Source organism: Gordionus sp. m RMFG-2023, chromosome 2, assembly GCF_954871325.1.
Source record: "Gordionus sp. m RMFG-2023 chromosome 2, tfGorSpeb1-WG-v2, whole genome shotgun sequence".
NCBI classification, from domain to species: Eukaryota; Metazoa; Nematomorpha; class Gordioida; order Chordodea; family Parachordodidae; genus Gordionus; species Gordionus sp. m RMFG-2023.
The window spans coordinates 47594496-47738674 of NC_088776.1; the positions used below are offsets into that span (position 1 = coordinate 47594496).

At 27.0% G+C, this 144179-nt stretch overlaps 4 protein-coding genes across 6 annotated transcripts; 2 read left to right on the forward strand and 2 right to left on the reverse strand.

Moving 5' to 3' along the window:
• Positions 1 to 10305: 10305 nt before the first annotated feature.
• LOC135925278 (Ig-like and fibronectin type-III domain-containing protein 1) lies at positions 10306 to 52183 on the forward strand. Its single transcript, XM_065460513.1, has 31 exons — positions 10306 to 10451; positions 10497 to 10582; positions 10625 to 10706; positions 18081 to 18215; positions 22873 to 22977; positions 23469 to 23582; positions 27950 to 28099; positions 28241 to 28627; positions 29189 to 29268; positions 29452 to 29665; positions 30339 to 30473; positions 30958 to 31113; positions 31448 to 31632; positions 31887 to 32143; positions 32700 to 32863; positions 36705 to 36857; positions 37069 to 37238; positions 37551 to 37713; positions 38201 to 38445; positions 41518 to 41653; positions 42389 to 42509; positions 44760 to 44905; positions 45268 to 45411; positions 45755 to 46021; positions 46146 to 46352; positions 46545 to 46700; positions 47958 to 48109; positions 49465 to 49600; positions 49814 to 49940; positions 50294 to 50375; positions 50543 to 52183. Exons 1-31 carry the CDS (start codon positions 10397 to 10399, stop codon positions 51041 to 51043), a joined length of 5211 nt encoding a protein of 1736 aa, XP_065316585.1. The 5' UTR covers positions 10306 to 10396; the 3' UTR covers positions 51044 to 52183.
• Positions 52184 to 61463: 9280 nt separating this feature from the next.
• Positions 61464 to 114873, reverse strand: LOC135925140 (uncharacterized). Its single transcript, XM_065460342.1, has 32 exons — positions 114789 to 114873; positions 114603 to 114748; positions 92589 to 92719; positions 91175 to 91258; positions 90486 to 90561; positions 89952 to 90154; positions 88513 to 88594; positions 87944 to 88126; positions 87157 to 87586; positions 86222 to 86579; positions 85686 to 85950; positions 84934 to 85137; positions 83693 to 83800; positions 83354 to 83557; positions 83102 to 83210; positions 82552 to 82960; positions 81380 to 81526; positions 79687 to 79993; positions 79361 to 79425; positions 79108 to 79215; positions 78469 to 78713; positions 73689 to 74038; positions 73265 to 73482; positions 71862 to 72085; positions 71151 to 71585; positions 70271 to 70646; positions 69514 to 69699; positions 68886 to 69193; positions 68221 to 68649; positions 67966 to 68094; positions 64074 to 64439; positions 61464 to 62400 (listed from the first exon to the last, which is right to left on the reverse strand). The coding sequence occupies exons 2-32, from the start codon at positions 114675 to 114677 to the stop codon at positions 62273 to 62275; spliced, it is 6942 nt and encodes a 2313-aa protein (XP_065316414.1). The 5' UTR covers positions 114678 to 114748; positions 114789 to 114873; the 3' UTR covers positions 61464 to 62272.
• An 11239-nt stretch (positions 114874 to 126112) lies between these two features.
• On the forward strand, positions 126113 to 130804 carry LOC135923449 (alpha-galactosidase A-like). Of its 2 annotated transcripts, XM_065458195.1 has the most exons (6): positions 126113 to 126213; positions 126308 to 126482; positions 126541 to 126714; positions 128878 to 129039; positions 129641 to 129838; positions 130250 to 130804. In XM_065458195.1, the coding sequence occupies exons 1-6, from the start codon at positions 126209 to 126211 to the stop codon at positions 130583 to 130585; spliced, it is 1050 nt and encodes a 349-aa protein (XP_065314267.1). In that variant the 5' UTR covers positions 126113 to 126208; the 3' UTR covers positions 130586 to 130804. The 2 variants fall into 2 exon arrangements, with proteins under 2 accessions (XP_065314267.1, XP_065314268.1); XM_065458196.1 differs by lacking the exon at positions 126113 to 126213 and having other exon boundaries at positions 126378 to 126486.
• Positions 130805 to 132555: 1751 nt separating this feature from the next.
• Positions 132556 to 143616, reverse strand: LOC135925565 (glutaminyl-peptide cyclotransferase-like). Of its 2 annotated transcripts, none has more exons than XM_065460955.1 (9): positions 143430 to 143616; positions 142391 to 142534; positions 141379 to 141551; positions 139278 to 139432; positions 138882 to 139018; positions 138007 to 138180; positions 137217 to 137316; positions 136683 to 136805; positions 132556 to 133188 (listed from the first exon to the last, which is right to left on the reverse strand). In XM_065460955.1, the coding sequence occupies exons 1-9, from the start codon at positions 143523 to 143525 to the stop codon at positions 133016 to 133018; spliced, it is 1275 nt and encodes a 424-aa protein (XP_065317027.1). In that variant the 5' UTR covers positions 143526 to 143616; the 3' UTR covers positions 132556 to 133015. The 2 variants fall into 2 exon arrangements, with proteins under 2 accessions (XP_065317027.1, XP_065317028.1); XM_065460956.1 differs by having other exon boundaries at positions 139281 to 139432; positions 143430 to 143614.
• Positions 143617 to 144179: the final 563 nt, after the last annotated feature.

Consider the following 144179-nt stretch of genomic DNA (forward strand, 5'->3'; position numbering starts at 1 on the left):
TTCTTTCTAAAAAGAATTTTATTTCGCCTTCCATCAATAAATTTATTCTTTATATATAAAAAAAAATCTATAAAATAATTTAAAATGAAACTATTAAGTGAAGTTAATATAAATTATGTTAATTAAATGAATGCGACATGTAAAAATTTACGCTATATAACAACCAGTATAATAAAATAATTATCCATGTTTAACATATTCCTAATCTTCACGGATTCTATAATTGATGATATATTCTTAACCTTCAATCTTCCGTAGTTATTCAATACAATCGCCCACATTTATACTATATTATTTATTCCTGTTCATTATGGTGGAGGATAGGAATGATGTAAAGATCAAGGTATTGTTGAAGACATTGGATCTAAAATTTCTTGCGGAGAATATTGTAGATGAAGCTACAAAAAAAATATAAATTCGAAACATTGGACAAAGAGATGGCTGTGAGTATCATGGATAACATTGATAATTTATCATATCAACGAAAGATTTAATACAAAAGAAAGTTGAAAAGAACAAAATTACGCATATTTTTGAATTGTTCAATGATAAGCCTGACAGACTTGCATCTTCGAGAGAATATCTTAACAAACTTAAGGGTTGTGGTGCTGGGCTCAATGCGGAATTAATAGCTATTCAGTTTATTATTAATTGTCGAAATGAAAAACTAAAAACAAGATTGATTGAAGAGAACACAACAGAACTTAATTTCATTGAGGACATTGTTGTCAAATGTCAATCTATGGTAATAATAAATAATAAAATCTTTGTAGAAAAAGAATCATGGAGAAGAAATGATGGTGCAGATTGGCAAGGTTGTTCGTCGTGGAAAGATAACAAGCAGGTTTTTAAGGCAAATAACAACAACTGCAAAAAACAAGAGATAATACAAACACCTTACAATCTTAGACCAAGAAATAAGATTAACTTTATTAATGATTTTATGATTGATATACAACTTAACAATCTGAATTTTTCTTTTATGATAGATACTGGTTCTCCAGCGACATCCTTGACCATCAACGATTTTGAAAAGCTGACCAATTATGAAGATGTTGAGTTGAAAAGTTGTTCGAGAAAATTATTCTCATATGAAGGATCACCGATCACAGTCATCGATCAAGTAAGTAATTGTAAGGTTAAATATTTTAATACGATCAAATATTTAGATTTTTATGTTTTGGAAGGGGAAGGACGACCTTTATGTGGTCAAGACTGGATCAAAGAATTTGACTTAATTAAATTCAACTCTGATAGTACCACGATTAATAAACTAGATATAGGTTATATGATAAATTTTTTAACTTTTGACAATCCTTGTAATAATAATAATTTTATATAAATAAAATCGTTATTCAGTCGATATTTACTAAAGAAGGGTGTGTTAAAGCGAGTTTTGATATTAATAGATTATAAAAGTTTTAATTGTATTTTTAATAGCAAAATTAGCAAAGTTAAAAATTTACAAATAGATATGATTTTAAACCAAGATTTTTGAAGTCTAGGAGAGTGCCTTTTGAATTAGAAGAAGAATTAGAGGTCGCATTAGAACAATGGCGTCAACAGGGTATAATAACCCTTGTGAGATTTTCTCAATGGGCCACTCCTTTAGTTTGGTTAAAAAGAAAGATAATGCGTTGAGAGTTTGTGCTGATTTTAGAGTAACCGTAAATCCACAATTAGAAGGTTTGACTCTTCCAAGGATAAGTGACATAATTGCTAAAGTAGGAATTAGAAAAATATTCTCGGAAATAGATTTTTCCTCGGCATATTTGCAAATTCCTGTTTCTAAAGAAACTTCCAAATTTTTAACCTTTTCAACCCACAAGGGTCTTTTTCAATTTAACAGGTTACCTTTTGGTCTAACAGTATTAACTGCTTATTTTCAAAAAACCATGGATGAAATTTTTTCTGACATTAACGGCGTTATTTATTATTTAGATGATTTGCTAATTTTTGGTAAGGATAAAGAAGATCATTTTAACAAATTAAGAAAAGTGTTTATAAGAATGTTGGAATATGGTTTGATTGGAAATATTAAAAAAAGTGAATTTAGCAAAGATAGTATTAGATAGTTACTTAATAAGTGACAAAGGGATACAGCCAATCACAGAAAAGATTTATACGATAAGTACCATGACTGAACCTAATAATAAGGATGAATTACATTCTTGGCTGGGTCTTATGAATTATTATTCGAGATTTATAAGAGGTTTTTCGAAATTAGCAACTAATTTATATGAGTTGCTTATAAAGGGTATTCTATTATTGAGAAAGAAGGATTATCTATTGTTTTAGCTGTTAAGAAATGGAGCGAATATGTAGTGGGGAGAAAAGTTAAGATTTTTACGGATCATAAACCTCTTGTTAATTTGTTTGGATCAGATGCAGTTAAACTATACAATATGTCTCCAAGGTTACAAAAATGGGCCTTTTGTTTAGCTGGATTTGATTTTGACATTTATTATAGGAGGGGTAAAGATCAGATTATTCCTGATGGGTTATCAAGGCTAATTGATAAAGATGTAGTATGTTTTTTTAGTGTTGATGATTTTGTGAAAGATGTAATAATAATTAATAATTAGATCTGATAAAAAAATAAACCTTGGTAGATACTGAATTAATAAGAGTTAAGAAATTCGTTTTGAATGGAGATGGAGATCATTCGCAGATTAAAGGTTATAAGGCGTTGGTAAAATTGTTGAACATTAAGAATGATTGTATTTTTAAGGGAGAACAAATTGTTGTTCCTCATAGTCTAAGAAAAGATTTTTTTAAGGTGCTACATGAGGGTCATATTGGGTTGCTTAGGATTTTAGATACGATGGAAAGATATTTTTGGTGGCCTGGATTGACTAAAGATATTAGAAATGGTTTTTAGGTGCAATATGTGTATGGTTAATGCGCCTAAATTACCGAAAATTAAACAAAATTGTTGGGTAAAGCCAAACGTGCCATGTTACCGAGTTTATATTAATTTTTTTGGTCCTATCAAGAATTTTTATGGATTTGTAATGATTGTAGGGTACTCTCGCTGGCTGGAGATTATTAATGTTAAGAACATTAACTCTTTTACCTCTATTTTGGTTTTAAATAATATATTTTCCAGATTTGGTCATCCAGTAGAGTTGGTTTCCGACAAAGGACCAGTTTTTAGGTCTTTTGATTTTAAAAATTTTATAATAAAAAAAGGTATAACACATTATGTACTCCTGCATACCAACTTTCTTCAAATGGTATGGCTGAAAGAGCGGTACGATCTGCAAAAAATATGATTTATAAATTAGGTGGCTGGAATGATAAATTATTAGAAGATGTTTTATTAAATTATCGTAATATCACGCATTAGGTAATTAAATCATCCCCTGCTTTTTTATTATTTGGAAGTAGTGTTGTAAACGAACGCGTTCAAAATGAACGCGTTCGTGAACGAAGTTCGTTTTTTTGAAAAAGGTGATGAACGGCGTTCCTTTTTTTTTGACGAACTTTGAACGTGAACGCGTTCTCGTTCAATTTTAAAAACACTTTTTATTTTATTTATTTGAAAAATTAATATTAATCCGCATTTTTTAACAAAAAAATCTTATATTTTTATTTATTTGAAAAATTAATATTTAATCCAATTTTTTAACAAAAAAGTCTTATATTTTTTAATCAGCTGTTTTTACTTTTTCCTTTTTCATATTGCAATTAACGTACCATAGTGCTACTGCTAGAGAAGATAAGATTAAAGTTTATTAATTTGAATATTTTATATTTTAATTTAATAGATTAGCATTTGCATGGATATAAATATTTCATCATCAGATTCTGAAAATCAAAATTCAATAATAGATGAATTAGAATTACCATGGCCCAAATATCAAAAATATTTCACTGTTTTAAAATCAATTCCGAGATATCCTTTTTTTTGACGAGGAAGAAGAGGGCAGATTGGACGATAATAACATAGCTCAATTTTTTGAAACAATGGATAAAACATTAAATGTTTTTAATAAATTCCCCCTTTTAAAAGAATTGTTTATCAAGTAAACACCGCAATCCCTTCATCTGCCCCTGTTGAGCGAGTTTTTAGTATAGCTAACGCTGTATTAACTGACAAGCGTTCATGCCTATCAGATGAAAATTTTGAAAAGCAATTATTATTAAAAATTAATAAGAAATTTTTTTTATAAATTTATTTTTTTATCGCTCTATTATATTGTATTTATAATTAAATTATCAAAATAAAACTATTATTTTTTATCATGGCTAATATATTGTGTTGAAAAATATAAGGCATTTATTTATATTAAATTAAATTTAAAAAAAAATTTATCATAAAATTTTTAACGTATGAACGCGTTCCTTTTTTTGAATTTGAACGTGAACGTGAACGCGTTCGATTTTTGTCAATGAACGTTGAACGCGAACGCGTTCGATTTTATTTAAAATGTTTACAGCACTATTTGGAAGGGATTTGAGATGGAAGTGAGTTTTTAAGAGACAATGACTGTGACTATAGATCTAAATTTAAAAGAATAAATTTTAGAGAGTTAACTTTAGGCTACTCTGTTTTTGTAAAGGTGGGCAGCAATCAAGAGTGGCGTGTAGGGATTGTCAGTGGGATGATTATTAATGTTATATGGGAGATTCAAATAGTTGTTGTACACATAGATCAAATTAGAAAATTTTAATTGTGTTTTCAATGATTCACTAATTAATCAGTATTTTATTTTATTTCTTATCTATATGTAAAATTGTTTAATTTTTTTTGTTAAATAATGAAGAAAATTTAAACAATTACATGTTTCCCTTTCCCCATTCACAAAATTAATCCTCTGACCCAATATTATTTAAACAATTACATTTTTCCCTTTCCCCTTCACAAAATGAATCCTCTGACCTACTATTATTTAAACAATTACTTGTTTCCCTTTCCCCCTTCACAAAATTAATCCTCTGACCCAATATTATTTAAACAATTACATGTTTCCCTTTCCCCATTCACAAAATTAATCCTCTGACCCAATATTATTTAAACAATTACATGTTTCCCTTTCCTCCTTCACAAAATGAATCCTCTGACCCAACATTACAGAAACAAAATTTATACCAATATACGTCTTTCCCTCCTCTCACCTCTTCCACAAATTGATTGTTGTTATTACATATTAATCCTCTGACCCAGATAATATTATAAAAGTACATTTAAATAGCGAGTGTATTTGTCACTTAAAAATTATTTCGTATTACCAATTGTATTGTTATTGCTTAATTTTTTTTAAATATTTTTTTTGGGAGGGGGGGGGGTGATGCATGTTAAATACAAGTTTATTAATGGATTTTGTATTGTAGAAGACTTAAGGCTTAAAACGATATGTTATATTATATTTAATATTAAATTGATGTTTTGAAAAGTTATAAATGATTTTTATTTTAATATTAAATTGATGTATATATACTAAATAATCATGATTACTTTCGCTTTTTTTTTTATTTGACCTTAGTTAAAAATTAAGAACTTTATTAATATTCTTAATCTTCACGGATTCTACAATTGATGATATATTCTTAACCTTCAATCTTCCGTAGTTATTCAATACAATCGCCCACATTTATATTTATTTTTGTTAATTAAAATTAGAATTTATATTTTATAAAATAGCTATCATATCATATCAAGGTTATCTATATATTTTTTCTTTATATTTAATGATCTATGTCGGATAAAATGTTGATATTATGTTTCAATGATAAGATTATTAATAGTCAATATATTTTAAGTAAAGATTCCACTAGTCTAGAAAAATCCTTTAACATTTACATTGGATTATATTTGTGAAACAACTATGGCTCATTTTAGTTGGGAGGGAGGAGGGTGGGCATAAATTTTCTTTATACTTATAATAAGTTCTGGGTTAGCATGTTAATTTTATTTTAACTTTATGAATATGAGAAAATTATAAATTATTTTTATGGGGTTTGGTTTTACTTGTGCTGTTTATTATTTTCATTTTTTTTTCAGTAATGATAATGTATTTTCTATATATAAACATAAACTTTAAATAAAATGAATGAATTTTTTTTATAGTGCTTATAACTCCATCAGATAATTAAATTAATATTTGATAATTATTTAAATTTCTAATGTTTAAAAAAAATTTTGTATTAAAACATATTTAGATTTTATGCCAATTTAATTTTAAAATAATTCTTTTTTCTTTACTAAGGAGGCCCTCAAATTTGTAATTTACTATAGAGAGGCCCCAAAATTTGTAAAATCTTGAGGCCCCATAAGAAATTTTTCCACTAGGCTTACTGACCAGTCCGCCCCTGTTGCTCAGGATAATATCACATATAAAAAATAGTTTGTATACTTCAATACGATTCACTAATATATTTCTTGATCAGTTAATTTCATAACGTTGCCAATCTGTAGCATATATATAATTTGGACTTCATATAATTCTTTATTGCAATCAAATAAACCATTTTTATACAAATAATATTAAACAATCATAAACATCCTTATCTCTTTCCATAATCCCTAGTTATCATTCTCGAACTTTCCTCCAACTCTAAAACCATATGATGTGGATACATTATTCTTGTCTCCCGTGTTTGGTAGCTATCACTACACATAGGTTTAATGGTTTGATATAGATACAATATACATTGTACTAATTTTTTTAACATATTTAATCACATCCATAATTTTATCCTCACATTAGCAGTGAATTATAAAATATATAAATATAATAGAACCATTCAGTTAATTTATAAAGCAACATGCGTAGAAATGTAATCTCCAATTACTACAATATGTAATGTTTATAAATTCAATGTATATTCATTTTTGCATGTTGTGCTTAAATTTAATATTTACCTTTAATAAGCGAAATCATAGGACAAACTTATTAAAAACATTTTCAAATTTTTATGAGAATCGGTGTTATTTTTGAATATTTTATTGAAGCATTTGAATTGGTTAATAGATATGGTTTGATTTATGGTAAAAGAATGCAGCGAGCCGAAGGCCCGCGATAGGGATATATGGGTAATGTTCCCAGAAAATTGTATATAAATAAAGTAAATAAATCTGTAGATAATTTAAAAATAAAAAAATTGGCGCCTTTAGTACTCCCTTTTGTAATTAGCATTACCCAGGCCGCTAGGGGGGGGAAGCAGGGGTTCGAGCCCCCGGAAAAATTTGAATAGCCCCCTGAAGCAAATTTTTTTTAATGACTCCTTAATATACCATAGAACTAAAAATAAATTTTTTAATTGCTCCCTGAAAAATTTATTCTATAATTCTATTGAGTAATATATAGATTTAATTTTATTATTTAAAAATTAATAAGACTATCTAAATTTTTATTAAATAGATAAGATTAATTCATGTAAATTTTATTTTATTATTTAAAAATTAATAAGACTATCTAAATTTTTATTAAATAGATAAGATTAATTCATATAAATTTTATTTTCTGTCAGTTTGCAATCAAATTCTGTGTTAAAAATATATCAATATCACTCACTAAATATTAATTTAGCATTAACAGTTGAATCTTAATTGACTTTTATTATTTAAATTAATATAAAATTAATATAATCATTTATTAATTGAAAATTAACGAATTTAATTGCAATTAGCCGAGTTTAACATCACTAATCAACTTTATTATTGATTTTTAAATTTAATTATCATGTCTCTTTCTAAAATTATTTTCAAGGTCCAAATCAAATAAGTATAAGAGATTTATTTATAAAAAGTAAGTAGACATATAGTTTATAATCTTCTCTTATATATAATTATTTATAAAATATTAGATAAAATGCCACTTTTGCAGACGTATTTGACAGTTATATAATATATTTCAGTTAATATTTTTAATATTTTATTAATCAATGCTTTTGATAATAAATATAAGTAAAAATTTGCATTCAACCATTTAACACCATCTATGTCAGTGGCGTAGCTACGGGGGTGGTTTTCGGGTTTGGACCCCTCCCAGAGCAAAAATTATTTTTAGAATATACGTTCAAAAGACTTAAAAGTGATTTTATATGAATTATATTTTTCTGGTTTTGATGTTTGTGGAAGGATATTATATTACTATTGAAATTATTCGGGATAGTATTATTATAAAGTCATTGAGAATAATCTACTTATTATTGATGCATTTAAAAAATATATTTATTATATATTATCAAAGATATGGTTATGATTTGTAAGATAAACCAGGCCGAAGGCCGGGCAAAAGGGCCGAAGGCCCGTTAAAGGGGGTCTGCGAAGCCCCCCATCTTTTATATGCATGGACCCCCTCTAAGTAAAATTCCTAGCTACGCTACTGATCTATGTATTTAAAATATTATTATAATTAAATATCTTATTATTCATCCCACAATGGATATAATAAATTAGATATCTTTTCTTCTCTTTTTTTTGCGTATTTTTAGGAAATCTATTTTTTCTTCTTTGAAAAACAGTTCTGAGTTAAATTTTTAATACGAATATATTTTAGATATTATTACAAATTACTATTTTTTTAAGATATAATAAATCAACTAGAAATAGTGCGACAATAATATATAAAATTTTAATTGCTTTCATAATATCACTCTGGTTCTTATTTATAGTTACAAAATGTTTCATTTCTAATATGTCATCCTTGCCGTGTAAATAACTCAAGGCTTCAATATATTTGCATAATTTTTTCTAAAGATTTTTAGTGTTTTTGTTTTATCAATTCTAACATAGTAAATTCTGATATAAGTTACCATTGTGAGTGTCAGGGCTATGACTGTAAATTAACCAGCATTTATTATTTGTGTGGGTATGTAATGTAACATTATTACTACAGCTGCTGAGAGCATATGATTGCATATTTTAGATATGCAATAATGGCCAACTGTGTAGTCGTTTATATATCATTAAAAATGGATGATAATCTTTTAGAAATTTAATATCTTACAATAATTCTCTCGACTACTTATCTAGCTTCCATCATGTCATCTAAGAGGATGCTCTAACTACCGTATAGCTTTATGATTTGGATATGTCGTTTATATTTTTTTCTTCAAGAATTGTTAATTTGGTAAGGCCTATAAATTTTTTCTTAATAGTCCATTCTATAAAACATTGTCTAAAATGGTAACAGAGAGTTTTATTAGTTACATGACCTTTTGTCAATGTAAGTTGCTAAGAATTTATAGCCTTATCTGGCTTTTAAAAACCATTATTAATTGAGGCATATGTATGAATTAATTAACCTTTTTTATCACTTGTAATTCTTTAGACGCAAATTTTTTTTATATCAACCATCGAAAATATTTTATATTGTAATAAATAGATTTTGTATTAAAAAATTATATTTTTAGATATGTCTTGTATTGTTTTAATTATTTATATGTTTGTTATTTGTATGCAAAATTTATTAAATGACAAAATATGAAATTCAGAATAATTGTTTAGAGTTAGCAAATTTTAAAAAAGTATAATATATTAATATAAAACCCGGCCGAAGACCGAGTAAAAGCGGGCAAATTGGGGGTATGGGAGGGCTTCTCTCCCCATAAGATTTTTTTAGTTGAACCCCCTGAGATTGTAAAGGCTAGCGACGCCCCTGATTCCCTCTGCTTCTATCTATGCTCAATCTTTAAAGAGGTATCGTCAGCCTTGTATAATTAAATGGGCTCTGATAATAGGGGCGTCATCAGCCTTTGCAAACTCGGGGGGAAGGTTTAAAAAATTTTTAAAATTATTTTCAAAATAATCTTTTCATTTTTAAGGCAACATTTTCAAAAATTACCTTTTATATTTTTATTTTAGCTAACATTATCCAAAATTACCTATTTATGGCTAGCTTGCCTTTTTTTAGTGGCATGGAAAAATTTTAAATTTTGTGCTCTTTAATTTCCAAGATCTAAAGCCCCTATGCCCCCCCCCACCCAGTGACGCTACTGTTAATAATAGCAAAATCATGCATACTAATTTACTGCATTATATATGCTTTCTAGGGTAGAAGAATTGCCCCCTTAATTGTGGGTTTTCCAAGTGACAGTACGATCAATGATATATTATTGGGTACGATACTATCACAATTTTTATCAATTTAAATTATATTAATAATAAATATTCATATGTATAAATAAATTTTATGCATATTATTAATATATGAATTTAAATACATTACTATATTAGTATTATTCATAATAATATTTTATAAAAAAAAATTTATTTACATTTCTCATTTTCATCGTGTGACATTATAAATATTTTTTGCAAAATTAAGGTATGCATTAACTTACCTGATAAATATGAAATCAATAATCATTCCTATTATTAAATGGCATAATATTCTGAGTATTGAAATAAAATGCACGGAATTCTTGAAAATTACATTTTAACAAAATGTTAATAATTTATGGTCTTATATTCATTATATATCACACAAATGCTCAATATTGTACTAATATTATTTAATTTATTAATGTTAACTGATAATATTTAGCTGAATCAGAATTGTATGTGTATACTGGTCAGTCACATATATTGGTATGTAATATAGCTAAGGATAACAATGTTGCTGTTCAAGATGTATTTTTATTCAATATTAATTTGATATTTACTTATTAAAAGGCTTATTGGAGTATTGGAGATAAATTATTAAATCTTGACAATACTGTTAATAGTTCAATATATTCTGTCAAACTTGAAGCACGTAAGTATAATTTTTAATTTAAAAATAAATAATAATTATTTATGTATAAACTTTGTAGCTTTATATTTTGATATACTAAAAATTTACTTAATATAGCTTGCTAAAAAATATTATTACTATAGTTTTTACTAAATTATTCTTCTAACCCTTTTTGAAAATTATGGCTAATATTTTATAAATTAATTCTGAATTGTATATTTAGATATACAAATATAATACTTGTATCTTTATATAATCTTTAATAAATAACAGATTTTTTTAAGAAAATATTAGTAAAACATCTCAATTAATTGAATATAATTTTACAAAATCTAACCAATGAATTACATAATTAAAGCTCATATGTCCAATAATGTTGTGGATAAAACATATCTATGCTAGGTATTCCTCATTTCCATATAATTGGGTGATAATATCTGGGGAAAAATATAAGGAGCCTTTTATACATTTGCGGGCAAGTAGCATATATGTAAATATATTCTGAAGACTATTATTTAAATGTCTGTGGACTAATTAAAAAGGGACTGGGCCAAAACTACAGTCCACTTATAAATTGCATATATATATTAAAATATTTTATGGGGCAGGTGAAGGGCTAATTTTAGTTTTAAATGTCTATATATATCTATATTAACTAAATTTTGTTGGTTGGAATTACTGAATAAATAACTTTTTTACATATTGAAATTACTAGTAGGAATAAGATATTCAAATTTTTTTTATAATTAATAACATCTTGCCCATCACATCTTTCAAAATTATCATTTTATTTTCACTAGAAAAACCAACCTTCATTTTTTCTACTGACGAATTTAAAACTCAAATAATTTTATAGTTTTATAATTAATCTTCTTACACTCAATATTTGGCTTATTAAATGTTATATAAAATATGAAGGCTACAACTGGTTTCAAACAATTAAATAAAATATACTTTTAGAATTATTTAATTTGCAATTTTGCATGTCCAAAAGAGTTTTAAATTATATAGATTATTTTTTATCAATTCTCCTATATTAAATTTGAAAACAGTTTTTAAAAATTATATATACTTAGTATTATTATAAAATGTAGGAAATTTTACAGCTATTTTATTCATTTATAATACACCCAAATCTTACCTGCAAATTTTATTTATCTCAATAAAACACTAGAAGAAAATTTCAGAGGTATGTGACAGACACCCAGTCCCCCCTCACAATTCCTGCAATACAGGAGGATCCAACTTTTTTTACAGATATAAGGTTCTTGAAAGGCTTTAATTTTGTTGGGAATCCAAGATCTTAGTGGTAGACTAGAGAATTTATATAAGCAATTTTAGCTTGGAATATAAATATCTTAATAAAATTATTTGGAATTCATAATTTTAGAAAAATATCTAATAAGGCAACCAATCCCCTCACCCTTATTTTTCAATGATACCAGGCATCAATGTAATTCATTAAAAATTGAAGGCAAAAAGGATCCTCAGACTCGGGTCCTCACCATAAAGGATTCTATCTTTGACAAGAGATTTCTCAAAATTGATGTCAATCTAGTTTAAGCAACTAGGATGATATTTTCTTTCTTTTTTTTGTTTTTATTTATGCTTATTTTCATTTTTTTAGTTTAAAATTCTTATGAAAGAATGGAAAGACATTTCTTTTTGTTATTCACTATTATTCTATTTAGATGATTTGCTTAATATATAGTATTTTTTTTATTTTACCTTGTTTACACTCATTAATAATTTATTAGATAGATTTAATTTATTTTATCAAATTTAATCTTAACCTTAAAAAATTGATTTTAGTCTAAATTAGTGTCATTTTGAAATGGCACTTATTTGTTTGACTTGGCGGAGGAAGGGGGTTGCATAGTCATTGTGACCATTTAAATCATAATTCATTGTTGAATTTTTAATTCGTTTTTTTCTGAGTTCCTCTAAAGAAATTTTATTTCACTAACAGACTTGTTAAAATACTTTTAAAATGTATCGATACCGATACAAATTCTAAGCGGGTCTACAATACTGATTCTAAATACATTTTCTCCAAATCGATATTATTAAATATAAAATCATAGATATTTTTTGATGTATTTTGGGAAATAATTTACTAATAACTAAAAAATAATAATACATATTATATGTACAAATTAACATTAAATACTAAACATTATTATTTATATATACTAATAAAACATTTTCAAAATTTTTATCAAGGACACATCCCCTCCTATCAGTAAAAACATTTAGTAACACTGTATAAGTGTCCAAATGATGCGCTAGAAGTAATAGTTTTATATAATTGTATTTAATAAATTTTTGTGGAAAATTATTAAAAATTGGCTTTAAAGAAATTTATCAAAATTTTATTTTACAAATTACCTTCATCGAATAATTTTTAATTTAATATTTATTTAAGATAAAATATAAGATAACTTCGGAATAATTAATTAAATTAAATATTAAACAATTTAAATACTTTTTATTTTAGAAAATTAAATTATTTATATATTTCTAAATTTTTAGTATTAAAATCAGAGACCTGCAGGCCCAGCCTGACCCGTGTTCCCAGGCCGGGCCGTATTCTAATTTTTTTAAATTTACCCGGGCCGGGCCTGAAAATTTTTTTTAAAGAAATATCTTACCCGGGCCGTATTTTTAAAACAAAATATATGTAATCCCATTGTTAGCTATAAAAATAAAAATATAATATATTTAAAAAAATCCGGGCCGGGCCTGAAATTTTTTTAGAAAAAAAAGCCGAGCCGGGCCTGAAAATATAAAACCCGAGCCAGACCTAAAAAAATGGAATTTTTTAAAAAAAATCCCGACCGGGCCATGCAAATGGTACCTCTGCACGTCTCTGATTAAAATAGAGAATAAACTATTGTAAGATATATGATTAAATGTAAAATAATTCTGATAAATTAATTTAAACATAAATTAAAATATTTTTTTTCATTTCTAAGTTTTTTTTATTCATTTAAAAAAAACGACGATACATTGAAATATCGAAAGTATCATCGATTCATTTTGATACACAAAAAAAATGTAAGGAATATAGTGTTGCGATACTTTAGCAATTCTAATAAATAACATTCATTGAATTTTAAATTAATATTATTATAATTATAACAGTTTATAATATAAAAGTCGTAATGACGGGTGGCCACCCTCATGTTTTTTTGGAATCTAGATTTGAACTCGTGAGCCTACAGTAAACCGCACACATATGGTTACTGAGCTATTATGAATTATAACTTAAGAATTAAATCCTCTAAAAATTAATTAAATAAATAACGCTATAGCCAAGCTCAATGGATATCTATTTGCTGGTCCTGAGTAAACATGGTCATTTTTTTCTGGCCCAGTTTATAAAATTCATATAATTTTAAGATTCAACCCAGCCACGGTTTTTAAATTTGGTCATTGCAAATATTTTTTATTAGTTATTTTGTAAGATCACGTAATGCTTCAGATAATTGATCAAATATAAAGTAATATATTGTATAATCAGTTTTATAAAAAATCAGTCCAGCAACTATTTGTTTTTAATTAATTTTAAAGCTCGGACCGGTTCATACTCTGGCCCGAGACATATATTTGATATAAATCAATTTTATAGATAACGAAATTAATTTTTTTATAAAGAATATTTACGATAAAATTTTGATAAAGACTTTAATTGCCAAAATGGTTGATTTGCCTTAATTGTAAAAATAAAATGACTAATTTTATATAATGAATAATTTATTTAATATCAATATAAGGCCAATTTTTTGAAATTTTATTTATCCTTTGCTTTTTTTAACCATAAAATATAATCACGGCAATACCGATAGAATTTAACTTAAATAAATTATTCTATAATAAAAAATAAAAATTATATTGGTTTTCTTTTATTATAATTTTTTTTTTACATTAAAAAAACATTTTAAAATTATATGATTAATCTATATTAAAGCTCCTCTAAAGCAAATAATGATAAAATGTGAATTTTATTTCATTCAGTTAATTTTTAGGCTGTGTCCAAAATATCAAAAAATTCGATTCGCCTTTTGAAACTTTATCGAAAAAGAAGAAATAAGCTTATTTATTTTAAATATAAAAATAAAAACACTATCCAAAATATAATTTCAAAAATTTAACCAACGATTTCATTAAAATTTTAAAACTTCTCGATTTTTAAAAAAGATTTTGGACATCTTATAAAAATAAAATTTAATCTTAAATTTTTAAAATCCGTTTATATTTCTTGAACGATTCTGAAAAGTTATGATCATCGGAACATTTTAAATTTTACAAGGAATCGGAATGGAACAAAAAATATTAAATTCCTTTAGGGCTCGTGAAAGAATTTATTTTGGGTATTTATATCCGAGCCTTGGTAACCGACTTGTTCTATCTGACCGAATTTGGATGAATGACAGACATTGTCTCGGACTCATTCGGGATAGACTTTAAGATGTTAAAAAGCTCTATTCGGATCTGGTATTAAAAACGACTCTAATCGGGTTTTTACCGAGTGGACTTAAATTTTTTGTTTTATTAAAATAAATTAAATCATAAAATTTTTTCATAACTAATTATTTTTTGGATCGGTATTAAACTTATTTCTTTGAATAACGTATCGGACTTAAACAGTTGAGCCAGATTGGTCGAATAATTTTTAAAAAAAAATTTCATCAGACTTCTGAATAAGTAGTTGAAAAATTTATAAATTAAATTTTTGACAGATATTTTTGCCTTAAAATATAAGTCGTATTGGGATCAATGTCATAATAATACCTAGACTGACAATTCATTCATAATAATACATTTTAAAGCGTTATTAAATGCAAATCAGCTGGAGACCACATGACACACAATTTTGATAATAACTTATATCAAGAATACTTTAAATTATTTGAATTTGGTCTGCTAAATACAGTATTTACTTGTGAGAATAGACTTGGAATGATTGTGAGGAAGGATACTATTTTGTTTCGCTTACATTCAAAATTTTAAATTTGTTATATAGTTTATGCATAACCAAAAATGGCGTCCCTCAGCTATTTTACATTGATGTACACTTTTAATGAATGTATCGTTAGTCTTGGTATTATTGAAATTGATTGGGATATGGAATCTGGGGATTTGGCTCATTTTTTAAAACAATTACTGAGGGTGATTCTTGAAATTTGACCGGAAAGGTATTCCAGTGCATATAGAATGCAAACGCTAAATTTCATACAATTTTGGTTAACTTTTGAACTACGCTTTTTTCTTCATTTAATTATATAAATTTTTTCATACAAATTTGGAAAAAATACAAAAAAAATTTAATCACAAAAATTGTCTAAAATTTACAGGGTAGTTTACTCTACATATGTTGGTATACATTACCAGTCAAATCAGACTTTAAAAATTTCTCTTTAATAAATTGTATAAAATTGAGATATTTCCAAATTTATATCCCCATACGACAATTTTCTTAAATGGTGACTGTCCCTATGTGATTCTTAGTAACGAAGTGGCTAAATTATCATTGCACATACAATTGTAAATGAAAAATACTCTTAAATATTTTCAATTAAATAATTTATGTGCATCATTCAATTGCCATTTGACAAATTATCCTTCTTTATGCCTATTATATAATATTATTATTATTATTAATAAAAAAATATGTTTTTTCTCCCGGTATATATTTTTTTCAGGTATAAATAATTAATTTTTTGAGTTTGACACTAATGTCATGTTTCATATCATAACTTTTAAAATATCTTTTTTTCTCTCTTCGTAATTTTTTTTTGTATATTTGCAAAGACTCTATTTATTTAATATTATAATGATTATTTCATAAATAAATAAAAAGGACAGTAGAGGTGTAATTACTGTAACATTTCGCATTTAATTTATATTGTTAACTTTTTTATTATATTTTTTTTTCTTCTTAAAATACTTTATTTTTGCGTGAAAGCCGGTTTATTATAATTATTAAGCACAATGCATTTACCAATTATATGTTACTTATACTTATTCATTAGATTGTTAGTTTTATCTACCCAACCCCTACCTTTATGCCTTAGAAATAAAGTGCATTTTTACTATTATTATAAAAATTTAATGATTAAATATATAATTCAATTTCCTCCATGACTAACAAGCTCGCACTCTAAAAAAACTATTATATAAATTTTTGTATAATGAAAAATATAGTCGAGCTTGCTTATACATAGTTTTAACTACACTAGCTTTTATATTTGGCCTTATAATGTTTATTATAATTTGCCCTAAAGTTCTAGCCATTAACCCACCCTAAATCGAATTTATACTGTCATGTTAGCGAGATTTCTTGTTGCCAACTTAAAAATACTAAATGCCGGCACATAGTAATCTTGGTTTAGCCCTAGATAGATAGCAGATATCTGCAGACTAAATTTTAAGCTTGGCTCTGATTTGATAAAAAAAAAATCATTCTCAGCACGACTCGGGATTTTTGAAAATTCTTAAACCTGACATGGATATTTATTTGTGATTATTTTGCGGCCCGGCCCAAAATTTTTAAAATTTCACTGTATTGAAAAATTCCTTATATTTTGCAAATTGTTTCAAAGGGAAGTTGAAAATATGAGCAGTAAATGAATATTAAACTCTCTATATGATTCTCTAACATTTCCCAGTTGATTAATTGATATAATCTTTAAAAAAAGATTAAATAGGCCTCACCCGGATTTTGAAATTTTAAGACCGGCCCAGATTTATTTTAAAACTCACGGACCGCTCCGAACCGGGTCTACAGGTCTCTGATATATATTTTGCCCGACCTGATAATATAGATAACTGTAGAGCTTGAAATAGTCATACCCGATTTTTAAAAAAAAAATTTTTTTTTCCTTAATTGTGTTATAATGACAATTAGTTCAAATATATTTCTGAATTTAAATAAAATATTAAAAATCAGAAATTTCATAGTTTTTCAAAAAATAAAATATCCCAATTATTTATCTATAAGAATTATCAGATAAAACAAAATTTTTCTTTCGTCAAATCTTTCCTCTATAAATATATATGTGGTATAATTTATCGGGTAAAATTTATTAAAAATATAAAAGAAAATTTTTGCCCAAGCTTACGAATTTTATATTAAATCTTATTTAATATTAAGCCTCCGATTATAGTAATAACGAACCGCTTAATTCATCGTTGCGTAATTTACAAAAGCTAGGGTAGAATTTATAATGACTGAGCGATGCGATGAAGCATAACATTGCTCTTATGAAATTTGAAAATCATATATTGCGACACGATTTACTTGAGCGAATTGCTTTTATTTTAAACGAGTAGGCCAAATTACGAGATAAAAAAAATTATTTTTTATTATTATTTTTCTACATTCTTCATTAGGGCGTTCATTTACTCAAGACTTACAAATATATGCGCTTCAATTGCTTATCAAAAATCTCACAAAATCTGACAGTGGCATCTACATCTGTTCTTACAACGGCAAAAATATAACCACGGTCACCTTAGTAGTCAACGGTAAATAAAATATTTTGAAATTATTATTTTTTGTTATTGTTTTCAATTATTGAAGCCATTTAAAGCAATTTTATATTCGCTCCCGCTTCGCCTTTTTTAAAAATATTCCCTGAAGGCGGCGAGACTTTGACTTTATCTGATACATTAATGCATGGAGTAGAATATACATGATGTGATCATTCAAAAATTGTTTTTTCTTTATTTCCCTATTTAGGGAGGTGATATGCTCTGCTCTTTATTAAAATATAGGTTAGATAAATAAGTAATTTTTTTTAAAAAAATGGGCGTGTTTATGCATAATAATAATGTTTATCTTAGAAAAAGTCATAAATGGATGATTCACATACATAAACATATGGGCGTGATAACGTTTTAAATTAAACAGTTTGCCATTAAAATCATATAAAAAGAACGACAAATAATTATCAGCTGATCCAAAAATATTAAAGTGCATCCAATAGAAAATAGAGAAGGTAATAATCCCAATAGAAATAAGGAATGCAGATTGACGCAATAGAAATATGTAATAGCCTGATATATTAAAGGTGACCGAGCTGAAGACCGATATTAAAATAATAGAATCGGATCCATTTTTTAAAAGTCACATGATATCATTCTTTAAGTAGCCCGCCTATATGGAGGTTACGTGTTGACCAATATAATACATTTTATAAGTATTTTAAATAGCAGAGCAAATTTTCTGTAGTGAAAAATCTGGATAATAATGAGAAATGGTCATTATTATTAAGAAAATATTTTAAGACATTTTGATTTTATTTTGACATTATTATTTATTATATCCTATTAAAATTTAATTTTATAAATTTAAAATACAAATAATAAATTTTATAAAATATTCAAATAACTACTAATTACAAATACAAAAAAGTATTAGTATTTAAAATGCAAGTATTCGCGTTACTGCTCAACCCTAATAGATACCAGACATGCCTCTAGAATTTAAAAACCTATCTAATAAAAAGCTCGCTCTATAATGAGCCTACTATAATAGACAAAAATACAGAAGCAAAAAACAAATTTGTAATAAACATTAAAGTTTAATTCAGCCCATAGTGTATGTAAATGTGAAATAAAAAATAATATATATAGCCTATTATTTTATATGCAGTGTTGTGCATATTTGATGGGAAACATTTACATATTTTTTAAATTTATTTGCAATAAAATTATTTATGTAAAATGTTGTTTTGACCATTTTTGCAAGTTAGATAATTTAATTTAAAATAAATTAAAATATTTGGAAATGCATTCCGTCAAATTTGCACAATGCTGTAAAGGGCCCATTTAGTGTTGTTTAACGGCTCGATTTTTGAACGACTAACCCGATATTTAGCCAAAAATATTACGCAAACCTGGAGATTTTACTCATAAATGGCAGGGTTTGGACATCTATTAACGAAATCTTGAAGCTTCCTTAATTTTTTTTGGCTAAAATATTGGATTAACCGTTTTTAAAAATCTAGCTGTTTAACAACACTATGTCCACTGGAGATTGGACCCATTTGGTGATAGGGGTCATTCCATGACAGATCAATTTCGGTCGTTCCCTTTTAATTCCGATAAAAATTTGTTATTAACATCGGAAACGGAATTTTATCTCATTAGCAATTATGTTACCTGATATATTGAGAGCTTAAGGTATAAGGGTTTTTTAAACTTTTTACTAATGTTATAATTAGTTTTAAATTCTAAGTCAATAATTGATATTAAAGGAAATTATATTTTTTTTAAATATCAGTCAACTTATTTTCGGTAAAAAATTTAAAATGAGTTTCAATTTTTCAATTTTTTTTCCTCTTTTCTAATAAATTCTTCAACAATTAGCGTAAAAATATCCCGAAAAATGTATAAAAAATAAATAGATGGTGTTATATATGAACATTTTAAGGCAATAAAAGGCTTTTTTATATCGTTTCAATCATTTCAAATCAATAAAATTACTAATATACTATCATCTATGATGCATATTGAATAAATAAATTTTATAAAAAAAATTCAAGCATGATATTACTCATAAATCAATTATAATGACTTAATGATATGATAGAAAAAGCCTTCTATTGCATTGTAATGTTCATATATAGCGTTCTATACATTTATAAATTATTTGCGATATTTTTATTTTTAAAAAATTATCCAGCCGCACTAATTATTGAAAAAATTGTTAGAAAAATAGTAAAAGAATAATAAAAATTTGAAAAAATGAAGTTCATATATTCGAAATATTTTTTTTACTTTTCATATGGACATATATGACCACTTTTTTAAAAAAATTTAATTTTGATCTTTTCCTTATTATTACCAATTATTGACTTAGTTATTAATATCAGATTCAATATTCGAATTAATTTAACTTTTAATTTAAAACTAATTATTTAGCATCAGTAAAAGGTTTAAACCGATTTTTACCTTTAACTCAAGTAATATAATTTCTAATGAGCTAAAATTTCGTTTCCGATATTACTAGAACATACATAACGTGCCTAAAAAATCTTATCGAAATTTTAAGAAATCGGCTAAAAATCTCGATTTTCTTGTTCATTTTGACATGTAATGGATCCTATATTTTTTGTCTGGTAAGCATATGGCTTAACAGTTATCATATCAAATTTAATTTTATAAATATGAATTGCAAATATTTATTATCATTAGTTCAAAATTATAAATCTCATAAATTTAATTTATAAAACATTTTAGCGGTCCGCATCGAAAGGTCGGACCAAAGATCGGACTGGAAAGAAGTCCGATTTTTGAAATCGGGGTTTTCGGGACCGTTGACCTTTAGTTTGAAAGTAAAATAGTAAATATAAGGGGAGAATGAATGGTAAATGATTCAATCCCTCTTATTTTTCAATTTAAATTTAATTAAATTTATTTTAAAAAAATTTGACTCGGGCCACTAAAATTTTTTTATTTAATTTTAGGCCTCATTTAAAAAAAAATATATTACAGCCCTCTCTTTGACGAGCCTGCAGGTCTCATATTTTTTTTATTCGCCAAGGTAAGGTTTTGTTTTTTTATGTAATAGACAAGAAAATTAGTTTTAAGGGATAGGCATTTTCAATTCAAAAATTGGCTTTCAAATGTATAATTTTATTCTTATAGAGAAAAAAAATAATTTAAAAAGCAATTTATATCTTTTTATTTTTTTAGTAACGAGTAACGCGTTACTTTTTTTGCAAGGTAAGGTAACGAATAAAGCGTTACTTTTTGAAGTAACGTTTACAGCACTAGTATATTTACAATTATAATAAAATACGAACTATCGATTTTTTGTTTCTGCTATAAAAATTAAGTGATGAAGGTTATCTAAGAATGAGACTATTTTTAAAAAAATATATATATTTATACATAAGAATTTTATTTTAAAAAAAATACCTTCCATTTTTTTATAAAAATATTTATAATTTTTTAAATGTATTTTTTCAAATATTACCTTTAAGCTAATTTTAATTTATTCATCATTAATAATTATAGAGTGGGACTTCCAAAAGGTGAACGTCATCATGAATGGACACCTTATTTTTTAAAAAAAATATATTTGAACTACTTTTTAAGCCAGTCCTCCATGATGTTCTATATAACGACCACTTTTCTATGTTGACCAAAAACATAACTCCCACATTTGAATGGTCCACCTTATGGAAATTTAGATTTTAAAACAATTATTTTACATCATTACCACATTCATATCATCGGAATGTACGATTTGTTATTTACCCTATACTGTTTGTTTTTCCACTATTTTAAATTTAAAAAAAAAATAGAAAAAATTATATGGGAAGTAAAGATTTAGTTTTACATTTTTATCTATGTTTGTTTGTTATTACGAAATGAAAGTTAAATAAATGGTAGGCATAGAATATTTTTAATAATATTGTGTTTGAACGACATAGTTTTTTAAATTTTCGTTGTATTGTAAAAAAAAATTTACGTTATAATAATCATTGTACTTGTTTTTAGATCTATGTATATTTTATTTTATTTATTAATAAGTAATTAGTATAGGGTTTAGTAGTTTTTCTCTTTTATTTCCTTAAGAAAATATTTTATAATAATTATAAATATTAGATAGTATATAAATAAGTATTAAAGTGCTTACAAACTGCAACGCTTTGCGTTTTATTTCAAATAATGTATTTTAAAATGCTAATTTTGGTAACATACAAATTGTAAAAATATCTTTTATGTTTTTAAAAGAAACGCAAAAATGTGTGTATTTTTTTTTCACATTTAAAAAAATATATACCTCTTCAGTTTAAACGTAAGCTTTTTATTTAAAAAAACACAACGCTAAAACTTAACTACATAATTCCTAAGAAGCTGTAATATATACTAGAGATCTGTAAATCACTCCCGTAGCCTTTCTGGCCGGGTCGGGCTTAAATTTTTAAATATGTATCATTAATTTTTGTCAAATAAATTGATTCTTGCAAGAAACAAGGCACTTAAAGAAATTAGGGATAGGCCGGGCGGATAAATAATCTTTATTTCATTTATTCGGGATCGGGCCAAGCAGGACATTTTTTTTTTTTAAATCAACCGTTTTTAAATATTAAAGTAGCACTCTAATCATATAGCTATTTAGAATTCTTTATAAAGAAATAAATCTTAAATGACTTACATTAATATTTAGACACATTTTCGTCCAAAATCACTGCCGAAGATTACGAACTATCACCTACTCAACAATCCCTTAACAGTTCCATATTCAATTTTACCATCAATATTAATGTCACCGGTAATTTATAATGATTTAATTTAAAGTATTTTGATTATATTTGTTTGTCGTTTGGGGGTTTTAACAAATTTTAGACAATTTTTCTATCAACTTTTGAAATTGATAGCGAAATTGTCTTAATTCATAGGGTAGATTACACTATATATGCTGAAATTGGATTCCGGTGCGCTGTAAATGTTTTAAGTTTTATGAATTTTCCTAAAAAAAACCTGAGCCACTGTAGCATCGCTCTTAATTTGTTTAACTATCACAGCGTATTAAAAATATTTACTATCTGTTTTATGAATTTTTTTACATTTATTGAATAAATAGCCGAAAGCTTCATAATTTATTTTCGATATATTTGATTAGAATTTGACGTCTGAAATTATCGTTTTTTGATAATATGTATCGTTAATTACTTTGACAATTTATAGATCAATGTTCTTTTCTTTTTTTAAAAATGTTTACAAAAGATAAATGTTTATTTTATAATATACCTGCATCCAAAGATTGTTGTATTGAGCAAGGAGTGCCTGAGGAATGTAGAAATCCATGTATCGGAAAATTAGGACTAAACTATACTTGTCGTGTTTATAGGGAAAGAATCGATATATGCATTATAAGTATATTAAACATTTAATTCTATTTTTTAGAAAAAAAAGCTAATTATTTTATTCTTACTCTAATGTAACGTTGAAAAAAGTAACGCCATTAGTAATGGCACTTTTTGTGGCAGATATTCAAAATTTTATTATGAAAACTTTGTTTCTCATGATTCTTACTGTTTTAAAAGTTTAATAATGATTTTAAAATAACATTGTTAAAATAAAATACTCCCAAAGAATAGATTTTTTTTTCTTCATTTCTAATTAATGTGTAAGAGAATCTGCACTGGCGTAGACAGTGGGGGAGGGGCGTTTGGGGTTGACCCTCCCCCCCCCACATAATCTCCGAAAAAAAATTTTTTTTAGAATAATTTTATTTATAAAACGAAAATACGATATCAAAATGAAATATATTTAAAAATAAAAATTTTAAATGATCACATGTTTAAATTAAAAATTATATGAACTAAGATATTAAATGGGGGGGGGGGGGGGTTATAAAAATTATTGTAAATATTTTATGGCATAGCAGAGCTGAGGATGGAGAAAAAATATGACCTGCATATCTCTAAAGATATTTTTTGAACAATTATAAATTTAATAATATAATTTATATTGTTAAACAAATTAGATAGTTTTAGACCATAGGTTCATATTTGATAAAATTCCAAAGTTTCTTGATAGAGTATTTGGTAAAGCTAAACAGTAAGCTTTTATTTTCTTTTGCCGGTTGAGTCTGAATTGTTGATTACACTTGAAACGCGAGAGGATATCAAGAAAATTTCAGGTTTTCCTCTGATGATTTATCAGGATCGTATGATAAGTTACTTTGTTATGTCGAATTTTGGTATAAAAATCTTGAGAATAGAGTACTCTGAGACCAAAAAATGCTTTGCCGGCCTTTTCCATATGTAATTGAACTTTAGATTCCCTGTTTAATATCAAAATATTGTTTTTTATTTTAGCTACCTTGCCGATTAGTACCTGCACTATTGGAAGGTCTTTTTCAACTTTGAATTGGTTAAAAACCTATTTAAGAAACAGCACCGGTCAAAACCGTTTAAATGAATTAGTCCTATCAAATATTTATAAGGAGATTATTTTAAATAAAGATTTGATTCTATATAATTAGCCAAATCTCAGAGAAAAGTAGATCTCTCTTTATAAATTCAAATCATAAAATTGCAATAGTCATAAGATTTTTATATGCATAACCTAATTATAATAAATTCTTAGTCATAAAATTTAAATATTTTTTATATTATAATATTTTTAATAAAAGTATTGCATTTGCATATTTTGATAATATAATCATAATCATTTGTATTAATTAAACTGTTAAATTATATTTTTTAAATACCGTTATATGCAAAGAATTACATATATTTTACTGTACTATATATTTTTTTTAAAATAAAGTTATTTACAAAAAATTTTTAATGTAATAAACTATATAAAATTTATATATTTTGAAATTTATTTTATTGTATATTATCTAATAAAGGGATGTTATTTATACTAAAGTATTTTAATAATAAATAAAATCTATAATGAAATTCTCTGTAAAATAATAAGATATATTAAGTGATCATAAAAAATGGGAGATTTGGAGGAGGGGGGGGGGTGATTTTTTTCTTTCTACACCGAATGGAGAATTAATTTACAATTGAACACTAAACATTGAAAAAATTTTCAGAGTAAGGCTTTCAGTCTCCTATAAATCATAAATTTGGCCAAAATTTTGTTATCCCAAAAAAAAAAATTATGACCCCCCCCCCCCCTGGATAAATCCTGGCTACGCCACCGAATAAAAAAAGAAAAAATTTGTGCTTGACAATAAAATCAAATAAATCCTTCATTCTTTCTAAAAAAAATACCCACGAATAACCAATTAAAAATGATTCTTTTCATCTCATTTATTTTAGAGAACATATACGCTGTTTTCCTTTTTTTTAATATAAAAATCTGTTTTCTTTTGATTATTTTCTAAGGTTATTTTTTTAAAAAAAGTGATTGGGATTTTAATATTTAGAAGATTTGTTGTTTAGCTTAAAAAATTTGAAAATTTATGTAATAACATTGATTTGATTCCTCCGCAAAAGAAAGAATATTAAAGAACAAAAAATAATGACGAAAATGGCAATAAATGGGCCTTGTTCTATTTTCAAAAGAAATATATAAAAGTAGAAGAAGAAAATGAATAACTATAGAAATAATCATAATAAGGAAATTCGATAAATAACCATTTTTATTATTTCTTGGAAGATGTTTTTATGATGATAAAAATTTTTTATATACATATGCTTTTATTCAGGGATTCGAACCTAAACCCAGAAAAGAAAACCCGGTTTTTTGGAAAAAAAATCTAAACCCGAACCGAATCTGAACCCCGTTTAAAAAAATTTCAAAACCCCGAACCAAACCCAGTAATTTTATTTGAACCCGGGTTCAACCGGGTTCAGTGTAATGTTTAAAATCATATAAGATACTTGTATAATTGTAAATAAAAATATTAATGATTTAATTGAGATTTTATAATATTTTCAGATTTCCAATTAAGTGAAGTGTTAATGAATTTTAAACCATTTAATTCATTTAAGCCATTTTTAAATTTATTCCCAAAGATTCCTATCGGAGTGTTAATAATTTAAACATAAATTCAGTTACGCCATTTATTTTTAACTTATTCTCTCAAAGATTATTAATTAGAGGAAAATGAAAGTGAACAAGTCAAAGTAAAAATTATTATATTGTAGATATTGTTAATTTAAAGAAATACGTCTAAATAAAATTTTTTAAATCTATACATGACTATCTTTGTATTTTTAACTATATTTTGCATATAAATAAAATAAAAAATTTATTTTTTATACCAAATCTATGTCTAGTTTTTCAATTATGATTTAAATATAGAATTTTTTTTATAAATTCAAAAATTCTTAAACCCGAGCTGAATTCGGAACCAAATTCGGGTTCAAAAATATTCCCCTGAACCGAACCAACCTATTGTTTTATAACCTTAAACCAAATCCGAACCGAACCCTGTCAAAAATTTTGCCGGGTTCGCATCCCTGCTTTTACCTACTGTTGTTAAATGTCTCGATTTAGCCAATTTAAAATTAAGATTACAGCCAAAATAATATTAAGCAAGCCTCAAGATTTCTTTAATATATGTTCAAACCTTCCCGCCATCTATGAGCAAATCTCCAAGCTTGCAAAATATTTTTTAGTTAAAATATTGGGTTAGCTGTTGAAAATCCAGCTGACGCATAAAACAAATTGCATCATTAGTATAGTAAAACTTTTTATAAAATTTGCTTAGACCTCGTTTTTAGTAAAAAAACGATTAGCATACCTGTATAATTGAATTTTGTGTATTTTGTAAATTATGCATTTTTTGAGAAACATCACAGTATTTCCCTTAATATAAACGAGGCCTAAGGATATATTTTATTTTTGTCAAATAATAATATTGAAAATTTATCATGTTAGAATTCATGCATTTTAGGCCTTTTTTTAAAATATAAACTTTCGAAATTTATGATAAATAGACATATATAAAGTAAGGTATGTATTTTCAATAGAAATTCATTGAAATAAAGAACTTCAATAATTTTCCAGGAGGAACGTTAAGATTCAATGCTGAAAGAAAATACTATTTCATAAACTTTGTGAAGTCTAAAGTGACAGAAAGAAAGAAAGCAAGATGTTAGACATCTTTCTGTGTTTGAAGTATAAAATCAATCAATATGTAGAGTTGACCTAATGACTCACTTATTTCACTTTTAAGATCATAAAATCTAGGAAATTGTGTCATAGATTGATTTTCCATATTTTTGATATGGTATTAATGGACGACCGGCTTTTGCACCGTAGAGATTCCAGGTCACCATTTACCATTAAAAGAACAGCTTAATCTTTCGAATTTAAGATTTTAATCGCTGAAGTTCTATATTCATATAGCAAAAGCGCAAATAAAGCGACTAAGAACGAGAAAATCTGTGGAAGCTTGTTATTTTACCAATTTTATCATAAATTAATTATTTATGATGAAATTTTATTTTAGCCCTAATGCATGGTATTAATTAAAATTATCATAGCAGAAATGGTCGAGAATAAAAAATATCTTATTAGTTTTACATAACTATATAGAGAAAGATAATTATTCTTTTTCTAAATTTATAGTATAAGTATACTTCATACAATAGAGAGTTTAAGGCAATAAAACGAAAAAATATTTTTTTAAAATTTATATTGGAATTTTAATAATTCATAAATATTAACCTAATATACCTATGTATAATAACCCTTTTGGATACGTTTGCACCAATTGTTTACAAACGATATATGTATAATATTTTATTTTTCCCCTTTGGAAATGTAAGACGGAAAAGATCATAGGGATTGTTGCAAGAGAAGACTGATAGACGATAATTGCATCGATTTATGCACTCACACCTCTTCTGATTTAGAATTAGCGAAGGTGTGCGCGGCACAGTTGCCCGATATATTTCAATGCATCGAGGAAGGAAATTGTAAAAATTTTATTATTTTTTTTTGTGGCTGGATTTGTTATTAAAGTTTTACCTAGGGAAAAAAAATCATTTAAACACATTATCTAGCATTACTTTTTAGAGTATTGAACAAAATTCAAACAAAATTACTTTTTATTTTAGATCTTCTACCTGGTCCTCCGTTGTACCCCATTGCCCTTCCACTCAATTCAACGGCTCTAGAAATCCGGTGGCTGCCACCCACTTCTAATCCCATATTAGTCAATTCTTACAGAATTACGTATTCCCGGATCAATCTACCTTCTCCCGATTCGCCACAAACCTCGGTTTACAGGCAAAGTTTAAGCCACTCCAATAACTATAACATAAATAGTTTTAACAGCGGTGCCAATAATACCAAAAAGAGCGAATACGAAAATTACGACGAGGATAATCCCATGTACGAAGATAAGGAGATCAAGGAAGGAAATATCAACGAGACTTTATCGTTAGGAGAAAATGAGACTTTGGCGAATCATCCTCGCATTGTGGATGTAGCCCATGATTCCGGTTCGAATTTATAACTATCATTGATTTTGGATAAAATTTAAAAAAAAACTAGACTTTATATATGGGAGGGAGGGGGGGGGATATCATGATTTGTCGTGACCAAGTTTGTGTATTTTATTTTGGAATTCCATAGCTTTGACCACAAACAATATAAATATATATCATATGACATTGGTTATTCAAAGAATTTACTCATTGCTCATGGGCATTAGCTAATCACGTTATTTCTTTCGTGAATCAACGCCCTTATTTATTTAATTCCCTATTACATTGTATTTTTGGAAACAATTTATGTACATACAGAAATAATTTGTCAATATCTTAGTATAATTTTTGATTTTTAAAAATGGCCTGATTAAGATATTAGCCAAAATAATATTACGTAAGCCTCGAGATTTAGCTAATAGAAGTTCAAACCTCTGCCATCTATGAGCAAAATTTCCAAGCTTACATAATATTATTTTTGCTAAAATCTCAATCGGGCCGTTTTTAATAATCGACCCAAATCGGGTTTTTTAACAACACTCCAACTCTAATATATTATATATTTACTTATCACAGATACCATATTATTAGATCCATCGCTGGAATCATCCGAGCCTTTACCCCGTATGATATTGCTCATTAGGAACGAATCATCCGTAATAAATCGAAATAATTCAAAATTTTAAAAGATTGTGAATGAAAAAATTTTCGCGAAAATTAGATTATTATAATTTTAAAATATCAATAAGCACTATTTTTTTTTTTTAATAATTCAACGTGGCGCAAATATATAATTTAATTTTTAATTCATACACTGAAAAAAAATGAATCCTTTTTAGGTTATAGTTCCTAGCTACCATTTAAAGCATGTCTTGCATAACCTGGCTCCTTCATCATCTTACGAAATATACATCCAATCAATTGGTTCTCATGGGTCAAGTTTACCTTCCGAATTGGTTGAGATATTTACTAAAAGCGCTGACATCGCCAATGAAACTAGTAATGACAAATATTCAGAATCAAATGTTACCACGTCTCTGGATTCTATAATAAGTAATATATTTTGATTTTTCGTTGTTTGAACATTGGGAGCAAATTGGTTCATATTAAAATTAAAAAAACGCTTTACAAAACTGATATCCTTCACAACAAGTAAAATATTAAAATTATAGTCGCTGTAATCGGAAATTTAATTTTGAAATTCAAAATATGGCAGAAATAATTAGACAGGTCAGTTTAAATATTTCAAAAGACATTTTGAAGAAAAAAAGTTCCCTTGTAAAATCTTAATTAATTTTATCTTTTATAACTGATGCGTTATTAATTTATTAAATACTGATCGTCGACATTTGTAATTTTATTAAGATTAAAATAGTTGAATAAGATTTTTTATTATTTGATATCCTCATTATAAAATATTGTTGGTTATAATTTGAATATTTATATTTATTAAAGGTGATTTTTTTTAAAAATATATTTTCATAAAGGTAAAACCATTCATTTTTTTTAATATTATGTTATTTAAATTCCTCAGAGGGATAATCAAAATGTGCAGTTTTAGATAATTAGTTTTACAGTCGAATTAATTAATTGCGCAATTTTTAATTTGAATATACACCTAGATTAAACTGCACATTCTATTTTTAAAAACTGTACATGTAATTTCTCTTTTTTAAAATAAATTATGTCTTCCTTTTTTTAAATTATATTTAAATTTTTTTGTTAGGATGTTGCAAGACCAGTCAAATCCCAGATGAATGTATTCCTGCTTTATGTCAAATTCACAATTTAGCCGCTAATTTTACGACTGCCTTATATAATTGTGCTACTCATTTCGATGCATCCATGAGATGTATCATAGGTAAATTTAGTCAATTTTCCAAATAAAAAAAATGCTTAAAAACTATTCTATATTCCTTTTTTTGATACGCCAATCAATTCGTTAAAATCTTCCATTTCGACTACCGTTCTTTCTTTCTTACTGGCTATATCAATCAACTATTTTGATTGAGGTTCTACATATTTTCTTATTGCAGAACCGTTCTCTATATTGACCACTCTCATTAATTAATTTTTTAAGTTTCATGATTTCCTCATCCTCATCCCCTTTCTCTTTATTTTGATCCTTATACCATAATTTTTATATAATGATAGTTGGCTATGTTTTGAACAGGAAATGTTCTTGGTTTTAAATGTTTGGAGAGTTTTAGTCTAACACAAATGTCTTTTTTAAACCTATGATCATTTTATTTATTGCACCAGGACATTTTGACCGAAAATATGTCTATTGGTTATTTTTAATTAAAATTATACTTATTTATTATTTTCAAAATAAATCTTAAAAGACGGAAGAAATCACACTGATTGTTGTATCCGTAATAGAGTTTCAAAGTCTTGTTTCAGTTTTTGCGACGGAACTAACGATTTAATTACCAACGTTGGTCAAGCTAGATGTATAGTCGAAATCAACCCTATACTCACTTGTATAAGGCAGGGATATGGTAACACATTCTAATGAAATTTTTAATAAATATAGTTTTATATAGTCTGTATTTGCAATTTCGCTATTCATATTTCTTTTATAATTTAGGGAGTTTTATTCTTTTCCAAATTTCCTTTGACTTAAAATTTAATTTGATTGACAGATTTTTATGTGCCTTACTTTATTTGTGTCTAAATTAATTCCATGTTCTGAAACTCATAGAATTATGATTCAACTTTTTATTTTATGTAATAACATTAGTGCTTTCATCAAGGAAAATATATTCCATTACATACTAAAAGTAATAATCAATCTTAATAATTTTATATATTTCAACAAAACATTGATTCCAGAAATCCTACCTAGTCCCCCAATGGATATAAAAGTTCTTTACAAAGGCACATACATTATAACTCTCGATTGGGTTCCCTCGATTAAAAATCCTGATTTAATTCAATCTTACGCAATTTACTATAGAGCTATATCGGAAGAGAATAAGAGAGATGGGGATATCAAAGATTATACTTATTTTAAAATGGTTATATATAATTATTATAGATTATTATTAAATTAACTTGTTTGTTGATATTAGATATTTTGAAAATCACGAATAAAGCGTCACTCTTTTATAGGGTAATGGTAATGTATTACTTTTTTTTAGTTCACACTTAAAGAACTTAGTTAAAAATATTATTTTTAAAATGATAGATTTATAATTTGACAATGAATAAAAATAATATTTTTTATTGCAACGGAATTAATTGGACATAATGTTATAAACAAATAAGCTAGATCGCGAACATAAGCAAAACCACTTCTCCCCCTTTCACCATAAACGATTTAATTGCCGATACTTGGTACGAGGTTTTCGTAGTGGCTCAAGCACTTAACGGGTCCTCATTGCCTTCGAATTCCTTAAAAGTGCTTACTTTACAAGAAGTTATAGGTACTATTTCTTTCGGTAGCAATGACCAGAATGGTCTGAGTTACAACGATAGTTATAGCTCTATTGTTAACATGGATCAAGGTGACGGAAACGAGAATAGTAGGTAACAATGGTATATTCTCAATATTGACTTCGTATTACTATAATAACATGTGTTGTAAAAATCCACTTCGATTTAACTCGATTAATATTTCCATTATTCTAGTCAATTCGAGGTTGATTCATATGATCAAACTCTCTAAATGAGTCGGGCAGTTTGACTTGACACTGCTTTTTAATTGGCAACAATAAAACGCCTGGAAATTTATTTCTTTAATTATGCTTGATTCGATTATCTTATCAAATAAAATTGACAATGAAAATTAAGTAAGTATTACAATAAATCTTATACACATGGGATTTCAGAGTTAATGATTTAATAATTACGTCAATTTCTTTTAGACTCATTTTATTGGTTAAATTGTGCATTGTAACCTAAAAACAATTTTTTCCTTTATCTTAATTTAATTACTATCAAAGTTCAAATTTTGTAATATGTTATTTTTTGTTTATCTAAATATCCTTAGGTCCAGAAATCAAAGTGCTATTAATTATTCTCTATGTTAATTATAAAACTATGCCATTTATTTTATTTTCTTATCATTTTTTTTAAAAAAAAGCCTGGATTTAAATCTAAAATCCCAAAATTGCTGTTCCATAAGCGGTATCGATTTTAAATGTCTGCCTCTTTGCCGATACGACACTGATCTTAATTCGATCGAACTAATTAACCTTACCTCTTCTTGCTTTACTCATTTTCAAACGATACTCACATGTTTAGCAGGTATTATAGTCTGCTAAATCGTAATATATATATTTAATTATTAAAGAACTCCATGTTTGATGTAAAATCAAATTGACGTTAAAATATTTTAGGAGGGATGGAGGTACTCATCACCTCTTTATATGAATTCAAATTGATTCTTTTAATGCTAACCAGGCATATAATAAAATAGTGTATTCATTTACATTCATTCATATATCATATTTCTAAATTACACAAAAATTAATACACATATTAAATTTTTTTTATAGACTTACTCGTTTTAAACCACCCTAATTTGTTTATTACCAGCAGTATAACTTTTTAATGTATAAACTTATATATAAATGATTTATTAAATTAATTCAAAAATTTTTTTCATTTCAGCTATAATTATTTTGATTTTTTTAAAATATCTTTTTAATTGTAAAATAAATTTAAAATCGAATAGGGCAAAATTATTTTGATTTGATGCTTAGATTTAATGCCATTTGATTCTATAAACAATAAAGTAATAACTGATTTTCTAAAAGTTTGAAATTTAAATAAAATTATTAAAAAATAAATTGTCTTATAAAATATAAATATGATATTTAATTTCTCGTCAGAATTGCCTGATAGGGAAACCATTTGTCAGGGTGCACTAGATGATGTGTATTCATCTATAAAGGCGCATGTTTTAAATCTGATTATTCTGGATCAAAATTCTGTTCTATCACTTTTGATTTATAGACAGATCATTTTAAGCATCTAAATTATATCACGTTTTGTCTTTATAATTTAAATAAAAATTTTGATTTAAAATATTTTACCGTGGCAACTTGAAACGTGACGCAAAAGTATACTAGTGAAACCATATTATCTAAGATCGATAGTATAGAAGAACAATTGTATTTAAAAAACCAAATAATACAGATGATAACTGATGCTGGTGCTAACATCAAAAGAAGCGTCAGATTGGGGTATTATGAGCCTCATTTATACTTAGGGCATGGACTACATAATTAATGGAAATTTGCCAGAATTAATATTCTGATTAAAAAAATTAGAGAAATCATTTCAGCCCTCATATCGTAGCTGATTTGGAATGTGAAATTGAAGATGAGCATCGTAACTGCCTCAATCAATTATGAGATAGGCCATATTTTGTAAATTGATGATTCTGATCCATACCTTGATGAACATTTTGATATCTCTGGTGAGGCTGATAATATAAATTGCATTACACCAGCGGATCTAATTAATACGAAAAGCTTAAATATTAAATTGCCCTACCCGTTGGTACAGCATATTAATTATGCCAAAAAGTATCCATTTTCTTAATAAAGTAGGAAAACATTCCTTAATTTTTTTTAATAACGAATGTATATATTGATGAAATTTACACATTATAAAATCCATTCAGATAGTCGGTGGAATTTCTTTCCTCTCAAAAGGGATCAACAATAAATTTAAGATAATTATTTCGCAGTAAAATAGAAACACATATGCAAATCAATAAATCTGATTGCTCATTAAAGATAATATGCAAAAAAAGCTTGAAACATAGATTTCCTGAACTTCAAATAATTTATTTTATTTTTATTAATAAAATATATTTTAAATATTAGATATTAGCGATACTACTTGATCCGAGATTTCAAAATATTAAAATTGTTTCGGAATAATATAAATTCGAATTCTACGACATTTTGCAATTTTTAATTTGTCATTTAAAACTTTTAGAGTATGATAGAAATGCACAAGATTGTTGAAGATAATGGGCAAACATTCAGTTCATGAATAAAATAACTCGTAAACATTTTCTTTCAAGCACGATCATAACAACATTCGTAATATAGAGCAGAAATGCCATTTTTGCTCAACCAACATAGTATACCAGAAGAGGATGCACTAAATTTTTGGAAAAAAACGCCTACAACTTCCTAGGCATGCTAATTTAGTTTGGAAAGTTCTTGGTATACCTGCAACCAGTACACCCAGGTGAAGAATTTTTTCTATCGCTGGATTAATACTCAATTCAAGAAGGATTTTTTTATGTCCCACGAATCTTGATAAAATACAATTTATTCATGACAATTATAATTTTACTAAATCTGATTTCTAATTTATTATGTTTCTTATTTTATATTTTGCTTGCATTCCAAATTTATATTATAATTTGTTTAATAAAAATCAATAGAATATTACTAAAATGTGTTGTTTATATGACTCTGACCTGAGTAAAAATGCAATTCCTTTATATTTCTAAGAATGAGAAAATACATAAATTTAAATAAAAATGAGATAGAATGATTTAAAAAATGAATTTAAATTAAAATAACAATGTTAGAACTAAGAGTGCCAAAATAAATTATGGAAAAAAATGTATTACATTGATTTTATAAAATAAATTCATTTAAAATTTTTTAAATAAATCCGTGGTCGCCGCTAATTTATTGCCGCGCTGCCAAACGCCGATAAAAAAATTTAAAAAATCGCTGTTGATTCGGCGGACAGGTCTACTCACTTGATGTAACTTGAGAATCAAGCGACTAATCTACAACTTTTTGCTGTGTGTATGTTATTTTTTGATATTATAATTTAAAGCGATTTCTTCAAGTGATAATATTTATTGTATAAACTGGTATTTTGTTTGTTTTTCCATTTATAAATTTGAGAATCCTAAAGAACCAATAAATATTTTAAAAATAAAAATAATATTGGAAATCGTTTATGATAAAGGTTGGAATAAAGGAAACGTTAATAAACATCATAATTAAATCAAAATTTATTTTAAATAATAGCGAATTCTATATTAATTTACACAATAAAACGTATGATTGCTCTGTGGTTTAAATTTCTTGAATTTTTTTAATTCCCCTTTTTAATATTTAACACAAGTTCGAGACAAATAATATTTATTATTGGTTTATTAACACAAAATAATATTATTCAAACAAAAATAAAATAATCAAGTATTTTTTTTTTAATGCCGTTAAGTAGATTTTAATTGGTTCGTTTTTACCTTTTTTGTCTCCTTTTTACTTGTCATTTTAGAATTAATAAACGGCTATTAATAATATTAACAATCCCGAAAATAAATATAATAATTAAATGATTCAAATTTATAGTGCAGATAAACATGAAATAAGCAAAATATAATAAATATTAATTTTGCTAAATTATAATGACTTAACATAAAAACTTTTAAATAAACTAATGGATAATAAAAAAAATAATTGTCTCCAAAATGAACAAATATATATCAATTTTAATGACTATTCCAATAAAAATCTGCCCCGGTTCGCTGGCCGGACCGGGAAGAATTAAAATTGTAATGGCTGGAAAAATTATTTAAAAAATGTAACATTCCGGGGCGAACTTTTCGTAATATTTTAACGAGCCGGACTGGACATAACTTTTTGTAAAATTCTAACCAGCAACTTATGCGATTTTTTTTAAATGGTCGACTTAGGCCAGGTTGCAGAAGAGATCTGCAAAAATAGGCCAAGCCCGAACTCGGCCCAAAGCCTAATATCTTTTAAGAAAACCCAGGCCGTTTCGGGCCTTAAATTTTTTTAAAATATATCTATTTTTTATGTAAAATAAAAATATTATGATTTTATTTGTAGAAAGTAGACGCTATATAACATATATCGTTTATTTTGAGTAATTATAAGAATTAATTTCTATATTTAAAAAATTTCGGCTTGGGCCGGGCTTGAAAAATTAGGCCCGATGCAGATCACTAGTTGCAGATCTCTACATTCCGCTATGTTTATCAATTTCGAATTTTTCTAATCCATTGTGTCAAGAGAAGTCCCATTCTCTCGACCAGAACACAAATATACAACTTATGGTTAAATATACTTTTTCGCAGATTTCAGAGATCATACGCCATGTTGTAAATCACGAGGAATAGGCAACTCTTGCAGCTTATTTTGTAGTTCGCGCGTTCCGGATAAAGCTATCAATTATTTACCCTGTTTAAAGGACGCTAGTAGCATATTGGAATGCTTTGAGGAAGGAATAAGTTAATAAATGAATTGAATATATTTATTTTTGGAAATTTTATCGTTGCAAATGTTATATATTATTATAAATATCTTTATAATAAAATAATTATTATTTTTAAATTAAATGATAATTTAATTTTATACCCTAATATTAATTTTTTAGATAATTTTTTTTAAAAAATTATTTATTATACTTCATATTTTAAAAAAAAAAATTATTGTAAAAAGGAAAACTTCCCACACCCCCAACTCAATTAATTTTAGCTGACAGAACGAAAAATAGTCTTAAATTTTCTTGGAACCCACCAGACATGAATTACATCTTCGATAATGCAAGCGCTTTATCTTACAAAGTCGTTTATCTACCTAACGTCAAGCCTTTTAGAGCACCTATCATAGTATTTTTTTGATTAAATCATACATTTTGCAACTTTTTAAAAAAATAAGATAAATATCAAGTTGTTCATAAAATTGAAATTCAATTTCATAACCTTAAATATTAAATATTTTTTTTTTTAAATAAAGTTTAAATATTACATAATTTTACCTAAACTTAATATAAGATTGGCTAGGATTAGGATTATACTATATTATATGGCTAGTCAAATAAATTTATTATTAAATTTTGCAGAGTCTAAACCACCTACCAAATTATTTTTCAGTATTTATTTGACATTTAATCATTGCAACAAAAAAAATGAAACCCAAAGGTGATAGTTAACGAAACAAATATAGAATTGAAAGATTTACTTCCAAACACAACTTATCGCCTATTCGTGGTAGCCATCAACATACATGGCAGTAGCTTGCCATCCTATGTTATCATTGGCAAGACGTTACCTGAACACCCGGAACCTCCATCTTTTAATCCTAGTCAGTATTTCTTTTCAAAGAACAAAAAATTTTGATCAAGTTTAATTAAAATGCTAAATATTTTGTAAAAAATCTTTCAAGGATTAAATTCGAAATTTTTATAATTACCTCATAATTTTCCTACTTATTTAATTTGAGTACCGCCATTTGTAAAAATGTATTTATTTTTTAAGTAGTACGGAAGTTATCAAGAACTTCAACTTGACTTTATTTTGTTCGTTTTTTTATGTTTCATTGAGCTATAAATTTTTTTTTGATTTTCTTAAACCGTTATTATGATCATATTAGCTATTTTTAATTAAATAATAGCATAACACATTGAATTAGAGTTACAAATATGTTTGCATTTAATTGAAATCCTTTGGTCGAAGGTTTTTAAACGTTTATACAAGGATGATAGAAAAAAAGGTGTCTTTATGTTTAAATTTAATTATAAGGGATGTCATTAAAAACTTTATTAGTTATATCCTTATAATTATCACATTAGGTAACCCCAACAAATACTTTTCACCCATCTCCACACCTCCGAGACCTTATGAGATAGAAGTGCTTAGGGTCGGTCTGAACTACATATCATTAGCTTGGAAAGTTAAAACCAAGTTTGACATAAATCCGCTCAGTGTAAAACCCGATTGGATTTACAGAATTTATTATTCCGAGATACATGATAGCAATAATTATGGAAACGAACAAGAAATAAACGAGGAAAATAATCCGCCGTCATTTCATTCGGTTTATATTATATTATTTTTTTTTTGTTTGACGCATTTTTTTATGCTTAAGCGATAGGTTATTCAGTTAGCATAAGAAAACTATAATTGATTAATTTTTTCGGCATTTTTCCAGGTTGGGGAAAAAATTGTTATTATCGATAACTAGATATATTATTTTTTGGGAGTATATAGGTATCCAACTCTACAAAATATATTTCATTTTTTTATAAAAATTAAGACACTTTTATTAAATTCAATTTTGATCGCTGGAAATTCCCATTCTTTCTCCAGTTTTTTTAAAATTATTTCCTTTTAAGAACAATTAAATCACCATGACAAAAAACATTCTTTTTTGTGCACATTATAATACAACCTGTATATCTATCTCTTTTTCTATCAAGTTAGCATTAAAAGATGCTTATGTTTTCTAAAAAAATTGATGTGTCTCTGAAAAAACACTAACTCACAAAGAGCTATATTTACATATTGTATATTACAATATATCTTTAAAATTATATTAAAATCTGAGACCTGCATAAAAATTTAATACATGACGGGATTTAATAAAATTCTATTTTCAAACCAGGTCCAAATATTTTTTTTTAAAAAAAAGGAATTATTTTGGCCAATATTTGATCTTGACTGCATTTTGTAAATAATTAAGGAAATTCAAAATAAAAGCTATAAATGAATCTTGAACTATCTTTTTAATGTTCGGCCCAGACATTTAAAATTTTACCATTTTGCTGCATGCTCCTAACTGCGTCAAATGATGAACTGACCCGCAGATCTCTGATTAAAATTAATGGCTCGGAAAATTCTATAGGTTGAATCTTATCTCTGAATTCCTCACAGTTTATTTTCAAATATTTTGTGTTTTATTATATCTCTTCTTTTCATGGTAATTTATCAGCATACATATGAACTATTATCCCTAGTTTCACTCCGATTTAGCATTATCTTGTGAATGAGCCCCCTCCCCGGTTGGATGATCCCACACTATTGGAAAGCTGATTGTCACAAACATCGGCTATTTGTTTTCGTCTTGATAACATATTCTTAAATACATTTCATTCGGTGGATATTTTAACGGAAACAACGTGCAATGAATTGAGATATATCTATAAACCTCTTTTTAATAAACCGATTACATTTTTTTTGTTAAGATAAAATATTATCGTTCTCTATTTTGACTGGACTCACAAATTTATGATTAGAAACATAGATTTTCGATTAATCTTTTATATTTTTAATTTGTTCATTATACACAATTATGTTATTACATGGTAGAAATAAGTTATTTGGATGTTAAGAAAAATTTAATTGAAGTATCCTTTGTTTATTAAATTTAATTGTGTAAAATTAAAGGATAGAAAAGCCTAGGTATTAAAGTTAATTGTGTTAAAATAAAGGATAGAAAATCTTAATAAAGTTAATTATGTAAAAATAAAGGATTAAATAGTCTCAGTATTGAATTTATTATTGGAATAAGGTATATAAATATACTTAATTAATCTAAATTTGAACACTAAATAATATTATATAAAAATTTTACTAATTATAAAAATATATCGTGTAAAATAATACAAAAATGTCAATTTAAAAATATCACTTGTAAATATAAAAACAAAATAATGCTATTAAATATATCTAACGCAGATTCATTGATAGGTGTTGTAAACTACCATTTGTCTTTATTTGATGTAGAAATTTTAAAACCTCAATTTTAAATAATAGTTGATTGTCTAAACTTAAGGTTTCTTCATCCTCTACAAGGCTCTCCATAAAATGTCTAAATAAAATATAAATAAATTATAGATATAAATAAGTTTTACTGCATCCCAGACGACTTTCCTATACATTTATTAACCAGTTAATATCATTTGGCATTTTAGGTTTTATTATCGTATTTGAGGGTGACAACATCTAAATTGCCAGATGTTGGTTTATCAGCAACAGTCCGTTTCATAAAATTTATATATTTCCTATATTTATTCATGCTTACCACCTTTTGAACCCGATGACCTCCCTAGTTTCTCCTTATTTAACTGATTTTTAATCTTTTGCCTATATATATATCGCTGTTATCTCGGCTGGTTCAATTTTTCAGCAATCTTTTTATTATCATCATTCCATGGGCTAAAAAATTATTGTATCATTTAATATAATTATTCTTACTTTTTAGAAGATGTTGTATCCATTCTATCACTTTAAAATTTAAAAACGTTTCAAAAAGTTCAAGATATTTTGTTTTTTAATATATAATTTAAAATGCAAAACGGAAATGTGCCATATTTAAACTTGCGTTTTGAAACGCTGCGTTTAAACTTTCAATTTGTGCGCACTATTAATGACCTTCGCTTTGTACGAATCTTGAAAGTTTTTTAAAAAATAATTTACCCTATTACTAAGATATAGTTTCGGATATAAATTTTAAGGATTAGACTGTTCCAAAAAATATATAATTCTGTCTTCGATAAGAAGACTATTCATTATCTGAGATGAAAAATGTATAGAATTTTCTTGTCCACAATTTCTCCAATCACCTTAAATATGATGAATATAATAAGTTAAATGTAATTTTAATTATCCGCAAACTGCAAATGATCAGAAATTAATGGATACTGCATAGATTTAAAAGTTCTCATGCCATGTCAATGCTCTGATTATTTTTGAAACTTATTTCTGTTTAGCTTAGGGTATTCAGCCTTTGACCAATGATGCCAATAAGATTGTTTTACATAATTTGCTTTGTTCCCAGGATCTCCACTTATTAATATCAATATTTTATAAAGAATTTGAATATTCCTCAAAAACATTTGGGGGTGGAGGGGGGTTCCAGGAGCCAAATTTCCTATTCCAATTTTTTATGATTTTGTTGTAATACACAATTAGCTATGAATTTAGGAACTTATGTTATAAACTTTGCCTGTTCAAAGATGTTTCATTAAAATCAGTTAAATTTGCCTAAATAACATTAATTCAGAAATTCGGCTAAAAATTCGTAGCTAATTAGTGAGCTTAGGACGAGGTATATAATAACATAACAATTCTAATTATTATATTATATTCTCCTTATAACAAATGTTAGGTCAACGTATCGGAACCTTTCTACAATTTAACCAACTTGAATACGAACACCAAATACAAAATATTCGTAACTTCGGACAACAAATTCACAGAAAGCTTGCGCTCCGAGATCGTAATCGTTAGAACATCACAAGAATGTATAAACTTTAAATCTTCACCTGATTCCATTTCTTAAGTCGTTCCATTTTATACAATTTTCAATGGTGAAAGTTTGAAAAGACCAAATTTAAAAACCTGGGTCGGACCGATTTTTTAAAAGTTTTACAAAACTTTCATCTAGATCTGGGACCAAATAATCAACAATTATTCAATATTATCCATGACTTTAATTTTTATTGTTTTCTATTTTTGGGTTCTTCTTAATTGAATTATATTTTTAAAGAATTAATTCTAATTTTAATAAAAATTGGTAGAAAAAAATGTCATTTTTTATTTTTTGAGTATCTTTCCCAGCTCTACCATTCGGGTTAATTTTGAAAAAAGGATGTAATTGGTTTATTAAAGTGGTGATACTAGATCTTAATTTATGTATATGTCGTATTTAGTCAACCTGATCCAGTCCGATACGAGTGGCCGGGCTTTTTAAAATAAAAAACCCAGACAGGTTTGACCCCCAACCCAAGAATAATTCTTTTTAATAAGGGCCCGGCTTGAAAAATATAATCCTGGCCAAGCTTAAAATATTGACCTCTCTCTAGGTCTCTCGTTTAATATTATAAAAAAATATATTATATTATACAATAAATAAGCTTCTTTTTTTAGTCACGTAGTTTTCTTTTTTAGAGGCATATTTTAAACAACATGGTTCATTTTTTTATATAACGGAATTCAGAAAAATGTTATTTTTTTTTTACAATTATGATTTTTTTTAGCTTCTCCTACGGCCGGTATAGTAATCTACCCAAGAACTTCCGTTATTCAAGATGGTAACACGGTCACGCTCAGTTGTTTGGCTGCTGGTCATCCAAAACCGCAAGTTACTTGGTATCATTGGTAAGTCGAAATATATATTGAAGTTTTCATTTTAAGATATTCATGATTTTTTTTATAATAAGTGGGTATATCGAAAAATTTTCACGTGTAAAGATTAGAGGTCTGCATTGGGCGGAGTTTTGACCTGCCCGCCCACTCCCTCCCATCTTAGTGGGCGGGTAAAAAATATTTGAGAATGGGCAGGCGGGCGGGTTAAAAATTTTGAAACTATGGGCGGTTGGGTGGGCGGGTTAAGGAAATTTAAAATTTTTGTTCAAAAACAAACTAAAGAAAAATCATAAATAATTAAATGATCAATAACAATATTTCTTTGTACCAATCGTTTTTTTAAGTGAAGAACACTTTACTAGTTTTTTGACATCTTTATCTAATTTTTCCCACCATATATAATGTCTCGTAATGGATTTCATTGTTGTAATACCCGGATGTCCCGTATGCAATATATGCAAAACTCTTTTTTGAAGTGAGTACGGAATGATTAATCTGCCATTCCAAAATAAAATACCGTCATCATTTTTATTTCATTTATTCTTGTTCTAAAAGCTTGTAATTGTGGTGCTTGGTTTTGTATATTTGTACCATTTCTTTTCTTAATAGAGTTAATGTGTCATAAGTAAGATTTCTTATATATTTCACTGTTTTATTTTCACTTGTTATTCTACATTTTTCTTTATTGGGTTTCGCGATAAAGCATCTCCAATTATATTATTAGCGCCATTCTTGTACATTATATTATAATCATATGCAGATAATTTATAAGCCCAACGTAATAATCTTTGGTTTGTTAATGAGCTCAAATCTCTGTTATTACCGTATATCTTTATTAAAGGTTTGTGGTCTGTTCAAATTTTAAATTTTAGTCCATACAAATAGTTATGAGATTTTTCTACGCCGTTTCTTATTGCTTTTGCTTCTTTGTCTATTGTAGAATAATTCTTTTCAGCGTCTTGTAAGGTTCTTGAGGTGTAAGTTATTGGAAATTCGTTATTATCATATTTTTATGAATACAGCTCCAAATCCTTGGTTAGATGCATCTGTTTCTAATATTAACTTGAGGTTTGGTTTATAAAACTGTATAGTATTTTGTTCTGTTACTATTCCGAATAGCATGAAACGATTACGAAAATAGCACGATATTTTATTTTGGAATGGCAGATTAATCTTCGTACTCGCTTCAAAAAAGTGTTTTACATATATTGCATACGGGACATCCGGGTCTCACTTGAGGAAGAGGTTATACTTCAGACGGATATCCTACTTTGGTGGAAACGACAAGAGATTGCCAAAGCTATCAAGATTAGCAAGAAAAATATTGGCAATTCCTGCAATTAGTGCTTCTTCTGAACGAGGATTTAGCATTGCTGGAAGGTTTTTAGAACAAAGAAGAACGTGTTTGAATCCAGAAAATGTCGATTCATTATCATTTTTGCATTATGATTACATATAATATCAATTTTATATTTATATTTCATAAATATTCTATTTGATCAAATAAATTGTTCATAATTTAAATTGAATATTTTTTAATTAGTTTCCTAAATTATAAACATTTTGTAGAGGTGTAATGCTTAAATATTTATTAGATGCTTAAAAAATTGAAAGAATGGCCATTGTTAAATTTTATAAGTGGACTTGGGTTAAAATTGTTTATAAATAATGGGCGGGCGGGTAAAAAATTTTAGACTAACGAGCGGGCGGGCGGGTAAAGAATTTTAGACAAATAGGCGGGGCGGGCGGGTATATATTTTTTAAAACTATGGGCGTGTTGGGCCGGTGGGTTAAATTTTTTTAAAACATTGGGTGGGCGAGCTTTTGGTCCAAAAACCCGCCTAGTAAAGATTGATAAAATATACGATTTGTAACCGGGTGATGATAAACGCTTAATTATAAAAATGATTTATTTTTTTTAAATTGAGACATATTCAGACATTATCATATCAACGGTCGGGTAAACGTTTATTTCGTTAGAGACGTGCAGAAGACCAATTTTTTTAACCGACCGTAAAAATTAAAGTATTTACCTAGATTCGACCCAACTCAAAAATAACAAATTCCTTTCACGAATAAACCCTACCCGAAAATTGATTATAATTTTTTTTATTTCACTCGAAGATATATTATTTTAAAATATATGAAATAAATGATTTTTTTATTGCGAGGCGTAATCCCTCTAATAATGATTTTTGAGTTAAATGATGTTTATCTTTTCTTAATACAATAAATTAAATTATTAATATCTTATTTAATTAGGAAAGATAATTTTCAAAGTCCGATATGGCATGGTGAGAACCTAACCATGGATCACATTCATCGATCCGCTATGGGCCAATATAAATGCGTGGCTAGGAACGGGATATTACCCAATGGAAAAGATTTCGTATACTTAAAAATCGCATGTAAATTATATATGTATATTTTTTTAGGATAAGTTTTTTTTTAAAATATTTCTACTGTTATAAAAATCAGAAGTTTTGTTGACTATAAAAATAATCATTACAAAACCTCTACTATTATTTTTAATGTTTGATATAAGAGTAAAAGAAATTTTATTTTTTAAAATAAGATCTCCCCCTTTATAAGTAAGATTTAATATATATTCGGGAAACAAAATTTAATATATATTAGGGATAAATTAATTGACAATAAAAAAAATGGCAAAAATTCAATGCATATTGATATTCCCTGGCAAAGGTGATGCTCTTGATGCTTTATGATTATACATTATATAAACTGACAAAATTACTAAATTTATTTTTAGTCAATCCTGTGGTCATCGCCAAAAATAGTCCCGTATACGTGAACATGTATTCAACCCTCAAGTTGAATTGCACAATCGAGGCTTATCCTCCTATCATCAAGAAGAGCGCTGTTTGGTACAAGGATGGAGAAATCATACCTCAAGGTTTAGATTTATATGCAAATTTATTAAAAATTGTGATATTTAAATCCTCTAATTATTTATTTATCAATTTTGTTTTTTCCTGAAACCATAACTTACCATGAGGATTAATATTTTCCCCTCATGTTTTTAGTTCAGTAGCATATGGATGGACAAAAGTGTGCTCAGCTTTGGAATTTCTAAATTTAATTTGTTCATGCTTAAATAAAATGTTTTTTTAGCAGGTCTTTAGAAGCTAGCGATGTAACTGATTTATTCTTTATTTATCTATATGTACTTTAACTAGTAACTACGAATTAATCGAATCAAATTATAAAAATTTTAAAAAAAAAACAATATTTTTAAGGAGATGCCCATTCAGATCACAAATATTGGGTTTACCAAGATACAACTTCTAACAATAAATACACTTACACTATGACACTGATTATCAAGAACGTTAAAGGCAAAGATTTGGGCTCTTATAGGTGTCAAGCTCACAACACGCAAGGCATGGATAAAGATGTCATAAGAGTGCTCAGGAAATCTGGTTCTTTTTCGGAATTCAACGAAAATGCTAATGATATAAACGGGAATTCGTCGACCCAACCTCGTTATTCGCCTAATGTTACGCGTAATTTCGAAAATAAATTTGTTTCTCAAAAATTAATTTATAAATGCATTTCTTTTTTTAAAATTTTCATTTACTGATATAAACTTTTATTTTAAAATTATGTTTTAATCTTTTTAAAATATAGAGTGCTGTGAAAATCTTAATGTTAAACCCATATGTCTGCCAGCTTGCTATTACGACGTCGATTTAAACGATTTTTTGTTTAATAGCCATGACAAGGACCCAAATAATCAAAACTTTACAGAATCTAACTATCCAAACAATGTCAATGGAAACACATACAGACTCTCTTGCTTGCCAGAACTCCCTAAATTGGTGCATTGCGCTGCTGGTAGAAAATGACTATTAATTATATTTTTTTAATCACAATTCTTTGTAACTTGTTTATGATCTGGAACGCAAATTAGATTTTTTAAATTTGAACTAATTTTTTGGGACTGAATTTTGGTCATTTAATCTTTAAACCATACCTTCTTAAAAATGGAAATATTATTTCATTTTTAAAAAAAATCTAAAAAAAAAGATGGCAGAAATCACATTCAATGTTGTATAAAAAGAAATATTCCTTGGAATTGTAGAAGATTTTGCGAAGGAACTGTGCCACCTCTCGTGACCCCTCATTTGCAAGATTGTTTGGCTTATTCTCAAGCTATTATCGACTGCTATTACAATGGATCTGGTTTAAAAAATATATACAACTTTTTAGGGGCGCCCGCAGGATTTTTGCAAAGGAGGGTCAATTTTTTTATATTTAAATATTATAGTGGATTTTTGGCGAATAAAAAATCTATTGATAAAATTATTATTCTTTTATTAAAAAATATAGTTTTAAATTTACAAGGCAAGGGTAAATCAAAAATATTAAAATGACATTTATTAATTAATATTGCAATTCATCAACCAAATTAAAAAGCAAAATAATGTTCGTAGTTAAATTCAATTGCATGCTACTCATCCCAAAAATTACATCTTTCAAATTATGAATGACCACTCTCGAAATACTATACGATTAATATATATCTGCGTTTGAAAAGTTTGGCACCAACCTTTTCAGGTTCTCTATTATAGAGGATATTTATGTGAATTAGAGTCGATGTCAAAAATTACATAACTCATAAAAAATAACTTAAGATCAAGAAAATAAATTGCTCGTAACTTTAAAAGAAATTTTACTAGTGGAAAACACGGCTATGATAGGTGTGATGATGTATCACCTATGTATATAATACTAGCAGAAAAAAAATAAAAAATTTATTACTTTGATTAGCCATTATTTTCAATGAATATTATGAGTGAAATAACCTAAAATATTAAGTTGTACCTCATCATAAAATATATGTTTCTAATATATAAACAATAAGACATTTTATTAATACTTGTTAGAAAGTAGTTTGAGTTAATAAAAAAAAGAAAGGCAGATTGGAATAAATTTATACTCTCTGAGATCTAATTTTGAGTTGTGGCCAAATAAATAATTTTTGGAGACGGGAAACATAATATGAACGTTATAATCAGAGTTTTGGAACATGGACGAAATACGGTTCCTGTTCAGATTCCAAAAATTTTTAAAAATGGTTTTCGATTCCTAATTTTGATGAAATTCTGAGAGTTCTATAAACTGGGTATTTGGGATTTACAATAGGGAATAAGGGCTAAACTTACAAAAATATTATACAATTTGCCTATAATAAGTTGTGGGAAGGCTTAAAGCGACACCTCTTGCATTCAAAAAAATTTCAGGATATACAATTTAATGTTATTATAAAATTTTTAGTGAATGTGATAACATTTTTTATAAAATAAAAATCTTTAAATTAGTTTCTAATGGTTTAATATAATTTTCTGAAAGATTAATTCAAATTTATACGTTAATAAAAAATTTAAAAAAAATTTAAAATATGATTATTTTTAAACTATAAAATAAATTGAAATAAAGTAAATATACCTACAATGCCAACCAATGTAAGAGGAGATGTAATACACAATAATATGATAATACTAAAATGGGACGCTCCACAACAAAATCACGGTAAAGTACAATACTACATGGTTTATCACAGATCTTCAAATCAAATCAAATGGCAACAAGTTTATAATTCCTTCCTTTTTGTTTGTTTCACATTTCTACTTCATTTATTTAAAAATTTGAATGTGTGATCATTAATTTCGCTTCTGGAAACCAATAGTTTAACACAAATTGAGCATGACTTTAGTATAACATATAAATAAGTATATTCATTGAATTTATTTGTTTGGTAAATAAAAAAATTAATTTTTAAATATAAAAATTATTTTAATCTATCTATTACAAAATATAAGAAAAGAAAATTAGTATTATATATTTCCCTCCACCATAGGGAAGGAAATATCAATAATTTTATTTGGGCAACTTGCCTGGATTTTATTGATGATGTTCTAGGATCGATTACTATAATTAATACTAGGAAGAAGAAGAAAAATCTTCTCTTTTTATGTTGGTTTTAAATAGGGCTGTGCCGATCCACATATTTTTCACCGATCCAGTCCGATATTGCTTCAAACCCGATTCGATATTTATATTGATTTTTCACCCCCCCCCCTCCCATTTGAACTAAATGTAATTAAGAAATTAATATTTTTTATGCAAAAAATCGAATTATGCCTTTAATTTAACATTTTTTATTTCTAATTAAAAATAAATTATATTATAATAGATAAAAAAATATATTATTAGGATCAGAATTTTTCTAAATATTAGTTTTATTTTTTCAGGTATCTTATTTTAAAAATTTGATTTGTTTTTTCTACTATTTCTCGTTCTTTTTGTATTAGCTCTTCGAATGCTGTTTGATGGAATCGCTTTAAATGTTTACGGATATTGGTAGTATTAAATGAATTTTTATTATTCCTCCCCATGAAATTAGAATTCCGCAGATAACGCATTTTGCGAAATTATCCTTGTCTTTTGTAAAATATTTCCATAATTCAGATGCCATATTTGAAAAAATTCTTTTATTTAAAGTATAAATAATAAAATTGGCTTTATTATTTAAAAAAATTTAAAATAAATAAAACTTTGGGTGTTCCTTTCTATAGAGAGGAGAAGAGAAGAGAAGAGAAGAGAAGAGAAGAGAAGAGAAGAGAAGAGAAGAGAAGAGAAGAGAAGAGAAGAGAAAAAATAAATAAAATTTAGTAAAAAAAAATTATTTAGAAAATATAATGTAAAATAAATATATATAACATAAAATAACAAAAAGAAAGAAAAGTAAAATGATGGAATCGGATTTTTACAGGTATTGACCCGATCCGATATTTTTGGGAAAACACTAAATATCGGTGCCGATTTGATCCGATATTTAATATCGGCACAGCCCTATTATATCATTTTTATTTGAATTCATTCATAATAATTAACTTTAGAAGAAGAAAACAAAAATTAAACTTACTATCCTTTAATATTCTAGAATAGAACAAGATCATCAGTTATGAGATTTAGCGATTTAAATCACAACACGGAATATTACTTTCAAGTAGAGGCTAGTAATTCTCATGGCTCTTCTAATAAAAGTCCTATCTTGAGGCTACAAACTCATTCCGCAGGTTATGTCTTTTTTTTAGTTAAGTGGTAAAAAAGGGCGTGTAACCATCATTATTTTTATTATATGTATATTGACAAAAATAATGATAGTCATATTTCCTTTCATTATATCCATTTTACCAGCAACTATTATATTATTCTTATCAAACGCGTTTTATTATAAACTTTTAAAATATTAATTTTTTTGAATTATGATATCACAAACTTACTTTTAGAAGCTGAAATATACAGTGATGTTATTAGGCATCACCGCAACGGAAAACCGGCGACCATTGCCCTTGCATTCATAGGCTTTATTCTATTCATATCCGTTGTTGGTTTTGCGCTCTTCGTTTTTTACAAGTTTTTTTAAAATGAATCAATTATATTATTTTTTTAAAAAATTTATAATAGTCCCTTTTTATCTTATTAATAAAGATTAGGGATAAAAAAAATTACATTGGGCTAATTTTTTACATTTCTTGATTATTATTATTGTGGCTTCTAACTGCATTTCTGTCAATTTTATAGGGGAGCGACTTTATTTTATCACGTAGAATTATTTTTTAAATGTAAAAAGATTAAAAGATCCCAAAAGTAAAATGTTAAGTTAATTACCAGGAATTAGTTTCATATAATAATAATCAAAAGTTAATGATTTTATATTTTGAAAAAAATTGACTCATATTTTTATTCATTTTGTCTGAATGATTCAGAAAAAAGTTTAGCCCATTTAATCAACCAGTCTCCTTCGATAATCCAGGTTACGACAAGGAACATGTAATGGAAGTTATTAACGTACGTTAAAAGAATATCTTTTTACACTAGTCAGGGTTAATTTTCAATCACTCGTCATAGCTATTTCTTACCTATAAATTTTTAGTCCACATGTTAGGGTTGCCATAAATCGATTCGACATTAGAAATATATATATTCTATAAAAAAAATTATAACTAATTACACAGCCTTCCATATATTCCAACGGATTCGGAAGGATAGGTAGCTTGAGGAGCGACGATACCAATTCTTACTATATGCCCAATAATGTGAACACATCTTTGAACGTCCCGACCCAACCTAATTTATCGCCGAACCTTAATAATAAAAATAATGGGGTAAATAGTAGCGGTAATAATTCACACTCCAAAAGGAACGCCAAATATATGGAAGATTCGTTTAACGGTATAAGCGGGTGGCATCTCCCTTCGCTTCACGCTCTTTCTGGAAGTGATGACACCATGATAAGTAACGACAATCACGGTTCTGATAATAACATCGATTTTAATTGCCCTAAAACTGCTACGGACGCCTCAAATTTGGATAAAAACAAAATGAATAATAATTCTAGAATCGAAGATGAAAACAAGGTCATCCTTATTCAACCGCCACCATTGAGCGGCAAAGGTAACAACAGGCAGCTTATCGATCATCGCGATGATCATTCAAACGAAAGAATTATACTTTAAAGAAAAACAAATAAGTTTTTAATTGTATGTTTGTGTTAAAAGTTAGATAACACGAAAATCGTTAAATATTATATCCTAAATGTGATATTCATACTTTATATAACTGGCAAAACATTTTTCTTCATAATAACATCTGTCATTTCGGTTCATAATAAATACTACAGGGAATTTCTATACTTTTTGGAAGTTTTGTGCGTTCTGAAATCTAAATAAATCATTAGATATATTTATTAAACCGGAGGGGGTAGGTGTTTTATATAAACAACAAATCGAATGATATGATTTTACGAGTAAACATCAGCTGCGACCATCACTGAAAATTCGGTCTTATCTTGGTATTTTTTCATTATTCCCTTCCCATGTTTACTTTTTTAGAAAGTTATAAATTAAATTAGTTAGAATTAAATACTTTTTCCAAATTTATACCATAATCCCTATTATAAACGTCATCATTCCTATTTATTTAAAAAATTTGTTGTATTTAACAACCATCCCCCCCCACCCTTCCACCAAATTTTTTGAAAGTACAATTTGTAAATAATTTTAATTATATCTTTCTCTATTTGTATATCATATTAAAACTATCTTTGTATAAAAATTTAAAAATATTTATTTATTTTTTAAACTCTTTTATTGTTCACCTAGATTCCATCGAATAGATAGGCCAATATATACAACAGTTTCATATTTTTTTTATTGAAAATAAGGTCATCTTATAGTTTAGGAAAAATGATAATTTGTAAATCTCATTATAACGCCATAATATAAAACGTTATTGTATTTAAATACGAAGTATTTTATTTTTAAAAAAATCTAGAAATCACAGTTTTTTATTTTAAAAGAAACTTATATGTGTTTCATTACATAAAGTCTTCAACTCTAATCTTTTATAAATTATAATAATGCGCCCATTGATATTAAGTATACAATTTTTTATGGTATTTCCTTTTTAATGAAAAAAAATTCACCTATTTTACAAATTTTTAATTAAATCAATTAACTCGTAGAATATTTATCGGTGCACTCACTTATGTAGTTTTTTTTAATGAACACAATACAAATATTTTTTAACGCAGAATATTTTGAATGTATTGGAGTTATTAAAATTACATTCATTATATACAATACAACTATTACTAATAATTTAGATATGCATACTATAATATTAGAAAAGAAATATATAAATTATATCTATAAAACTTTAATTCTCTGTGTTAAACCTGATAAATTTATTAGATTATAATGGAAGAATTATTTATATCAATAAAAGTTGTAAAAATTTGGAAGAATTTTTTTTCCTGTCAATAAGCAGCGTTTTGGGGATTCAAAGTATATTTTGGGGCCGTTGCATCCAAACCCCGTTTGCCCGGCCTTCCCTCGTATCCTTTCTATAAAAAATATTATATATTGATTTATCCAAAGTTATCTTTGGATCATCTCCGTTAAAGTTGGCTGAACAATTGGAAGTACTAATTCTAAATATGTTAAATGTTTTCTGCTTTATCATGTCTGACTTTAACCAATATTGTAGCCATTATAAATGAAAAATTTATCAGTAACAAAATTTTGGCCAACTTAACGATTAAAATGCGATTGAAAGCATTATTCCAACAATTTTATCAATGTTTAGTAGTACTGTAAAAATTTCTAAAAAAAATCGACGCGTTCTACGTTCATTGACATAAATCGAACACGTTCAAGTTCACCTTTAAAAAAATAAACGCATTCATGAACTTGAACGCGTTCACATTCGTTCAAAATTTTATGAATAAATTTTTTTAAAATTTATATAAACTTTTATATATCATATAAAATTTAATTATTTATAAAATATATAAATTTATTATACTCTAAATTGTGCTCAACTACAGTGTTGTGCGGACTTAATTTAAAAAATTTGTATATAATTTATTTGAAAATAAAATTTGACTTGCAAAAAATTGTCAAAATATAACATATTTAAATATTCTTTTCAATTTTTACTTAATTTTTACTTAATTTTCAAACGAATTATTAAATATGGAAATGTTTGGAATTAAATCTGCACAACACTGTATCAAAATATAAAACCCTTGATAAAAATTAAAGATAATAGCAAAATTTCTAATAATCACATTAAAAATAAATAATAAAAGATATTAACTATTTTATACTATGTATGAAATATATAATATCAAAAGATTTTCACTTTATATCTATTTTAATAATCATAATAGTTTAATAAGTCTATGAAATAAAACTATCTAAAATAAATTATTAACAGGATAGTTATATTATACAAAAGAATAAATATTACAATCAAGAATCTCTTTAAATAAGAACTAGAAAATTTTGCTGATATACTTTTAAACATCTTATATTTGGTAACTGAAGATATGATGTTACTGTAAAGTATTTAATATATTTTGGTCATGATAATGTTAATTCATCTGATTCTGATAATTTGCTGTTAATAAGATGCTATGCCTTTGATAGAAATTCCCCTTTGGCCAATCTTATTGGAACGAGTAGCGAGAAAAGAAAGTCAATTAAGATGGGTTTAAAGTTGCAACACCTAAATAGGTTTTGAGGAGTCTTAATGGTTGCCAACAATCGTGTTATAAGTGTCAAACTATTATTGATTTTAAATCACAGAAGACAATTATAATACTGTCTGGTAGAATTGGTTTTGACCTTTTTAATTGCTATTGTATGGTTTCGCATTTTAAATTCCTGGGTAAGAGCTGAGAGAACCGTTCCCATTGTGATTTAGAAGGAAGTTCGATAATAAAATGAATTAACTACAACTAAAGCCAAACTTAAAAATTTAATCTGTTTTAGAGATACTTACTTTCAGCTAATATTGAAAAATAAGTGAATGAAAAGTTCTGAAATATATATTAAGAACAAGATATAATAATGTAAAAAGAATATATTTATAAATCAAATATTTATTTATATAAAAAATAATAGAACTTGACACTTGCTAATATAGTGTGGTGTGAATAAGCAAAAAGATATCGAAACAAAATTTCTTTATTATAAAATATAACTAGCTGACTATTAACCTAATAAATTCTTATATATACTTTTCAAAAGTAAATAACAATCAATGTAACTATTAGATTAATATAATGTTAAGTGAAAGAAATAATATAATAAGTCCCTATGGTAAAATTTAAGTTAATATAATTTAAAATAAAATTCAAATATATTAGCATTCCCCCCTCTGTTCTTTCCTCGATCTTTCTGTGTTCCTTGCAGTAGTCGTGGAACTTGCTTCCGATCGTTTGTTGTTTTTGTACGTTCTCCTGTCTCTTTTATCTTCGATCCCGTTCTGTTCAAATCGTTATTATTAATTCGTCGTTTAGTATGGAATAATTTGTTGAATGCCAAATAAGAATAATAGAATGTATTAGTAGAATATTGAATTCATTCATGCTACGTTTAAAACTTAGCCCAATGCATTGGCGTAGAAAGGATTTATCCATGAAAAGGAGGAGGGGGACAAAGTCCGTTTGGCCCGGCCATATAAAAATTATTATATGATTTTTCCGTGGTTATCATTTTTACAGTTGGCTTAACAATTGGAAGTACTAATTCTAAAATATGCCAATGTTTTGTACTTTATTAGTGTCTGACTTTAACCAGGAAATTAGCCAGCATAAATGAAAAAATTTTGGACAACCTTACGATTAAAAAGTAAATGAAAGCATATTCTGAAAATTTTATCAATGTGTGTTCAATTGTAAATTAATTTAATTAGTAGTTAAAAAAATTGGCATGCTAGAATGGAAAATAATTTTTAAAAAAACTATATTTGGCGTGCCCTATTTAGTGCCTGACAGGACTTTTAAGTCCTCAAAATATAGTACCACAAAAAGAAACTGGTTATAAAAATGAAAACTACGACGTCATGCTTTAAATGTGAAGTTAGCCAAGATTTTGGGAAAATCTGAAATTTATAACAAACCATTAAATTGAGCTTTAGTAGAACATTTTATTGTTTGATTCTATTTTTAAAAAATATATAATTGCCAAAATTAGCACTATTCCAGAATGGAGAATATAGGAGTTATAACTATCTGGTTTTCGTTAATATTTAGTGCCTTATTAAATCTTTAATCAATTACGACACCACAAAAAAAGTAACCGAATTTCGAACCAATACAAACTATGATATCACGCCTTATGCGTAAAGTCATCCAAAGATATGGAAGCATAATCTCAAATATTTATGTCAGTAATTAGTATACATTTCACACTTTTTAAGGTTTCAACATGTTGGTATTTAGTTTAAAGATAAACATTATCGGCAAAATAAAAATAAATTTCCAAAATTGATATCATGTTAGAAAAAAAATAATAGAAGCAATGAACAATATGTAACCATGATTAGCACCTACTAATTTCATCAATCAGTATCAGTTTTTCTAATCAACTAATGAAAACCAGTCATAAGCAAAGTAAAAATTACTCATGCTAGTCTTGAACATCAAATTTTAAATTACAATTCAAAAATTAATCACGTTTAAACATTAAAGTTTTTCCCCGATGAAAATATTTTTAAATCTTATGAAGTTAATCTTTAATCTTTATAGATGTTGCTTATTCTCTTGTTTATTATATAATATAAATTATATTATTGAATTTATTAATATATAATATTATTAAATTTATAATAAAAAACTTTCAGGGGTTATGGGGGGGGGGGAGGGGAAATACAAATTCCCTCCCTGTCTACGTTACTGCGCTGGGGCTAAAGAATATTTTTTATTGGACTGGGTGGATTATGATAAACTATCGGCCCACGTAGACCACTGACTTATAAAGCATCATGCATTTAAATTTTCAAAAGGAGATGGTAATCTTAATTGCGACATAAACTCAACAAAATAAATAAACGACAAGAAATCACTGATCTGAAAGATAAACTTTGATATTAGAGTGCTTAATATAATATTATTATTTTCTTGATATTTTATTTGTGCAGATTCACAAAGAATGTATCTGAATTTCCCTTTTAATTTAAAGTTAGTACAATCGTTTGAGAAAATGATAATAATATGAATCGTTATTAAATCATATAAAAAAATTTATTACAACAATTAAAAATTATCAAAATAAACATTTTATTATGAATACAAAGTATATTATAATGTTTTTGACATGATTATATGAATTAAGGTTAAAATGTTTGGTAAATACTCATAAACCTTAATTGATATGCAGAGGCGGGGTATTGGATGTGTATGCTGAGTAATTCTATTAAATACAAGGGCAACGTCGATAATAAAAATTCTGTTAAAATTCAACTGGAGTTACGAGACGATAACGTCAAAGAGGGTGCGGAAGAGGAATGGGAATACGAATCACAAGATATTTATAAGAAATCTTTAGATGGAGCCAAAAAAGATGCTTCTATTAAAGATAATGCAGATGCACCATATGATACAATTAGATATGCAGCGAAAAGTGAGGTTGTTATTACTGATATCCCGCATCACAAGGGTAACGATCGAAAAGGTAAAATAAAACAGAACGAACCAATTAGCAAGACTAGGAATGACAAGAAGAAAAACATAGTTGTCAAGATTGAATCCGACAAAAGGATAAGCCCTGCATACCAAACGAGTATGACATCAAACATTTCCGATCCTTTGAAAGATCCTATATTTAAGCTGGGCAGGGTAATAGGGTCTGGAGCCTTTGGTCAATTAAGACTTTGTACCGATGTTTCTACCGAAAAAGTATATGCTGTTAAGCTTGAAAATGTAGATGCAAAACAACCTCAACTACATAAAGAATATCACGTGTACTGGATATTGCACAGGGATTCGGAACTTCCTGATTTATTCTCAATTTCGACAAATGAAAAAGAGTCAGATAAGAGTGAGAACATCGGAAAGAATATGCCAAGTAACAGAAATTTAGCAAATCATAAGAAAAAGCATAGCAAATTTTATAATCCTGGTACTAATTTGCCCATGGGATTCGTACAGATATATTATTATGGAGAATGTACTAATAGGTTTAACGCTCTTGTGATGGATTTATTAGGTGAGATATATAACGAGTATTTAATGAATAGTTATTTTATATAGAGTTTTACTCGATAATAATTTGAATGTTTTTAGGCCCAAGCTTGCAAGAATTGTTTGTGATGGTGCAAAAAACCTTTTCGTTAAAAACAATTCTCATGATTGCTATGCAAACATTAGATAGGATAGAATTCTTGCATAGGAAGGGAATTGTGTACCGGGATGTTAAGCCTCAAAATTTTTTGATTGGTAGGAAAAGTCTAGGTTTGGATGGAATAATATATTTGATAGATTTCGGGCTTTCCAAGGAATATCTGACAAGCGATGGTATACTTAATTTTTGTTGACATGATGTTTAAATCATACCAATTTATATATTACATATTTCGAGCCCAATTTTTGAAGCCGGCCCAAAATTTTTCCGGTCCGATCCTAAACAATTTTTTTTGATCCCGAAAAGCCTAGTCTGAAATTAAAGTAAAAATTACTTGTCGGCCCAGCCCAAATTAAATATAGAAAATTTTAATGTTTCTTAAATTATAAAAACAATAGTATGCATGTAAAAAATATTGGCACCTTGTTTCATGGAAAAATTTTAAAATTAGGCCAGATCCAAAGTCCGTTCGAGCCGGGCTTTGCAGATCTCTAATATATATATCACCCTAAAAATGCTAATTCAGGTGAGCACATACCCCACAAAATGAAAAAATCTCTAACCGGCACTGCTCGTTACATGTCAATCAATACACACGAAGGTTACGAACAAAGTAGGAGAGATGATATTGAATCTTTGGCGTATCTGTACATCTATTTTTTAAAGGGCTCCTTACCATGGCAAAATCTCGACCCGAAAAAGGCTTTTTCTAACAAAGAGCGTTATAAAATGATTGGACTGAAAAAGAGGAATAGTTTGGGCACGGAAGATTTATGCGACGGTGTTCCAGCCCAATTTCAAGATTTTCTAAATTATTCTCGCGGTATAAGTTTCGAAGAAGAGCCAGATTATACGTATTTGAGGGGACTTTTGATAGAACTTTTTATGGAACAAAATCTGACAAACGATGGTTTATTCGATTGGAACGGGAGAAAATATTCCAACGAAAACAGTAGCAAAATATTGATTGACCTAGCAGAGGTAGGTGGCGAAGGCATTAAAGTGGACCACCAGGTAGGTTTTTTGGCGGATAATACAAATCTTACTAAAAAAGAGTCCAGACCGGTTAAAATGAGCGACGCTGATATGGACCGTTTGAATGCTAAATGGAAAATAGTCTCTCAGAACGCGGAAATTAAAAAAGAAGGTAAAAAACCTGATGTCGCCCACTCATCTAACAAGTTGAGAACCTCAAAGGAAATGCGGGGGGAAGCGGATTTAGAAGAACAACGTCAAAAAATAGAGAAAAAAATTATTTTGAAAAAATATAAAGATGAAGAATATCCGGTAGATTTTGTAGCTCGGAATTTCGACCTCGAAAAGAATGAAGGGGTAGCATAATAAATTCATTTTTTAAAAATATATTAAGCTTGTATACATTCTAATTTTACAGATAATGTTAATCAATTAATGTTCTGTTATCGTTGTATTTATTTCATAAAATATAAATTTTTTTTAAAAAAAAACAGAATTTTCAAGCGTTAAATAAGAATGAATCTAGTCTAGAAGATACCATGTATTTATATCCTTTACGACAAGGAGCTTTGTTAAACCCAAAAGCTCGAGATTTTTTTAAAAAGGAATTGTGAGTAAATTATAATATTTTTCATAATAAATATTTTTTTTGACTATATTATATTCCGGGCAATAACCATGGAATAAAATTTCATCTATGAGCAAAATCTCCAGGCTTACATAATATTATTTTTCCTAAATTCTTAATCGGGCTGTTTTATAAAAATGACCCAAATCGGGTCGTTTAACATTAGCAACGAGTATGCGTTTTTGAAGTAATATTTACAGTAATAGTAAATTGTAATATTAAAAATATTAAAGATCAGCCAGTTCAGACCAATCAAAAAAAAAAATTTTTAATGGTCGACGGCATTTGAGTTTAATTACCAAATTGAATCTAGTTTTTATTCTATCTGTCGAGACTGAACCGATCTGGCCGACAAAATAACCTAGGTTGTTTCTAAACTCAATATGTATGCAGCTCACTACTTTAAATTTAAAAAAATTAGACTGGGGAGCGGTTTAAATCTGGGTAGATTTAACAAACTTAATTGCATTTATTAATCATTTAATTAAAACATAATTCATATTCTAAAAAAAAATATTTTAACTTAGAATACTAAATTTGTATACAATTAATTACTGACATGATAAAAAAAAATTTACTCCTTCCAACCCTTCTCCCAACTTTTTTAAGACATTATTATAGCATTTTACCTAGTAAAGTATCATTTTAAACATACACCTTACAAGTTTGAAATCAAACATTTTACATTTAAAATACAGATTGATATATATCTCAGAGGATAACTCCGTGGGAGGGGTTTCGTAGACAACATATATAGTCAGTATAAACTTTATAATTGATTTATTTCATACAGCGGTAATCAGGGTTTAGGAGGATCTTGTCAGGCTTAAGGGGGAGAGGGTCTAGTAGGTTCTCTTGTGAATTCCTTAAAAATAATTATATCTATAGATCCAAGAAGAGTCTGTTTTTTACATAGCCAAGGAGTCACTTAGAAATCAGTTGTTATAAATTATTACGCATCCGGTCTCTGCAGAATGACCCAATCCCCTGTTTTTTTAATTTTCTTTATTTCGCCCTTCTCCCCCTCTTTTTTCTAGTCATTTTTTTTCTGAACTCATTTTGGTTATGAAATTATTTTTCTTAAAGGTTCTGGAATTACCTATTTTTAGAAATAATATTGGATAATTTTTTTTATATAATCCCATATTCTCTTTTATTTTTATTAATAGGAAAAAACCGGATGAAAAAACAAGTAATAATTTATGGGGTAAATTGTGCCCCTGCTGGAAAACAACTAGGAAAAAAGAAATTAGATACGATTATTATTAAAGTTTTTTTTAAATTTATGATTAAGAAAAAAATATGAATGATTTTTGAGATAAAATTTATTAATAAAATGCTGTTTTTCATAGAAATATAACAATTAGATATTTATATGTCTGTGAACAGATGAGTCGGTGGAGGATTTCTTTAAATTAGTATCTGCCATAATTTTTCAACCGTCATATTTATTAATGGCTAAAATAGGCGTACAGATATTGATTTATTTTTAAAATTTACAATATAAATAGTCCAGTAAATTCGTCGCGAATTCGCGCTAATTGTGAATGCAGGGTAACTCATTTATCGTAGGCGCATTTTGTTCAGGTAGGGTATTTAACGCGATCGAAATCACAGCTGTTTCTTCACAGCGATAATATAAAATATACGTCGCAACATGTTTTTCAAATCTTATCATAGCGTTTTCAAGGTTTCGCTCCATACTCATAGATTACCTATTTATTGGCTTGATTTTGTAAATAACGCAAAGTTAAATATTTAACCGTTTGAATAAAACGCGTTTACTATAAATGAGCCTTAGGATTATATGGTAAGTATTTTGCTGTTTTGTGATAAATTATTATTTTTGTTTTTATAAAGCTAAACCAATTTTTTCATTAGATAGATATCCTCATCATTTAAAATATAAAATTAAAAAAAACCGGGACTAACTAAAGATTTAACATACGATTTCGTTAAAATCTGTAAAAGTTATGAAACTTTTGAGGGAAAAAATATAGAAGTTCATAGTCTTATGCCATCTAAGTTATTTAGTTAATCACTTTATGAAAAATTCTGATGGTCAGCTTTTTTTATCACCTTGCTTCAATTTCTTTATATCCCAAACTAGATATTTTCCCCCACTAAAATTTTGTTCACTAATTGCTCGGCCCTTTAAAGGCGTTTGCCCCATCCCATTCAAATATAATATTTAAGAAACAATCTAGAATTTAAAAATCTAAAAGGTTAATTATTATACAAGTTATGCTTTTATAACCGTTAAACAATTTTCTCCACCAAACAAAATCCCACTCCCCCTTAATTTCATACTTTTTTATGCATTACATTTCACCATTTACTCTTAAGTTTTGTATTGATTGGAACCACCTTCTCACCTATGGTGCTTCCTACTCACACCTAGTATACATCTTGATCTTAATATCATTATATCCCCCACTGTAGGGGTCACTTTCCACTTTCTTTTTAAATTTGAAAATCGAGCCTTTGAAAATCTTAAAAACACAATTTTCATTTATTTTATTTCATTACATTACTGCTTTATTCGAGATTACAAAAAAAATAAATAATATACTATAGAATATAACTTGGTTTTTTTTTAAATATAGCTACACGATGATTTTGAAAAAAAATACGAGTGAGAAATGTAACGATATAATAAGAAAACGATTTTAAATAAATTTATGACCCGTCCAATATATTTTTTTCCTTTTTTTTAAAAAAAAAAGGTATGATTTGTAAGGGAATATTATGTACACAAAAATTAGAATAATTTTACATTATGAAGATGAGTTTTATATAATTTATCAATATAAAATTTTAAGGTTTAAACAAGATAAAATAAATAAGATGTTTACATTATTATTCAAATAAAATAATACGTTTTGAATTGAATGAATATTTCTAAAGAAATGCATTTATGATAGGGAAACCGAAGTCTTTTTTGGTTTAATAATGTGCTCCACAAAGTAACGTTTTGCCCAAATAGAAATATTTCAGGCAAACTTCTGATTAAATATCGGTGCGTTTAGCACGCGTTCTCCTTCTAGAAAAACGTCATTGATTGACAACTTTTAAAAAATATATATAAATGTGAGTACCTAAAATTAAAGCGATCTTAAGCCAAAATAGTAGATTTATAAAAATATAACAAAAATTGGTTCTGGTCTAAAAATTACTTTTTAAAAAAAAATCACATTAGACGCGTTTATATAGGCATATTATAATCAATAATTTCATATTTTGTTTTTAAAATAATACTTTGTAGGGAGTGATAATATCTAGACTATTTTTCTCAACAAACAAATAATTTAAATAAAATTCAAATACCGCGAGTCAAAGAATTGGGGAGGGGGGAGCTATATAAAATTTTAAGAATCGAAGGAAGTGTAGCTTCTTATCTCTCTGCGATTCGTAATAGGTAAACTAGCAAAAAATATTTTTAATGTAGTAAATTATTTTCGCTTGAGGGTATTGGGTAACAAATCGGATTCGTCGTTGTAAGAATCGAAAAGCTGTGATTTATTGTTCGGAGATGAGAGAGGTCGATTCTGTGGCGAATGATTTGAAAAAGAGGCTGTATCTGTGTTATTATAAAAAAATAAATTACGTGGTAAATAAATTATATTAATTAAAATATGGTGCTTTTTATTATTATAACATAAGGTTCTAATTATAATAATTCCATTCATTTTTTAAGAGGGTAATAGTAGGTTATAATAAATTAGAGATTTAACAGGGTTCTGGACCCGAATTATGGTTCAGAAATTTTAAACTATATTTAGCGGTAATGTTGATAGGAACTCAATCGTAAACCGATTTTCTAAAAGAGGTCCAAACCTGCCAAGGTCCATATTACTCCGGATTCGATGGATTTCCCATTAATCGGTCTCTGTTTGGTTTGTGGTCTCAAAATGCCCAACCAAACAATATGAATTAAAATGTTATTATTTTGTTCGAACGGCTTTTCCCATCAGTAGATCTTTATTTCGTGCTAAACTCTCACGCGTAAGGTTACTTAAATTAGTATTTAAAAAAATATAATTAACTGTTTAAAAAGGGCTGTGAATTCGAACCCTCGATATTTGGTTGAACTTAAACCCTATTTTAAAATTTAGGGTTCAGATACAGGGATTTTTTTTATTTATCTTTTTTAAATATTAAACGTTTATTTATTTATTTTAAAAAAATATATTTAAAATAACATATTTAAAATATGTAACCTATTTAAAACATCTTTTATTTTCAAATACAAAAACATTTTTTGTGAAAATTATTTTTTAGTGTGGAATCATTTTTATTATATTTTAGAGTACTCTATTTTATGATAATCTTGACATTTTACAAACACATTTTGTAAGTTTTTTTTATAATAGATAATGTAATAATATCTATTTTAGGAATATTTATTGTTGTTTGTTGGATTATTAAATCAAAAAGTAAGACCTAAGAAAAGAACAAAATCACAAGGTAAAATAGTTTTACTAAATGCAAGTAGCAAGCAATGCACTGCCAAAAGTAGGCATAAAAAAATCGATATTTTAATTTTATAATTTAGAAGATATCATGATAATTCGTTTATAAAACTTTAAAAACAAATAGAATATTATTTTTTAAATTGTATTGTATTATTCTAATTAAAATTATGATGATAAATTATTTTTACGGTGAATGTTAAATATAGTAAAATAAAATTTTTCAGAAAAACTAATCTTACTGTTATTTCTACTAGTCTTTATTTTTCTAGACTACGAGGCCTAAACCCTCCAGAGCTAGAAACATTTTTTTAGAAGGAGGGTTCACACAAATAACATGGGTTTGGTAGGCCCCATGTTAACTCACATTTTTTTCTTCTACTTTACCCTTCTAGATCTATTTAAATCGTCATAACTATAAAAAATATGGATAGATTGCAGATGTCAAATTTAATTCTTAGACCCAGCCCCGGATTTAAAAGAGATATATTTTTGGCACATCCCAGGTTTTTTTCTTTTTAAGGTCCGATTTGGTTTTTTAATTTTATTGTTTAGTGGCCCAGTTGGCCCTTTTTTAATTTGGTCATTTAAAAAATTTGGGGGGTATTAAAGGTCATCGTGAAAATATGAGAAATGAATAAATGTTAAATAATTCATTAATCCTTGTCGCGGGTTCGTATTTTTTTTATATCAATAAGATACGAATTTCTAACATTATAACTGAGGCCTATTCTGGAGCAGGTCTGTGAGAAAATATTTAAAAAATCCTTTATTTATTTACCAGGCGAATAACTTCTCCTATTCAATGACCCTTCGTCCTCTGTTTCATTTTTAAACACATGACTTAAACATTTTAAATTGGCCGTGTCATCCATACTGAAACCCGAGCTGGTTGCACATTGCGAGGAAAAAAAGGATTGGGAAGAATTTAAGTTACGGTTGTGGTGGTAAGAAGCGTTTTTACGAAAATTACTTGTAGCGTCGCAAATATTGAGATTGCATTTTTTAGGGTGAATTTTGGAAGATAGGTTCGTGGGGTTATTAGTTGTTCCGTTGAAGTAGAATGACAATTCACTACTTCCCTTGCCGGAATCGACGCTCCTAAATATTCGACTAGAACTGGAATGTGAATCGTGAGAGGAGTATACTTTTGGTTTTTGATTGATATAAAAATGATAAAATAAACAAAGGATATTGTAATTTTTAATATAATATTAAAACTTGTTGAGCTTCTAAATTTTATTTTTATGAAAATTCAACGATCTCCAAATGCCAAAAGGGTAATTCCATATCAAATCGATAGCTTTAATGCCAGACCTTTTTGATTCCGATAAAATTTTACATATTGAGAGGACATTAAAAAAGTATCGAATCTAAAATTTTAGCCTTTTAGTACTCATAGTTCCTGAGATATCAATGGTCCAGATCTTTTTCCGAAAAATACGATTTTTTAAAATTGAGATAAGTTAAAAATAAAGAGAATCAAAAATAAAATTATGTCATTTTGTAACTCCATTAAAGGCCTTTTATTAATATTAAGGATTTTTTAAAAATAACATTGTTGCGGTTTTTATTTACGTTATAAATTTTAAACATGAAAACTTTAGGTGTTTCGCTTTCCAAATTTTAATGAATTTAATTTTTTTATTCACGAACATTATATCTATTCATGAAAAAAATTTAAACTTGGGACAGCCATAGGTTTTTTAGTTATTTTGATTTAAAAAAAAAATAAAAAAAAAATATTTTTCAAAAATAGATGGCGTTAATGCGCAAATCTTTTAAAGAATCTAAACACTTTATTATGCGTAAAGTTATGACATGGATGACATAATTTCCAAATGAGGCGGAACACTATATTTGTGATAATTGTCGTAAACGTTTATCACAAAAAAATATTGAAAATATAAATTCTGATAACGAATATGTAAATAATATCACCACAGCATTCACATCAATAGATACAATCAATATAACTTTAAATGAAATTGGAATATCTCTTTATATATAATTATTAACAATCCAAAATCGGATACAAAAGAATCTCAATAATATGAAATTACAAATATCGTAATTTATCTAAAAATAAAAAATATCAATTGTTGACCATTCTGCCTCCTAATTGGAGTGCAAATAAAAACGGAATTCAACGCTACATATCATATGGCATATAATTCCAAAATCATTTTAGAAGAAAAGAGGATTCTTTCAACTCCAAATCGAAAGCCTGCAAAATATCTCAGCAAAAAACAGTTGATATTGTTTAAATAAAATTTTGCAGTGATGAAGTTAGAAGGGTTTTACCAGGAATAAAGATGTCATATCTATCAATGAAAAGAGGGAACGAGTGAACGCTGGAAAAAAGTTCTTATTAATTTAAAAGAAATGTATAATCATTTTAAGGAGAGTAATTCAAACATAACAATTGGATTTTCGAAATTTACTAGCTTAAGACCAGAAAATTGTATATTAGCAGGGGCTAGCGGAACATATAGTGTATGCGTTTGTAGCATACACCAGAATATTAAACTTATGATTTTAGGCTGTGAATTAGCAACAATGACTAAAAATCGTGAAAATAATATTAACAACTTATAGAGATGTTATAGGCAAAATGGTTTGCAATCCCCGATTAGCAACCTGTTATTTTGGTGACTGCAACTAGTGTCCAGGCTGGACACTCTTAAAAGAACGCACCGAAAAATTATTTATAAAAAATGATATAGCTCTAACAGTGGGTTTCGGTAGAACAACTCTGGAGACTATTTCTCAATCTTCAGACGAATTTATTCATTATTTTTTCGATAAAATGAATATTCTAATACGCCATTCATTTATTTGTGAACAAAAAAGTTCATTTCACAATCCTTAAAAATAGTTTAGAAAATAATCACATCTAATTATTTGTGTCTTTTCAGAAAATTATTCCTTTATTGTCCAAGACGAAATTCAGGGTTATCACTGGACAACTTCGCAAGTTACGTTGCATCCATTCTCAATTTAATATAAAATAGGAGATTAAATAAAGAATCTAAGTTTTGTGGTAATACCGGAATCCTTAATTCATAATGCTGTTTCATTTCATTTATTCTAATCACATTTGATTCATTTTTTTAAAATAAATTCGACACTCCACCAGAAAAAAATCACTACTTTTCTGATGGTTCAGCAGGGCAATATAAAAATAAGAAAAACTTCATCAATGTTTGTTACCATGAAATCGATTTTGGTGTTTAAGCAGAATGACATTTTTTTATTACGGCACATAGTAAAAGTGCCTGCGACGGCATAGGAGGCACAGTAAAAAGGTTAGTTGCCAAGGCAAGCTTACAAAGACCTTATACTGATCAAATAATTACATATTTAAAATTTTATAAATATGCGGAAAAGCTATAAAAAAAGGTATAAATTTTTCTTATGCCACCATACCAGAGTATGAGGAAGAGATATAGTAAATCTATCTCAATACCTGGGACACAAAAAATTCACGCATTTTTTCCGATTGGTTTAACTAAGCTCAACACTAAACTATATTCTAATTCGCAGACATTTATTGTGGAGAATATAGTATATCCACGTGAGGATCTGTTAATCAATGAGATTAGAGGATATGTAACCTGTGTGTATGGTTAGAATTTGTACAAGAAGTGAATGTAATTAGAGATGAAATAAAAATTAATTTTCTTCACCCTTAAGGACCAGCAAATTATTTTGCTTATCCAGCGGCATAAGATCTCCTTTTCATACCAAAAATAATATTTTAACAATAGTTACATCAACGGCTACCGGGCTTACATATAATTATCGCAAAACGAAATTATCATGGCGTCAAAAAAACTCAATTTAATGAAAAACCGAAAATAGATAATATATTTCATGAATTTTAATTTATTTATTATATTTACAAAATTAATAAAATAATTTTACAAAAATTAGAATTTTTCAAGAAAAAAATTATTACAACCGCAGCTAAATCTTATTTCACGAGCTGGAAAATCTTATTACTTATGTTTATAAATGGAAAAAAGTTTTAAAAAATAATAATTTTAACAAAACGCGTTATTTTATAAAGGAGCGCCATCTATTTTTGAAAAAAAATATTTATTTATTTTTAATCGAAATAACTAAAAACATATGGCTGTCCCAAGTTCAAATTTTTTTTATGAATAGATATAATGTTAGTGAATATGAAAATATTAAATTCATTAAAATTTGGAAAGCGAAACACCAGGAGTTTTCATGTTTAAAATTTATAACGTAAATAAAAACCTTAACAATATTATTTTTAAAAAATCCTTAATATTTAATAAAAGGCCTTTAATAGAGTTACAAAATGATATATATTTTTATTTTATTATTTTTTTAACTTATCTCAATTTAAAAAAATGGTATTTTTCGAAAAAGAGTCATTTGTGGCACTCTTGACCATTGATATCTCAGGAACTATGAGTACTAGGAGGCTAATTTTGGAGTCGATGCTTTCTAATGATATTCTCTCAGTATGCAATCGAAATTAAAAAGGTCGTGTCGAAAAGTTATCGATTTGTTATAGAATTACCCAGAATTCATTCTCTTGATAGGCAAATTATAATTATGGTTTTGAAATTCATAAAAAAAATTTTAAAACGTTTTTTTAAAATAAACAAAATATTTTGAATCAAATTTAGTTTTACAATGACTGGTGCGCGACAAATTAGATTCGGTGTCATCTCCAATGGTCCCCGTCTCACTATCAACAAGATTATTCGACAAACCATCCAAATCGTGACGAAGCACAAATTCGCCTCCATTCTTAAAAACATCTTGTTTAAAATATATATAAAGTAGATAGAGATAATCAACATGTAAGGCCATCCCTTAAAAGATTATTTTTATATATAATTTTAATCATTAAATGTTACAGGCAGAAGTATATAAGCAAAAAAAACCTGTATCATCATTTGTTTTATCTTCTTTGATATTGCCTCGCAAAGTGGGATAAGATGGTTGAACAGAAGATTGTTTTATTTTGATAGCATCAAAGTTGACGACCAAATTATTCGAATTATCCAAATCAATAAAAGAGTTGGTGGGATTGAAGTTGGAGGAATCTACCAAATTATATTTTGGAGCATAGTAATTATTACAATTGTTGAAATGATTGTTGCCATTATCGGTACTGAAGCTTCTATTATGATAAGAGTGGTTTGCATTGATGCAACCATGATGAGTCGTTATGGGACGCTTGTACAAGGAAAGAGGTGGATGATTATTGGGGGGAATAGAATTGGGAGGGTTAACTTTTAGAGTAGTTGTTTTGTATTTAGTTGATTGGGATAGGGAAAGCAATTTTTGCATGGATTGTGGACTGTTGGAACCTGAAAAACATAGTGAGTGAATGTTTATAAACTTCTATAATTTTGGCTATTATTTTAATATTAGTAATAAAATTAGATACCTTAAAGGACTGAAGGTTTAAACCTTGTTATGTTTTAAAATTTGGTTTCGATGATTCAAATTATTACAACTTATATTTTTTGGGGGGATTATTCAATGAACAATATATTCTGAATATAATTAGAAGTGATAGTATATAATAAAACTGTGCACTCACCAAACATATGATTCCGGCTTTTGCTGGGAGAATAATTTTGACATTTTGGTTTATTGGTAGTTTTGTAATTGGTAGGCATCATGGTGCTAGTTCTATTAATTGTAGGGGGATTCATATTTTGAATACTGTTATTATTGGTACAACCCGCTTTATTTTGACGGTTTTTATTAGTTAGAATGGAAGGTGTCATTCTCGTCACCGCAAAGTGGGATAAAAATCCCGTTGGGTTGAGCTTGTTAAATCCTACGGCGCTCCTATTTTCGACATTTTTCAAGGCCCTTTCTCTTTTATTCAAGAATCCGACAGTCCTGATAAATTAATTGTTTACAAATTATAGTTACGTTAGTCTAAAGATCGTAGTCCAGTCTTTAATCCGGACTAAAACCTTATCAACCTAGAATACTCCTGATCGGCCAGGCTTTTAGGGATCGTTGCTACTGTTAGTCTATATTATGTCTTAACAATTTGCACATTAAAAAAATGACAAGTAGCAAAATGCTTAATACTAAAGTTCTAAATTATCTAATTTTTCTTTATACAAGATTTTACAAATGCAACCGATAAATTATCGAAATAATAAAAAAAAAATTAATTATCCAAACTAAAATACAAATTAGAATATATGAACCCATCTGTAGATGTGGGCTGGCCAGAATTGGATCCATCCCCAGCAGATAAGTTACGTGATCTAAGCCTTCTAGCCCTAGATCTTGTGCTAACATTGGACTCCTCCAAAGCGGTATTTGTGTTGTTAGAAGGCTCGCACTGTTGAGATAAACGTGCTAAAGCGCTTTCATCGATTATTCCATTCATACTTTCATTATTATGTAAAAAATTAAGTTACATCAAATTGTAAATTTAAAAGAAAACGTTATCATTTTTTTAAAATTACCTTGCTTCAATCTGTTTATAATAAAATAGTAGAGACCTGCAGAGGTATGTTCTTTTTCAGGTCTGAGTTTAAAATCTTTCTATTAGATTCAGCCTAACCCTTTATAAATTTTTTTTATTTTTCGGCCAGGCCTAGTTTATTAAAATTTGGTCATTCGAAATAATTTTGACTGTATTTTGTAAATGAAAGGGAAGTCAAAAATATAAGAATTCAAACTGGTTAGCCTGGATTTTGTTAATTTATATACGTGTTCAATAGAAATTTCGGAAATTATTTTCGTAAACTAAAGTACATTTAGGTTCTGTGTCCACATTCTAAAAGCCGGACTAGGCCGGGCATAAAAATTTAAAAGGTAGAGAGAAGACCAAAATAATTATAAATTATACAATTAAAATTTTATATATTTTTTATTAATATTATAATAATTTTTTTTTAAAAAAAAGATTGAATATAATATAAAAATTCAGGCGATAAATTTGTGCCTGAGACGAACCCTGAAGTGGCACTCTCTTTATCTAAATGAGAATCCAACGCGGAAACTAGGTAGGCCCTGGTTCTCCTGACTCTCCTCGCGTTCTCCCACATTTTGCGAGGGTTGGGAGGCGGAGGTTGTTGTACAAGAGCGGGACGCCAAGAATTAGTGTAGAATTCGTTGAGTTTGATCTCTTGATCTAGAATGGATTCATTATCATTAATTTTGGGTGTTTCCATATAGGCATTAACGTTATTTGAATTAAAATTTAAGGTTTCTAAGGAGGACGCGGATGTTCTGTCTTTTCGGCTTTTTCTCCTGACCATTTTAGATGAGATTGAAGTTATTGGTGGAATGGAAGAGAATACGTCACTGGAGCTGGAGTGATTTTTTCTCTCTAAATTAATACATTATAAAAATATTCGTGTAACAAATATACTCAACTCATACGCATAATATGATTCTTTCGAAAAGTATAAGCGTTTGTGTGGATGGAGATAATGGTCGACGATCAAACTTTTCCACGTCCAATTATAATGTATTAAATAATGATTCTCGATTCCAAAAATAAAAATACTAAAAAATATATCTCGTTTTCTATGAATTCCCGACGTTAAATTGTTTTATATTATGTGTTTTTTAAAGTATTTTCAAAGGATTAATTATATTATTCAATACCCATAAAACTAGCAGGATAAAAAAAATTATCATATTATATTTTTACCAATTAAATTGCTAAAAAGGTTTAGATCAAGTCATATTTTAACCAATTTATAGAGGAATTTTTTTTTAGAATTATATTATTCAATTCCCAAAAACGATAAAAAAAATCTTGAAAAAACGGTGAGCATTCCATTGGTCTGGTGATACATGATGTATGTGTGCGAAAATTTAAACTTACCCGATGCAATTTTAATGCCGTAGCCCTCTTTCCACCTTTTAAGACTGCTGAGAGCTCCAGCAAATTGCTTGTTGATATTAATGCCACCTTTGCTACCAGCAAGTTCGCCACTATTTAGCACTCCATTGTTATCAAATGTATCGCCAAAAAAAGAATTATTATGATGAAAGTTGGAGGTGTTTTTTAAGGATTCTTCGCAATTGGCGGAATTGGTAAAGGTGGAAAAAGAGGAGAAAGGAGGGAACGAGGACCAATTAAGAGTCATGCTAGAATTGGTTGCCAACGAATGGGCTCCGTACGTGTCTAATGCCTGTCGGAAATCGAAAGGAACTGAACACATATCAACTAAGATAGCGATCTCTTTGGATAACATTCGCATTTTGTCAAAGTTCACGATTGGTTCAATATCGATGTTGATAGTGTTGTTATCGTTGTCTGTGAAATGAGTATAGGGTATATTTATTAAAATCGAATGATTGGCTGAAATATTCACACTTAAAATATAAAAACAGTATCAACTATAAACAAGGGCCCCTAATCAGAATTTTGTAATTTCCTTTAAATAACCAGTTTGCAATAGAAACTATGTACATAGAAAAAGAAACGGTGGCTAGAAAATATATAAGCGATCCAATAAAAAAAATCATTAGTTATTAATTTATTCTCATCACGTGATAATTAATTATGGCTACAATGTAATGTATAATATACCCGTTAAGTTTGTTTCCGAGGTCATACGATCGAGAACTTCAGCATTAACCGAACTGGGTGGTAAGTATGTAGGGTTGCCTAAATGAATGAAGGTTAGATCCTTTTTGAAGAGAGGAAAGAAAGGTATAATGGGAGGGGAATGAATGACGGATTTTAAGGATGTCCTGTAATTAACCATATTCCGACTAGGATCCATAAGCGATTTGAGGTCTTCTAGCATACATCTAATATGAAATATTTGGTAAAAATGTCATAATAAAATAAAATATTAACGACATTTAAAAAAATTTATATTTGGCTTATTATACAAAAAACTTTTAGAAGAAATTTAGAAAGAACAAAAATGAGATCAAGGTAGTTATTATTCTTTAGGCCTAAAGGATTATTCGTTATTCGATTCGTATTTTATGAATAGGAATAATACAATTCGATTCGAAAATTCAAATCGAATATGAATAATGAGAAAAAATATTAACCGAAGAATGAATTTTTTCGATTCGAATTATTCAAAATTAGTACTATTCGGAATTATTAGTAAATATTCGTAATTTTATTTTATTTTTTTTTAAGTTATTATTCGTAAGTAAAAATATAAAGTAATCATTAAATTTTCCAAGTAGATCTTTTCCATTTTACTTTATTTTATTTTTATTTCTTCTTTTTTTTTATCTTCATAAGTTTTATTTTTTGATTTCATATTACTACAAAATATTTTAAAAAATTGCATTAAAGTTAATCTAGTTTTATTGTATAAAGATGTTTAAAAGAATGAAGGCCGCAAAGTAAAACAGTTAATTGTTTTATATATGATAATTTAATTAATTTTTTTAAATATTAATATTATTATATATATTTGTTCGTATAAGGTTATGAAATCTTTGAGTTTTATTTCGCTTGTTTTTTTTTGTAAATTTTGATACACTAATGACAATTAGCGTAGTTTTACTAGAATCATTAAAGGTATTTTAAAACATCCAAATCTGTTTATAATTTTTTTTTTATAAACTTTAGAATAATCGAATATTTGACGAATCGAATCGAATACTGATTTTATTTTTTGTACGAATACGAATAGCATAATTATTCGATACTATTATTTTTTTGTAGGCTTATTATTCATTAAGGTTAATAAATAAATCACTTCGTCTTTATCTTAGTTCTAATATTATTTATCTATTTAAAAGATGATTAGACACTCCCTCTGAACCCCATCTCTCCCCACCACCCATATCTACCTAATGCCATCTCCAACTCAAGTCTTAACATTTCCAAATCTTTCCTACCGCCAGTTGGTTAAAGGTTTTATACGCTTTCCTTAATTTATATTATGAAATCTATAATAAAAAAACTCCCCTTTTCATTATCACTATGATATTAATTATAAATCATCTCTTTAAAAAAACTTATATTTAGCCGGTACACGGGACCAAGTAGCTTCAAGTCGCGACACGGTGCTGTGACAAAGGCCGGAACAAATGGAGAAAGCGGAATTAAAATTATTGAGGGCTTTGCAGTGATGAGCTAGCTTTAGAAAAAATTTGACTTTCTTATAACGTTTAACCAAGCTTTTGGTCTCGGAGACAACCTCGTTGATGACCCAAAACATTTCTTTGTCAATAGACTTTATATGTGATAGATTTTAGAAAGTTTTTTTTTTAAATTTAAACTCCACGAAAAAATATAAGTTCAAACAAATACTATTATTAATCGTGAACCCTAATGACAAAATGGGGAATTTGAATACTTAAAGTAATTAAAAGACGCCATATATATTTTTTGATTTTCAATAAAAATAAATAGTGGGTTGAGAAAGGGAAATAAAATGACTTTTTCAAATTGATTCAGGTTCTCGGTACTGTAAAATGAACCAACAGTCCCAATGATGTCATCATCCATGTCTTCAAAAAGAGGTTTGTTAGATATGTCTATTCTACCGCTACTACAATCGCTAAAATGATTCATTTCCTTATTCGTTATTTCAGAATTTTGGGCTGCATTTTTGGTAATGTTGGTCTTATTGCTATGGCTTGAATCATTGAGATATCGCCGATTTAAACCGAAGAGATCATTGATGTATTCGGCGGCCTCGATTTTTCGGAAGCTATCGAAATCTCTTAGAGTTAATTGGACGGCCAATTCAAAACATTTGAGAGTTAGCAAGCTGACCCTGATGGTTTCTATTTTTTAAATTTATTTATTAGGAAAATTAAATCGAACAAATATATAATTGATAATTATTTTACGTCTATTAGGAACCATTAACCAAAATATTATTTCAAAAAATTTGTTTTATATTATAAAGTTGCCCAATTTAAGTAAATTGATGATATAAAATACTTGCAAAAAAAGGTATTCAAACCAACAGTAATGGTAGAGAGGGAGTATGGGTCATTCCATGTCAAATCAATCACTTTTCGGCCGACCCCTTTCGATTTTGATGAAAAATCGTAGGCTGGTTATATATGTTCCCATTAGATTAGAAACAAAATTTTAACGGATTAGCAACTATATTAGCGGAGATATTCAGGGTTAAAGGTCTAAAAAACGTCTTTTTTTGCTTTTTACTGATGTTAAATAACTAGTTTTTAATTTTAAACTAAATATGATCAAATATTGAATATAATATCAATAGCTAAGTTAATAATTTATGATTATGGCGAAAACATCAAAATTAATTTTTGATAAAATATGGGTCATCTTATGGTCAGTTGAAAACTTGAAATTAATATTTCGAAATGTATATGATCTCCGATTTTTAATTTTTTTAAGAAATATTATCCGTTTACTATTTTAAGAAATATTATCCGTTTACTATTTTTTAAGAAATATTATCCGTTTACTATTTTTTTAATAATTTCTTCAACAATTAGCATGGCTGGATATTTATTTTAAAAAATATTGCGATTTTTATACTTTAAAAAAATAGATGGCGCTATATATAATAGTTTTAATATGTTAAAATTCATTTTTTTATTGATTAAAAATATTTTAATGTATATATATCATACTAAATCGATTACAATGTCCATTATATATATTTATTTGTAATTCAGATCATAAATTTTTAAAATCTTCACAAATTTAGCCTAATTAAGATAGTTTATAAATTAATTAAATCTTACTTCATCTAAAGGAACACAAAGCCTGGCTAGCTTGTGAGATTTCTTCAGGAGATAATATATATGTTCGACCGGTGGGAGTAGAAGGATTGACCAGCGAAAGAATATGAGATTTAGGTAACACTAAAATATCATCTTTCAGGGGAAATTTAAATGAGGCTGAAGGTCCACAAGGGTGTAAAAATCGGATTTTTACTTCTTCATTTGTAACATATTTATCGATTATATATCCTAACCACCATTTAGCATCATATACACATGTTACATATCCATAAATATTTTTAAATATAATTTTTTCATTTAAAAACGAAACTTGTTTTATATTATATTTTTTAGAATTTGAATATATTTTGGTTTTTAGTCTATTTTGATCAATGGGAATAACCCCGTGAATTTTTAAGGTCCCATGTATGGGCAGCACAGAATTAAATCTTTTGCGAAGGGCTAATTCCCCTTCGATATATTCTTGATTGGATATATATTCAAATTGAATTCCATTAATATTTTCTTTAGCATAATTATATAATTCTAATGGGGTTAGGATTTGATTTTTATTAGGCCTTTGAAGACTAGCTCTGGCAACTAATCTTTTGACAGTTCCCCCGATACCGTCACATGCATTTTTGCCGTGAGCAGTGGCAAAGAAATGCCATTCGGCAGGAATATTAAAATCGTATTTATGAAGGCATATGTTCAGAAAATTTTTGCGATTCTTGTATTGAGACGCGGCTCCATCTGAAAAATATATTATTTTTTCTGGTTTAGAATTAAATTTGGCTGTTAAGAAATTAATAAATTTTTTTTGGTAAAGGTGGACTGCACTAGTATTATGGTTTAATAATTCGGATATAATAACAAAATTTATATTTTTTAAATCTTCTCCAGATTTATAATATGCTACAAATGGATGTATAGTGGCCTGCACGTTGTTCCAATGAAACCTGAACTTCATCTTGTAAAATGAAGGAATAATTTTCAGAATAATCTAGAATTGTTAAAAATTCCCCATCTTTTAAATTTTCTTTGGAATTCTTCAAAAATAAACTTTGTTGTTTAGCTATAAACGAGTGACGCAGTAAAATTTGAACTTTTTCTAATAAATAATCGATGAAATCATCAACGGACTTTATAATAGTTTCAAGATTTGTTCTATCCACCGTGATCCATTGTTTAAACGTGACATATTCTATACGATTTCTCTGAAACAATTGGTATAATTGTCCCTTAAGAGATTCTATACCAGGGCATTGATCACAATTTGTTAAATAACATTTTGGCTGAGATGGATTACAAATAATTTGCGCCAATAGATAGTTGTAAGAATTTATACAGTAATCTTCTCCTGCTGTAATTTCAGCTATTACATTTGTCATTAATTTCACATTCTGATGAATAGCGCAGACACAAACAGTGTAAAATACAGTTTTTTGGTCTAAGTTCGGCAAATTTAGAGAATCCAATTGATATATTTGGGTATTCTTCCTTAAACATCTTGAATATTTCTTTAAGATTATTTAATATAAGTCTTTTTTGAACTGGTTCTTTCTCGCCTTTAACAGATACACAATCTTTTATTCCTGGCATGAGTCGGCTTATTTCATCAGAACTATAAAAATCCTTGACGAGTTTAAATGTTTTTTCGTTTAGTGTCTTTCCTGCCTTATGTTTTGGAAATGAAAGAATTCCACTTTCTTTTACCATCATTTTAGATTTTCTTGCCATGTATGATGTTACGTTGAATTCCTTTTAAATTTTATTTACACTCCATCTTTGAGGCAAAATTGTAAGAATTTGATATTGTTGATTTTTTGATAATTTATCAAAGTTATCCTTTAATATAATAAGAATTTCCTCTTTCATTGGACTATCAATCTCGGAATCAGATATTTCTAAAACCTTACTTTTTATTGCCTTTTCAATCTTTTGAATTTTATTTTTAGGATATTTTTTCTCCATTAAACGTTTTCTTTTAATTGGTGATTCTCCAATATTGTGTAATGTTTCATTAATCGATTCAAAGGCATCCTGATTATGGGTTATTGGGGATATAAATTCTTCGGGAATGTGTGGACCAATTTTACTTAACTGGTATCGGCACGAATTACATATTTTTTGTTGAAGATATAAATGATTATTTATATTAAGCACCCATCGAAGAACTGGTCTTAATTTTTTTTAAAAATTTTTATGATTAACTTTATTCAGTGGATTGCAACATTTTATCTTATCTTTTAAGGGTTTCATTTAAAAAAATTTATTTATTTTTAAACGACAAGTAAAAATATTTATATGTAAAAGATATGAATCGGTGTTTGTGAAAAAATATTAAAGAAATCAATTTGTATTTTTAGCAACTGTGATTTATCGATTAAATTCTCTAATTAATTTTGCTAATCAGTTTATTTTTAATAATTTTAAGAAAAAATAAAAACAGCTGACTTACTTTTTTTAATTTTTTCAGTGTTAAACATATGCTCAAAATTCAAAGACTGATCAAAAATTTTATAGAGAATGCTCAAATTCATTTGATACCCAAAATTTTATAACTAGTTAATTTTTTGTTAATTATATCGCTTAAAATTTTTTAAAAAATCTTTGAAATTTTCTGGTTAATGACAATTTTATAACATTCTTGGTCTTGATGGGTATGACTTAGTCTGGAGGGGGGGGGGGGTGGAGGGTAGGCCGGGTAATTATATGATTTTCAATTTTTCCCTTAATAATTTTCCTGCACTCCTTTAATCCTGCTTTTTTGTTCGCATGTTAGTCGGATTTTTTAATTATTTTTAATTTACATTGAAATATTAAAAAAATTATTAAAATTTTTTATCCTGCGAATATCTCAGGGGAATAAGGTTTACAAAGTTATATAATCGAATTTTATGATATATTATACATTAAAATATTTTTAATCAATAAAAAAATAAATTTTAACATATTAAAACTATTATATATAGCGCCATTTATTTTTTTTAAAGTATAAAAATCGCAATATTTTTTAAAATAAATATCCAGCCATGCTAATTGTTGAAGAAATTATTAAAAAAATAGTAAACGGATAATATTTCTTAAAAAAATTAAAAATCGGAGATCATATACATTTCGAAATATTAATTTCAAGTTTTCAACTGACCATAAGATGACCCATATTTTATAAAAAATTAATTTTGATGTTTTCGCCATAATCATAAATTATTAACTTAGCTATTGATATTAGATTCAATATTTGATCATATTTAGTTTTAAATTAAAAACTAATTATTTGACATCAGTAAAAAGCAAAAAAAGACATTTTTTGGACCTTTAACGATTATCTCGGCTAATATAGTTGCTAATGCGCTAAAATTTTGTTTATAATCTAATGGGAACATATATAACCAGTCTACAACTTTTTATCGAAATTGAAAGGGGTCGGCCGAAAATCTTGATTTTTTTGCTCATTTGACATGGAATAACCCGTATATGAAAAAAAGGGTTTAGGTAATTACCCTGAGGTGTCCCGGCATTTTTAATGGTTAACCCGGATTCGGTTAAAAGCTCGGAAGCAAGAGCTTTATCGCTGGAATTGCAATCATTCTTTTGCTGATCCTCTTTAAATGCGTTGATTTCGTTATTGGTTACGCTTTGATCATAGGGGGCGTTGCTAGAACTAAAATTTAGATGGCCGTTAATAGTGGAAGTTATTGGTTGACTTTGGGCTGAGATAGAAGTAAAATTTTTCTTGATGTAGTATCTGGTCAGTTGGTTAATTTTTTTTTAAAAATAATAAATATATAAATCTCTATCATGTATTTTATTCACATTTAACCTAAAACATATCCCTGCATTCACAGTTAGCGCGAAATGTAATAATTTTACATTAATTTTTTTAACTAAGACGGGAATTCGCGCTAACTGTGAATGCAAGAGTATGCAAGAAAAAAAATAATAAAAAAAATCAAATCCTTTATTCTGGAGATAAAATGGATAGAAAATGAGGATATTAATGGGATATCTGCTTTTCAGTTCTGTTTTTTTGGCGGAGATTAAAAAAAAAGATTGTGTTAAACATAAAATGAGTTAGAAAAATGAATTATTTTTTTTTGATTTATCCTAAGAAAAAAAAATAGTATAACTAAAATTTGTACCTAGCATTTAATCCTATTCGATCGGCTAAATTATTGAGTTGTTCTGGGAGTCTTTTCCTTTTCAATACTCCACCGTTCTGAACAGAAACTTCGAATAACGAGTAGTGACTTAATTTTATTTTTTAATTTAATATTGTAATAAAATGGATTTAAAAGATACAAATAGGTTGTATATGATAAAATGTCATAGCTAGCTATAATATAAAAAATGACGGATTTTTAATTAATATTTAAGATAGGATTGATCGGATACCTGCTAGGATCTGTAACCCCGAATTCTCTGAGAGATAGCATAATGACTTCTTTAGCTGTCGTTTCCTTTAAAATGTAAAATTGAGATTTTTCTTAATTATATTTATGCTTTAAAAAAAATCCATTGAAGGCTTAAAATTTTTTTAAAAAATTGACATTTTAGCCCATCTAAATGACAAGAAAATAAATGGGACCGATGTATATTCCTATTAATTTTTTTATTGTAAAAAAAAGAGTTCGATATTTCCCAAGAAAAACCTTAAATACAAAAAAAAAATTAATTTTATTATTTTCCTGACATAAAAAATGATATTAAGATATAAATACTTTGTGAATCAATAAGAATTTGTAAGCCTGATCTTTGGGACTCCTGTAAACTTTTATGACGTGTTCCGGGTAAGCTGAGGCATCAATCCCGTAAGAAGAATTCGTTCTCAGATTTATACTATTCGCGTTTGAGGATAATGATTGGCGGCTTAATTCGTCATTTTTTTGTGGGGAATTTTTTATAAAAATCTTTGGGCGATCTTTGTAACTATCACAATTTTCGAGAGTCAAGATGTCGGATTGCTGGTCTTTTTTGCAATCGTAATCGTCGGGGCACGAGGAATTATGAGAAGAAGACAAGGAATAACTTGAAAATAAATAAAATCATTTCTGAGTAAGATGGAGTACTAAAAGGCATGGAAATTAAATGATTATTTATTCATTAATAAAATGGAGGATCTTAAATAAATTAAACCTTGGTGGTTCATAAATAGGTTTATATGCGTCTAATGAAATATTAATCTCAGTAGTGTTATAATAATAATAATGAAAGTCACTGCCCTGTATTTTACTTAGCTACCTTAATGCCCTGTTTGTGGAAGGAGGGGACCATTTACTGTGGCCTCATCATTTAACTAATCGATTTAAGGAGTGCTTAAGGGGACTCCAAACAAAACCTATAACCCGGTATTAACCATTATTATTTACAGAATCTAAACAGTTAAAAATTTATCACCTGAACCTGAACTCTGAAAAGGTCTGTGAACAGATTTGAACTTTTTGATATCCTAGCTCTTTTAAAAATTATATTAATAATCGGATGGATAGTATCTAAAGTATATTTATATATTTGTATATTGCTTTTTCACTATGCCAACCACCCAGGTTAACATAGATAAGTGTTCACAACCATGTAACTTATTTCTTTTCCTTATAAAATAGAATTCAGCAGAAGAGAATATTAAAAATATTTTAATTGTTCAATATTTTTTTTTGGAATAGGCACAAAATTTTAAAAGATGTGATTCAATTTACATGTCTGAATAAGGTTGGATGTGATAAAATTCAAACCGGTTTTTAAAGGTTAATACTAAACTTGAACCGTTATTTATGTCTGAAACTAAACCAGAACCAATCCGATATTCGTTATAATTCGGATCACTGCTTGCTTCATATGGGGAATATTTTAGGCGCGCTCAAATTTAATTATGACGGGCTGAGAGAAGCTTTTGCTCCTCCCTAAAGAGGCCATTATTGGTTTGAGCATGCGTATCATTTTTTTTAAAAGAATCTGCTGCGTTTCTAAATTTATCTATAAATACCTATTTACGCGAATTATTATCTCGTTCACTTTTATATACAATATTTTTTTCAAATGTTTTTTTTATATATATAACGAATAATTTCGGGTTTGATTTTATATTATATTATTAACGCCCTAACATGTAATTCTCCTCCTCGCAAAATCCAACTCGACTTTTTTTGCTCGGAGTCGCCATCCGACTTTAAAAAAGTTCAAGTCAAATCCGAAAAAAATATTTTAAATTAAGATGCCGTGTTGTGTGACAGTCCAGAACGCCAAATATCATAATGTCGCGTCGTGAGTTTTAAAATATTGGATAAATTTTTAAAAAGTTACTCCTTAAAATTATCGTTTATAACATCTATCTAGTCTTAAATATAACCATTCCTAAAATTATTTGTGATGAATATACTATGTGTTTAATTACATTTTAAAATAATCATAATTTACCGAAAAATATTAGAACTATCTTTAGGTGAAGAGTTTTTGGAGGAAAGATGCAAGACTTTTTTTAAATTTTCAGTAATCTTGTTAGCTTCGTGCGTTAGATGGTGATGAGAGGAATGATTGGAATTAGAACTGATGGATGGGGAAGAGCTATTTTTCAATTATTCAATATGTATAAATACAGTTTTAATGTAATTATAAAGAATCATTTTACATAAATCATAAGGTAAATTATTATTTATGCACTCTTGTTTATTCAAATATAAAAAACTAAATATTAGGTTAAATTTTATAAAGCCCCCCCCCCTTCAATATAAAATTAGAACGTAATGTATTATGTATGGAATGCTGACTTCAATTTGGCGGGGAGAGCTTAGATTATTATTATATATAAAATATGATCAAACTAAAAGAATGTCATTTAATAACCTCTTCTTTATATCAGTATTACAATCTACTTCAATTTAAAAAAATTTTGTAACTATCTATTTTGTTAAAGCTCCCAATATTTTTGTAAAATTTATTTTCCTTCAAAAAATATAAATTCAATCATATCAAGTGCTTTTTAGTTGTTTTTCAAAATCGAATTATATTAAACTCCCTTAAAAAAAGTTTTTTAATACTTGATTAAAAATCTGCAATGCCCTGCCAGATAACGTTTGAAAAAATATATTAGGGCAGGACAAAAAAAATTAATGGGCAGGGTCGGGTACAAAAAGTAGAAATGCCGGGCACGCTTAATAGAAGATAAAAAAAAATTCTAAAGACTACTTGTAATTATGTTGATAATATATTTTATTGAGCTTATAATTTAAATAATTACATGACCTGCTACTATAATCATTCATTCACAAATACGATTTCTTTTTTCCTTTTCCTACATTCAGTGTTTATTGTTATAATAAGAAATTCGTGAAATCGTAATCCTCATCATTATTTGTTATTTTTCTCTAGGATATATTTCTGGATTTAAAAACCGGGCAGAGCCTGGCAACTCTAGCAATAATTGGAACTGGGCTAGACCGAGTAAAAAGTTGGACGGGACGGGTACCATTGCAGACCTCTATTTGATGAACAAAAAAAAATCAGGGAGTCCACTCATTTTTTTAGTATAAAAGCAATAAGGGATATAATATATTTTTATATCAGCAACTCTCTTAATTTGTTATATCAACCTAGAGCAATCCACTATATCTTCGCTAACCGAAGCCACAGACTTTCTTCTAACTTTGTGGGAAACGCTGATAGTATTTCTGTTTTCTACTAAGTTGTTGGTATCATTTCCAAGAACAATATTCGCATTAGCTTTGTTATTAGAGGTAGTTTGATTCAACAAAACCCTTTTGAACTTGCATTTCTTATCCTTCCACATGGATGCGAGCAAAAATTTGGGTCCACCCAATGAATTTGACGATATTGTTTTATTGAAGAGGGAGTTGTTCGAAAATTTTTGGACGATCGAATTATCGCTAGAAAGAGATTGTGGTTTCACTTTAAAGATTTGTTGAGTGTGGGTATGAGTAATTGGAATGGACCTATGTGGAGAACCCGAAGATGCCGAAGTGTCTAAGAATTGCTTGAAGCCTTAAATTTTATTTGTATTTTGTAAAAAAATGATCTTCTTAATCAATATTCAAATAAATAAATAAGAAATAGATTGAGATAAATCAAAACTAAAAAAAAATGACAAGTAACATATATTATTATTTTTTTTAAAAAAAGTACCTAAAATATTTGATTTTACGGTGATAGACAAGTGAGTGCTATTCCGAAATATATCTAAAGCGTGAGTGTGGGATATGTGCTCAAAATTTTGTCCGTTAACTTCCAATACCTGATTCGGGTTTTCAAAAAAAAATCAACATTTTTTTAAAAAAAATCTGATTTTAATATAAAAAAGAAAAATCGGGAGCTTCTAATAAGGATTTTTTTTAAAGAAAATATTATCGTTAGATATAATCGTAAATGGTTAAAAACTTGGTCGCCTCTCTTGAGTCCCATTTCGTGAGCTCTAGAAAATTTTTCTACCTTAGATATGAAGATAGGAGAATTTCTTTCCCATCCACCCAAAATGGAAAAATGGAGAATGTCGTCCCTCAAGGATCTGTTCAATACTACGACTCTATTTTTGGCCTTGGAAAAACATGCCATGTTTAGCAGCGTTAATTGTCCATGCATTTTCTATTTGTTATTATGTAGTGGACAAAAAGGCAAATTTTGGGGGCATTATTACTTAAGAAGAAATTATTTTAAATTCATTTATATATTTTTTTTTAAATAGGATAAAATTTCTTGTAACAAAAAAAATGTTGTTACTTGTTTCTCTAATAAGGATTCGAAATTTTCTAAAAATTCCATCATTTTAGGAATCTTTTCAAAATCGCTAAAATGGTTGTTGACCCATAAGAGTAGAATTCTGCTCGCCTATTTTTATAGAAAAATTAAATACAAAAATGTAGCTTTCAATTAATAACGATGAGGTGCATCGAAACGTAGTATTTTATTTTTAGAATTCTAAATAGAATTAGATAAAAAAAAATATAACAATGCATATTCATCTTCATCAAAATATCTATACTTTACAAATCCTAAAAAAGTATCCTAGTAGATTTCTGACTAGAATGCTCTATTCCAACATAAGAAAAAATCTTAAACATTTAAAAGTGGCTCTTATCTGGCGTTCTATATATTAGATATCTCTATGTTAACCAAAACATAACAATCCTTGAGTCGTCAGTTTAGGGAGATTTGACTGTTAAATATAATTAAAACCAAATATATTTCTAAAAATTTATTATAATAAAAGTAATTTGGCCACCCACTACCACTTAGAACAAACGAAGTCAAAAATCTTAAGGATGACTGCATTCGGTAATAAAGGAAAAATTTAATTTGATTTAATTACAAAAATGGGAAGAATAATAATCTCCAAAAAAAATTTTATATCCAGTTATTACAAATCAACCCGATTTTATTATATTTTTAGATGATACTCTTATTTTTTAAATCCATAATCCATGGTAGGTTAAATTTATTTTGAATATCAATACCAATATTCTTCAATCTTTTTTTTGAATAATTTAAAAGCAAATATACACATTCAAAAACAAAAACAAAAAATTTTTTAAAATTAAAAAACAAAACAGCTTTTTATTTTTTTCCCAGTAAATTCATAATCATGACTGCATAGCTAAGGTGCGTTAACTCAAATATTAGGAAGATACCAATTATAGTAACTTTTTTTAAAGCTACATCGTAAAAATAAAATGGGTGGATATCGGGTAGTGTTGTTAAAAAGACCGATTCTATTCGATTTTAACCAAAATAATATTGTGTAAGCCTGGTGATTTTGCTTATAGATGGCTGGAAGATTTGAACTTCAACTTGCCAAATCTTGAGACCTATACAATATTATTTTGGCTAATCAAATCGGGCTTTTTAACAACACTAATATAGGGGATATGCTGATATCAGCTTAATATAGGTAAAATCAGATCAGATCGATCTCTAAAACCAATACTACCCATCTATTTTTAAAATACGAATATTTGTCATACTTTTTCTCTGTGTTCGGGGAAATTTACGAACCATTCCTCAAGCCTAGTTGTCAAAACGAGCGGAGACCGAATGAAAATGCGATAAGTCAACAAGAAATTTTCGATGTAACTTGTGTGCGACGAATTATTGATGTAGGAAGAACTATTTTTGCCGGCAGCATTCTGCTCGACTATCAAAAGATCGAGCAATTCAGATACAGTACCCTACAAATATTAAAATATAAGAAAAAAACACATCGATTATTGTAAACTTTAGAAGATAAATAGTGTTTATCACTGGGGAGGGAGATCTAAAGCACGCTATATATGCTTAAAATATTTTATATTTCACTACACAAGTTTCAAAGGATGTCTAAATATTTTTAAAAAAAGAAGCATTTATTAATCAATCATAATGTATTATGTGTGGCGAACTTTAAGTCCCAAGTAGTGTTGTGAAATGGCTCGTTTTGAGCCAATTTTTATAAACGGCTAACTCAATATTTCAGCCAGAAAAATATCACGCAAGCCTGAAGATTTTTTCATAGAAGGAGCAAAGGTATAGACATATATTAAAGAAATCTCGAGGCTTAGGCATATTTTTTCTGGCTAAAATATTGAGTTAGCTGTTTTAAAAAATCGGCTCAAGCCTTTTAACAACACTAGTCCAGGCGGATATTCGAGGTTTAATCTAAATACTCATGTTCGATTCAAATATTCAAATTATAATAATCTGATTCTTAAAATGTAATAGATTTTTTTGACGAAATCACCTTATTAATGTGATTGCAGGAGGTCAGTGGAGTATTCTCCTCCTTTTGGTAGCTCTTCTTATCGTGGCAGAGGGTGTCGTCGTCGATAGGTATAGCGAGTCCCCCATCGTTGGAGGCATTAGACAGGGAACGATCAAAATCTTCTCCAAAATAATTGCTTAGTTGATGATGATGGAATTGGTTCGTTGCTTGGCTGTGCTTATTTTCGGAGTTGTTGGAAAAAACGTCAGCATCGTCCCAACTTTCATCCAAAAAACTGTGCGCACTTTTCGGATATTTTGGAAAGAAAAAAAATTGGGGTAAAATAATGTAGATTTTTTTTCTTTATTCATTTTTTTAATATTTCGTTTGCTTATTATTTAATCTAATAATTCTATATTTATCTATTTTTTAAAATACCATATAAAAAAATCTTCTATATTATTTATAATGTATAATTGTATATATTTCTATTAATGTGAAAATAAGCTTCTAAAACTAAAAAAAAATAATATCAAAATTAAAAGGAGCATATATATTATGGTATAAGTTTTAACTCCGTATCTTCGATCTCTCCTATGAAACGATCATAATCCATGGTGTCAGGGCTGACTGTGGCATTCTGGAAAAGATCTATATCTATCGAATCGCAAAATGCTTTAAAGTTGTCATCATTATGAATGGAATTAATATTGTTATTAATATTTTCGATATAAGCATCTCCTTCTTGATCATCGCGATCTACTAGTTCGAATTCTCTAATTATTTTGTAATAATCGTTCTGACCTATACAAATGAAGGAACAAAGAGGGGTAAGGGTGTGCATGGAAGCCTTAAAATATTGGTAAGTAAGATTTGGACGCACGCCGAAATAATCGCCAGGCTTGAGCATCAGGTGTTGAGATACGTTTTGATCTTTAGGTTAATTTTAATGATAATTGGAATTATAAGAATGAATGAATGTGAAAGAGTAATACGAATCTTAAAAACTGAGAATTATAATATTTTTGCAACACTCGAAGTTTTTTGCCCCCCCCCCGATCTTAGCTCCTAATCAAGCTCCTTAATATTTAATCACTTGATTTTAATTAAAAAACAATATTCTTTTGTTTCATTCCTTAGCTTTAAAAAAAATCCTCCTTGCCTCAATTAATAAAGTAAATTTATTTTAACTAAAATATTTAATAATTGCAAAACTTTAAAAAATTTCCTACTGATATTTCAAAATTAAAGGATAAATAATCTAAATATAACTAACAATCAAAATAGGTTTTTATTGTTAATATAAAAAAATATAGGAAAGAATCAAAGCAGGGTTGATTATCCATTAATATTTGTTTTGGTATTACTGAAAATAATTATATTAAATTATTTGCATTCAATATTATATATTAAAATATCTCCCTACAAAATTTCTTTTAATATTTATTAGCAAAGGTTTCGGTTTTTTTTTCAAAATGCATACCATAATTATGTTATAATACTAACTTACCGTCTATATACTCAATTTCTATGTTGCCATTAAAAATCAGGCACCAACTATCCAATTGTTCTCCACAGCTCAATACTACGGTATTAATATTAGGTACTTCGGCTAAAATAGCCTCTCTGCACACTGATTCCACAAATTTTTGGTAATCCCTTTTAATTATGTCCATTTTATCGAATTGAGAGTGTTTGATTCGTGGGTAAATTTGTCTAAAATAAGCCCTTTTAAGAGCTAGGGCTATAGGCATTACGTCTGGAGGAGGGAAATTAGATTCGTGGTAATTCGTATCGTAATTCAACGAAGGGAATAGCAAACAATGAGAAATTAGTTCGAGTTCTTCTGCGCTTCTAAGTGTTTTATGGGTTTCTAAGCAATTCCTAAGGGCTAGTTTGAGAGGCGAAAAGGTATTGTAAACTGAATCGTTTTGAGTTGTCTGTTTATATATTTTCAAATAATTGTTCTTGCATTATGTTAATCTAATTAGTATCAAGAGTTAGTACACAACAATTATAGCCTATTATATGCTAAACATAATTTTTTTTTAAAGGTATGCCTACCCCTGTGTCCTCTAGGTAAATATTCCAGAATATGAGGATATATTTTGATAAATTCTAGTTGAAATTATTGTTAAGCAAGATGGGGATGGACATGTGAAGTTTGAAGTAATTATTAGACAATTCCAAAATGAAAACAAATGCTAAATTTAACTAGGAGGAACAAAATATAAGGATGATGATTTATATTTAATTATTTATTTTAAAATATAATATCTTTTCAAAATTTAAATTACATTTTTAATGACATCGGAAAAATTGGAATTTTCTATAAAGGGCTCATCGTAGGTTTTATCATCCATAAGCACCTGACCTACAAGGTCAAAATTGTTTTTATTCGCTGTTTGGAAAGAGTGCAAAAATGAAGAGTTAGATTGATAATTGTCGACGCAATCCAGTTCTGATAAGTCTCTGTTGGACTATTTATGTATAAAAAATTAAATAAGAAAAGAATGGTAGGTAGCACAAATTATTTAAAAAAATTACATTTTCTATTCTCATTACAATAAGTTTGCACGCCCCTTAATAGCTCTTAACTATTATTTCCGCGAAATCTACGAGCCCTTTTAAACTTCATAATAATTAAAAAGGAGCCATAATCTTTTTTTGAGCGTTCGAGGGAGTTTAAAAAATTATGATTACAACCAGAGGAGAATCTCGAGAGGTCGAGAAAAAAAAGGTTTTTTTTAGTGGGCCTAAATAATATAGAATATTGCTAAATCTACAAGATTTTTTACGACAGCTTGACTATAATAATCATTTAAAAGTCGTTTAAGAAAATATAATAAAATTTTATATTATAAACCTGATTCATTGACATGAAACCGTTGAGATCTAACGATAAATCTGTTCGAGTGTCCGATAAAAAGTTATTTGAATGCGTTTCGCTATATTCGTTTATTTTTTGTAAATATAAAAATTAAAAATACATTTTATTATAATTTTTTTTAAATATTTTTTATTAATAGTTATTTTAAAGTTAACAGAAATTATATAAAATGGTGAATCATTAAATGTATTTTAAAAAATTTTAATCAAAATAAATCTAACCAGAAAAAAAAAATTAAATTTTATTTATAAAATAATTATTCTAAATTATGTTGAGTGTTGTTTTGCTAAATTTTTTTGAGTAACCACAAAAAGTATGATTTATTTTCAGAATAATAAATAAATTAAATTAATTATTTCAATTTTAAATTAAAAACTCTACAAAAAAACCAAATCAAAAAGGAATTCGTAAAAATTTTATTTTACAATGACAGACATTTGTGAATGAAACATGAAAGAATTTAATTTAGGCTAATTATGATTTTAATAAATTAATCATTACAAAAGCCAATTTGTTGCTTTTACATTTAATATTAACCAAATGGTTCTTTTTTAAAAAAATATATTACATAAAATTATTGGCGAGATATTTTAATTTATCTGCGATAAGCATAAAAAATCGATATAGCTGTTACCACTAATTGAAGTAAATTTACCACCTATTTTCCTGCCCATCTTTTGTAAAAACAAATTCATACATAACATAGTATTACAAAAATAAAAATTTTGAAAAAATGACCAAATGATTCATTTATGTAACTTTAAGGTAGTGAAGGTTAGCGGCCCAGCCCTATAAAACTTAGACTGGAACCGGACAGATCTTTTTTAAGACAACCGGTCTTTTTATTTTTTACGGTCCGGAACTCACCTAATTTTTTTTTATATTTCATTTTGTGTTATTTTCCTAAAGGAGTTATTTTAATTTTGTGAATTTATAATTTTTATTTTGCAATTATGAAAACTGCAATTTTTCAAAGAAGCATTTTACTTATATGCCCGATAAACAAAAATTAAATTAGGTAAAAATGAAAAAATTTTTAAAATACCAAAAAACATTTAAAAAAACTAGTATTTTTTTTTAGAAATACGTTCTGGATCAATTTTTTAAAGACCGTGGTGCGGTCCAGTTTGGGTGTATCTGTCTGGTCAAAGACCGTGGTAGAAATTCTTACTTTACAACAAAATATTATGCATGCCTCAATTTATAATAATAAAAGAATATATTTAATGAGTGGAGTGGTTTTATTTATAAGGGGCAAATATGTCTTAATAAAAAATGTGTTTAAGTTTGTATAATTTTAAAAAGAGACAGGGAACCTCTAAAGTAATCAACATTTCAATTTTTAATAATGGTCAGATTGGATATTCACTACAGGAATATTTCAATATATTATCATTTGAGGTTTAAAAACAAACTCTGTTAGTAGATCGCGGAGGTTCAGTAGGATATCGTCTCTAGTAGAATTCAAATTTTTCTTGATAGAGTCACTGGTGGAATGGCGGGTTATGCATCTGCGACGCCCCAATGAATTGAAAGAAAAATTATCGCTCGGTAATGCACTGCTGTTCATCGAGCGATGGGGCGGGTAGCTAAATTTGGAGTTATCTTCGTATTTAATCTTGTAATATTTATTAATTTTTAAATTTTTTAAATTTGCTTGCTAGTGAAGGCCAACCAAGCCCTGTTTAAATCGCCCTACATTCCGAAAGCGATTTGATAAATTCAGATCTAGTTTAGAAACACAAATAGAGCCTAATTTATTTTATCTGCGACCACTTTTATTTAAAATTTTATAGAACTATGGAGCGGGGCGGTCTGAACTGATCATGGTTGACTTTCACAAGCTTCAGGTTGATTAACTTTAATTTTCAACCCAGGGTCAAAAGGACCTATAAATAAAAACCTATGAAACAATGTCTTTAATTATTATAAATAAATTTTATAATTACTAGTAATAATTCAGAATCTTCTAAAACGACGCATTCGTTAGTCCTTTTGTTGGAGCCCAGGATTCTTTTGCCAAAACTAAAAAATTTTGTAATAGTTGTTGAAAATAATATTATGGTGCATTACCCCGTTTTAAAAACTTTGAACCTGCTTACACTTATAGCGTTTTGGGTCTCGTTAGTCTAGTTGGGTGAAGGCTCTATTTTTAGAAGGCTAAAAAGACAGCTAACCTTAGTTTTTTACCAAAATTTATTATCCCTCGTTTTTTGAAGAATATTATTCAACTTCGAAGAAAGCATAAATAAAAAAACTAGCGGGCTAAATGCTATAACGGGCCTGTAGAATTGAACTAATTAGTCATTACCCAAAGATATACCTGCGAAGCGACTGCGATTTTGGGTGTATATATTTTTCATGACTGACCAGCGTCGTTTCACTGGTATCTAGATGGGTTTTTAAAAAATATCATTCCTAAAATAGTGTTCAGTTTTAAAGACCGTTATTTAATTTAGCCCTCCCCCCTTTTTCCATAAAAAACGGTTAGTTTCGAACTTACTAAATAATAACTACACTTCGATCAATTTTTTTTACAGGGAGTCGTCATTGATTTAATTAAAATTAAATTTTGGGGGACCTTAATTAATCAAAAGTGAAGTTAGAACCGTATAATAATCAAAATAATCAGTTTTACCTATTGTTCGGGGATAGTTTGAGCCCATCTATGAAAACGCTCCCGGATAAAAGAATGTACCAGCAATTATTGTATTCTCCTCGACTAAAAATTATATTTTTGGATTTTATAAAGTTGCGTCCAAAATCATTTTTAAAAAAATCGAAAAGTTTCAAAACTTTTTGCAAATTTTAAAATTTTAATAAAACTTGTTATGTTAAAATTTTAATAAAATCTGTTATGTTAAAATTTTAATAAAATCTGTTATGTTAAAAATTTTTAAATTTATAAAATTTTCTTAGAAATTATGTTTTGGACATGTTTTTATTTTTTATATTTAAAATAAGGGTATTTATTTATTTTCATTAAAATTTCGATTTTTTTTATTGCGAATTTATTTTTTTGCTATTTCGGACAAGCTTAAATAAAAATATACTACAAGAATATATGGATACTATTAATATTGCAAGAAATTAAGAAGAGAAAAAAAAATTATTAGGCGTGAAATATATTAACATTAGTAAAGTACAGTTTTTTTTTGTTCGAATGACATTTTACGGAGGAGAAAAAATTTATTCATCAAAAATAAATTTTAAAAAAATGACAAATGAAAAAAATGCGAAATGTTTTATACGTCAAGCGTAAAAAATATTTTTTTTAATATTTCGCTGTTTTCAAAAAAAAAGTATCATTCGATTTATCATAAAATATTTCCATACGCTTATAAATCCTTAAAAAGATCAGCAGGCCAAGGCCATGTTCAATTTTTCCAAACTGTCGCAGGGCGAAATATTTTTCAAGCACCCGGGCGAAGCCAGTAGGATACCTGTGCCCTATTATAAATTAGTGGCGTTCGCTAATAAAGGGCTAAAAAGTGTGTGCAGGCATAAAAATATTTATCTGATTTGAGCAAAGATATTTTTTTATTCTTTGGAAGCACGGATATAATATAGTAAAAATTTATAAAGTTTGAAACATACGGAGGATGAATAAGAATTTTATCTTTAGATTAGATTAAAGAAGACCAATAATTTTGACATTGAAACAATTAAGTACTAAATGTGAAAATCTAATTCCTATTAGTTTAAATAAAATTCAAAAAAAATATTTTTTAAAATCAAGGAACAATCAATTATATTATAAAAATTCGCTTTGAAATTAGATATGCAAGATACCTGGAATTCGGCAATCAATACCTATAGCATGCACATCTTGGAATGATGATTTAGTATTTAAAAAATAAGTTTCAAGATTAAGTGTAAATATAAAATAAAAATGGATAAGGAAAATTAGGATTCTCAAGAATTTTTTCAAGTATATCAAAAAGTGATTCCTACTATATGCAAGGTATTTATGCATCGGCTGCCATATCTAGGTCTTCTCGTTCATCCCTATTTAGCTTAGGGAGTGTAAGGGGATAAAAAAAATTGTTTACCAATAGAGTATATCGTTGGCTCCGTGTTTTTCGTAGAAGGCATTTTTGCAAACATCTTGAACGCTCGGATCTACCAGAGTTTTATCGAATATTCCAGAAAGTTTCAAATGTGAATAAATAATTTCGATATCCTAAAAAAATAAATATTATATGTTTTGTTTGAAAAACAAATATTATAGTTAAGAACATTACTCTATTTATATTTATGTGCATTTATAAGTTATAACCGGAGTTATGAACCTGAACCAAGACAAATATAAGAACCGGAAGCAAAAAAACCTAGAAACCCATTGAAATTTTCCAAAAAGCGGTTGCGGAACAAGTTTCAACTTCTTACAAAATCGGAAGTTCCAGTTAGAAACTTGAACAGAAAAGGCTTAAAATAAAATAACCGGAAACGAAAAATCAGCAATCCATTTTGTAATTTTCCAAAAACCGGCTGCGGAACAATTCCCGTCCCACCTTCTAACAAAATGGCAAGAAAAAGATTGGAAGCAGAACCTAGAACGACGTAAAATATAAAAATCAAACCTATTTTTTCTAATTTTTAGGTACCGGAAGCACTTAAAAAAATATTCAGAACCGCAGGTTAAATGCACATATAAACAAAAAAAAGCAATAAAATAATCTCTCAAAATTGTTAGTAGAAATGTAATCCTTAGGGGTCCCCTCAGCCCTCTTTACATTTAAAAAAACCTTCAAATTACATTTTTTTTAAAATGAAAATATAAGTTTCTTATAGCGTTGTTAACCAGATGGCAATGGTGTTTTTTTTAAATCCCTCGCCAGTAAAATGCAAAATTGCTGACGCAAAGTAGAGAATAAAATATACGTGCGTGGGCGGAATAATAATTAAAAGGTTAAATTATGTTTCCATTCTTAAAGGAAAAGAATAAAATTCTGATTTCTCGATTGTAGAATGATAACTACTAGTGTTGTTAAAAGGTGCGATTTTAAAAAAAGGCCCAATTAATATTTTAGCCAAAATATTATTATGTAATACTGAGGATTTTGCTCATAGATGGAAGAAAGGTTTGAACCTTTATTTACCAAATCTCGAGGCTTACATAATATTATTTTGGCTATAATCTTAATCGGACCATTTTTAAAAATTGACCTAAATCGGGCGGTTTAATAAAACCAAACTACTCCCTACCTAATTTAAACATTTCTAAGGGACCTATATTTTGCTCAAATTAATGAAGCGCTTCCCTTGTATGATATGGCCAGTTAATGAATGAATTCTGCTCACCTGAGACAGTATACATCAGTTGGGTCTTAGGTTTATTGAATTTCAAAATTTCTTAGCAATTCTTTTTTGCATTTCCTACGGCATTCAATCGATTTTAATTCGTACCATTTTCTATATAAATATATTTTTTTAAGGACCTTTTTTTCTTCATTATTAACGATATGAGTATGTTGATCATTCCTACAAGGTTTGGCGACAATTTGAAAATGCTTTCCCCGTCAAAATATCATAAATACCAAACCTCCGCTTTTACAAGCAAATAGATCTAGACTAATCAACTCTCCATATCTATAAGGCGTGCTAAAAGGTTAATTTTTATCGATTTAATTATGTTCACTTTAAGATAGATACTTATTGTAAATTCGTTTTTTTGACACAAGCGGGATGCTAGCCCAATGATAAAAAAACCTAGGGCCCAGGTCTAGTCCGACTTCATTTTAATATTATATCTCAAACACAAAGTAATTGAATTCTGATAATAGTTCTATGTTTATCTGTTGAAACGTATTTAAAACGAAAGTTAAATTAAATCAACCAAACTAGATAGATTAAATGTACTATCTGCTAGTCACATTCAAGGATAATTCTACTCTTATTCAACCGATACTCAACTAGTCCTGCTTCAGAAATGCCAAAATAACATCATCGATAATTAATTCCGTTTAACTTGAACCTAGTATTTTAACCAACTTCACCACGACAAATCTTAAGAAAGCGACCCCTTTCAGGCGTGATTCTTTCACTTTAAAATTATTATGTATAAATAATCTGATATATCAGATTTTTGTGTTCTCCTTTCGTCTAAAATATGGCCGATGGTTAAAAATTTAGCCCAATGCTTTCTGGAAAAGCTGACATATAAAATAACCCATTCGTTACTTCTCGCCATTCGGCTACCCACCTATTAATGCTTTTAAACCTTTTCTTGTCTATCTTTTTTAATTAAGCGATTTTTAATCGGAGATCGAAATAATAGAAAGTATAAAAATTAATAAGGAAACAGGCAGGGCGAGTATTTTATTTAATATTACGGCCTGCCCAGCATGGTTGTACTATTTGAATATAAAAATACCCAATTTATTTCCCTTTTCTCATAAAATCCTATAGTATTACTTTTAATTGAATAATATATATTGCAAAACATGATCTGTAAGACGTGAATAATAAGTACTTATTACATTTATCACACATAATCATTTTTTAAACCAACATTTCTTTTGTGCATAATGGGATCACAATTCATTTCTAAAGAGAAAGAAATTAGAATTATATATTTGTGATATTAAGCCCTTTCTTAGGTCAATATAGTTATTTTCTAGCCACACTCGATTTAATTGTTCCTTTTTTATACATCTTTTTCCTTATATAGAAAAATAAATTCGATGTTGCATAAGATGATTCCCAGCTTGCCTCAACTAATACACATAAAACTCAACAAAAGTTAATTAAATAAATTTATTTTTTAATAAAACTATGGGATCAAAAATAATTGCGAATCAATTATAAAAATAAAAGCAATTTTTTTTTATTAAAGTCATTTTTTATTAACGACTAATTTTTTTGTAGGATATTTTTTTTTCCATATTGTCTAAGTTATAAAGTACTAATAAAAACTATGTTGAAAATAAAGCAAAAATATAATTAGTTCATCACAAAATAATACTATAAAAAAAATTATATAATAAAGTCAATAATTTGATAATTATGGTTAATGTCATTACACTTTTTTTAATATATACTTTATCACTTTTTTTACATTTAAGGTAGGAGGAAGAAAAAAAAATTCTCCTCCTAATTTTTTTTTCTTTCCTATTTTCTTTTTATAATACCTAGTTCTGGTTTAAATGCGAATGAATTTAAAACAGTTATCTTATCCCTTAGGCCATGATATTTAGGAAAAGAGGGGAGGGGGTGTATTATTCTTTTATCAAATATTATTGTGATTTGATTTTATTATATAATATTTTATAAAATCATATAATATATAGTATGCTATATATAACATCATTTACATATTTAAATTTTCTAATACGAAAGAAAAAGAAGAAAAAGATATTTATTCGTTAATATTCAGGGGGAAACATAATTATTTATAATTATATTAATTAACATTGTGAAAATCGATCGTTAAATAAGGGGGGGGGGGGGGGAATTAATAATTATTTAGGCTCTCATGAAAAAAAGACCGATAATTTTAATCAATCGGTCCCAGGCATAAAAGTAAATATAAATAGTTTAGGCCTGGTCAGACTTGTGTCGAAAAAAAAATCTAATGTCAAATAACTGAACAACTTATGCCAAACTTTATACATTGTGGATATTGCAATTTTAAAAGAGACAAGAATTCAAAAATAGTCCAAATTTAAAAATTATTAAAAATACATATCGAAATGGACCCTTGCAGGTCTATGATATAAATTACTAAAAATTTCAAATAATTTCGCTTTTTGTAGGTAAGGATAGTAAATCGATAAGATTTTAATTCAATAAATGAAATATTTAAGTCAATAAAAAAAAGAGAGAGAAATTAAATTCATTATATCATTTAGAATTTATTGTTATAAAATTTGTTTGTCTCAATATAATATTTATAAAGATTATATCAATTATATGTGTTAAATTAAAGTTTCGACCACTTGGGTAATATTGATTGTGTCCATAAAAAATATTTTAAGATTTTAAATTTAGTTTCCAGGTTCCAAGATTTTTATTAAAATTATGAATGATTATTTAATATATATAAGATATTTATGTGAAATGAAATGAAAAATTAAATTTAGAAATCTTTTGCAATAAAATATGTTATGAAGATTTATTATATGATCTAATATTGAATATATTTTTTTAATATAGGATTCAATTATATAACAAAATAGAGAAAAAATAATGTATTGCAAAGAATATAATACGCTGGAAGATATCTCGTTATTACAAAAATAAAACTAAATCCTAAAATGTTTTATAAGTATGAGAAAAATTATTCCAGGCGACGGGTCTGATGGGTCTGTATATCTCATTATAGAGAATAAGGTGCACAATACATAAAATGTTAATAAAAAAGTTACAAAATAATCTTAAGCGTTTCATTGATTCCACCAGACCAATGACTGCCTTAGTTGTTTATTTATATGTAATGTAAATTTAATTTAATATTTTATAATGTAAAAATATCTTACTTCTCTTGAATAAAAAAAAGACGATAATATAATATTTTTTTTATAAGTTAGGTCTAATTTCAGGGATTTAAAAGTGGAGGATTTTATAAAGACCCGCAGGGCCTACTCGGATAAACGGGCCGAGCCTTAAATTTTTTTTCGTGAGATCATTTTTTTCCTTAGCATTTTTCAAAATTTTATGTTTTTATACTTCCATTTTATATTATGATGTGCAATTAATTAAAAGATTTCAAATATGAATTAATTTTTTACTTGTAAATATGGAGTACGAAAAATAATTAAATGAAAAAAATGTTATTTTGAGTCAATATTTCTTTATGCTCTGTTAACCAGGACCCCCTTTTTTAAATTTTATTACTGAACAAGGAGCAGGACCCAGACCTTTTTTAGTCGAAGTGTTCACATCCCTACCTAATTTATAAACGCGTTTTGTTCAAGCGACGCGGTATTTAATGCTATCAAAGCTAATTCTTCATAACGATAATATTTTTTGCAATAAAAATAGAGATAATTATTTTACATAATATTTCATATATATCTATACCTTTTTATCGAATTCCGCAATTAATTTTATAATCGTATCACATATTTTTGATCATAGTAAGCGCAACATGTTTTTCAAATTTTATCATAACGTTATCATCATTTCGCTCCAAACTTAAATTATACCTATTTATTGACTTAAATAACGCCGCGTTAAACTGCACAGCTTGGACAAAAACGTTTATAATAAATTAGGCCTTAGTTAACATTTTGAATCGACGATACAAATAAAAGGGCAACCTCAAATTAAATAATGAAAGCGTCACGTTTTTTTTATTAAAAAAGTATGATAAAACGCAAACGCTCAATTTGTGCACCCTATTATATTACGTACCAAAATTAGAAGGAGACAGGATAAGAAACCAAATAATATAAAACTAATTTAATCGATTTTCATTTTTTTTCCTATAAGCAAGCACTACAAATTCACTAAATTTACAAATATATTGAATATTATAAAGATTGTTAAAAGCCAATTGTATATAGTAAAACGTTTTAGAAGTCAAGTGAAGATTAATGAAAATATACATTCATTTTTTTTAGTTTCCAAATTTTCGATTCTTTATGTTCAGCCGGGAAGCAAAAAAAATCTTTTATATGTTCGCCGAAAATAAATGCTTGCAAGAAAGAAAAAGAATGAAATAAATATTTCATGTTCCTATTTTATAACACTTAATTTTTATAGGAATTATTTAAATCTAAGAGAAAAAAATTTAAAGGTAAAAATAATCATTTAATATGAACATAAATATATAACGGATTTCTCAAAAAAACATTATTAAAATTATAAGATTTTCAGGACCCGAATTTTGTGATAAATTTAAATTAAAAATTATTTCTTAGATGACTTAAGGGCCCTCAATTAGCTTGTTATGTTTTTGTTCTCTTGTTCAATCTCATCTTTTGCCGCCCTCCACAGAGCTTAATTATGTTTTTCATAAATTTATTTATTATATTATAAAGGTTATTTTTTCGAGTCTCCACTTTCAAATACATAGATATAGATAGATACTAGTTAATTATCATTACCAAAAAAAATAATTTTTTTTTTAAATTGAACATTTTTTACTGAACTAAGTCTATGACCAACGTGCTTGATATGATATGATGAAATGCAATTTTTAACAATATTATTCCTGATATACTATACAGGATAGGTAATTTGGTTTAACCACTTTATGATATTAAAATTTAATTTTGAATTTTTATAAAATTTAGCTATTTTTTAATAAATAAAAACCTCAGTATTATTTAAGAATACAACAATTGAAACTATATTTTGATTTAATTTCAATTATTTTACAGTCTATAATACTAATTTTATATAAGGCTTGAAATTAAAATTCTAAATCAGGGTTATAAAACAGGGAAATATTTTTACATTAATATAAGATTTAAGGGGGTTGTAACTAGGGTTGAACAAAAATGCCCTTCTATTATTATATTTTTGTTTAAAGGGTGTGAGTTTAATAAGATTAAATTAAGTTCTTTTTCCAAGAATAAGTTTACCTTTACAATTATATTTTTATGTATAATGTTTTTTATAATATAAATCAATGAAATTATATTTAAAAAATTTAAGGTAAAAAATATAATTTAATGCAATTTGGATATGCATATGAGGTACATTAAAACAATCAGACAAGCAGCGATAAATAAATTTAGAATATGTAGCCATAAGAATGACCATTTTAATTATAAAATTGAGATTACTACTCATCGAATTTAGTGAAGAATGCAATTCCTATAAAGGTGTCCAAATATAAGGATAGATTTGCCAGTCGAACGAAGAAAAATATAAAAAATAAGTACCCTCACTGCGAACGAGAGATACTTTTAACTTTTACCCAGAATTCTAATAATATTTGTGAGAAGGCGTTGTTGAGAATTGCATATTGACGTTAACTCTTATGAGGGTTATGTGGGTAATAATCATGCGTAGTTCAAAATTTTGTATAGTCTATCGAGATATCTTATTAATTGGAATAGGAAGGTATAAAGAAATCATTGCACAGTTTAGTCAACAATCAATGATTTTGTAAGAAGTATATAATTTATATGTGAAAATTAAATATGATGTTATATAAAATGTCCCAATTTTTTTTCTTCACTATAAAATAAACCTACTTCCTAATTTCTCATTATTTTGGAAAATTAATTTTAAAAAGTTTCATATAATTGGTAATTTAACCGGCTAAATAACATAAGTAATCAAAGATTAAATAATCCAAATTATTCAATGATAGCCAATGAGAATTTACCAGTAATTTTTTTTTAAATATAAGCCAAATTTTTTTTATTGAAATCAGAGCTAAATAGATGGATGGAAAGAAACGAGGCCCGGACCTGTTACCCCTAATTAACTTAGCGCGAATTCGCTTTGTATTCCTAGCCGCGAATTTGAGCTAAATACGAATGGGAGGTTAGAGAAAAAAAACGAACCTAGCCATTTCAATTTTCAGCTAACAGGTTGAGTCCGCCAAGGGCTCCAGTTTATACTGTTCGCAGTTGTAGCGAATTTCTGCCGGAAGATTTTAATTTGAAAAAGAGAAGGCAGCAATTTATAAAAAGGAAATGTGTGTTTTTTTAAAAAAAGTCTCATTTTCCACTGTCTCTGAAGAAAATAAATAAATGTATCAAATGAAAATAATCGTTTTAAACTTGATTCGTGATCAAATAAACTACTTTTTTAAACAATGAAAAAATTTATTGTTTTTGATATGCTAGATTTTTATACTTTCCCTTTATAAAATATATGTTAAAAGTTTCATAATAATCAAAGCTATACCAAATCATTACCGGTAATGAAATTATTTATTAAAAGATATTTAAACGACTTGAATTGAAACTATTTTAATACATTATTTAAAACTTTGAAAGAGCTAAATACTTACATGAACCAATGACGACCACTTAGGGAAGGGCAAGAAGCATGTTCAGCCCTTCTAAATTTAATTTTATCAAGTCAAACGTAAAACGTTTCTTTTTAAAATCACGCTTAAATCAAAAATATTTGACTGGCACAATTTTAAAAATCTTGCAAAGGCTAGCGAGGCGAGGCCACTGATTTGATTTAATTCATAAGTTTTATATTCAATACGCTTAAAAATATTTTTTGAAAACTTATTTGATTATATGAACATGTTTTTGATGAGTGATAGGCGTCGTGTTAACCTTGGAATATATGTTATATGGATAATCTCATTTTTTTAAGTAATGAATTATGGAGAGAGAGCGCATAATTTTAATTTAAAATTATAATATTATGCATGATCAATTTTATTTTACAACGGAAAAAACTTTTAACACATAAACTTTAAATAAAATAAAATTAATTTTGGTAATCGGTTAGTCAGTTGTCAACATAAAGATACAAAATTACCCAAATTTACATTATTATTTATAAATGCTTACACATGTCAATCTCTGCTAAAAAAAACTATTTGTCTAATGATTGAAAATAATTTGATGTATTGGGTAAACATCCTATTTCAAAGGGTTTTCTTAATTGGTTTAAAAAATAAAATGTTTTCCATATTTTGCAGATAATATATAAATAACTGTCATTATTTTGGTTAATTTCACAAATAGACGCATAATAGATATGACTCTAATTATAAGACTGTATTCGAATTCAGTGGCGTTCCTTGAGGGATATCGGAATTGAGTTGTTCAAGAGGTATTATTTATTTTTAGTGGTATAAAGATTCCAAATACCTATCCAAAATTAATTAGATTATATTTGCAAACAATTTAACAGACCTATTTGATGAAGCTAAAAAAAAATTCCAGTTCAACAGTAAGATAATGGTATTATTTTTTATATTAAATAATAAATTATTTATATTAATAGGGTAGTTAACACAATCAGAAAGACATTATTAAAAGCAAGAACAGTTGGAAGTTTAAGGAATAAGTTGCCTTTTGGATCGTTAGAGATATAAGTCATGATTCAAATAAAAATTTTATTGAAGATATAGGAAAGATAAACGACAAATGAAGAAAGGCTGCTTTATTACAAAAATGTTTATTGTGATTCCATCCCACTAATAAAATACAAAAATAAAATAATATATTTTATTTATATTTAAATACTTATTTGAATAAAGTATTTAATATAATATTAGTAGAATAAAATATAGTAAAATCTATAGTTACATCAGGTGCGCATAAAAGGTATGATTTCATATCAGGCGTGTACGCATGAATTCATTGTGTGGTGGGGGGGGGGGGAATAAATTTTTTTTAAAAAATACTGCTTTTATAAAAATATAATGGGCGTAAAATTTGTTTCTAAATGGTCAGGCCGTATATTTTCAATTGCGAGCATTAGCCATAAAAATTAAAAACAAATGTAATATATTTTAAAAAATCCGGGCCGGGTCTAAAAATATAAAACCCGGGGCTGGCCAAATAAAATTTTTAAAAAAAATCCAGACTGGGCTGAAAATTTTTTTAAAAAATCCAGCCGTGGCCGGGCAAATGGTACTCTGCAGGTCTTTGATATAAATTTAACTTATATTTTTTAAAAAAATTTGATGGAAGAAATTATGGATGGTGTATAAAAATTAAAAATATCATTTTATAAATTTGTAATGTAAAATTCAATCTAAGTATATTATGAAAGGCTAACACACATTCAATCTATTTTTACAGGTAGTATTTCTTAGTTAGTATTGTTAAACGGCTCTTGAGTTGATTTTTTAAAAACGGCGAAATCAATATTTTATCCAAAAAAATTGCTCATAGATGCCACAAAAGTTTTGGACATCTATTATTGAAACCTTGAGAGTTAAACAATACTTTTCTGTCTAAAATATTAAGTTAGCCGTTTTTAAAAATCGACTCAAATCAAGCCATAAAACAACGCTATTTCTCGGGTATTTTTTTATTCTTGTTAGAAAATGTTCCTTTATTTGTATAAGTGCTAATAAGTAGAGTAGCAAAATATATAATAATTTTTACATATTAGGAAAATATTCTAAAATATGAAATTATGCGAAGCATCTATAGCATTTTTTGGAACATTATCAACCATATTTAACCTTTCATGCCATAGTTTGCATTCAGCAAGTAATGCGTCATGGGATACTTTAACATCCTCACAATAAAAATTTGCCATATATTTAATGTTTTTCTCTATCAAGATTTAAAATAGATTCGGAAGGATTCTACGGTAACAATATTAGTGAGTGTTAACTAATCAATGAGGGAGTTAAAGAAGGTTATTTTATATTCTTTGACTGACCCTATATTGATATTACAACGATGGGTCTGCCTTGCTCCGAGTCGAGGTAGACATATATTAACTTCATAGAATACTGTACAATGGCATATAATAGATAAAATTTATCAAATATATTTGCCCTAATTTCCTTAATTCTTTATTCTCATAGTCTCAATTAATAGATGTCATTTTTTTTAAATATTCTAGTTTTGTTTTGCAGTGGAAAAGTTTCAAATGAATTGGTATGAAATTTTAAAATGGTAGATAAATATAATGCCAAGGAAAATTTCAACTCCATATCAATTCATAGTAAATAGTAGCCTATTTATTTCTGCTGAGAAAGTGATAAATAAATGTAAATATATATGCGATACGATGTAGGAATAGGTAATATTTTGAAAATATATTTTAGCCGACATCTGGATTTATCAGCACCCAATATAAATTTTTGAGGTGTATATATAAATATTGTGGCCATTTTCGCTTTTAAATCAATAGAAAAAACCGCTTGATATAGAATATTATCATGTAGTGAAGAGTCGGCGATTCGATTCCCAACGGAAACTATATTTCGAAACCTCTTTTTCTGGAGAGATTCTCTAATTGTTAGAGGGGCGATAGCTATCCAGCAAGGATATGGAAGTACGGTTAATAAATATTTTTAAAAAGTAACAAACTTAAGTAACACTTATCCACTCCAAAAATTTATATGACTAGCAGTCGTTACTACTTAACCTCCCCTCCCCCAAAAAAAACTTTTAATGACAAATTTGTGAAATACCCCCTCCCCTTCGGAGTAGATTTTAAAATGATGAATAAGACAAAAATAGGTTTAGAATGTTGCCTTTCGATTTTTTTAAAAAATTATAAATGATTAATTTCAATAATATTCCCTAGATCCGAATTGGTAATAATTAATATAATATGAAATCAAAGTTTTAAAACCTTCTTTGTAAAAAAAAGGGGGAGAAATAATATTGATCTAAAATTTACACTTTTGCGCAGTTTGCAGTATATAAAAAAATGCCAAATTCCCAGGAGTAGTTAGTCATAAATTAGTAATGTCAAATGTATTTATACCGAAAAATAAATAAATCTTTTAAAAATTACGGTGATATTTTACAAATGAAAATGATACATCACCATTTACATTTTTCTTTCTTTTCTTTTCTGTTTTTAGTATTATATTACATAGAAGTTGTAATTATAATTATAATAACTTTTATAAATATAGGGAAAAAAGTTAACAAGTTATTATTTAAAAATTTTTTTTTTTAATTTAATAAAGTATAAAAAAATAATGTTCAAAATAAGGCAAGGCAAATAATATCTAATCGATTATATTATATTTTAGATGAGGTTGTCGATTATTTATGTTTATGATCATCATTTTTTCAAGAAGTGGTAAATATGCTATCAAAATTCAATTATATTATAATAAAAGTGTAGTTAAAATAATTAAATTAGCCATTATAAAATTAATATTTCATCTTGCACTTTCATTTTTCTATTCTTATCTATATATTTTTCCATTTCTTTAATTTATCTTATTTTTTCATCCTTCCTTCCTTTGACCCACTCTAAGGCTGCATTCATAGTGGAGACGGATCCGATCCGTTCCGTCAAAAGTCAATCTCATTAAAAATGATATATATGTTCATAGTGCGTCCGTTCCGATACCTTCCGTCTTAAAAACGGATCCGGCAAATTTTGAAGTCAAAACATTTTGACTTTTTGATCCGGCAAATCTTATAGAGCGTTATAACGTTACTTACAATTTTTTTATAGTCTATGAACATTTATATCATTTTTATTGAGTTTGACTTTTGACGGAACGGATGTAAAAACGGATCCGTCTCCACTATGAATGCAGCCTAACTGCTAGTTGATATCTATCCGATTTGTTATAATAATAATGAATTATGAGGTTGGCGAGGTTTAACCAATATAAATTTCAAAATTAATTAAGTGTTTTTGGCAATTTTCATTTTAAAAAATATATAATACCAAATAAAACACATATATTAAAATTCATTTTTTTAAAAAAGATAATTGAGAAATAATTTCATATAAAATTATAAGTTTTTAACTATTTTTTATTTAAATAACGTATTTTACATAAGGATGCTAATAGTAACAAACAATCCTCAAAAAAATAACAAACCTGCAAAAGTGGATTTAGACATTTTTATTGGTCATTTTTAAATAATCTTAAATGTATTTTTTTTTGTAAATGATTCCAAATGTGTAGGATGCGAATTAATTTTTTAAATGATTCTTTAAGTAATTGTAGTTGACGCCTGTCGGGCCTAAAAAATTTATTTTTAAATACCTAGGTCTGGACGAATATTTTAAATAGCTATTATCTATAAAAATTAAAAATAAATATAATATATTTAAAAATCCAGGCCAGGCCTAAAAATATAAAACCCGCCGGGTCAAAAAAATTTTTTTAAAACCGGGCCAAGCGATGCAAATGGTACTTTACAGGTCTCTGGTGGTTGTTGTTAAACGACTAGATTTAGTCGATTTTTAAAAACGGCTAACTCAAGACTCTCGTCAAAAAGGTCTTACATCAATTGATGAAATTTCGAAGATTGGGCTAGAATCTTGATCTTGTCATTTTTAAAAATCGAGCAATTTAAAAACAATCCGACCCGAGATTGTATTTTTGAATCATTTCTCGACTAGGCTTGAGCAATGTAAAATCTATCTCTATCAAGTGATGGAGGTTAAGAAAAATAAATTTGTATATGATTTCTAGGCGCAACGTGTTTATTTAGCCGTTTAGAATAACACATATAACTCATAAACATATATTATATTAGCTTCCGTAATATACAGTGAAACGCCTACATGTGACTGATCACCTCTTCCGCTTTGCCCTCAAAACCTATTAATTTAAACAACCTCCATGTTGCCTCAAAAGTAATCACCCTTGTACCATATGGTTAGAGGTTTCACTTTATTAAAACCGACATATTTTCACTCTACTCTTAAAAACCTAAATTTTAATGATTAGATGTTTCCAGGGTTTGGCCAGATAATAAGTTTTTTTTTTAAGAATTGGGGATGATGCCTAAAACAAGTAATGTTACTGTGGAGGAAGAAGGTAAAGCGTACTCAATGCACATAATAGTGCGCACAAATTGAGCATTTAAAGGGCAAATAATGCATTTCAAATGACCTCGTGCAAATTGGTAAAATTAGAGTTTGGCGTTAGCAACCATTTTAAAAAACGCAAATAGGTTTGCTTTTCCGTTACTTTTTATTATTATTCGCTGTGTAATAATATATAAAATGTAATACAAAATGTATTATAAATATCTTACTTATATGCTAAAAAGGAAAATTTGGAAATTAAAGAAATAAGAACGCAGACGATAATATAATTTTCAAAAGACAAATCCTTTTTTTTAAGAACTTATTTAAAAAGTTGCTTTGCAACGCAGCGTTTGAAACGCTCAATTTGTGGGCACTATAATTCGATTACGACGCGCGTAAAATATTTTAAAAGGCTTTTAAAAATTTAAACACAGTGAAAATAATTAGAGCTATAGAGCTAGCAACGCCATTGCCTAGAACTAATATAACTATTTGTCAAATAAACATAATGCAAATTTTAATCGCTCAACTCAATGAATGTCCAAATGAAGGAAATTTTTTATTGGCTTAAATATATTTAAAATTAAACAAGTATTGAAGTAAGGAGTGGGGAAGAAAGGTTAGAGAGATGTGGGTTAGGGTTATTTAAAGGTTGAGAAATATGGGTTAGTTATATGATTGGTTTATAATAAAATTTAATATATTTTATGATCAACCTGTCAAACCTAAGAGGTCGTGTTATTATAAATCAAAGAATAACATTTTTAATAAATCAGCTGTTGTAATGGTACCTTGAGTTGACCATAATCGATGTATATATTCTCTTTAGTATTACACATATATTCGTAATAAACTCGGATGATATAAAAAATAATATTTTGTTAAAATTTTTAGATTAATCTTTATATTTTTTTATTATTAATAATAGTAATATAAAAAATTTTTTAATCGATATTAAGTGATCTTATTCTTATTTATCGATAAATTAGAATAGGGCCACTTCAAATCAAAGTATGTTAATATCACATTTCCCAATGATCTATAATTATTTATTAATGTGGAATGATTTTTTTTATTAAAAATTATTATAATATTGTTAAGAAAAGATGAATGTCTACCAAAATAATTTTATAAGAATAGGTTCCTATAATTAATAGACCCATCGTTTCATTATTCTATTATTAGGATTCTAATTACGCGTCAATAAACTTGACAGGAGACGGAATGTCATTTGATTGACATCATAATTAAAAGAAATTAGAATAAGAACTATAGATTTTATTACACAGAGGAAAAAAAGAGTATTAAGGGTGGAGGGGGGGGGGGTGATATATTAAGATTTCTATCACTCAATTCAACCAAAAATGGAGTTAAAGGTTTATTAAATCAAGGATCTTTTTATATATCAATTCCATTTCATCTTAAAACTTGGACAAGAAAGAAGTGCGCCAATACCCATACTTTGTATCGGTCATTGTAAGCATCGACCGATGTTTCCAATTTTAGTCGATACAAATAGCCAATACCCAAAATAGATAATCAACCCTCATAAATTTTTAGAAAAATTTAGTCGATATTAATCCGTAAATTTTTTTTAAGTTTATAAATACTAAGAACATGGGCATTTTTGTTCTTTTTCCGTTCCCAATCCGGCGTTCCTATATTCTTAGTATTACTAATTTTCCGCGAGTTACGTTTCCGGAACGTTCCAATCCATGTCCTTGGTCAAATCCGATCGCGATTTCATTTTAAATTAATTCCCTTTTACAAATTTCATAAATTAATAATTAATAATGAATGATAAATAAAAATTAGTCGAGGTTCTAAGTCTAATTTTATTGGATGGGTGAGTGGACTTCGTGACTAATATTAAATTGGTTACAATAAAAAAACAATCAATTTTTTCACCCAAACTTGGGCTCGAATCGAATACCTAGCACACCCCAGATATGTTTGTCTCTGAGTTATCACGTAATTTTTAAAAAATGTAAATTTTTTATATTTAAATTAAACCCACTGATGTATATATACTGCTAGATTGGCGATTTGTTTACTAGTTAAAAGTGTCCATACATAGGAGTCAGCTATAGCACCATTTTGTGACTTGCACGTCGATTAAATTTATTGATATGCACTCATATAATAATAAATAAAGACAATTAGTCGAATTGCAAGCCATAAAATGGCGCTACAGCTGACTCCTATGTTTGGACACTTAGTAAAAGAATCGCCAATCTAGTAACATATAATATACATCATTGATTAAACTATATGGAAAAACGGTGAGTTTTAAACATAAACCAGATAATCTCAACTTTCTTATTATATATTTAGAATATGTTCATCTTTAAACTTGTCGAACTTTTTTACAGACTAGAGTTTGGAAATATTTGGGTTATTATGCCAAATAAATCATGATTCTGCTAATTTTGTAAACTATAAACCAAAGTAAGAATTACCTAAAGCAGCATTAAAATTTTGGCACCCCATTTTTTATATTTTTGGAGATATCACGAGTCAGAGTATGAAAAGAAAACTGACCCATTTTTGGTTTTTACGCTTAACGATGTCATTTAATAAAAGATTTTATTAAAAGCCAGAATTATAAATAATGGTAACCAAATAGTGTATATGCATCCATACTATATTTAAATTTTCTTTTAAAATATGGCGGTCCATTTAACCATTCTAAGTTTAAAATTCTTGTAAAAAATAATTCTCCGAATTTTATAAAAATTTAAGCAAATGTCACTAAGACAAATTTATATCTGTATATAAAAAAATGGAATGTCAAGTTTCTGCTTTCTTGGAGAAAATCTATAAAAATACTAAAAAAACAAGGGTTTTTTGTTCAATACATAGCTATGTAATCATTTAATATTTAAATATTATTATATTTTTATTAACACTAAAGGATCTACAAGACATATTTATGCAAAATTTTAAATATACTAAAAATTCTGAGTTTGAGCCTTGGGTGATTTGAAAAATATGGTATAATAAATAATACATGTAATTTACGGTTTTTAAATATTTTCGTACCAATAAAAAATTGCATTATGTGTTCATATCTTAGATTCATCACTATAATAAGAACATCATATAAAAAAAATTAAAATCATAATAGAAAAATAAAATATCTTTGTTTTTTAAGTATTTTTAACGATTTTCACAGTGAAAGCTAACGACATTTCTAAATTTTTAGACAGATATAGATTGATTTTAGTGGCATTTTCTTAAAATTTTATAAACAACGAAGTAACTATTTTTTTATAAGGATTTTAAACTGAATGGAATTAAATTAACCGCCGCATTTAAGGCTGTGTCCTAAATATCAAAAATTGGATAAAAATTATATCACGCAATTTGCGCGAATGTAGCGAAAAAAATAATATAAGCCATTTTTAATGGAAAATTAAAATTTCGATTTTGCGCATATTACGTGATTCTTAAAAATTTTACGATTCGTAAAACTTTAATCATTTTATCATAAAACTTTTGCAAATTGAGGGAATAAAAATGGCGAACGAATATCAATTGATGGAAAATATAAGACCTTATAGACATGTAATAGTGATTTTAAATAGAGATACAGCTGCAAGTAAAGTCAAATGGGAAGAGATTATATAAATATTATTTTATATTTTAGGTTCAGGTGCTGCTTGATGAACGGCAAGCACCTTAAATTTGATGAAGATTTTTACTGGCTAAAAGAAAATGTGGAGGATATATGTAAGCACACTGAAGCCAGTTTCAATTTGAAACAATCTAAGGATGCTATTAATGTACAAATATCTCCACATGTATTATAACATGAAATTAGAACTATATAATATATTTTAGGATTATGAGCCAAACATCCAAGATATGTTAAATGTACAAATATCATCACAAATATTATAACATTAAATTAAAACTATATAATAATCTATATCTTAAGATTATGAGCCAAACATCCAAGATATGTTAAATGTACAAATATCATCACATGTATTATAACATTAAATTAGAACTATATAATAATCTATATCTTAGGATACAGAGCCAAACACAAGATATGTTAAATGAGTGTCAATCAGAAACAAATTTTTGAATTAAAAATGAAATTTTCCCTTCATATTTATAATTTTCTATATTATTTTCATATTTACAATTTGTCTTCATATTTATAATTTTGTATATTTTTATAATAAAAATTATTATGTTTAATGAATTTTTATAAAATGTGATTTAAGTCATTTTAGCAGTTTAAATACAAATCAAATCAAAACAACACTTTTTATTGAATAATTATAAACAAATGCTACAACTTTGACAAATTTAAACATTCATAAGAAATATAAGGTAATGGTAATTAAAAAATAAATGTATATAAAAATTTTGGAATAAGGGTTTCATAATTAATTTGTGATATCAATAATAATATTTTGTAATAAGCAGTCAGCCTTAACAATTTGTATAGTATTAGTAATATTAGTTTCTGAGGATTTATATAAGTGCTTAAATTTGGAACTCATGAACATGATTATCTTTAAAATAATTATTAATTCACATCAAACATTTTGTATATTATAAATTGAAAATAAATGTATGATATGGGACATGTTTCGTGTCTCTCAAAACTCACGAAAGTTTTGCGATTGGGAAAACTTTTAGGAATTTTTTTTTAATTTAAGACACAGCCTAAAAAAATTATATTATTTTTTGAATGTTACAATCATCTGTAGTTTTTTGTAACTCTTTTAATTGAATGACAATTGATAAGTGCAAAATAAGATTTTTTATACTTTGACCCTTGCTTTATATATCCAAAAACATAAAAGCTAGAATAATAAAATTTTAACACTTGCTTTAGTTACATGGTATCCTAGTTCGTAAATAAAATTTCACCGAATTCCCAAAGGGTCCTGCGAAACTCATTATTTTTTGAATGTTACAATCATCTGTAGTTTTTTGTAACTCTTTTAATTGAATGACAATTGATAAGTGCAAAATAAGATTTTTTATACTTTGACCCTTGCTTTATATGTCCAAAAACATAAAAGCTAGAATAATAAAATTTTAACACTTGCTTTAGTTATATGGTATCCTAGTTCGTAAATAAAATTTCACCGAATTCCCAAAGGGTCCTGCGAAACTCATTATTTTTTGATCGATTTGACGTGGGATGGATGCCCAGCATATTTACAGTGTTTGAAATAAATACTTTATTTTTTGGAGGGGTAAATTTTTGTTAATTATTAGAAGAAAAATCGCTTGATGCTTATTTAATAATAATAACATATCGTGTTTATTTTAATGATCCCAAATGCTTGGGACTTTTTCACATAGAAACTTTAATTATGTATTATCATAAAAGAAAAATTTTCTGAAAATAAAACATAATCAATGATGTTTAACAGTAAAGGTGCTATATTTGGATCGGCTAACTTGGCCTAATCTACTATCATGTGCCGAATAAATTTCGCCAAGCATTTTTCGTTCATATCAGCTCCGACCAGAGTCCTTATAAATGAACTTTTGGTTATTTACACTTTAGATTCCAAATTTTAAGCCTTATCATATTTCTTTCTCACATCTTTATCCAAGGGGTCTCCTATAATTAAGCGATGATGGTGGCACACGCTTCTCCTTAAATCAGCTAATAAGGCCAGACCTTACCCTTAAATAATCCAATGTCATTTTTGCAATGCCGAATTCATAAGTCTTGGGATAAGCTCGTCAGAATAAATTCGATGGATTCTTTGGTGAGATCGACAGCAAATTTTTTTTATCTCTCTTAAATAGTGTGTTACATACTACTATTTCAATGGAATCCAGAAATCTTGCAAAGTTTCCTCAATATTTCTCATACCAAGGTTAAAGCCTCCATGAACTCTTTCATATCCTTCAGCATATTCTCCAACATGTTTATTAAGCACACCTGATATCGTCTCTATCCCAAATTATATTTTCTATTCACAATTTCCAACTTGAGGTGCAAAAGCTGAGATCATGTTAAACATTTTTACCAATGACCAATTTAAAGAATAATCTAATCATTCAATCTCTTCGTTCTTTGTCGATCAACTTCTTTGCAATAAGCACATATATCCCTGCCAGAAAAACTTGCACTTTGAGCCATACAGTCAACATTTTTACATTTTCTTTTCGATCTTGCCTATTGTACACAGCATACATCTATACTCATTCTATTTAGCACTTCAACTATCTCACCAAAGCTACAATATTATATGTTATGACTTTTATACTATTCAATCCCCACATTAGTATCAGGTCAATAATGGTTGACAATGTCTCGTTTTCCCTAGATGAAGTTCTGCTGAATTTCCCATCCATCCTATTGTCATAGATGGCTGAGAAGGCCCAAGGGTACTTAGAACTATACCCCACCCATATTTTGTAGAGACCAAAAGTGGCTTTTGGGGTGGCTATTTTTATGATCTGTTTGTTATCACCCATTTAATGGTTTTTACACCCCATTGAGAAAAAAAGTGATCATATATCCCAGACTACAAGGAACCTTTTAAACGCCTATTGGCCATCTGGAAATATTGTCCTTCCCCAACTATGTTGAGACAGAAGGTAATTCACTTTAGTATTAAATGTACATAACAAAAAAACGGTAGTATTCATTTTGATAATAACTCAAAGTAGTAAATTTTTTAATTGGATGAAATATATATCAAAATTTAATATTGCTAATAAGGGTGAGTATACATTTAAATTAGACCATTTTTATTTTAATAAAATTTAATTATTTTTATTTAGAGTAGGGATGTACCGATATTTTATATCGGACCGATATTTCGCCCATTTAATATCGATATATTATAAAATTTTCCGATCCAATATAAAATGACGCATTTAACAAAATTTAAAAAAAGTTATATCTAAAAAACCATTTATTTTTATAAATAAAATCGAAATATATTTTTTAATTTCTTTAATAGTAATAATTAGTTAATAAACATTCTGCAATATAGTTATTTTTTTCGCATTCTGTTTAAAAAGTGTTCATTAATCTCTTCAGAATCTGTTTTTAGTGATGCTAGTGATATTAACAGTCCCCATCACTGCAGACCAATCTCTGATAAATTGGAAATTTTGGTATTTCTAAAAAGAAATCTCTGATATATTAATTTTAAATATTAATTTCAAATTTCATAATATATTTGTTTATTACTAATTATGTAAATAGATTAATGTTATTACTTATTATATAAATAATAGCAATTGAATTAAGATCATTATAATATATTTAAATGACATATGTTATGGTATAGTAAAATCATAGATGTTGTACTAAAAGTATATTAAAAATTAAAACCGTTATCTTTACAGAATACAAAATTAGATATATCAAATCGATTATCGGCCTATATTAATTTAATATCTGGAATATCGTATTGAATCGGCCTCCAAAAAGTGGTATCGGTACACCCCTAATTTAGAGCTTGTCAGCAATCAGGATTATAGAAAGTCCAATATAAATTCAAATAAATCATATATTATATATTAATTGCTAACTAATATATGATTGTTTTTTTAACGTTTTTAATTGTATTATATTGTAGATATATATAAGAATTGCTTAATGTCACTAATTATTCTCAAAATTGAGGTTTTAATCTTCTATTATTAGATATTTTTATTAGCTAGCACTTTCAATGATTTTCTTTTTTGGAATTTTAAAAAATTTCAAAATTCTTATTGGGCTTGAGCCTCTGTACCCCTCCCCCTTGGTGAAGCTACTTAATGGATGGGAAGGTGGGAAATCTCCCCAACCCCATTAGAAATTTACCTATTGTAAATATCATTTTAAGCTAAAATTCTAACTGCCCTCCCCCCTTACTATATACAATATAATCAATATAAACAAATCATTATTATACAAAATTTTCAAAAAAAAATCCAAAATTATTTTCATAAAAATATCACATAGCCAATAATCTATGACAAGCGGATGCAGGATCTCTAATAATATATGGCACAAAAACCTACCTAATAGCCCCCCCCCCACAGAAAAATATATGGTATTACTGCATATTTTTAAAAAAATATAAATTTATTCATATAAATTAATTTTAAAAAATATTTACAAAATAAGTTTCAAATCAGATTAATGAGAAGATTGGCTAATTCAATCTTTTTTAAGAGGTCAATTGATGCCAATCTGATATTAAAATGTTAATATTGGTATAACCTATAAAATTTTATAACAATTCAAAAAATAAACCCTAATGAAACAACGTTTTGAAAAATACTATAAATTAGTTACACCTTTATTAGAATTGGTTCCTACAATTTCAAAAGGAGTTCCTGATTTTATTCCTAAATTTATCATTTAAGGTTTTAGTTGGAGTTCTAAACTCTGTCCACACACTCTTCCTCCCAAGTTCAACCTTCTATTTGATTAAGCCAGTATTTTGAATGACTTTAATCCAATATTTTTTTAATAAAGGAGAATTACCTAACAAAATTTTTTTTTGATAAAATATCTAGCATAAAAGTCTATCAAAATGAATAATGTTCTCTTTATATACAAATAAATTGCATTTATATAATAAAAAAACAATTAATTATTTTAAGACAATCAATAGAATAATTAGAATAAAATTTTAAAAATAAAGTTCTTTGTAATAAAAATAGTTTAAATTGTGTACAATCATCAAAAAAAAATTTTTCATAATAAATAATAATGTTATTACCTTTTTTAATCTATCAGGTGGATTTTTATTGATAGCATTAATAAATTGAAATTTAGCTGATGCTGTTTGTGACATAATAACCAAAGTTAACCATAAAGAATCATCGTCCACAAAGAGAATTCAAACTATTTCTTTTATAAATATTTCTAAATTTAATCATTATATCTAATTAGAATATCATATTACTATATGATGGCATCAGAAGAGGTTGTAGTTATCCATGATTAAGAAATTACAATCTAAATGATAAAATTCAACTATTTTGCGAATAAAAGCATTTTCATAGATTATACCAAACCTAACACAAAAAAAGATTCGGTAAATTCTGTCACCTGTCATTGCAATATCACTAGTTAATTTGAAAATTTATTTTTCTTGTAATTGATTAGTTTTTCTTTTCAAAGGGAATTATATAATAAACACCTTTATTTTAGATTTTTTTTGTAGAACACAGAAGGAAATTAGATTAAGGTGGCAATTAGATTTAAATAATATATAATATTTCAATAAATAGAAGTAATCTAAAAAGATCATTTAATTTAATGCATCTTCAAAAAAAAAATTGAACATAATAAAATATTCAAAAAAATTTATAAATATTTTTATCATAATTTACGGTTCACATTAGGTAAAAATTATTTTATTTTTAATGATATTACATTTCTAAATTCTGTGTTAAAAATTGAATATAACTCACTAAAATTTAGCATTAATTGAAGGTTAATTTACTATTATTATTTAAATTATTATATAACCCTAATTAAATAAATATAATCATTTATAAATTGAAAACTAACCAATGATATATTATATATATCATTGAAACTAACAAATTTAATATTGTAATTAACCGAGTTCAAAATGACTAATCAACTGTATATTTATTTTAAATTAAATTATCATACCTATTCCTAAAAATATTTTGTTACATTATAGGAATTAATTTTATAGTCTAATTTTTAAGCTTACTATTACTTTTGTTTTTTTGCATACAAACTTTTTATAATCTAATTTTGTAACTTTACTTTTTATTTTTTGTAACCTTAATTTTTATTTTTCGTAATCTTACTGTTTGTTTTTTTTGTTTATATTTTAATTTGATCTAGTATATATACGAAGTGTAAAATGAGAAAAAGAGATAATAAAGTTAATAATAATAAAATATATTTTTACATACTCGCAGGTAAACCTTCCCTTCGTTCTTTTCATGGTGCCCTGGCTCTGGGTGGTGGACTAGAATGAGATGACTACCTAACATATGGAGATGACTGCTTAACCTATTGAGATGACTACCTAATTTATTGACATAATCAATGCCTAATCTATTGATGACTGCTTAACCTATTGAGATGACTACCTTATCTATTGATATGACTGCCTAATCTATTGAGATGACTACCTAATTTATTGACATGATCAATGCCTAATCTATTGATGACTGCTTAACCTATTGAGATGACTACCTTATCTATTGATATGACTGCCTAATTTATTGATATGACCAATGCCTAATCTATTGAGATGACCAAGAATCAAACCTTAGCACGTTCTTTCGTGCAAAAAGTTTCTTTCTTCATGGTCTCCTGGCTCTGGATGTTGGACTGGAATATGATAACCAGCACCTAACCTAATGTGGCAATCTAGAAAGAACCAATATGAAAGTTGGACGTTAGGTTATGAATTCTATATTGTGAGACCAATGATGATTACTTATTATTCTAATCCACGTAAGAAGAAAAGTTATTATAAATTAAGATTTTATGCCGGGATAAAGGCATGTTATAAATTTTTATAATCACTAAAATGTAAAATAATAATGGAAATATTTGAACACACAAAAAGCCTTTAAAATATTATTTACTTAATTTCTTAGTGAAATATTGATATTTTTTTGATTTCTTGAATGATGACCAATTGTTGTAAATTAACTAAGCCTAAAGATGAATTCTTAGATATAATTAAAAATAAACCATTTAATATCCTAAACAAGAAGATAAAACTTTAATTTTAAATATATTAAAATGTAATTAAAACATATGAATTAAATGGTTTAAATCACATGATTGATTTAAATAACCCTTATAAGTAATACTTAATATGATAAAAATGTTTTTGAAATAAAGCTTTTGAAGACAAGTGGTTATGTTACATCTTCATTTTAGATAAATATTTAAATGATGTGATGAAATCATTTTCTAAAAATTATCTTAGAAAGAATTTTTATTAAAAATAACACTTTTTGAATTAAAACTAGGGTGTGAAATTTAAATTTTTTATTTAAAGAGAGGGAAATGTGAATAATATTTTATTTGCATATTTTAACCTTGGAGATTGAAAATAAATAAAAATAATTAAATACTAAAACGCAAAAATTAAAACGCGAAAAAATAAAAGTCATTAAAACGCGAAAAATTAAAACGCTAAAAATATTATATAACAATCTTATTGATTTATCATTCTTCACTTATTTTTATATTTTGATGAACTATTATTTCTTATTAATCGTAATTTACTGATAATAACGATTTTGAAAAATGATAATAATAACAATGAGCACTACAAGCAAGCTACATGAAGCCACGATTTGTAAAACATTCGATATGGATATCAAGCTCACGATTTAAACAAAAACGTGCCAAAACGAACAAACCAACGATTTGGATAAGCCAACGACTAATGACTTATGCAACATTGACAACCAAAACGATAAACTACTTGGACCAATGACATAGATAATACCTAGACTGACGATTCATTCATTAAAATTCATTTTTAAACGTCGTTAAAAGCAAATCAGCTGGACCGGCCATTTTGGTAACACATATAGTAATTATTCTCATGTTAAAAAACTATTAAATTCATAACTTGCTGTCTTATTATTTCGATGATCCGGTAATTCTTTAATAAAGTTTGCATCAGATATAGGAATAAATTAGGCTCTCGTTTATAATTTTAATAATGATTATTGTAACCAAGATGGCGTCTCCACATGATTTGCATTTATGTATACTTTTAATGAATGAATCGTCAGTCTAGGTAATATATATGTCATTGACTTGGACAACAAACTCTCTATGACTTCTCATAAGAATTTATGGGAAGGCTTTCAGAAGAGGGAGAATGTTACATTATAGGAATTAATATTATAGTCTAATTTTTAACCTTACTATTACTTTTGTTTTTTTGCATACAAACTTTTTATAATCTAATTTTGTAACTTTACTTTTTTATTTTTTGTAACCTTATTTTTTATTTTTCGTAATCTTACTTTTTTTTTTTTTGTTTATATTCTAATTTGATCTAGTATATATACGAAGTGTAAAATGAGAAAAAGAGATAATAAAGTTAATAATAATAAAATATATTTTTACATACTCGCAGGTAAACCTTCCCTTCGTTCTTTTCATATTTTCAAGGTCTAAATAAGTATAAGAGATTTCTTTATAAAAAGTAAGTAAATAGACATATAGTTTACAATCCTCTATTATATACAGTTGTTTATAAAATATGAGATAAAATGCCACTTTATAGACGTATTTGATAGTTATATAATAAATTACAGTTAATAATATAATAAATTTAACTAATAAATGCTTTTAATAATAAATATTGTAACAATTTACATTTAAGTATTTAACGCCATCCACTTATAAATATTTTAAAAATTAAACATTTTATTATTATTCCTAGAATAAGATATCTTTTCTTCTCTTTTTTAAGTGTTTTTAGGAGAGCTATTTTTTTTCTTTTTCGAAAAACAGTTTTGAGTTAAATTTTTAATACTAGTATATTTTGGATATTATTACAAACTACTATTATTTTAAGATACAATATACCAACTAAAGGTGGTGCGAATATATAAAATCTTAATTGTTTCATCATATCATTTTGTTTATTATTTTATAGTTAGAAAAGTTTCATTTCTAATATGGCATCCATTTAAATAACTCAAGGTTTCAAAATATTTGCATAATTATTACTTACAAAGATTTTTAGTGTTTTTATTTTATCATTTTATTCAATATGATAAATTCTGGTATTAGTTTACACCGTGAGTGTCATGGCTATGACTGCAAATTAACCCGCTGTGTTGCTATGTAATTTAAGATTATTACTACAGCTGTTGAGAGCATATTAATGCATATCAGATAAACATATAGTCAACTGCGCAGTCAATTATATATCATTAAAATGAAGATAATTTTTAGATAATTTAATATCTCACAATAATTTTCTCGATTACTTATCTAGTTTACATCATATCATCTAAGAGGAAGCTCTAACCACCAGTTTTATGATTTGGATTGGTTGTTTATGCACTCTTCTTCAATAAATGTTGATTTGGTTTCAACCTATAAATTTTTCCTTATTAGTCCATTCAATAAAACATTGTCTAAAATTGTAACAGAGTTATATTAGTTTTATAACCTTTTGTCAATGTAAGTTGCTAAGAATTATATTACTGCATTATGTGGTTTTTAAAATCTATTGTCAATTGAGACATATGTATGAATAAATTAACCTTTTTTATCACTTATAATTCTTTAGAAGCAAATTTTTTTATATCAGCAATCGAAAATATTTTATACTGTAATAAATATATTTAGTATTAAAATATATTATTTTTAGAAATGTCTTGTATTGTTTTAATTAAACGCCAATTTTTGTATACATAATATAATAAATGACAAAATATGAAATTTAGAATAATTGTTCAGAGTTAACAAAATTTATAAATATATAATATACTAATATAAAGCCCTTTTTTTAGTAGAGCACCCTGAAATTGTAAAGGCTAGCGACGCCCCTGATGTTTTTCTACAAATTAGTATCAAAGTGGGGTTTCCTATGTGCTTTGTTTGTTAAGCACACTACGCCCATTTTCCAAGATTGGCGTCAATTTTGGAAAATATATTAGCATCTTATTTGTTTAATTAGCACCAAATTTTACGCCCTATTTTAAATAAATATTCATTTTCTTGTAGCATCTTATTTCTTTTCGTTTTAAGTAAAAACATAATGGTGAAATATCAAAATATATTAGATATAAAAAATAATTATTTTACCAATGATAATCATTTTATTTTACTAGATTATCCATCCTACATATCAAAAAACCTAATACATATAATACGTTAACGTTGTTTAGATTTAATATTTTTGCACATAAATTTGTGCTTATATTTCAATTCCATTGTATTTAATATTTTTTAGTGATGAAAATATTTTTTTAATTTTTTAATAAGTAAATGTAAAGGATAAAAGCTTTTATATTTTGATTATTTACAGGAATGTCTTTAGTATGTTATAAAGGAGGTGCTAAAAGATGTTATTTATTTTAAAATAAGTGTCTATAATTCTACCATAATTAATTATAATATACATGTATTCGCTAATCAAAATAATTTCTAATATAAATGTGGAATCTAACTTAAATGCTTTACCTCCAAGGCCAAAATAAATTTTTAAATAACCCCAATCTAAAAGTTTTTAAATTTTAGATTTTCTTATCAAAAAGATAGAAAAATATTTTTACCAAGTTTTTCTTTTGACTTTGTATTCTTTTCTAAATTAATTTGGGAGATTTTTATTAATTATTGGAAATTAAACTCAATTTTTTCTATAATCAAAAATGAATGTGATAATAATAAATAGATTAAATACAATTATTTTCTCAAAAAATATTTTTTATTTTTTACTATTTTGTTTTTGCTTAAGTTATGGAAGGAAATTAAAATAATAAATGATTAAATGTCAAATGGAAATTAATATTTAACTAAAATAAATTCTAAAATATTAATAATTGCGTTAATGAGTGTTCCGCTAATTATTTAATAATTAGGTCTAATTTTAGAAAATAGAGTGCTATGCTAGGATATTTTTTTGATTTGATGCTAATTTTTAAAAAGGATAACGACGTCCCTGTTTTAGTAAGATTTTGCATTTTTGTTAAATATTATTATTACACAACATGTAAATTAATTATAGATAAACCTGCTGAAGGTGAATTAAAAGGGGGAGGGGATATATGTTGATAGATAGAGTAAAAAAGTTTATAACACTTTTAAAAAAATAAATTTACACCTTTAGGAATTTCATCATAAGAGTCTATTATAGTGTATAACTAAGAAAAAAACAGATATAATACTGAAAAATAATTAATATTATTGTTAAGATTAAATCAAAGCTATGTAATTAAATTTTTAAATCTTCGACTTACACCAAGACATATAGATCATTCCTATCTCATCATTGCTTTGATTCAAAATTATTACAAAATAACCAGAATTAAGAAAATAGTTTGCAAATATAATTTTTAAATTATTAACTAGTTATTACTGTTATATATGATGATATATATGTGATGTCGAATAGAAAGAAGAAAGTGAAAATGGAGAGCATTCATTCTTTTATTTTATAATCATGCAAGATTTTGTTGGATAATTTTTAATGATATATGATTTTTTTTTAAATTTTACTAATTTTCCTTTTTAATTTATAATTTGGAATTCTACAATAAAGAATCAATAAAGTTATACACATCAATAAAGGTATATATTTATATTTAATTATAATTTGGTATATATATTTTTTTAATTATGTTTACAGGGCTAGCAATATCGTTTATATTTGTATCTTTTAAAACTTTTCAAAAATATCTTGTATACGAGATAAATTATTTTATATGTGTCTTAAACAACAATTATGATATTTTAAGGACCAAGTTGAAAATATAAATATAGAATCAGAAAATGAAAGAAATGGTGTTAAAAGAAAAATACAATTGCAAAAATAAATTTAGCATATAAAATGGAAATTCTTTTGAAGTCACCCAGATGAACATACTAATATCAAAATTATAATTACTGCAGAATGTAAAGAATGCCACTAATTTATAAGTGTTTCAGCAGGCTCATCATCTAATTTCGTCTAGCATCAGAGTATATTATATAATCTATATTATAATTTTCCGATGTCCTTCATATGTTGACGTCATGTTATCGTTACGGATTTATTTATTCTTATTATTTATCAATTTCCAAAAAAAAGAAGAAATAAATACTTTCTTAAAATTATTCTATTCTAAATTCAACTCAATATTATTCAAGTAAATTCAATTCTAAAAGGTCATAATTTTAATTACAATTGTTTGACGGAATTTGTTTTCTCAGCACTAGAGTTATTATTTATAGATAAGTTTAATTTCAATTGATTATGGATTACTATTTTCCTTTAAGCGCCGCCAATTTCTCGTGAGACTTGCTTTTGGTCATGACAACTAATAAATCTCAGGCGTTAAACAAAGTTGGCATCTATTTACCACATCCTGTTTTTTTACATGGATAGCTCTTATGGCTATGTCTCGGGTTTGTTCTCCTTATAAACTAATTGATATGACCAAGGATTAAACAAGAACTACAACCAATGTTGTGTATTATGAGGTTATATCCGATTAATCCCGGTTTATACGAATACCAAAGAACAATACTTAGTATGATATTTATTTATAATTTAAATAAATTTATATATCTATTTTAAGCACCCAACTTATTTTTAAAGCCACCTATTTTGTCGGACCGAACAATGTGCCCTTTTATCTCTGATAAATATTTTGTATAACTCACAGGAAAATATACAGAGTACATTATTTCTATCATTTAAATAAATATATATATCTATTCTTAAGGTTCCTACTTTTTTTATTTACCATTTTGTCGGACCGAATCTCTTTATTACCCCTGTTGATTATTTTGCATAACTCACTACATAGTACATTATTATTAGTATTTAAATAATATTATATAGGATTTTACAACTATTCCAAAAAGACGATATATATTACAATATTTTTTTATCTATTTAAAATTATATATCTATTCTTAAGATCCTACTTTTTTTAACAATACTCCTTTTTATTTCTGTTAACATTTTTAACAATATTCCTTTTTATTCCTGATAACTTTTTTGTATAACTCAATAAAAAAGACAATACGTGGTTTCTATTTTTATTATTTAAATACGATTTTATATTTATCCAAAAAAACAATACTAATTACGACATTTTTATTATTTAAAATATTCTATATCTATTCACAAGGATCCTATTTTCTTTTAAGTTTGTCAATTGGTCTCTCCGAAAAATATTTTATTTTAATTCTACCGTATAAAAATAACACGAGAATTGCCCAGAATTCGTCTTTATTCCCAATATACTTACTATTTTGAATAATATTAGTAAATATTTCTATAATTTTTATTTATCATTGTTACTAATCATTAAATAGTCTATTGATAAACACTCACTTATATTTGGGTGATACATTTTTTTAAAAAATTTATCTAATCTACCCCATAAGTATTTGTATTTTGATTTTTTATAAAACTTTAAAATCTCCTGTTTTGTGATTCATTACTATTTGTTACTTACCATTATTTATGATTCATGGTTATCTTCGATTTCCTACCATTTGTGATTCCCATGTTATACCCTCCCCGACCGAAGGCCAGACTAGGGTGATGCCTTAGTTTTATTAATAATCGTATTTATAATGATATTTATTATATATTCAATATCAAATTTTTTATTTGCTAAATTTAAAAGTATTTTAAAATAAATTATTATATTAATGATTAATAATGAAGTGAAATATGAAAAAATTGTCAAGAATTGAAAAGAATAAGAAAAAAAATATTTATTAAATATAAGGGAATAATATTTAAAAAAATATCTAATCTTAAATCATTTTTTTGCAGCTAAGATGATTTAATAATTTTATGATCATCTTGTATTACGCAAACATAAAAAACCAAAAGAAATTGTGAAAAGTATGAAACATTAACTCAAAAAGCTATATAGTTTTTAAATAATAAATGGAATAATATCTCAGGAAAAATTTAATAATATATTAACTTCATTTGTTGTTAAAGGAAAGTATCCATTATCTTAGCAGGGGCATCATAAGATTTCACGATCCTAGGGGCCTCAACTAACAACCTACACCCCCCCCCCCTATTCTCCTATTTTTATGACCTTCGGCAAGCTTTTGCCCGGTCTCCGGCTGGTTTTTTAAAAAACATATACTTTTTATATAGAAATTTGCAAACTCTATAGTAGTATTCAAAATTCATTTTGCCATTTAATATGCATAAAATTTGTATCTATTTATTACAGTATATTAAATATTTGCATTGCAGAATATATATATTGTAATATCAATGAGCTTTAAATATTTGTGATTTCAAATATAAAAAAATTTTGCAAGTAAAGAAACAAAAGTGATAAAAAAAAATTCTTTTTCATTAATTATCCGCTCCATTATATGGATTGTTGCTACCGACAATAAGGCTTGACATAGCATTCTCATCAGATTCCATACCTATATTTAATTTTATCTTTAATTTCATTAAAAAATTTATTACCATCAGAGATATCTTCAGATTGAGCCTCACATATAGCTTCTATTGTTTTACAAATAAAATAACATATAATTTACCATTTTCTCTCTCTAAACTTTTTTGCTTTAAATATTTATCTCTCTCAGAAATACAATTAATTTTCTTTTATTATCTAAAGCATAGTGAAATTGAAAAACCATATTTTAAATGTACCCTGCTCAACTCCAACTCTTTCATTTCCTCATCTTCCTTTGCCTAAAATATCATCAACATCAATATTGCTTCTATTTCCATTACATCTCAAAATCAACTCTACATTGTTTAACTCCAACTCTGTCATTGCCCCTTTTCTTTTGCCTAAATATTAACAACATCAATATTGATTCCACCATTATTTAAAACATTCATCTAAAATATCTTCTTTCTTCATTATCTAATAAGTAAAAAATAAATGAGTAAAAGATGTTATAATAGTTTGTTTTTTTGCTTTTTTTGTTTTTCTTTGCTTTTTTCTTTATTAAAATAATAGAAGATTTTGTGTCATTATTTTTTCAATTTGTAAAAATTTATAAATTTTGAGGTTCTTTTTTCAAAAAATTTCGAACATAGCCTTAAACATATATATTTTTATGAAGTAATATATGTTTTTAAAATTATTTAGGAATTTTTTAAATAATCTTTACTAAATTATATGCGAATGAATCATATATACAGCGTCTACATAAAGAGGAGGGGATAGAGTAAGAGCATTTTGCATAGTTTTTTTTTAAATAGGGTAAATAACTAAGGGGGTCGATAAAGGTATGGTAAATTTTTGGAGTTGCTAATTAAATTTTTAAATTAAATGAATATGAAACGATAGCGGGGTTTATATTGATGAAAATATTCTTAATAAATTTTTTTAAAAAATCTTTAACTATATCCTGCAATACTTCCGTGTGTGAAAGGGTATGGTAGAAGAATAAATTATTTATCAAATTTGTTCTTTAACTAGAAAATTATACCCAAGCCTGGAGATTTTGCTTATATATGGCAGAAAATTTATACATGGAATCTTAAGTCTTGTGTAATATTCTGGCTAAAATCTATAATAAAACTCAAGTGATTCTTAAAAACACTACTTCTAATGCCGAAATATATACTTTTTGAACTTTACTGAACAATAGAGTCCTAGTTTTTTGTTTCTTTATATATATAAATTTATTATAATACTAAATGTAGTAATACATAAATTATATAATGATATTATAATACATGTTTAGATAATATTGATATAATGGAAATATATGTATGAATATATGGTATTGTATTATTCGCATATTATGAATTAGTATATTCGTTAATTATATATATTTTATAATAAGTATGTATGTATAATATTGATAATATTTAACTGCCTTGCATTATTGCTATGTAGAAAGATTATAATTACATAACCGGCCTTATTATTGCTATATGTATAAATTATCATCGTTGTGTATGAATAATATGATTTGTACTAATATATTAGGACAGTATAAATTTATTAAGCCAATCAATATCAAAAGCATAATAATGAAATCAATAATGATTGTTGTTGGTGATAGTTCCTCAATTCCATTACCAACCAATGTAGCCACAAATATCAAACAAGTAAAAATAATAATCGATATCAATATTAGACAACACAACAAAGAATAATAATTTGATTGACACTGACATTTAAAAGAATTAATATCACGTCCATCATATTCCCCTTGATTCAATAATATATAAACATAAAATACATTTCTCTTATTTGAAAAAGATAGGAGCAAACAATGCGTTTATATTTATTGTGAAAATCTTAACGTAATATAAGAGCGTATAAACCTTAAATTACAATGTTTAAAGCTAAGATAGGCTTTGAATAACCAAATCCTACGATATTCAATACAATTATGAATTATTGATGTATAAGATATGATATATCACCAAGAGATGTTTAAAAAGTTTATTTTTTTATACATTTCCTAATTCTATATAAATTTTAACTATTAATCTTAATATTTATTTAATAAAACTTGTATGTTAACTAACAGTTATAAATTCCATTTTTATATAAACCTTGTGGAGTCTATCGAAATGGATCATATGTTGATTCTATCATATGTTTACTTCTTTACGTATATTAGCATAGCATCCTCATTTAAAAATGATATATCCTCAACACCACCAATGGGCTGGATGGCATGGGGTAAGTTCATGTGTAATACAGATTGTATTAAATATCCCAATGCTTGCATTAAGTGACTAAACTCAATAAAATTTATTTATCTTTATTTTTAAAGCGAGAAATTATTTATGGATATGGTTGATATGCTTGTTTTGAAGGGATTTAAAAATGCTGGATATAAATACGTTTGTATTGATGACTGTTGGGCTGATAAAAAAAGGGATACTAACTACAAACTTCAACCTGATAAAATTAGATTCCCACATGGTATTAAATATCTCTCAGACTATGTTAGTAAGCATTTATTTTTAATATTAAAATATCAACAAAATTTATAATTTTTTAAAGATCCATAGCAAAGGTTTAAAATTTGGTATGTATTTGAGCTATGGCAAAAAAACATGTATGGGTCACACTCCTGGCAGTATTCATCATTTAGAAATAGATGCAAATACAATGGCAGAATGGGGTGCAGATTATTTAAAGGTTGATGGATGTTTTACTGACCCTATTATTATGGATGTAGGTTTAATATTTTATTTATACATTTTTGTTAATTTTTCATTTATAAATAATTAAATACTTAAGAATAAGATTATATATAAAAAAATTTAGTTTATGAGCACTTCATTACTAGGACTAATTTGCTTATATTATCCATGTTTCCATTTAGGGTTAAAAATGTTGTTCTATTAGCAATTTATTTAACATGTTGATAAAACATAATTTATATATGCTTATTTTATTTATAAAAATTTATGACCTTATATATAAATTGCATACTATTAACTCCAATCAAGGGTATCCAATGATGAATTATTTTTTGAACAAAACTGGTAGGCCCATGGTATATTCATTTAGTTGGCCATTTTATCAAACCATAAATAATATCCAAGTATACACTTACAATTTATTGTTTTTCTATAATATATACTTCTACAAAAATATTGGCTTAAAAACAATTTAAACTGTTATAATAATAAAAAGGCTTGTCCCTTAATAATATAACAATCAATCTTTAAAACAAAGAATACTCTAACATCTTCAGCTGCCACTCAGTAGAGGTGGACAGGTTACTAAAAAAGTAGATTATAATTCTTTATGTATATTTTGCTAAATAAGTGTGTTAGATACAAGATGCTTTTTATGAAACCATTTCTCCTACTCAATAATCTATAAAGTAAGGGTATAAGGTACCCAAAATAAAAAATAAATATCATTTCTTTCTTAATAAAGAAATTGTGTGTGACCCACCAATAAGAGGGGATGTATAAACCAACTAACAAAAATATATAAAGAAATACCACATATCATTCAATGTTAAATAAGATACAGATTTCAAGATACAAAACGATCTTGTATATTAGATATTCACTATATTGCCCAACTCTGCCACTGAACATTATTATGCTATTGGAAATATACATGCACATAGCTAGGGAGGGGGGCATATCAAAAATTAATTGTAGAAGTAAAAGTAATTTAAAATCTTTCTTGTGTATTATTATTATTATCTTGCAAAAATTTTAAGTAGATTTTCTTACATTTTTTTTAAATCTTAATGGGCAAAATTTTATCAACCAAATAAAATTTTATTTAATTTATACTAATAACTGGCTGTGCAAAATTAGTTTATGAAATGTTTAGATATCCAAAGAGGCAGAATTTGTTGAATAGAATTATTTCAAAGGATCCTACTGCTATAAGAAAAAAGAAATTGCAAAAAGTATGTCGGACAAGATATCCATTCACAATATCCAATTTTTTTATTAACACTTTTTCATATCTTATAAAGGTTTATAACCCAATAACCAAAGAAATATCATATTGCAATATTGAATCAAAAAGTTTAAAATTTTTGTTTAATTCTTCTTTTCTTTTTTATATTTGAGGAAATAGTTCGTACATTTTCGTCAATCACTATCATGATTTTTGTTCACTTTATAAATTTTTAATATTTAAATAGCCCATTTATTTTATTCTTAAAATTTTAATTTATCATAAATATTTAAATAAATTTTTTTTAAATATTCTTTCATGTGAGATTTAATATTTAGTTATGAAAACGATATCTACCATACATGCCTTTAAATTTCGAACCCCAAACAAAAAAATGTAATACAAATAAAAAAAGAATATTGTTTATATTTTGACGATGACGAAATTTGAAGGAAAAAAAATTGTGAAGGTGTTTTTATCTTCTGAAAAAACTTATTTTTTAACTAAAGGCTGTGCCGATATTAAATATCGGATAGGATCAGCACCGATATTTAGCGTTTTCCAAAAATATTGAATCGGACCGATACCTGTAAAAAATCGATCCGATTTTTTTACTTCTTTTTGTTATTTTATGTTATGTATATTTATTTTGCATTATTATAATTTTATTTTTAAACAATGCAAATGCACAACACCCCTTAAATTTTATTTATTTTAAATCTTTTAAAATAATAACGCCAATTTTATTATTTATACTTTAAATAAAAAATTTTTGTTAATATGGTATCTGAATTATGGAAATATTTTACAAAAGATAAAGATAATTTTGCAAAATGCGTTATCTGCGGAATTTAATTTCACGGGGAAGAACAGTATAAATATCGGATTGTATCGGTGAAAAATATGTGGATCATCACAATCTAATTATAAATATAAAATACACTTATTCACATTTTAAATCGACAGCCCGATTATAGATATATAGGTAGACATTGTCATACTTGGAGAAATTTTGTTGATATCGACACAAATTGGAATAGTGTTAAGAGGATCATTTCACATTACAGCGATCATGGAGATCAATACGCACCTTATCATGGTCCTAACAAGTGGTTTGATCCGGATCAAGTATGATACATTATGTTAATTAATTTTATAAAGAAAAAATTGACCAGTTAATTACCTTAGAATAGCCGTTCTAAATGCCGAAAGTTTGTTGATTATTTTAGAGAACATTTTTACAGGGCTAATAATAAAAATATCAAAACTTTATCAAGTTATTAAAAAAACTGTGTTTAATATATTTTTTAAATTAAAAATTTCAGGTTATAATCGGGCTTATTAATTTAAAAAATCGGGTCGGGCTAAAATTGAAGTAAAATTAGTACGTATCTGATAAAAATTAAGCACCCATTTTTATTACTACTTGTAATTGTTCCTTATAAAATTATAAAACTATTTATAATTATTCAAGATCTATTATCTTCCTTCATATGGCTAGGTGTTGTATCCTCTAATTCATGTAGATGTCCAAAGCTCATGAAAAAAATTTTTTTGTTAAATATTTGATATAATGTCCATAAACATTAGCATCTCCAGGGAGTGACAAAAGACGCCCAAATTTAATTCGAGCACTCCCCTTTTAAATAATTGTAAAGAAGGTAAGATTTTTGCTAAATACTCTCTCAAAGATCAATGTATTATTATTCTGCATAATTTAAATAAAAAGTTAGTGATCGGTAATTCAGGCCTGAGCTTCAATCAAGCCTCCACTCACATGGCTATTTGGTGTTTCCTTTCGGCACCTCTAATGATGTCCAATGACTTAAGATCGATCGATAGACAATATATTCAGATACTACAACACCCTGAGCTTATAGCGCTTAATAAGGATCCTCTAGGAGTTATGGGGACTAGAAAATATAAAGTATGAATACGCGATTTTGTTAGTTAAGTTTAAAAAATCAAATTTGAAAGAAAAATGATAGATATTTTTGCAAATAAAAAAATTAGATTTACAAGATGAGATACAGATATCATTTATATAATTTTTTGAAAAAAGATATAAATATTTGCGGTAAATTCTTAAACTTTATGTATAAATGATTAGAGAATTGTAATTATTGGATACCTCATATAAATGTAATTTTATTAAACTGCTAAGAAGAAGGAATTAATAACTTAGTTAATTTAAAAAATAAATATTTTGATTAGTTTTAAGAGAATTAGGAATAAGATAAACCTTGGTGGGCTCAATATCCTATAAAAATTTAGGTCAGCTATAAATTATAAACTCATCTGAACTATTATATTAAATTATTTTTTTTATCAAATCAAGGACGATTTTATAGAAATATGGACTAAACCCTTAGCTTATCCTCCAGGGAGTTACAGCCTATTATTTTATAACCCTTTACTATCCCACACCTGGGAGAGTTTTATGAACTCATCTCACAATATAACTCTCAGAAATATGAACCTGGGCTGTGGCGGCGATAAGTGTAACTTTAGATTGAAGCTTATCTACGAAAATCGGTATGCATATCAGAACACCAACACGAGTCAACGAGATATAAAAACCGATGGAAAGATCATCGGGATCGATACTTTTATCGATTGGGTGTCTGTTGGACCAGAAAGCGTGCTGATTTTCAAAGCAATTATTCAAAAATAACGAATTATAAATTAAATAATAAAATATACATCAACTCAGGTATTTGGTGATATCTTATTAATTAGTCAATTTATATTTAAAATCTGTAAGTAGAAGTGAAAAAAGGCTCAAAGTTTCAGAATGAGTGAATAATTACATTTGGCATTTTTATTGATATTCTGTAGATCTTTATTTATTTTATATGTTATTGGTTATATTCTTGTTATAATTATCTTATCAAATACAATAGTGGGAAACATGAAACATTTATTTAGCCCGAATTTGAATCAGGCTTACTTAATCAGAATAAAATTGAAATGCTCTATTCAATTTTTTAGTACAACTAAGTATAACGATCGATGAAGCCATTTTATTTTTGCTTCGTTAAAATGAAGGTACAGCCACGAGGGAATAAAATATCAAGAGGCAACCAAAATGCCTCCATTTAAAGCGACCACCACTGAATTAGTGGCATATTTTCAGAGGGGCAAAAGCATAACAAATCTATATTTAGTAAAAAATAAATTGTCAGCATGCCTAAATCAAAAAATTATAATTGCTAGCTACACGATTATATTTTATTGTTACCTTCGATTAAAGAAAGTTTAAAAAAAAGACATCTAAGATAATAAGTGTTACAAAATATAAATAAATAATAAAAATACTATCAATTTTTATTTGGGTGTTTTAGTAAATTATAATTTATATAAATTTGCATATAAAACTATATATAATAATAATTAATAAATGGCTTGTTTAAATATTTTATGAAAACATAAAAAGACAAGTTTGATGTGCAAAGTCATTGGCCTAAAAAACTATAAAAAATTAAAATATATTTAAAATAATATATATCAGAGACCTGCATAGGCACCATTTGTCCAGTCAGGATTTTTTTAAAAATTTTCGACCTGACCAGAGTTCCCTGCAGATCTCTATATATAATAATTTCAAAAGTAATTCCCTAGTCTCGTTGATGAAATGTCTGATATTGAGGCCTAGGTTTTAAAGTTTTACTAAAAGTGGCCGTTTGTAGAGAGATTATTATTGGGATAGTAACATTTTTGAGATTTTGTATTTTTTAATCTTTTTTGATTCGGCTTGGGTTAATATATTATATTGGTGTTAGAAGGAAATGATGAAACCCAAGTAAGATCCCATATTAAAGAAATGAGGAAAAGGGAATTAGTCATTTCGCCAGGTCTCAATCCGTCTGCGAGGGATAGGTTGGTGGACTCAAGATGGCTACGTATGTGAGCTACTGTTAAATATTTATCGTTGACTAGATTTATTGAAGTGTGGCGTTGATGTCACTCTTGGCTATATAAAAAAAATCAGGCCGTGTCTGCCTTTTGAAACTACTAAAGTATTCCATTTGATGGGGTGAGACTGAGGCGATGCCACCCTTTTGAAACCCGTTTTCTTTTAAATATTTATTAATTTAAGACCATCTTTTGGAGATACTACGCTTACTTTTATTACTTAAAGCTATTTTACTATATTTTAAACAAATTTAATCAGTAATGTAAACTTTTGCTTAATTTATTATAAAATAAATTTGTAAGACTTAAGGAGTATATTCATTTTACTTAAAAGAAGATAAAATATTTCCTGAAATGCTATAATCCTTTTTAAAATGGAAAAAAATTAAGTAAATTTATTATTATATAACCCTTTTTTTAAACTGCGAGCTGATCCTTGATTTCAATTTTCCCACGGACCGGGCTTATAGTTTTATTATAACTATAGACCTGGCTTAGGTTAAAATTATAATTATTTTTTAGACTGGATAAATTGGTCATAAATTTTGGTTTTTCCATGAGCCTGAATGCCAAATTTGGCCCAATGCGAGCCTTTGGCATATATACCATTACCCTAAACCTTTTTCTTTATATTAAATTTAATTTATATATTTTTTAAAGATATCAAAAAATGTTTAAAAACGGAATATAATGTTTTTATTATAGATATCATTAATATAATCATTACCATTAAAAAAAATTTAATTAAGAAATTTATATAATAATAATTTAAATAATCTAATTATCACCGAGACCAAATTATAAAGAAAAATTGTAATCGTATTATTCTATTTAAAACGGTATAAATAAAATAATTTTTTTAAAAAATTGAAAGGAATGGAAAAAAAAATATTCAAATATTCGGCTTTGCAAATTTAAAAATAAAAAAAATGGATGTTCAAATAACATTCCCTGGGCTGAGAATTTTAAATTAAATTTAAAATAATCATGGGAGTTAAAACGGGTTTAAATTATATATTGTAATATGCAAACACTAAGGATGAAAAAAAATCACATATGGTAGGTTCATTACATACAATTTCATAATAGGATGCGATTAAAAAGACACTTTTGATTACACAAGGCATAGTTTCATTTTTTTTAAATGTTCGGGAGAATAAATTATAAAATGATAAGGAAAAAAAATGTATTAGCATGCCATGGTAGAGGTATCGACGCGAAGGTTCAAATATTCGGCTATAAAAACAGCCAGAATTTTGGTGATATCCAATATGGTGTCGAAATCCGCATTAGTCCCGTCGTCATCGAATTTATGCCAGGAATGGGGGAAGGGATAAGAAATCAGGTGCAATATTTTAACTCCTGATTGGGGAAAAAATGAGAAGAAAGATAGATAATATCAATATGACAAAACCTATTAAAGCTGATGGATGTGCTTATTTCTTCAATAAAATTTGCATACTTATAAATATCAATTAGAAAATCAGACACTTGAGACGATATAATTTTCGTTCCGGTTCCTTTAAAAATCTTAAGCGATCCGTTCCAAGTCCCTGCATAGAATTGATATATATTAAATAAAAAGAAACCTGATCATTAATAGTAAAAAAATTAGCGAAATAGCAGGTAAAGTTTTTATTCTTATTTCCAGGCTAACTGAGATTCATTAGCCACACATTTCTATCCATTTAAGCTAAGAATGAACCACATTTTTATCAACAGTGACAGTTTAGTTACTTTTACTTTATTAATTTTAAAACAAATTGTGTGATCAAATTTTAATGCATTAGTTAGTTTTAACTAAAAATCTTCCGAAATTATAAGCCTTTCTTATAAAAATAATATGTATTACCAAACGTTAATGCCCTAGGCTCAAATTTTAATACAAAATAAAGTATTTATACAGAGGTTTCCAATGTTTAACCAAAAATCCATTTCGTCAAACATACTAATTTGTCCATCAGTAAAATATTTTTTTTACTTATAAATCTATATTATATAATAAGAAATAGAAGTTTGTACTTCCCAAATATAATTTAATTAGTTTTAAAAAAAATATTCTGATAGTAAAACACTGGATTATTTTATATAGATTGATTTGATTTATATATATTTTCGACAGAGTTTAATAAAAATACTCAAGATAGTCATATATTATTTTCTTTTTCTAAATAGCCATCAAATTATAGCTACTGAAAAATAGGGCGTCATTCACTTGAAATTTTAACAGATAGGGATGTACCGATATTTTTGTCGGATCGAATCGGACCGATATTTCACCCGTTTTAATCGGTTATCGGCCAATATTATAAAATTTTCAGATCCGATCTGCAATATAAAATGGCGTCTTTAACAAAAATAAAATTTTAAAATAAAGTTATATCTAAAATAATTTATTTTTATAAATAAATCGAAATCCATTTATGTATATAATAATTAACATTCTGCCATATTGCTATTTTTTGCGCATTCTGTTTATAAAAGTGTACGATAATCTCTTCAGAATCTATATTTAGTGAATCTGATGATATTGGCAGTTACCATCGCCTCAGACTGACCTCTGATATATACTAATAAAAAGTATATTAAAAATTAAAAACATTGGTATCTTTACAGAATACAAAATTAAATATGATATCGGATCGGTAATTGGCAAATATCAATTTAATATCGGGAGTATCGGATCGGCCTCCAAAAGGTGGTATCGGTACACCCCTAATTTCTAGATCTTCTGTTTAAATATTATAGATAATCTTCTTTCCTAAAAACACTCAATTAAAATAATTCTTAATTATTAAAAAAATACATTATAAATAATTTCACAAAATATTTTATAAGTTCTAGCTTATGTTATGAAAGCGTATTCCCTTTTTGAACTATTTTTTGTACCTATAAGAAAATTCGAGTGTTGAGTATGACTTAAAATAATGATTTTTAAAAAGAAGAAAACAATTGTATAAGTGATACTTTTAAACACCTAACCTTTAGAGTTATTTTTAATTCTTTTAATATTTTCAAAAAATGTATAAGGCAACTTTATCCAGGTAAAAATTAAACAAAGTAAAGATCTTTAATAAAAAAATACGACATTAAACTGTTAGAATATCTAATTTAATTATATTTAGGAAATACTAAGATTATCTTATTAATATAAATTTATAAGTAGATACTCTGTATAAAAAATTACATTTTTTATGCTTGTTTTAAAATGGGCTTTGTTCGAAAGAACGTTTTGAAATAAAGAATTGATATTTTTTTAAATAATTTGTTCATGATGTTAGAATTGAAAAGGGATTGCATATAAAATGAAGTTATACTATTTTGTGGTCTCATAAATTGAGTTTGTGTTTGAAAATAATGGTAAACCCTGAATATCATAATCTTTTATATACAACCTATTAGATAATACTAACTTTAACGAAAAAAGCTTTAATGTAAAAATAAAAGAGTGGCCTAGATCATTTTTTCGAATTTACGAAAATTTAATAAAGTTTAAGAAATTATAAAAATTTAATAATTTTTAGCTTAGTTATAAACTTTTTAAGAAAAAAAGTAAGCAATAATTAATTTACATTTTTAAAAAATCTTTAATGGAAGATTTTCGATATGCCTAATAATTTTATATAACTAAAGTTTTGAAATTTTTTAAAATATATTTAGAACTAAGCCTTTTATATAAATTCAAAATCTGGAAGCAATATTGATATTTTTCAAAATGCAATTACACTGATCGTGTTAAAAATGCTTGATCACCCTCGATATGAATTAAAAAATATATACAATCATATGTCATGGAAAATGGCGGATCTTTCCTATTATAAGTTTATATTTTGAATTAATCGAACATAGAATAAGCAAGTACATTGTGGTTTATTAGAATATTCACTCGTTTTAAAATTATATTTCTGCGAGTAAAAAACAGGGGTTCGAACCGAACCCGGAAAAGAAAACCCGGGTTTTTGGGAAAATAATCTGAACCCGAAGCGAACCTAAACCCCGTTTATAAAATTTTCAAAACCCCGAACCGAACCCGGGAATTTTTTTTGAACCCAGGTTCAACCGGGTTCAGTGTATTGTTTAAATTAATATAAGATATTTGTACAAATATTAATAATTTACTTTACCTATAATATTTTCAAATTTCCAATTAAGTGAAGTGTTAATAAATTTTAAACAACTTAATTCATTTACTCTATTTTTAAATTTTTTAAAATAATTTATTCTCAAAAATTCCTATTAGATTGTTAATAAATTTTAAACAATTAAATACATTTACGCCATTTATTTTTAATTTTTAACTTATTCTCAAAGATTATTAATTAGAGGAAAATGAAAGTGAACAAGTCAAAGTAAAAATTATTATATTGGATATTGTTAATTTAAAGAAATACGTATAAATAAAATTTTTTTAAATTATACATGACTATGCTTTGTATTTTTAACTATATTTTGCCTATAAATAAAATAAAAAATTTATTTTTTTATACCAATATTATCTAGTTTTTTATTATGATTTAAATATAGAATATTTTTTTTTATCAATTTAAAAATTCTTAAACCCGAGCTGAACCCGGAACCAAACCCGGGTTCAAAAATATTTCCCTGAACCGAACCGACCTAATTTTTTTAAACCTTAAACTGAACCCGAACCGAACCCGGGCAAAATTTTTGCCGGGTTCGCATCCCTGGTAAAAAATGGACGATAAAAGAAGGGGGGGCTGGGTATAATATGAAATATAATCGAAAAAATGATTTGTGTTCAATGTATGGATAAAGATATTGTAAATATCGAATGTGTTCTTATTTAGTGATCATCTCGATAAAGTAAAAAAAAATTTGAGAAAAAAAATTCTAACCTTTTTCTAGGAATGGAATGTGATCATCTTCTACCCCATGAGATCTTAGATTGGAATTAGTAAAATACCTGAGGGGGAGAGTGTTCGATGGACTTAGCAGTTGGTAGCTATGTAATCTATTTTCTTAAAATAATTATTTATAAAAGTATCTTTCATAACATTTTATATATGTATTTTTTTATATTTCATTATAATTTTAAGATATAATAAGTGTACTTATTTTATTTTAAAAGATAATTGTTGGTCAGAACAGTTAAATAAAAAAATATGAAAAGGAAAATTAAAGTAATATATATACTCCATTACATTAGCTTTACTAAAATTAAATTCGAATCCCTTTATAATTAACCCTATTACCACATAACATATATAATATAACGTCCTTAATTCAGAAGTGTACGGCAAAAATATCCCTTCCCCGAGCAAAAACAAATTAATTTAAAACCGCCCTTAATCCATGTTTTAAATGGATAAAAAGGTATTTATTTTTATTGGAATATTAAGCGGGAGATAAACATTAGCAGAATTAATTACCTATATTCACGAGGTGTTGGAAATTTTTATTGGTGGAAGGAAAGAAATCATAGAATCGCGTGCTCTTTTCTCCGATCAAATCCAACAAAACAAAAAGACCCTATATATTAATGAGGGAAGAATTTATTTTTAACAATAAAATTTTATTATTAGAGTCCTGCAAGGATATGTCCAAGAATCCGGTGACCGAACTCGAATAGACGTCCTCTTGAATGTCGGGCTATTTAAAATGCTATTTTCGAGCAGGGGCATTTGGGCAAAATCTTACTCGATCCGGATTTGGAGTCAGGAAAATAAAACGCCTATAATTTCTCCGCTTTCCTTAATAGATGGTACCTTTTCTACCAATATTTATTTTAGGTTGAATAAGGTAGGATCGGTTCAACAGAAAATTATTTTTTAACTAATTGAGAATAAATAATCGATGAATAATCAATTTTTTTATATTTAAATTTTAGAAGCACCTTAGCGAATATAAAAAGCAATCTTCGCCATATTTTTACGAATATTTTGAGTAAAGCTAAGTGAGTATTTAATATAAAGCTTTGGTGGAAGGGGGGGGGGGTAGAGAGGGCTATACCTTACATTATTCTTTTACCTTTTTCAAATTTAAAAAAAACAGCGATATTATACTTTGACTATCCATATCGAGGGATAAATAAATGTCAAGCCTCTTAATTACTGTTAATTAAAAATAAAACGAAACGATTTTGAGTTTGGGAGGATAATATAAGCAATAATACTAACAAAATGATTATATATTATGTTATAATATGGGAGAAAAAAAAACTATTCTTTCCAACATATTAATCTTGCCATTAGATTCTCGTTCACCGAGCGGAATAAATTGCTTTTGGTACAGATTGGCCATATGTCGAGAACCGTAAAGGGAATCATCTGGAGACCAGATATCGAATGCCTCTTCCCCGTCAAAAAACAGCATTTGTAAAGATATCTTATCTTCCTTTGAAATTTTTAAGAGGAAAACATAAAATAATAATGATAAAACATGACGCGAACGGGGAAGTTTGCGTAAATTTAGATTGAAAACGGAGGAAGGGGGGAGGATTACTCCGCCTCATCTCAATCCTGAGTTAGCAGGCGCACCAAATCTTATGATTACCCTTGCCCCTCTACGTCCGAACTTTAAATAATCTTAGGACTTCGAATGCAACAGAAACTTATTTCTGTTTAGCCCGGGCTAAATTGATTTATTAAAATACCCTATTTTTTGTTAACTATATAAATATCGGAGACCTATAGCTAATGATTTAAAATATTTAGTTTTAAAATATACAGACCGACCTGGGTATTTTTTAGAAAATAATTTTTCAGGCCCAGTCCGACCATTTAAAAAAATTATATTATTTATTTATATATTTTTTTGGTATAAATAAATAATCTTTTACGCAAATCTAAATAGCCTCTTTTCTAAGCTTTTTAGAGGAGGTTATATAGATGGTTAAACAGCAGACACCTGTTTAGGAATAAGACGAACCAGAACATGGCCTTAATATTTTATGAACACTTGAAACTGGAGTAACATTTTAGCTCATTGAACCATCCATTCAAGTATCCAGCCCCCTCCCCATAAATCATAGAATTATAGTTTTTTAAAAAAAAGCAAATCTATCAAATAATTGTTAGGTACTATAAGAAGAAAACCCGATTTTTAGAGTTACATCTTATCGGACTGCTTAAAGCTTGGGCTAAATTGATCATGATAGCGCAAGGAATGGCAGAATCAGTCGCGCCCAAAAATTGAGGTTCTTGAGTAAATCTCTGATCAGAATCAAAATTATCTAAAAAAAAATTTTAATAATAATTTATCTAAAAAATAAACATTTTTTTAATATAAAGTAGAGATCAGTAAAGCTCTGCCGATCGGGTTTCGGGTTTTTTTAAAAAAAAAATCGGGTAAATACACGTTTGTCACAAAAAAAGATAAAAGAAATATTAGAATAAGGGAAAAATAAAATAATTAAAAAAGGTACAAATTTAAAAAAAATAATTGAAAAATTTCGCATTAATAGTAAGAAATAATCATATTTAAAGAGTAACCACTTTCAAATTCGGATTCGTGTGCCCTAAATTTTTGAGCTTTTTGATACTGTTTGTATTTGTATTCCTCCAGGCGGTATTTGGAATCGTGATGGCAAGCCAAGACGAGGCTTCTCAATGCATCTGGATTGGTTTCGGATGCCAAATTATTAAAACTTATAAAATAAAGAGAAAAAAGAATAATATAATAGCTTTTCGTTATTTATTGAGAGAAATGAGAATGTTAAAAAAAGGTTCCTCTTTGGAGCTATTGGCATAAATGGGACAATAATTCTTAGAAGCGTAACATAAAAATTCCCCCTCTACCCCTCGCACTAATTATATTTTTTTTAATTAAAATATGTATAAGAAGATATTAAATTCTTGTGTATATCAATAATTTTCTAGCGGCTTATAAAAGATTGCAATTGAAATTTACAACCGTCATTCATAAAAAAGCTTTGTATATTTAATAACATTTTAAAAAATAAGTGATTATAAGGTGCGATGAGAACATAAGTAAAATATGGAATTTCGTAAGTGAGATTGATTATTGGAAAATTAAATTTTGCCAGGGTAAATTATATTTCCCTCTTTGTAGTGGGGCCAGGTAGTGCGTAAAAAATATGCGAAAATGCATATCTGCTTCTATTCTTGTTATAGTGGGCAGGCATAAATTGAGCGGGTAGTTTTGCCATACCTTTTTAATAAAAAGAACATAACGCATCCTTTGTTTAAATTGAGGTTGTTTTTTTAAATCCTAGAATAGTATTATCGATTCAAAATTTCTTATTTTAAAAAAGATTTGGTTTTTGTAAATTTATTGTCTGAATGAAAAAATCAAACCAGTTTTCGTTTTTCAAAATGGTTTCCAACGCCAAACTGTATTTTAATCAATTTGCAGGGTACCATTTGGAACGCTTAATTTGTGTGCACTATTATAATTGATTAATCCTTTAATAAATTGCCAAAGCTTGAAATTAATAGATGAAAACTCATTTACCTATAAAATCTACTACTTAGCTTAATAAGTGCATCTTATAACTTCCTGGAGTTGAACATTATTTGGCTTCATAGCCTGAAAATATTCACTGATTAAGTAATAACTAATAAGGTAATTTGCCGAAATTCGCGGGATAGATCGCTAAAATAAAAATCAGAAAAAATTGGGAAACTCGCTTATATCACCTAAAAAATTAAATTTGAAATTAATATTAATGGATTCTAAGGAGGTAAACACTTGTATTTAAATCGAGTCTTTAAAAAATCTACAATTGTAATTAATATGAGAGCAATGATAATATCTCCATTTTTAATTTTTTTTAAAAACTCAATCTCTAGCATCTATTAATAATAATTTCAAATTTACTTAAAAATTTCTAGGAGATATAAACCAGATTCCCAATTTATAGCCATTTAGAAAGGGAACCAAATTCGCGTGTAGCGCTGGGAGGAAAAAAAGAAAAATGGTAACATTGGATTTTAAATGGGTTGAATTATTCAAAAAAAAAATAATCGTATATCTTGATTGTGTTTAAAATTCATTTTGTTTTTCAGCACTACTATCGAGAATTGTTTGGCTTAAAATAATATTTTTCTAAATTCCTCTAATCCAATCAGAATTATTTTGTCATAAGATATAATCGTGTGACATATGCTAAGAGTTTATCCGACATAATTTTTTACTTAGCCATAAATTTATATTAATTTTTTTTTAAAAAAGACACCAGCATGGTCTGACCCAATTTGAACCGGTCCGTTTAAATTTTAAAAAGTGTTTTTTTGGATTGGCATGTAAAAAAATGATTTGTACAAATTGCCAGGTCCAGTCTGTAAAAATATTTTGGACGAGTTTTCCAGTCTGCCTCAATATTTTTAGTTCGTTAAAGTTGTTAAACGGATTAATTTTAAAAAATGGGTAACTCAATATTTTATTAGCCCAAAAATTTTACGCAAGCATGAAGATTTTGCTCATAGATGGTAGAAAGATTTGAACATCTATTTATGAAATCATAATGTTTGCGTATTATCATTATGGCTAAAATTTTATTTCAAAATTGGCTAAATCGGGCCGTTTAGTCTACTCCCGGCCCAATAATAATTAGTGTTTTTTTAAAGTAACCATATTTCAGCCCCAATTCTTTCTCCATTCGTATTGTCCACTACACTATTTTTAATGTCATTTCTCCCATGAAACATAACATATCGATCCTTGTGTAAAACGGGCACTAATTGACAGTGGGTATAATTTTCGGTTTTCATTCCAATATCATCCTTTAAACGCCTAAGTATGTACTGTTCAATCCATGTTAATTTTTTTTTAAATGAATTAAATATAAACGCGAATAATTATAAAATAAGCCTATCGAAAATATTCTATTCGTTAATACGAATAATATTTTTAAAAAATAGACAAATAAATAAATCTAAATTCTTCGTAATTTTGTTTAGAATCGTAAATTTTAAAATTTTCAACTATTCGTTATTAACTTTATTTTTTTTCTGGCATTTGCCTTAATTGGTTTATTTGTGTTCCTTTTGTTTAGAATTTCGTAAAACTAATAAAATATAGATTTTCTATATTTATTATAGCTAATATTGTTAAACGGCTCGATTTTTAAAAATGGCAACCAATTTTAAAAAAAAAAATTGAGCAAGCCTGGAGATTGCTCATGGATGGGAGAAAGGTTTGATATCTATTAGCGATATCTCGAGGCCTGCGTAATATTATTTTTACTAAAATCTTAAAATCGGTTAAATAAGCCATTTAACAACACTAAGGAGCGTATTTTAAAGGCACCAATATGATTATTAATAAAATGGCATGCTTTAAAAGATACAATTAGGAAACCCTTTTGCTTGAAAGAACAGCTTTTTAAAAATGGTTATTTTTTCATAATCATAATTGTCTTATATGTAGGTTTATAGATTATAAATAAGACAATAATTGTGTTATGCTAAATAAAATTAGTTTTTTAGAAAATATATATATATCTAATTTATTTGTTATTTTTATTAAATTATATATTATTTGATTTGATTATTTTAGACAGCATAGGAAAAGATTATATAAGATTTGCAATTATAAATCGATTGTAAACATGAAAAAAATATAATTTAAAAAAAATACATACACTGGTAACTTTTTTATTTCCTTCTGTTCCTGATACCCTAGGTATCAATATATTTTTTAAATCCTGTAGGAATAATGAATAATTTAAATGATTTAATAATAGCTTTATTTGATCTTCTGATAAGTTCTTTGGTTTATGGGTTCGCTACATCAAAAAAAAAATGTAAAAAATATATGAAAATTTTAAAAAATTAAATAAATTAGCAATTATTTTAGGAATTCATAGTACATTTCAAAGTTACTTACTAAAAGTAACTAATTTCAGTTACATTTATTTGAAGGTAAATAATAGATCATTACAGTTGCATTTAAAAAGTACCTAATTTACTTTACAAATTACTTTATTAATTATTTATATAACTCATCATTTTTAATTTATTTTATTATACAAAATAATTTCATTTATAAATTCTTAAAAAATACCATTTACAAAAAATACTGTAATATATTTATTTACACTTTAAAACACCATAATATAACATTTATTTGCACTGCAAAATATATAAATCAATATATTTATTTTGAATAAAAATTTAATTGAATTTACAGACAATAAACTAGAGATTTTTTTGTTCAAAATTTTAATAAATCTTTGAAGATAACAAAAAAAGTTAGTTTATTAAAAAGATCTAGAATTTTAAGTAAAACTTGAAAATCTTGTTTTGGAAAATTAATTTTTTATTGGGGAAATCACCATATAGATAGAATGAATGAGAGAGAAATATATATAAATATTTTAGAAAATAATTTAAATTTCACTAGTTATTATTTTTGTTATATCAAAACTCAAATCTTTCAAAATTATGCATTTACTTTTTCATAAAAACATAGTTAAATAATGGTAAACTTTAACAAAACTAAAAAATTAATGAATGGGTTTTTTTACAATCATTTAACATGCTCATTATTAATTTTAATAAAGTTGTGCAATAATAATAAGTAAATTCATGTATAATTGTTTATCAAGTGCTTTATTTATTATTAGTAAAAACATATATAAAAATTATCTAAGCATAATATTTTTAGTATATAAAATATACCTTAATTTTTAATAGAGCATCTTTACTAATATATTGTCCACTTGTAATATAGCCAAATCCATTACAAAAAATGAACAATAATATAGAAATTATCATGATAATAAATAATAAAAACTGTAGAAAAGTAATTCTATCAAACAACGATTGATTTTTTATTTTATTTTGCTTATAACTTAATTTTTTGCTCATTGATTATATAGGAAAATAATTCTAGGTCATGGTTGAGATCATGGGAAGGTATTAAACTTTACTTATTTTTTATTGCCATTTGACAGAGGAAACGATTGGCATTATATCAAAGGTAATGTGACCAGTCAGATACATAACATTTGGGGCCGTATTCATGCGTGATTCTTTTTATTTTTTATTATATAAACAATTCTTTACAATATTATGGTTCATTTTAATTAAATTAACAAAAAATTTGTTATCGTCAATTTTGATCAAATATAAATTACTTCAATGGAGGTCCTCCTAATAAAACATCCATACATACACTAGAGATCTACAAAGCTAGGCCCGGCTTAATTCTATTTAAAATAATCGGGTTCGGGCCGGGCATAATATTTTAAAAAAGGCCGGGTCGGGTCGGACCTTGTAAATTTTATTAAATATATCTAAATTTATCAATTTTATATTGATTTTTTTATGTAAAATTAAAACTTTTGATTTAATTTATTGTAACTAAACACTATATAACCAGAGTTGCCAGTCAAAATGTTCAAATTGCGGGAGAAATTTGGTATTTTG

Bases quoted from the DNA above. Each gene is read 5' to 3' on its own strand.
- LOC135925278 (XM_065460513.1), top strand. From the start codon at position 10,397: ATGTTAATAATTTATGGTCTTATATTCATTATATATCACACAAATGCT. The intron at 22,978-23,468 runs GTAATTTATAAT...CTGCATCCAAAG, and splicing joins CATCAATATTAATGTCACCG to ATTGTTGTATTGAGCAAGGA. The intron at 32,144-32,699 runs GTAACAATGGTA...TTTAAAAAAAAG, and splicing joins GACGGAAACGAGAATAGTAG to CCTGGATTTAAATCTAAAAT.
- LOC135925140 (XM_065460342.1), bottom strand. From the start codon at position 114,677: ATGTCACAAACAGCATCAGCTAAATTTCAATTTATTAATGCTATCAAT. The intron at 88,127-88,512 runs GTTTATAATATA...ATACATAAATAG, and splicing joins GTTTCATGTCAATGAATCAG to TCCAACAGAGACTTATCAGA. The intron at 83,211-83,353 runs GTTTTTAACCAT...AACCCGAATCAG, and splicing joins GACTCAAGAGAGGCGACCAA to GTATTGGAAGTTAACGGACA.
- LOC135923449 (XM_065458195.1), top strand. The intron at 126,483-126,540 runs GTTAGTAAGCAT...AATTTTTTAAAG, and splicing joins TTAAATATCTCTCAGACTAT to ATCCATAGCAAAGGTTTAAA. The intron at 129,839-130,249 runs GTATGAATACGC...TATCAAATCAAG, and splicing joins TGGGGACTAGAAAATATAAA to GACGATTTTATAGAAATATG.
- LOC135925565 (XM_065460955.1), bottom strand. From the start codon at position 143,525: ATGATAATTTCTATATTATTGTTCATTTTTTGTAATGGATTTGGCTAT. The intron at 139,019-139,277 runs GTTACTCTTTAA...ATTTTTTTTTAG, and splicing joins CGAATCCGAATTTGAAAGTG to ATAATTTTGATTCTGATCAG. The intron at 137,317-138,006 runs GTTTTTTTTTCT...ATTAATATATAG, and splicing joins TTAATATGTTGGAAAGAATA to GGTCTTTTTGTTTTGTTGGA.